General features: G+C 48.7%; 2 protein-coding genes and 1 long non-coding RNA gene across 3 annotated transcripts; 2 read left to right on the top strand and 1 right to left on the bottom strand.

Moving 5' to 3' along the window:
- Window positions 1–5,170: 5,170 nt before the first annotated feature.
- LOC114022059 (myosin-11) lies at window positions 5,171–32,535 on the top strand. Its single transcript, XM_037885121.2, has 5 exons — window positions 5,171–5,782; window positions 15,858–16,474; window positions 17,519–17,672; window positions 19,479–19,599; window positions 23,931–32,535. The coding sequence occupies exons 1-5, from the start codon at window positions 5,471–5,473 to the stop codon at window positions 24,188–24,190; spliced, it is 1,464 nt and encodes a 487-aa protein (XP_037741049.1). The 5' UTR covers window positions 5,171–5,470; the 3' UTR covers window positions 24,191–32,535.
- Window positions 32,536–54,923: 22,388 nt separating this feature from the next.
- On the top strand, window positions 54,924–105,947 carry PKP1 (plakophilin 1). Its single transcript, XM_037885052.2, has 14 exons — window positions 54,924–55,335; window positions 64,042–64,142; window positions 75,220–75,617; window positions 83,590–83,734; window positions 84,954–85,161; window positions 86,522–86,699; window positions 89,825–89,939; window positions 90,504–90,659; window positions 90,992–91,168; window positions 95,125–95,278; window positions 95,981–96,167; window positions 102,147–102,231; window positions 103,387–103,490; window positions 105,160–105,947. The coding sequence occupies exons 1-13, from the start codon at window positions 55,134–55,136 to the stop codon at window positions 103,456–103,458; spliced, it is 2,178 nt and encodes a 725-aa protein (XP_037740980.1). The 5' UTR covers window positions 54,924–55,133; the 3' UTR covers window positions 103,459–103,490; window positions 105,160–105,947.
- On the bottom strand, window positions 91,803–134,141 carry LOC122463488. The gene is made up of 4 exons (XR_006286911.1): window positions 133,892–134,141; window positions 103,343–103,484; window positions 103,034–103,102; window positions 91,803–92,311 (listed from the first exon to the last, which is right to left on the bottom strand). It is a non-coding gene; the product is annotated as an uncharacterized LOC122463488 (long non-coding RNA).
- Between the last annotated feature and the right edge of the window lie 3,453 nt (window positions 134,142–137,594).

The following is a 137,594-nucleotide window of genomic DNA, read 5'->3' as shown; positions in this document are numbered from 1 at the left end:
CAAAGCAGCAGGACTGGGACAGATTTCAATTTAGATTAACGCCAGTCATCCCATCCAGCGTGGAAAAGAAGTCATTAAAACCAGGATGAAATATTGAGATTTTAATAAAAAGTAAAGGAGTACTTGTGGCACCTTAGAGACGAACAAATTTATTTGAGCAAAAGCTTTCGTGATGCATGCATCTGATGAAGTGAGCTGTAGCTCATGAAAGCTTATGCTCAAATAAATTTGTTCGTCTCTAAGGTGCCACAAGTACTCCTTTCCTTTTTGCGAATACAGACTAACACGGCTGCTACTCTGAAACCTGAGATTTTAATGTAATCCTTTGTCTCCTGGCAAACATCTAAGATGTAGATAGATATATATTTTTTTTAGCCTGGTGTGTAACAAGCTACACCAGGCTTCCAAAAGTCCCCATTCAGCTAACAGCAATTCTGCATTTATCTTATTGTCTATGGAAGTTAAGTGTATTATGCTCTTTACCCTCCAGGCCGAAAACAGTATCTGTCTACATAAAAACAAAACAGCCACAAAGTTGGCAAATAATAGCAGGGGGTGCCGTACGTCAGCATTAAGGTGCACTGGCAGAGGTAAGTGAGAGACCAAGACACGAGTAGCAACGATCAGGGTACATGGGTAGAGCCATGCTGCACTTCTCAGCACTATGCTTCTGTCCTCAGTACTACTAACCAGGATGTAGTATATTTAATCCAACAAATTAATGTTGAAAATATAATTGTTCCCTGGCTCCCACCATCTCTACACTACCTTTGATACAGTGCGGTTAGATGGTTAAAACCTTGCATGAGAATCCACCTGAGTCCATTGAGTCTGCACTGGTTGAATGGTTTGGTCATTGAATGGAGGCTGAAGGACTGAAAGCAACAGTTTCTGCTGAAAGCCCAGAGAGAGCATCATAGACTCTGCTAAAGCTGTTGCTCGGTGACAGATTCATAGGAAGCAGGGCCGAGCCAAGAATCGGAAACTGGTGGCCATTGGATCCTCAGCCAGCCAAATGCTTGCATGGGGCTCATGCTATTGAAATGTTTCCCCTCCTGTTAGGGCTTTCCTTGTGCTAACGATGTACAGAAATGGCAACGGTGGGTCAAAGTGAAATTAAATAATAAAAAGCACATTGCGTAAGCGGGATTCTCTCTTCAAAATAAAAATAGCAGCTGGCTCCTGAATGTTGATTTCACATACTCTGCAACCACTTTTGTGTGTATGAATAATTCTCTCATACCTGCTGGGATTCCTGCCAAACTTTGATGGAACAACAGATCCATCTAGGTTTCTATAAGGTTGCCTATAACTGTAGTATCTGAGCACCTATGAGGCATTGGGAGAATGATGGATTGGAAAGTCTAATTTACATATGCTTATGCAAATTAGATACAGAGAAAATATAAGGTATACATACCCTCATGCTTCTCGGCATAAACCAGCCACCAACTGATGCAGTCAGGAAGAAATGTCCCCTAGAGGCATGTTATTCCATGCTTCTCCACTATGGGAATTCTTGTACCTTTCTTTGAAGTGGCTGGTACTAGCCACTGTCAGAGACAAAATATTGAATTAGGAGGGCCTCATATTTGATCCAGTCTGCCAATCCCTAAATTCCTGTATTTGTCCTTCTCATAGACAGAGAACTGAGAGATCATTAGAATGGTCTCCAAATTGCCTTCATGGTTTCTTCTTTGCCAGGGGAAGGACAGTCTGTTTGAGCTTGGTGCTTGTCTACCAATGTATGCAGGCATAGAACAAAGACCTCAGTTAAGCAGCCACAGAGCTTAAGCAACAGCACTTGTAAAAGTACTGATGGTTGAGGTATCCTGGTAAAATAAGGGTGGCTTAGAGGAATCATAGAATATTAGGATTGGAAGGGACCTCAGGAGGTCATCTAGTCCAACCCCCTACTCAAAGCAGGACCAACCCCCAACTAAATCATCCCAGCCAGGGCTTTGTCAAGCCGGGCCTTAAAGACCTCTAAGGACGGAGATTCCACCACCTCCCTAGGTAACGCATTCCAGTGCTTCACCAACCTCCTAGTGAAAAAGTTTTTCCTAATAAGCAGAACCTGTGAGATTCTAGCAGGTCTGACCTCAAACAAAGTAGAAAAAAACAGATTGCAGTTGTTAGACTGCATGAAAAAGATTAGACTGGAAATGTCTTTCAGCTCCATTAGCATCAAATCAGAAAATGCATTTAAATGTCCTAATGTAAACACCAATGAAGTTCCCCTTCTCTCTTCAGGCATAATTCTCACAGCTGATACCTTGTGACCAGAGAGAGAAAGGTCTCTCCTCCCTCACACAACCTTTAATGTAATTAACCACACATCATCCATGTGAGGGAGGGCAGTGCTATTATCCCCATTGTACAGATGGGCAACTGAGGCACAGAGAAGCTAAGTGACTTGCTCATGGTCACACAGGAAGTCTGTGGCAGAACAGGGACTTGAACCCAGGTCTCCAGCTAGTGTCCTAATCACTGGGCCATCCTTCCTCTTTGGGACTGAGGTTCCCAAACTACCCTCCGTCCTACGAAAACCTCAAACTTTTAGGGGATATGTTTGGTCCATTTGTACAAGGGCTTGGATCTATGTATTAAATACAGCAGGGTCCACATGCACATTCTTTATAGAGTAATCATTGGCCCATGCCTCGTCCAGCATGAGCAGCACCTTCAATGCTTCATTTCTTACATGACCAGACCAGATGGGAGGAAAGCTTGAGCACGACCCTTTCCAGACCAGTGAACTGTAAAACAGGCTTAGTTACCAGACAAGCTTTAACATGCTCCTGAAGGAATACTGAACTGCGTAATGCTAATACCCTGCACTTACATAGCACTGTTCATCTGACTTGGACTTCAGAACATTTTGGAAAGGTGGGTATTATTCTCATCTCCATTTCACAGAGGATGAAGCTGAGATGCGACTGACCCAAATTCACACACGGAGTCAGTAGCACAGATAGGACAAGAACCCAGGAATCCTGACTTTGGGACCCTTTAATCTGTTTCTTGGAACCACAATGTAATACTCAGAAGAAATAATAATAATAGACACACTATTTCTATCATTATCCAGTCGGAGTCTATAGAACTGGGATAAGATACTACTGAGCTTTCTTAATGAAAGAGTGTGAGAGCTGCATTATAAAGGTCTAATTAAAAGGCTAAGTAATATTGCAGGTTAACTAAGGCAATTTTTGAAGATGATCTGTGAAGGGGAAAAATTGGCCTTGAGCCCATTTTCTGTTGCTTTATGGTGCACAAAGAAGGCCTGAAAGGGGTGGGTTCTTATTTCCTGTTCATTTTTACATAAGAAATTCACACGCTGTCCAGGCTTGAAAGCTCTATGACTGAAAAAAAAAAAAAAGCATACCTGGTAATAAGATGAGAAAAAAGAGAGAAAGTTGAGCTGTTAAGAAAAGAGAGGATTTTTAATCAGACTGTTTAAGACTTTTTGGTTATTTGTGTTATTTAACTTCCTACTTGCATTCAATGACCAATTAACATTTTGGATAAAGGAAGCCTTTGATAAAAATCATCTCCATCTCCCTTCAATTAAAGTGTTAAGAGCTCATAATGAGCATCCTTCAGATCAAAACCAGATTTGAATTACCTGAGGGCTTGTCTACATGAAAAAGTTTTGCCAGTTTAATTAAGGTGTGATTTAAAAGGATTAGTTAAACCGGTTCAAATCCCTCACCGGGTGCTCTTATTTTGGTCTAAGAGCAGCTTATTTTGGTTTAGTTTGTTGCTTGGGAAGAGATTTAAATTAAACTGAAAAGTCAAAACTAATTTAAATTAAAATGGTGAAACTTCCCCATGCACACAAGGCCTAATATTTCTAAGCTAAAATAACAAATTGGGAAAATATAAAATAAACAAAAGATTCATAGATTTAATAATTTTATTAAGATAATGTTGAAATAAGCAACGGTACAGAGTTCAAGCATAGAAGTTTCTGGTTGTCAGGGGATAAGGTTCAGATTATCAAGGGGTGCAAAATTCGATTTAGGAGCTGGTGGAGCAAGGATCACATAATAATCTGCAATCTCCCCGACTGGGGGAAGAGTTTAACTGGTCAGAGTACAGACATCGAGATATGGGGTAAGTTATCCACAAAACGGCTATGTTCAGTATGCTGGGTTTAGTGAGTGAATACGGGGGTGGGGATGGATCTACCCTCATTGGTGGGGTTTAATGTTCAGTGGGATTACGTTTCCAGTTCATACGGTCCGATGGGGAAGGCCTTTCAGTCTCTTTCTCACAGTGTGTGCACAACGTCGTACCGGCTCACTCCTCCTGGTACTGTCGGTGGCCGGTGATGTGCTCGATGTAGATGTCCCTGGACCATCGGATGGTGTCCGATACTAAGGTCAGAAGGGACCATTATGATCATCTACTCTGACCATCTAGTATCCATGCTGCAGTATGCAGATCGGAGTCCAGCCAACCATATCCCAGACTTCCTAGTGCCCTCCTGAAATGCACCCACTCTAGCCCTTGGTTCATGGCACAGTGTGGGAAAACTTGACTGTTCCCCAAACTAGACTGTCCAGAGGACACAGATCCTTGGCCCATAGGATTATGGGATACTTTTGGTTAACTGCCAGGGCACAAGTCCAGTAGGTTTGCATTTACACAGCAAAGCAATAAATAGGCCTTGAACCTTGGGGTCTAGCTTGAGTTCAGCCCCTCTACCCCCCACGGGGTCCTGGAACCCTGGGCCCAAGCCTCAGGTTAGCGTGATTTGTGTGTAGACTGGTGCCCCAGTTCAAACCCCAGGCTGACATACAGTGTAGACAGACACACCCTTTGAGTGCCAAGTTAAGCCCCCGGGGCTGTCACTGCAGGCTAGGGGGTTAGCTTTGCACTGCCTTGGACTCCGCACTGCAACCCCACCAGCCCTTGCCCATCTCGCTCCTCCTGGGTGGTTTTGGAAGCGGCCCGTCCTCCTGCAGCCTGCACCTGCCCTGCTCGCTGCACGCCAGCCCCTTCCCCGGGGGGCCCTGTGCCGTTGGCTGGGCTCAGTTTACCTGCCCGCCCAGCTCCGCTCCTGCGCTTTCCACTTTTCTCATTGGTTCAGGGCTCTCCCTGGGAACCAATCGCAATCCCTTTGCCCTGCCCTAGTTTTCCGCCTGCTCTTCGGCGGAGGAGGTAAAAAGTTTGGCGTTCGGCCTCAACTTTCCAGGCGGCTCGGCGGAGACAGTGGAAGCGGGGGCGCCGGGGAGCCCCCAAACGGACCGGGGAATTCGTGGCGACAGCGGGAGGCAATGCACCGATTGCCTCGACCGCATTAGCTTCAGGCATTGCGGCGATTGCAGGAGCCGGAGGCCCCGCTTACTTTGCCTCCGCAGGCGCTGCGCTGCTTCGGAAACTTGCTCGCTTTGCCTCTGCCGCCGGCCTCGCCCCAGCTGGGCGGATCGCCCCGGCCGCCTGCCCCTCTGCCCGGGGCGGCATGACGGTCAAGCAGCGCAGAGGCGGCAGAGGGCGGCCCGAGAACAGCGCGGGCGCTCCGGCTGCTCCGGGCTGGGCGGAGGAGAGGGCGGCCGCGGGTCCCGGCCCCCGGGAAGCCCGGGCTTGGGGGTGCCGAGCCGCGCTGGCGCTGCTGCTGCTCGGGGTGGCCGCCGCCGGGGTGGCCGTGCTGGGCTGGCTGCTGGTGCACCAGCTGGGGGCCCTGGAGCAGCTGCGGGAGGCGCTGGGGAAGCTGCGGGGCCGCCTGGCCGAGCTGGAGGCGCTGCGGGAGCAGGAGCGGGGGACGAGAGAGCAGGTAGCGGGGGGTTCGGGGGCGGGCCAGGGTCCGCGGCTCCGGCAAGGGGGGGGGACGACCCTCAGATCTTGGGGGCGGGGGGGGCTGAGTGATTTGGGAGCAGGGGGCTGTTGTCTGTACGTGCATTGTATCAGAGTGTCTCGGGGTGGGGGCGGCTGTGGAGGGGTCTCCGGTTCTCGCATGCATTGGTGGTTGTTGGAGAGCTGCAGCTGCCTGCCCCGGTGGGGGCTGGTATTGAGTGGGGGCGCGCACGGAGAGCAGAGAACAGTCTCGCTGCCTGGGGGGGTCCCATGCAAGACCACAAGACACTTTTCCAGGCTCTGCAGATCCACTGGCTCCCAGCTGGGCAGGGGGGCTCCATGGAGGTCGCTCTCCCCAGCCCTAGTTTGTATTCTTCACCTCTGAGCCCCTTGTGTGCCCTCCTGGCTCTCTGGGGCTGTTCTAAGTCAATGTCCTCTTCCAGCTCTGCACCCTGGATATCCTGCCTACGCCCCGTGGTCAGAGAAATGGGGAACAGCCGCTCTAGAGGCTCTCCCAGCTGTGTGCAGGGTAAGGGAGGGAGGCTCGTGAAAGAAAGTACAGCTGTTGTTTGTGGTCCAGAATCAAGGAGGTACTTGAGAATGATAATGAACACGACACAGGTAGCATCCCCAAACAACCCCCACGCTTCCCCCAGAAATTCACAGCTGTGGTTTCTCAAATCGTAGCTATCCATGGATTAGTGGGGCAGGAATGCATGGTGTGTGAGCTGAGACATTAGGATGGCTTCTTCTCTGGCCCTGCCTGCAGCAGGGCACAATGCGTTAATAGAACTGATTTCCATATTGGGGTGGAAATGATCTCAGTCTGTGTATCAAGATCCTGGGTGAGTGAACTTAGTGGCATGAACAAAGGAACTCTGGCCTGGTTGTCAGTCTCTTTGTTACAAGTCGTAGGCTGGACTGCCAAGTCCAGGATGAGATGCAGTGGGGAGTAGGGCTGGAATGGTACTGGGTTATGGGGAGCTGGCATTACGGTATGGAGGAAGCTTCTTGGCACGTGGCTGCACTGTTACTGGTTTTATCCAATTCTTGCTGGCATTGAAATTCATCTGTGGCTGTGTGGTAATGACACGCTAAAGGAGTTTGCCTCTTGGGGCAGAACCTCTACCCATCTGGGACACGTTCTTCTCCTGGTTCTCCCTCTGGGGCAGTGCAGCTCCCCACAGTCCCTTGTTCTGGGCTCTGTCCTTGTGGTCCAGCCCTGCGTTCCTTCTGAAGTTACTGAGACCGTCACGTGTTTGAGGGCAGCAGAATCTGTTGCTGTTTCTTATCACGTGCTTGCGCTGCATGTAAGGATGGGTGGTGTCTACATGACATAAGCTTTAGACCCATTTGGTGTATGCACCAGAAATTATTTCAAGTGCAATGACCTAGGTCAATGGTTCTCAACCAGGGGGGAGTGTACCTCTGGGGGTACTCAGAAGTTTTCCAGGGGTACATCAACTCCTCTAGATATTTGCCTAGTTTTACAACAGGCTACGTAAAAAGCACTAGCAAAGTCAGTACAGACTAAAATGTCCTAGACAATGACGTGTTTATAGTGCACTGTGTACCGTACACTGAAATGTAAATACACTATATCCCAATTGATTTGTTATAATTATATGATAAAAATGAGAAAGTCAGCAATTATTCATAACAGTGTGCTGTGACACTTGTATTTTTATATCTGATGTAAGTTTTTAAGTGAGGTGAAACTTGGGGGGTACATAAGACAAGTCAGACTCTTGATAGGGGTACAGTAGTCTGGAAAGGTTGAGAGCCACTGTCCTTGGTATTCATCTGGGGTGAATGCAGAGGTCTTTAAAATAGCCTCTAAAGAGGGCTTAGGTGGTACCTAGGTATAGTGTCTGTCCGTCCGTCCCCCAGCACAGGGAATGAGTTTCATTCTTGGTAGGGAGGCATTGACAGGCCAGTGGTCTGATGGAATAAAACCGGTCCTCTGCCCTGCTTTTGAAAGTGTCCAATGCCTTATGCTTTAGAGGACAGTGCTGGAGAAACCTGTGACTTGCTTTGTTGGTAGTGTTGGTGTTGAAGCGAACTTTGTTGGCTACAAAATGAAGACCCAAATCCTCTCTCGACTTCCTGCTTGGATGGAGGCTACTGCTTTATAGTGGTTACAAGTATAATATACTGGTAGACTTTGCCATTTTGGCTTCTTATTCTAGGAGTGATGTCTTGTCTCTTTAAAACCTCACTTTATGTAATGGAAAGGACTCCGTTAGCGACTCAAGAACAGTCCCTGCAACTCCCTGGCCCCCAGCTATGAAGACTTTACAGGTTGCTGGCTCATGTATAAAGCATGTTATTTTCTTAATGCTGCACCGTGAGTCCCATAGGCCTATTTTCCCCCCCCCACCCCCTTCCCCCAATTGTATACCTTTAAAAACACAGTATTTAGGGTTTGGTAGCACAAGGGGCGAGGCGGAATTAATTCCTTATCAATATTTTTCTTTTTAACCCTGCAGTATATTTACAGTTGGTGGGAACTGGTGGGCTAGAGGGTCCAGGGCAGGGAAGGAAGAGCTAGCCGCAGCTCAGTAAGGATTCCCCTTGCTAAGCTGTGAGCAGAGTTGCTGAGTGACGGGGGGCCGGGGGTTGTCCATACTAGTCCTCCTCTGTCAGAAGGTTGTTATGGCCTGGCCCATGGTTGCTGTGGGGAGGAAAATGGGAATGGAGACGAGGCAATGACATGCTGACTGATATTGTTTCCTTGTGCTACCAGCCCTCCCCCCATCAGCTTGCCTCTCACTGTCTCTCCTTGGGGCAGAGACCATTTTTTGTTCTGTTTTGTACAGTGCCTAGTAGGATGGGGGGACTCCCAGACACTGCAGTGGTACAGCTAATATCTAACGATAGAGGAGGCAACAGATACACCTTTTCCTCTCCTCCAAAATGGAAGCGTGTGTCTGGTGCTAGTTGCGACATTGGGGCTGTCATTGTGCCAGACCCCCCCCCCCCCCGGGTCCATGTGTGATTAGACTCATGTGCATGCATGCACCCTGCTTGTGAGAAAATTCCCCTCTGGGCCGTCGTTCACTGCTGTCCGTCCAAGATGCTGCATGTGCTGGAAGGAGGGATGCAGCCCTCGGGAGCTGTGGCACGTTGTTTTCTAACAAGTGGCAGGCACCTGAACGTGAACCCTCTCTCATTAGCTCTGTGGCTGCTTGTGTGCCTGACGAATCCACAGCAGCGTGCAGGTCTAATCCCTGCGGAGTGACTCTGCATTACTAGGGGTCTGTGCCTGTGTGGGGCCGTGGGCAGCGCTCTCCCTCACTGATGGGCCACGTGGCTAGAATTTGCAGAAGGACAGAAGCACCCTCAACTGGAGCCAGATTTTCAGGCGAGCTTGGCATATTGGGAGCTGAGATCTCCTGAAAATTTAACTATAAATATCACCGTGGGAGCTGCTGGGTGCGGCGCTTTTCTCCAGCAGCTGCGGAGACTCTTCAGTGAATGTTATCTTGCGTTTATAGGTCTCTCTTAATCCAAAGTGAACTGCCTGCCTCTAACACTGCCAGAATGCAGCGCCGCCTGTGTAGAGGGTAGCCGTTGACCAGTGTACAGCCAACCACACAGCTGAGATGGTGGGAGGAACATTATCCAGTGACCAGTGGGGCAAACTCCTGCTCTCAGGCAGGGCTTTGGTCTCCACTCAAAGCCCAGTGTGCAGTAAACTACTAAGCACGGTATTTATCCATCTTGAGTGGTCAGAGTTGACCCTGCTGGGATGTGAACCTATCACTCCAGAAGCGAAGATATTTCACAGCTGAATCTGAGACTTCCGAGCCATCCCTCCTGGCTCGAGAAGGCAATGGGGTATGCTGGCCACAGACTCCAAATCCTAACATTGGGACAACAGAATGTAACCTCTTCCCCCTTCTCTCCTCCCAGGCGTGAGCGGGGCTTTCCCATGCAAGTTTAGGAAGAAGTATGTTTTCCACCTCCTGCCATGTAGTGGCTCTTGGTTACTAGTAATATCCATCTGCTTGTTCAGTTTCACCAAAACTCTGGAACGTAAAGCAATCCAGCAGTGACTGCATGGGTTTATTTGCGGATCCAGCCAACGCCTACCCAGAATTAAAATGAATACACTTGGCACGTAATCAGTTCCAAAGTGGTCCATCGTTTTAAGTAAGCACCTACTATTCTCCGTTTACATTCACTTTTCCTGGATTCCTACCCCTGTAGCGCAGCTCAGCGTGCTTCTGAGCTGTTGCCATAGCATATTATACCTGTTTTACAGATGGGGAAACTGCTAGAACAATGTGGTCACTGATTTTTGGTGCCCAACTTGAGACCCCTGAGATCTGATTTCCGCCCCCCCCCCCCCCCCAGCCAAAATCAGTGGCCTCTTGTCACTCAGGCCAGTCACTAGCCCAAGGCTAGATGGAGTGGTAGAGCTGGGATTAAAACCCTCAACCCTGACTTGCGCTCTCCCTAGTTAGAGACTCTTCTGTATGGTGGTGGTTTGACCCCTCCCTGTGGCTGGAGAGGAACCTTCCACTAAGTTCTCTGGTCTGGACACTGAAAGCATTTGCCTTCAGCTGTTTAAATTTGTTGAGGCCTTTCTTTAAGGGCTAGTGCAGGTGCTCAGAGGAGTTTCCTGTCACTTTATAAGAGTTCCTGTCTGTTTAGAAACGCGCATTGCACAAAAGTGTACGGAATCCACTCCAGATGTGCAGCTTCTGCTGCCGTTCCCTCACATCAGCCTACGTTCCATCCCTGCCCGCTTATCCCTGTCACAGTAGCATGGCGGGGGAACATACAAGCCAACTGACTTCTGACCATGCGGCTTTCGCTTGCTCTCTGGTTCTTTCTGTCGATTCAGTCTTTTGTCCCTGTCAGAAATAAAGGGAAGGGTAACCACCTTTCTGTATACAGTGCTATAAAATCCCTCCTGGCCAGAGGCAAAACCCTTTCACCTGTAAAGGGTTAAGAAGCTAAGATAACCTCGCTGGCACCTGACCAAAATGACCAATGAGGGGACAAGACACTTTCAAATCTGGAGGGGGGAGACAAAGGGTTTGTTTGTCTGTCTGTGTGATGCTTTTGCCGGGAACAGATCAGGAATGCGGCCTTACAACTCCTGTTAAGTTAGTAAGTAATCTAGCTAGACATGCGTTAGATTTCCTTTTGTTTAAAGGGCTGGTAAATAAGCTGTGCTGGATGGAATGTATATTCCTGTTTTTGTGTCTTTTTGTAACTTAAGGTTTTGCCGAGTTGGATTCTCTCTGTTTTGAATCGGATTACCCTGTAAGGTATTTCCCATCCTGATTTTACAGAGGTGATTCTTTTAGTTTTTCTTCTATTAAAATTCTTCTTTTAAGAACCTGATTGCTTTTTCATTGTTCTTAAGATCCAAGGGTTTGGGACTGTGGTCACCTATGCAAATTGGTGAGGATTTTTATCAAGCCTTCCCCAGGAAAGGGGGTGTAGGGCTTGGGGGGGGGGATGTTTTGGAGGGCAGACATCCCCAAGGGGGCTCTTTCCCTGTTCTTTAACACGCTTGGTGGTGGCAGCATAGGGTTCAAGGACAAGGCAAAGTTTGTACCTTGAGGAAATTTTAAACCTAAGCTGGTAAGAATAAGCTTAGGGGGTCTTTCATGCAGGTCCCCACATCTGTACCCTAGAGTTCAGAGTGGAGAAGGAACCTTGATAGTCCCAGCACAGTTACTCACTTCCTTTGCTAGTTAAATACTTCATCATAGAATATCAAGGTTGGAAGGGACCTCAGGAGGTCATCTAGTCCAACCCCTGCTCAAAGCAGGACCAGTCCCCAACTAATAAGGCAGCTTGACCTGCTGTGGGTAAGGTTTGGGTAATAACTCTTATACATTGATCCTGGTTAGCAGATGACTCATTGGTCGCTGACTGAACGCTGCTCCAGCAGCCCCCTTTTCAATTCCTTTCTGGGGGGGCTCAATACTAAGGAGAAGTGGGCCAGCTGTCGGGAACTGTTAATCTGAAGCCTGTTGTCTGGTCACTGGCACTCTGCAGTGTTACCAGAAGCGGTTTGATCGTCAGTGTTACAATGGGATGGACCCAAAGACAGTTTGACAGAAAGGACAAAGCCCTGGCTGGGATGACTTGATTGGGGATTGGCCCTGCTTTGAGCAGGGGGTTGGACTAGATGACCTTCCAACCCTGATATTCTATGACTAGCCAGTTTGGTAATGGGATGCAGGGGTGGCAGGTTTGTAGAAATTTTGGTGGTGCCCAGAGCCCGCTCCTGCCTAAGGTTCTGGGAGGGAGTTTGGGTGGGGGGAGGAGGTCTGGGGTGCAGGCCCTAGGCTGGGGTAGGGGATAGGGGTGCAGGCTCTGGGAGGGAGTTTGGGTGCAGAAGGGGTGAGAGGTTGGGCTCTGGGAGGGAGTTTGGGTGGGGGAGGGGGACTGGGGTGCAGGCTCTGGGCTGGGGGTGGGCGTGCAGGCTCTTGGAGGGAGGTTGGGGACGGGAGGGGGTGCGGAGGGAGGGGGTGCAGGCTCTGGAAGGGATTTTGGGGGTGGGAGGGGGGCTGTGGGGATGCAGGTTCTGGGAGGGATTTTGGGGGTTCGGCACTTAGGCTCCTAGGCAGGGTGGGTTAGGGGGCCTCCACGCTCTACTACCGCCAGGTACTGCCCCCCGCAGCTTCCCATTGATGGCAGGGGTGCTTGGGGTGGGAGCAGCGCTTGTAGACCCAGACCCACCCCACCCCACCCAGGGGCCGCAGGCAAGAAGCTGCTCAGCTCCACTGTGCTGCCGGTGGTGGGTGGGGGCTGTTTTAAATCGCCTGGGGGACACGTTGCGGGGGAGCGGAAGGCGGGGCTGAGGGAGAGACCCGGTCTCAAACATTGCTCGAGCTGGGCCCCGGGCCAGGAATATTCCTGGTTCCCAGACACCACGGGCCCATAGAACTCCCCGCCCATGATGGGACACAGAACCTTCCAGTCTCAATCAGTAGTGACCGGAAGTGATTGCCAGCTCTCAGCTTTCGCATATGTGGGAGAGGCCCAGTCCAGGACCTGCTGGGCAGATCTGCCCAATAGAATCCAGCAAGGCCTTGGGAGACCACCATGATGTTACCAATGTAGACTCCCTAAGCTGGCCTCCTTGCTGACAATTTCTGCATAGAGGCTGAAAACTCAAGAGACCCCCAGAGGGGGTCCCTGCAGGGGAGGACTGAGATGTATTAGTGGGGGGAAAATGCACTTCCACTGCTTAACTAAAGGACTGTTCTCCAGGCCTGTACTTGCCCCTGTGCTCCCTGCCAGTCACTGAAGTCTTCGTTTTCCAGCTTAACATGCAAGGACTCTTCTTTTTGGGCGGTACCCACCCAAACAAGATGGAGATGCTATGCAGCTGACAGCACTTTATCTGTAGCCAAAGTCAGCCCACTGAAAGCTGGGGTTCCCCTGGTTCTGGTGCTCCTGGGTGTTGGTCATGATAGTTTAGGTTTTGGGTTTGTTTGTGTGTTTTTTTTTTTTTTTTTTTTTTTTTTTAATTGATGTCCCTTCAATTTCCACCATTAACTTGTGTGTGTTTCCTGCAGCTCCTGCCACGAGAATAGCCTCTGCTTCTGTTTCAAGGTTCTCGTGTGTAAGCAAAGAGCAGCAAGCATCCTAGGGGCCAGCTAACCCCAGCAGAAACTGCTTCTCGGGAGGGGGGGCTTTTTAAAAATCTGTTGGTTTTGGTTTGGGGGAACCTAGTTTTGCAGCCTGACACTGTTGCTTTTCATGAGCGTTCAGCCCTGCCAGATGGGAATGTAGATGTCTGTGCTAAGGTGTGACCGTTCTATTTTAGGAAAAAATGGAGCCAACAATTATCTATAGAGCCATAGCTTGGTCTAGTGAGTGATGACAGGCTGCTAAAATCTTTTGCAGCTCATTTCTGGGATTCTAATCAGTAATCCTAAATCCTGTAAATCAAACTTCACACTGAATGTTGTGTAGTGGTCCCAGCAGCTACAGCCTCCTGACTGAGCAGCCCCTTGCATCTTATTTGCATCTTTTTTGAAGCCTGTTGTGTGTTGCTTGTTTCAGTATCGATACCAGAGAGCGAGAGTGGCACAGGTTGTGAATTCACACCTCCCAAGATGCAGGGCTGGGTAGCCTTGCTGGCTGTAGGGTGTTCCTACTATGGCTAGACACACTGAAATCTGGCTTGATATTTAGTTGATTGGTCTGTAGTTTTGTGAAAATGTCTTCACAATTAAAAAAACAAAACAAAAAATCCCTTTTTAAATGTCAGTAAATATTCCCTGCTTGTTGGGAACCAAACACACCCTCGGGGAGAGCCTGAAAGGACATGGCCTGTGAAAGCAAAACCGGCTCTGTTTGTTTTGTTATCCAAGTGGAGGGAACCAGGGGCAGCGCTGGATTTTTACAATGTGTCGCTTCCAATGATCATTCTAAGGGGCTGTTAATGCAGAGGTGAAGGAACTTGCTTACAAACAAGCTTTAAACTGATGGCTCCATTGAGCACTTGCTTTGCAGAGACCCTTACAGATCCCTGGCCGTGACACTGGAACGACTGTAGAAGAGGGCCCCAGAGAACCCTTCCCAGGGTGGACATTGGTCTAATGCATGTTGTGATGGGATGTTTGAGCCAAAACTTCAAGAGCAGCACATTCATTTTGTAATGAAGAAAGTTCATGGAGGTTAAGTCATTAATGGCTATTAGCCAGGATGGGTCAGGAATGGTGTCCCTAGCCTCTGTATGTCAGAGGGTGGAGATGGATGGCAGGAGAGAGATCACTTGATCGTTACCTGTTAGGCTCACTCCCTCTGGGGCACCTGGCATTGGCCACTGTTGGCAGACAGGATACTGGGCTGGATGGACCTTTGGTCTGACCCAGTCTGGCCATTCTTATGTTCTTACCCAGCTTGAGACACCAAGGTCTGATTTTTCAGAGGTGCTGAGCACCCCCAGTTCTGGCAGGAAGTCAGTGGGGTGTGAGATTTGGCTTTCAAAAGGTGTCACCACTCTCTTGAAATCGCTGGCTGCCAGTTAGTGTGTGCTCAGTGGATCCCCATGCTGTGCAGACAGGATTAATAAAGCTCCTAGAAGCGGCCCTTACTGCATCTTGGTGCTTTGATGTCTAGACATACACACACTTCCGTATCTTCATTGCAAGCTATATATAATTTTTAAGGAGCTCCCAGTAACCAGGGACGTGACCCTGGCAGCAGTAAACTGCCCATTGCAGTCGAGATGGGCAGCCAAAGTTGCTCTCGAAATTTCTGGTTCTCAGTGAAGCTTGCCCTGCTGGTTTTGCCAGTGGTTCAGGCACAAGCCTGGGACTTGGATGACCTGGTTCAATTCGCTGCTTTGCCACCATCTTCTTGTTTGATCTTGGACACGTCCCAGGGCCTACTCGGCAAAGGTACATAGAGGCCTATAGGGGCAAATAGGCCCCTTGTGGGATTCACAAAAGCTCCTGAAGCAGGCGAGGTGCCCGGCTGGAGTTTGTAAACCCCACAAGGGGTGTCTCTGCACCTTTAGGTCCCTAATACCGGTGCAGATCTGCCCTTAGTCTCCGTATCTCAGCGCCCCGCTGTGCCGCACCTGCCCCCGCCCCAAGTGTGTGAGACAGCAAATCCACTACAGATTGTGAGGTGCTCAGATACTGTGCTGTTGGAAGACCCACACAAGTGCCTGCGATTAACCCTTACTACCCTTGTAGTTAGGACCAGGCTAGTCCTGGGCCAAATGCTTCACATTCTGGTTGACCTCTCTTGGCCTAGGTCTTAGAGAGGCTGTTTGTGAGCAGCTGCTGTGACTGGAGGAGGGCAGTGGCAGCAGACTCTTGGTGCCTGCTATTCCTCCTCCTCCTCCTCCTCTCAGGACTTGGCTACTGTTGGGGGGTGGGGGTCTCCTCTCCTCCTGGCCCTGCTCTCGCCTTCAACCCATGCTTCCCACTGAGGAGGATGTGGCAGGCTTTACCCCAGGCTTTCCCTATTGGTGGCCATTTCCAGGTGTCCCAGGCATGGCCTCATCTCTGGCTGTCCCCAGGTTCCAGAACACCCTCCTCACACTGTGTCTCTTTCCTTCCAAGCTGTCTAACATGGCGGAGCTGGAGCGGCGACTCTCTGACCTGGAGCTGGCCCAGATGCTGTCTAGGCAGAAACTGGAGCGAGCCTTTGCCACTGCTGAGCGCATCGAGGCCTCTGACCCCATCGGCAAGCTTGCCGCCTTCCAGGTGGAAGTGAAGAAGGCCATCAGTGAGCTGAGAGGAGAGCTCCCCTCCGGGACCGAGCTGGCTGCGCTGCAGAGCCAGCTGGAGCAGCTGAGAACCACCGAGCTGGAGATGCTGAGGCAAGAGGTGGCCGGACTCTTGGCGTCGGGTTCCAGGCTGGAGCAGAGCGTGGCCTCGTTGACCAGCTCCCTCACCAGTGCCCAGAGGAGCCTGGAAGAGAATGCTCAGAGCCTGCAAGCCATGCAGCAGGAAGTGGAGCACGCTAAGGTGGCTGGCGAGAGATTGGAGAACAGCATGGGCTCCCTGTCAGCCCAGACCTTCATCCTGGAGGGAAGCCTCAACCGCACCACACTGCTGGCACACGCCCTGCAGCTGCAGCTGGAGCAGAACAGCAAGGCTCTGGCTGGGCTACAGGAAGTGGTAGCAAATCAGAGAGGGAGCGACAGCTCTGAGCCTCGGCAGCTGGAGAACCTCTGGTATGATGGCCACTCGAGGCTGATGTTTGTTACGTGTATTGCGGTAGCGCTGAGAGGCCAGGGCCCCACTGTGCTAGGTGCAGGTCAAATGGTTCCTGCCGCAGAGCATGGGATTTGACCACCTCTAGCCAAGCGGAGCCCTGTAGAGCCCTCGTTACAGAGAGCAGAGCAGCGTGCCATGTCTGAAGGGTTTAACACCAAAGCAGGGTATAGTTATTGAGGGGATGTGGCTAAAATCAAGGGGATGCAGTTCAGAGCAGGAGTGTTTGCCCTGAATACAAGGGAGGCCTTCCCTATAGTGAGACCTGCCTGGAGAAGCATTTGCTCCATCGCTTGGGACACACGCAAATATACTGGGCAAAGCCTGTGTGGTTACAGGGCAGCGGGCAGCTGTGATAGGAAGCTCTGGTAGCCCATTGCCCGTCTCCAATGTCCGTGGCCTAGAGTCCTGGTGGCAAGGGGTGTTGCTTTGGGCTGGGCTGCATAGCAGTGTTTCCCTACAGGACTCCTCTCTCTCCTCCCGTAGCAGTGGCTCCCTGCTCCCCGCCAGCTAGTGGTGAGGGAAAGTCCACACTGTGAGTGAAGGTCTGATGGCCGCATGGGTAGGCATACTCACGCAAGCTTTAATCTAGCTGGCATGGGTAACAGTAGTGTAGATGGGGTGGTGCAGGCTAGCAGCCGTGGGTAAGCATGCTGGCACTAGCTTAATCTAGTGAGCATGGGTAACGGTAGTGAAGATCCAGTGACATAGGCTTCAGCACAGCCTAGCAACCAGACTACAAGCTACAGGGGCTCTGGGTATGTCCTCTGTCTGCTAGCCCACTCCGAAGCCTGTGCAGCTGAGTGAAATGTAGCCTTCTTCAGAGGCCATTAGGAAGCAGTCTGCCCTCTCCTCTGGCTTTGTGGCATCCCCTCTCTGCATTCGCTGCAGGCTTGTATCTCAGACTGCCGCTCCGCATGCAAGTGCCCAGTGGCACGTGAGAGCCAGTGTTTGCAGCTCCATGGGGACCCGCAGGTCTTGACTCTGCTCTCTGGGCCTTCCAGGGTGCAGATCCAGCAGCTGCAGCTGGAGAGATCAGCCATGCAGGAGCAGGTGAGCGAGGCGCTGCACAGCATTGCTGACCAGAGGAGAGAGCTGCAGGGCAGGATCTCGGAGCTGGAAACTGCTATTCATGCTCTTCAGGGCCATGTGACTCAGGTGAGGACTCGGGGCCAGCCTGCTGTGGTTACTCCAGTGTTGCCTAGGGAGAAGAAGTAAGCAATACAGTAGCACCTCAGAGGTACGAGCACCGCGGGAAGGGAGGTGGTTCTTTCAGAGGTTTACAACTGAACACTGACTTCATACAGCTTTGAAACTTTACTGTGCAGCAGAAAAACGCTGCTTTTAACCATCTTAACTTCAATGAAACAAGCACAGAAAGTTTCCTTACTTTGTCACATCTTTTTTTTAACTTTCCCTTTCGTAGTTTACATTGAACACAGTACTCTGCTGTACAGCATTTGCTTCTTTTGGTCTCTGCTGTCTGACTGTGTACTTGTGGTTCCAAATGAGGGGTGCGGCTGGCCGGGCGGTTCGTAACTCTGATGCTCTGTCCTGTTAGAGCCCGGGGGAGATGCTGGCCGGGCGTCAGAGGAGTTCAGAGATGAGACACAAAGCGGGCTAAGGGGGTGGAGGAATGAGAGTGATTCGCTTTACATGACGAAGGGTGAGGGGAAACAGAGCTACCCATGAGAACAGGCCAGGCCTGGCTACTGATCTCAGAAGGGCTGGAGGATGTGGGGGGACACGCACACAGGTGCTGGCTTTCTCCAGGCCTGGGGGGTCCTCAATCCCCCACTCTGCCCCCTGCTCCCAAGTCCCCATCCCCGCCCCGTCTCTTCTTTGCCTCTTCCCGCCCAGTTCCATCCCCTCCACTGAGCATGCCTCATCCCTGCCCCTCCCCCTTTCTCCCCGAGCCTCCTGCACACTGCGAAACAGCTGATCGTGGCGGGCAGTCGGCGCTGGGCAGGAGGGGGAGGAGTTGATCGGCGGGGCTGGCAGGAGGCGCTGGGGAGGAGGAAGGGAGAGCTGCCTGCTGGTGGGTGCAAAGCACCCGCTAATTCTTTTCCGTGGGTGCTCCAGAGCTGGAGCACCCACGGAGTCCGCGCGTATGCGGGGGACAGACATGGAATTGCAGATTTTAAAAACAAATGCAACTGACGTGCTGGGATCACTCTGAAATGCTGTCCCGTCAAGCAGCGTAGGGCAGCCTGCATCCACAGAGGTGGGTCTTGAAGGTACGTGTCCTGCAAAACGCACAAGTGAGGGCTTCTGCATCACAGCTCCGCACTGGGCTCTGGGCCCTGGAGGGTTATCGGCTTGTAGCGAGCTGGCTGGGCTCATGGAATGTGACGTTATTTTGGTAGCAGAATCCCCCGGATTTACTTCCCAGCAGAATTTCTCAGCTGTTGGGTCGGGGGGAGTGTTACAGCTCAGTACCTGGATATCCTTTGGGAAGAGGGTTTTGCAGTACGGTTGGTCACATGAGGTTCTGGGTTGGGCCTAAACCCACCAAAGCAAATACCTGCAGGAAGGAGGAACGCTGGAACTGGGCTTTAGGAGCCCTAGGAGTGCAGATGTGGGCAGTGCTGCTCCCTGCAGTGCAGGAGGATGTGCAGGTCTCAGAACCAAAAGCAGGGGATTTCAGTCTCCAGTGCCTCTTGCCTCCATTGATCAATCTCTCCCCACGTGCTTGCACGCAGACCTTTGCTCCAGAGCCCTTCACCTGGCAGTAGCTGGCACCTCCCTGGAAGCTCTGGGAAGTGGAACTCTCTGCAAGCGGGGAATCTCTGTGTATGTGGTTGCCTGTGTGTGTGACAGCCTCTTGCAGGGTGGGGTAGCTCCCAGCCCCACAGGGAGGCCACGGCATGTGGCCATGACTCTCACCACGCGCTGCTTTCTGAGGAAGCCTGTGCCTGGAGCAAAGAGTCTCTCCCATGCCCTGGATTTCCTCTCTTTCTTCAGGTGGAGCTGGGCATGGTCAATCTGAACACACAGTTCTCCACGGCCGTGGAGCAGCAGCTGCAGGGTCTAAAGCTTGGGATGGCCAATCTGGAGAGCAGCCTGGGCACCAGCTTGCAGCAATGTAAGAGCAAAATCCCTTCCTGGACCATGGGGGTGGGGTGGGGGAGACCCACAGACTGAACTACTGGTTGTGGTGTTAGGAGCCACCCCCGCCGTGTGTTCTGCTTGCTCATCAGATGGGCACATGCATGCACCCCTCTGCATGCTTCTCGGGAGCCAGAGACAGAAGCCAGTTGGGTCTCTTCTCTTCCAGCGCTTGGTGGCTCAACCTTGTGCCGACTTCAGTGGCTCAAGTGATTGGCGTAGTTTTGCCCGGGGGGAGGGGAAACGAGTCCATAGACTATTGGGCGCACTGTTATTGCGGCAGTCGTGTTGTCCGTGAGCTTTGATGCCAGCCCAGCGGGCCCCTCTGGCTGTCCCCGCACAGGCTCCGTTTAACCGCAAGCTCTTCTCCCCACCCCCTGCCCTCAAGACACCCATTTGGAGTGATCTCTGACTAGCGGAGGAGACGCTCAGAGCTGTCTAAGCTCACGCCGGGTCCCAGTTCCTGCTCCCGCCACTGTCTGTCTAACAGGGCGTTTGTGGAGCAGGTCCCCGTTTCGCATGTCCATTGTTACCAGATTTGATCATTACTTTGCGGTACGCTCATTTATTAGGGTTACTCTTCGCCGGGGGGGCGGGGGGGGGGTGTTAGGATCTGTACTTCTGTCAATGTACTGCTTGTGTCACTTGTGTTCTCCTACGGAGCTCTACTTCTCCCTGCTGCCAGTCGTTCCCCCCCCCCCCCCCGCCCCCCAGTGGAGCTGTCCTGCAGGACCTCGGTTCCCCTGGGCTGGGTTCTTCCCAGCCCCAGAATCAGACGAACACACACGCATTAACAGAGCGCGTCTGAGAGGGCCGGGTTAATCAGCACTCCCAAGCTGACCCCTTATATGTCCCTGGACTCAGCAGGCCGGGTCAAGCAGCACTTCCAAGCTGCCACCTTCATATGCCCCAGGTTCAGCACGTCCCTATCCCCATTTCCACGTTACAATTGCTCTGGTCGTAACCTGCTGGATGAGCAAACCCCACAGGATTTTTGGGCGCTGCAGGGAGCGTTGCTGCAGAGCGAATGGGGAAGCCAAAAAATATCCACTTTGGGGAGAGAGAGAAGCAACCAGCTTAATCATGTATGGTTATTACCTGGCAATAAATAACTTCCAAGGGGAGCCAAACAAACCACTTATAATATTAAATTGAACTTAAATTTGATTATAAAAGTCAGGTTTAGAAAACTATAACTGATCCCACAAATCGGGCTTAGAAGGCTACACTGAGAGAGAGAGAGAGCTGGGTTCTCACTACTCCGTGAAGCTTGAATCGAACGGGGGTCCCAGGTGGTGGTGGCAGCTGAGGGTCCAGAGTGCTGAAGACAGGCAGAGCCCCCAGCATGGTCGGTCAGGAGAAGGTGAAGTCCCAGTGGAGCTGATGCAGAGTTTGGATCCAGGCATCAGAACACTTACTTAGCGAAGGTAGGGTTTTTTGTAGGGAAACAACGATGGTTCAAGGGAGAACACTAGATTTGTTTATGGGTAAACTGATGGCTCAAGGGAATATGCCAGAGTTGTTTTGTTCAAGCTAGACAATGGGAGCTGATCATTCCTGGCAGTGCGCGGTGTTCCTTGGAGGGAGCTCACAATGCAATTAGGCAGCTTCAGTATTTTGGATACTAGTAAAGGATTTATTACTAGAATTGGTCTGATAACTACTGAGCTGGATGTGTGCAGGCGTGGGTTCATTAACATCTGGCTCAGAGATCCCGCAGAATGCAGTGCTTCCCTGCTTTTCTGGTCCCAGAGTTCAGAGCGGTTCTTGCCTTGGAATCTCTGTTCTCCATTCTGTATGCTAATGGAGATGCCTCCCTTCCCATCTTCGATGCAAATGAGGCTAGGGGAGTTTCCTTAATCCTGTCACCCGTGTCCCAGAGGTTTAGGTATGTCTCCCACGGCCTTTTGATTGCTTTTTGTAAGTCTGTCTGTCTTCTGAATGGCTTCAGTTCAAGCAGACGCGGCGGGGGGGGGCGGGGGGGAAGAGGTCTTTAGTGAGTCAGACAGGCTGGGTACTGCGCCCTGATCCCCCAGGAATGCAGAGCTGATCGGTAACACCATCAGTGGCTTTGAGTGTGAGGAAGGACTGTGGGCTGGCGGCTGCTGCTGCTTCAGCCCTCGGCAGGGTGCCAGGCACACCTCAACGTGGTGGCTGCGGGTGACAGTAGGAAGCATAGTAGACCTCTCACCCAACGTGGGGTGAAAGGCCTCTGTGTGGGACTGGCATGAAGGGTAACAAAGTAACTGGAAACCTAGTGTGTCTCTGCGCAGAGGCTTTGGAGACCAGAGAGCAGCCTGGCCTGGTGTAAGTCCATGGTCGGTGGAGTCGCACCTGGGATGCATCCGTCCCTAGGACTGTTTCCTTTGGGAAGGAGAATTGATGACAGAGGTACATAAATAATAATTGAGCTAGAAGGTCCATCGGCCTCCTGGTTACCCAGTAGCGTAATAAGAGAACAAGGAGACTCCCCAGTGAATTACAGAAGCAGCGCACATTAAAATAGCTAACAGAAAATTTTCATGGAGTGTGTAACTGACCCTTGGAACCCACTGCTGCAGGACAGCACGGGCTGAATGCACTTCCCCCAAAGGATTAGACGCTGGCACCGATAGAGCAGCAGCTGCAGTTAGCCTGAAACATATTTATCCCAGTTGTCTATGAGCCAATGAGCAGCTGTGGTGAGCAACACATGGCCAAGCCTGCAGGGACAGTGAGCTTGGGTGTGGCAGGATGTGGCAAGAGTCTCTGAACCATCTGAGACAGGTGACATTCCATATTCTTAATCCAAATTTGCAGCTAAATTTTCGTATCCAGTAATATCCACAGGGGGGCGCTGTGGGACTGCAAGTGCCCGAAGCTCTGTGCATGGGAAGGCAGCACGGGGGTTTCTTTGCAAAATCAAATCTGATCTCAGTCCCTGGAAATCCCGATGAGGGGAGGAAGGGTGAGTCCTTAGGGGGCTTCTCCAGATACCTGGTGGGGGTAAGGGGTTTTCAGTGGAGGGGAAGTGCCCCACTCTGTACCACAGAGCATCTGGGAACTGCCATGCAGGTGTTTTTTCCTCTTCGCTCTCAAAGGGAGGCACGTCAGGGTGAGCAGAACCAGGTCTCTTCCCTCCTGAGGCAGGCTCTTCCCCGAGCCCAGGGCTTCCTCGCCCTACAGGGTCCTTTCACCTGAGGAGAGCTGGACATGGCTCCCTGCAGAGCTGCCATCTGCCTGCCTTCCCGCCCCCCTCAGGGCTGAATGTTCCTCTCCCAGGCACTGAGATGAGACCCTAACCGCAGGCTCACTGGGATTCCCCGTCACACTAGAGCAGTGGGGAGTGGCTGTGGTGCCTATGGCTAGGGCTCTGGGTTTGGCTCCATTCAGATCCAGCCAGAGCTTGCGACTCCAGACCCCCCGGTTAGAGCTGATTTGAATTGCTTTGGGTTCCTTGCACCTCTCCCTGGTTTGGTTCTTCGGGATTCCATCCCCTGTCCTATCCCCTCTCCCCGCCGGGTGTAGTTCCCTGGTGCTGTGGTTCCCATTCCCCGTGGACACTAGTCGGTGAGAACGTGTCATGTGTCACTGTGTGTTAATTAGGAGCCCCTCTACTTGTCACAGCACTGATGGTTTTCCTGGAGGAGTGGGTGTTCATCTCTAGTGATGGCATGTTCCTTTCCCTGTGGTGTGCCAAGCATTCCCTTGATCTTGTGTTGTGATACCAGATCTCTGCTCAGGGCTGTCCCCTTCCAGCCCCTTGGGGTGCTTCTCCAGGCTAAATGACTCCTGTCTCTGCAGTCTCATGGTAGATCTCTGCCAGCTGCCTCTTCACCCTCCAGGCTCGCTGAGACTCTCTGGAGGGCACCGAAATTGAGTATGATCTGTGCAGTGACCATTTCCTGTCTCTGTAAATATGGGACATCCCCCGAGGGTGGAGCGCACTGTGCTTTGCAATACTTATGCCCCGTACCAGAGAGCATGATACAGTCCTGCTGCCCTAAAGTTTCTTTCCCCGCTGCAGGGGAATGCCACTGACTAATGTGGATTCCTTTCATGGAGGCCTGGTGGGAATTTAAAGCTACGGGACTGTGTATCTCCGATACACCTTCCTCCCGGACATCGTTCAGCTGTGATGGGGTAAAGAGTTTGGTCCCTGAGCTTCATAACTCTGGCTCTGCAGTTATGGGTTGCCTCTCATGGTGATGGAGGATATACAGAAATGGAGCCTGCAATGGGACAGTGGGAAGACTGGCTTGATGCCCTCAACAGAAGGGGAAGGAAATTAATCTCTTGCTTCTCTCTTCTCTCCCCCGCCCCCACCAGGTCTCTCAGGAGAAGTACAGACCCGCTGTGAGACTGAGGGCAGCTGTGTGTGGCCACATGTCCGCGAGGTCAGCTTCCCGCACCGTGTCCCGACCCAGCCCGTGATTATGCTGGGGCTGGTGGGGCTGAGCGCTCATGGCTCCGTGGGCATCTCGGTGAGAGCTGTGGACGTCACAGACTCTGGCTTCAAAATACGCATTGCCAACATGGGCAACCAGAGCCTGTCCAGCGCGAGGGTCTCTTGGATGCTGTGTGCCTAGACGGAAACTGTTATGCAGCCCTTGGAGCAAGCAGCTGGGGCATTGGGAGCAGGGGTTACTGAGCTGGTGGCATCTGCTTTACTTGGAAACAACCGTGGTTTGCTTTGGTTTTCTTCACAGTAATTACACCTTACAGGGAGTCTGTGTAGATGGGATTCCAATTAATAGCCCCTCTCTTGGGAGCTGTGTACCCCCATGGAATGGCAGGCTGAACAGCCCCGGGCCTTGCTGAAGGCTTCTGGAAAGTGCAACTGTCAAGATCTGTCTTAAACTTTCAAACATAAGCGCCTAAACTGAGCCACCAGCTATGTGCCCATGTGCGTGTAGCCACTCTGCGGCCACAGATGTGTGGCTTGCTCTCACAAACAGGCGTACCACAAGGCTGATTGTGAGGGAAGTTTAGCACCTGAGTCTGTAAAGTTGGCCGGTAAACATCTTTATTTAGGGATTTTTTTGGTTTTATTATTTTCAGTAGCAACTGTTGGAATGTTCTCCTGCTGCCCACGTAGGATTCTACCCAGTGCTTTGCATGCCAGAAGTGTTAAAACTTACGCAGGGATGATGCTAATGGCTGGATGCAGCCAAACTACTGAAGATGTGGGACTACCTCTTTTTTGTGTGTGTTTCCAGTTGAAATTGCCTGGCTGAGCCAGTTGCTTCTGGCACCGTGTGAGCTTGCCTGTATGGCAGAGGGTATTGCAAGTCAGGGCTGCTCATTCCTCGCAGAGCTATGGCTTCTTCTACTCTGAGCCTTACCCTGGAACAGATGGACAGTCATGCTAAGCTCTCTTGTAGCATTGCAAGGTGGACTAAGCCTTCTCTGGACCTCTGATCTCCCCAAGTGAAACACCAGTGCGTTCAGACTGCTTCAGGTGTGCTTGCTTTTCTGTCTAATTCTGCAGAAGGGAAGCAGCTTTATTTTAATGTATACAACTCTCTCAGGCAGCTTTGCGGGCTACTAATGGCTTGTCCAGCCTGCTGACCTATGCACAATACACCTGCTTCTCTCTTCTCCTTCCTTCCCCTGCCCATCCCTGGAAGATGCACTGGAGCTCTCAACACAGCAGGCTCCAGGGTGGGAGAGGGGTCTACAAAGCAGGTTATGGGTCCACCATGAGACACCTTGCAAAGATTGTAGGTGTGTGCAATTCCACCCCCATAGTCCCAGTTTGGAGGTTTTGTGTCCTGTGGGGGTGGGTACAGAAAGACTCTCGGCTGGTGCTACATATGTACCCCATGGAGATTTGTGGGTCTCAAATTGGCAGGGTTGGGCTTGAGCATAATGCCTTCTGTGGCTGAAGGTCAGAACACAGAGGCTTCTTCTTGTCAGAAAGAAAATGGGGGAGTGTTTCCCCAGATTGCCAGCTGATGTGGGAGTGGGGGTTTGGAGTGACTTCGGTTGGGTGCTCGGATAGCTCCACTCTAGAGTCACAGAGGAGACAATCTGCCTAAATTGTCCTCTTCTCCTCCACACGTTCACTCTGCGCTGACTGAAAGGAGGAAGGACAGCCTTGTTAAAGCACAGAACTAGAATGTTGGAAATCCATGTTCAGTTCCTAGCTCTGCCACACGTTGGCAGGTGGCTTTCCCTCTGCGCCTGGACTGTGTAAAGTACCAAGCGGTGCCCGCTGTCTGCAGAAAACCATAGAGATTTTTCCGCCCCCCCCCCCCCCTAAAAAGCAAATTCTACAAACTGAAACACTGTGATTTGGAAATGGTGCTGCCCTGCCTCATGGGAGCTGTGGTTCAGATGTCTGTTCCCATTCTCCTCTATAGACTGCGTGGAATGTGTTTCCCAGAATGCACTCTGGTAAATTACAGTTTTGTATGGGGAGCGGAGCCTATAAAAGAGAGGGAATATGAAGCTGCATTTACCAGTCAAAATATTTTGGGGTTTGGGTCTATTTTTGGTGTGGAAAAATGAAAACTGTGTTTGTGTGTACACACACCTATTTTTCCAACAACCATCTCTAGCGCCAGTTATTGTTTCTAAGCTCACTGGGTGCTATCCGCTCGGACACATGGCAGATGCCTTCCCAAAATGCCCGAGGAGGCCCTCGGGGATCCAGAACATTCCAGCGTTGTCTCATCACCTGAACTGGGCTGACAAGACTGCTGCTGCCCCGGCTCGCCAGGACGCGGGGTGCAGAAAAGCAGGTGGTGCACTGCAAGCTCGAGAGGGGAGTCGTATGATGTGCGGGGATGGCAAAATGGATCTTCAGCCTGTCGGAGGGCAGAGAAAGGTGCCAAAGCAGCATGTTCCGCTCTGAGCGAGTGGGGGACATCCAGAACTCGGGGGACAGGGGGAAGCTACCGCTCTCTGGCTGTCCACAGCCGAAGGAGCTGCTGTTGTTTGTTGGTGCCTGAGCGGTAGGAATTGTGTCTGTGACTCAGCCCCATGGAGGCCTCGAGGTTTGTGGGCCGTGTGCTTCAGCCTCTGGCACGGAGCTGGCTGCCAGTTCAGGAGGCCGCAAGTGCTGAATTGCCAAAGCTGTTTTAGAAACCAAGCAAAGGGCACAAACCAAAACCTGCCCTGGGTGGATCTCCGTTGGCAGTGCAATATTTGGCCTCGTCCCTAGCGTGCCTTGCTCTAAACTGGTTTTCCGCTCAGGTGCGGGCTCGCATGGCTTCATGCGAAATGGAAGTGCTTTCCCTGAAATGGAGGAGTGCAAAGTAAGACCTCTTCCAATTTCAAGGCCCCGTTGGCTGCTCTGTGGGATGGAGGGGAAAAAAACATGGTGGGTCAGAACAGGGAGTGCTGTATGCAAACCATCGATCCTTCCCTGAGCCTCTCTCCTGCTCTTGGGAGCCTCTGGGACCACGGCCACCCTCCTTGACATACTGCCCATCCTGCCATAGGGTTCCCCTTCCTGAGGGTGAAGTACTTGAGTCTGTAACAAAACAGCTCTCCCATTCAGCAGACATGGAGTTTCCTGTTTCTGGGGAACGTGGAATCTGGCCTAATGTTAATTCTGACTAGCTGGACACTGTCCACGTATGTAGCCAGGCTCTGATCAGACCCCTTGCTCCTCTCGTGCTGTCAAGGCCAGCAGAGCCCTTTGCTGAAGCTTTTCTGCAGGTACCGAATAAAAAGTAGGAAAGCCAAGAGTGGGGTAAGTCTGGTGTAGCTTTAAAACCCTGCTCTCCTAGGCACCCAAGAAACTAAACGGGTGGTGGTTCTTGTGCCAGGCTGGGTGTGGAGACACTCTCTGGTGTTTGGATTGTGACCCATTTCCATTTAGCCTAGGTCAGTAAAAACTAATGTACGGGTGCAAGCAGAACCCCTATAAGCCAGCTTTAAACTGATGCCAGTGCCTACGCCCCCACCCCCCCCAGTCTTCCACCAGTTTAACCCTAATTAATCAGTGTATTCAAGTCCTGTGCCATGGGAGCGGCTGCTGTGTGTACATCCGATTCCTCTCTCTTTCTGAGCCAGTTTTTAGCTTGTGCTTGCCATTGGCTTTCTCTCCACTTATGTGGCTGCAAACTGGGCCTGAAGACAGCCAGCCAAACATCTTACAGTTGCCCAGCCAAGTGAAGGGCTAGGCTGCTTAGTGTGGGCCTGATTCTGATCTCGTTCTGCTTGTATGCCAGGAACTCTGTTGTCCTTAGTGAGGGTGCTCCTGATTTAAAGGGGTGTGAGAGGAGAATTGGCACACACCTAGGTTCTCATCGTGGCAGGATTGCTGGAAGGGCCTAGTACCTATATGTTTCTGTATTGAATCAGGCCTTATACAGGAGCAGGCTGAATGTGGCTGTCTTACTGAGTGCAGAAATGGGTTGCTGTCCTGCTGTGTACCCGTGGCGCAAAGCTGAGCTCAGTGTTGATAACCCCACCAATTGTTGGGCCAGCAAACTGCTTCTCTTCTCAAATAACTGCCTGCATGTTGCATTGCCCTTCCAGCCCTGCGCAGATTCAAAATTTGTATCCGCATCCAACTTGCAAAAATGATCCGTGGATACCTGCATCTGCGGCTATAAAGCTGATATTTTCAGGGCTTTAGATACCACATTTGGATCCGCATCCATCCGCGATGGGCAAAAAGGGTCCTTGGATATCTGCGGATGTAAAGTGGATATCCACCGATTTGCAGGGCTCTGGTCACCTTCAACTTGCATTGCTCCATCTGCCCCAAAAGGCTGCCAGTCCCGATCCCTGCCGGGTAACAGTGCTAGCCTGCTTCTTCACTCCCGCTGCAAACTCGATCCCTTCCCACCATGTGTAATTCAGGTAGCAGGTGAACTTTTAGCTTTTCAGAATAAGTCCTGCTGGATTCAGAAATGCAAGAACAACCCCACTTCTTCCAAGGAGGAGACGCCTCCACAAATCAACCTTCCAGCTGTTCCTCTCATCTGGAAAGGATTTGCACATGGCCCTTGGCTGGCTCAGTGATGTTTGCTAGGTGGATAGAGCGGTGCAAGCAATTCCCATGCCACAAATGTTAAGTACTGTAGCACTTCTCTAATCTGTGCCCACATGTGAACAGGCCGGGTGCCTGTTTTTCAGTGGATCTGGGGGTGAGATCTGTTGTCAGGCCATCATCCCCTTTAAAATAAGGGGTGACTAGGCACTGCGCTATAGAGAAGGGAAGCTAGATGACAGCTGTCAAGTGGAACTAATAAAGGGCATCTCGTGCTGGGTTTTTATTGATTTGCATCCATGCGACATTGAAGCAGACCCTAATCTGCGATGGCTCACGTAGCTCTTGGGCCAAATGACTGATGATTTGTTTGTGCAATGGTGGTGGACTCTAGGGACTAGTTTTCTTCTCACTGCGAGGAATGAGGGAAGGGACTGTAGATCATGCGGGAGAGCCTCAGCTGGGGTTACGACCCCTCCTTCAGCTGGGCATAGCTGGCGAAGTTGGTGTTGCTCACGGTCTCCTGAGTCCTCTTCTAGACAACAGGGTGATGGGTGCATTCTCAACATCTGAAAACAGGAGCAAAAGCCCTTGTTACTATCCCAGGGTTGCCTGTATGAGGAATTCACAGTCAGGTAGCCGCTTCCTGGACATGAGCTGTGCCAGTTCTGGCAGCCCCAGACTCTGGTCACTTCCAGGGAGAAGAGCGGATGGTGCTGAGATGATAAACAAGCAGCCAGCTAAAGCCTGACCTGCCCCTCAAGCAGGAAATTGGGAGAAGTAGCAATGCAGATTAGCGTCCCTGTGTCCCTCCACCCCCATGGCTGGTTAGAGTGCTGACAGGCCCTAGCTTTCTGCTGGTGGAAGCTGGAAGTGTGATGTGTCTCCTTGAGCCTGCTGTGCTGGGAGTTAGACGCTATTAGTGTTCAAAGCGGCAACCCAGCACCTGCTGCCCAAGCTGTCCCCTGAGGAAACCCAAACTCCCCCCACTCCAGTCCCTGCTAGCTGTATGCACGTCCCATGCACCGAGGATTAGTGTTGCCTCGTGGTGGATCTGGGGTAATGTCTTTCTCTGCCGGACATGGCAGGGGAAGGTTGTGTTGTAAATGAATAAATCTCAACGAGCACCTTGCCCAGTGTACGGGCGGCTCCAAGCATGGGTCTCAATGTCTTGGAGAGAACAGCAGCTCTGCGGGAAGACCCCAGACATAGTCCTGTTCCAAGCAAAGCCTTGCCGTGTCCCAGGAGTCCTTAATGGGAGGTGTGAATTCTAGGAACAGAGCCAAGTGCCTGGTTGGCCTATAGCATGTAACTGCCTCTGCCTGTTTAATAAGGGATGTGAATTTCAAGAACATAGAGATGAGGGGCCTGGTGGCATCCAAAACCATGCGGCTGGAATTGCCAGGGACACCAGCAGTCCAGAGCTGGGGACTTAGAGTTCCCTTCTTTGCAGTGAAGGACCCCAATCCTGCCTATCCCTCGCCTCCCATACATTGTCGTCTTCAAAAGTTTCCACTCCTTCCAACCTACTGCGCATGGAGATCAGCACCCCACGGTGCCAGGGGCTGTACATACAGCTGGGGAGAGCCATTCCCTGCTCTGAAGATCTAACCCAAAGGGTGGGATGGGAGGCAGGCACAGAGAGGCAATGATTTTCACCCAGGAGCAGAGCTGGAACTAAAAGCCACATCTTGTGAGGCCCAGTCCATTGCTGGGTTAATGAGGGTCCTGACAGCCAAGCTGGAGGGTGTTTCTGACTGGAGGGGGCTGTAGGCCTTCAGAGCGAGAGATGCTTCTGTCTTTTCCCCTGGGCTCTGAGCATCTACAGCTTTCCAGCCTTCCTCTGCCAAGTCCTCTCTCTGCACCCACTGTGAGCTTCTCCTTAGAGATGAACTGGAGGAATAGCCAGGTCACCTCCCCCACTGGATTGCTGGGTTCTCTGGGGCATCATGGAGTCCTGGCTCACCCCTACTCCTAGGGTCTGTGCACCGGCCTAGGACACCCTCCATCCATTCTTTCAGTTAACAGAAGGAAGCAGTGAGACCACCCTGGTGCCCCACACGGGAGCGCAGGCTGCTCTGTGGACAGATCCACGTATCTCCTCTTACCCTCTCCTCTGCCTCCCTGCTGAATCACAGCCTCTGTGGGAGATGGGCAGAGGGCCCAGAACCATGTCCCCAAATGCCCTGAGTTCGAGAGTTCCGGGTAAGTGGGAGCGAGATGCAGACTAGGCCTGTGTTGAACCAAAGTCAAAGCCGAACCCACCAGTTTTGGCAAACATTGGTAGTTTGGGTTTTGCAGTCTCCCCTCCACCCCTTATGCTCTTCCTGGCTCTGTCCCTCGCTCCATAGAGATGCCTTCGTTCCATCCCTTGTGCTACAGATGCTCCCTCTGTTGCCCTCTCCAGGCATTTACCTGCCAAAATTCCTGCCCTCCCTGGCATGACTGAACCCTTCATCTTCCTGCTCTGGGAGCTGGCAGGATTCGCCCTTCTGAGGGGCTCCCTAGGGGCACCTGGCTACTGGGCTCCCTGCAAAACAGTGTGCCCCCTTGCTAGGCTGATCTGGCCACCCGTCCAAGAACCTGCTGCCACTTCATTCCGGCCTGCCTGGGCGTGGTGATCAGCGGCCTTTGTTCCTGCCGTCGGCATGGCCACGGGGCCAAAGGTAGCAGTGAAGCCTAATTTACAGGCAGCTCAGAACGCAGGTGGGGCAGAACAAAACGTGTTGGCACAGATGGGGCAATGTTCAGAGAGCTGCTTTCACACGGCTTATCTAGCGATGCCTGGAAGCTGCAGCAACTCACTGGCTTAATAACATCAGCCTGGGACGAAGCTGCCTTTAATGTAGGGACACACGTTTGTGGGCAGGGAGCTTTTCTATTAATTCTGCAGCAAACTGAGCAAATCATGGAGCTGGGCACCTGGGTTCAGAAATGGGGAGGGGCGTGGATGAGGCAGTGCTTGGGTTCCTGTGCCAGGGCTCCTGAGAGAGAAGGGTGGGGTGTTACCCCTCCAGGGATGCCAGCAGAGAATGTGACACACAAGGCAGACCCCAGGGAATCTCCGCTGTGATGAAGGTGCAGGACAGCCTGAGGTTGATTCCGCAGCAACTTCCAGGCACCACAAAAACCCAGCTCTGACGAATGTCCAGTGTGTTCCTAGACCTATTGCGTGGCAATCTTCAGGCACGATGGAAACAACGCGGCGCTGATAGTACCGATTGCAAAACTCCATGCACAAGGCAAGCTCAGCATGCCAACCTGTACTGATCAAACCACCAAGTGCAGACACAACGCAGGCTCAGCTCTGCTGAACGTGGGGAGCAACTCAGAAAGCAATGGCACTCACTGACTCTAGCTACCAAGGGAGCTCAGCTCTGGCTAACGTGCCAGGTGCCCCTCTGCTGATTGCATAACCTCTCGGGTGTGAGCAAAGCAGGAACTCTCTTGGAAAAGTCCTTCCCGTCCCCTGTACTCAGCGGGAAGAGATCAGGGAGGGGGTTGCCTCCTGCTGTCCTAGGGGGAGACTGAGTTGGCCAGGTCTGTGTTGAGACCCCCAAGAAGTTGCTTGCATTTCCTGTGCAATGGAGGCAGGATGGTGCCCCAGCTGGCTGTTCCAGCAGAGTGGTTGCAGATGGTCAGACTCTTCTGAATGCAGGGGAGGGTTGGTAGGAGCCTGGGGTACTTTGGACCAGCAGGAGTGGCCCACCACCTGTCAAGCCATATCCCACCAAGTGAGCTGCTCAGGGACCAGGAGGGTTGGTTATCTTAGCTGCCATGCTGGTGGCTAGCCATGAGAGTCCTTCAGAAGGGTCAGACAGTGGGGTGCGTTCCCTTTAGCCAGAGCTTCTGTGGCCTTGAAATTTCACCTGTTACTTCCCAGTGTTTGGAAAATAGCCCAGTAACAGGGCTTTGGCCACCTTTAAGTATACCCCCTGCCTCTCATGAAGTGCTGTGTAGGGTAAGCCAGTGCTCTATTCCACAGCAGAGCTGGGTTTAATTCCCACAGGTGGACTCCCACCACCCCTTCTCTCTGGCCTTACAACTCTGGCTAATGCACTGCAGGGAACTCTGGGAAAGGGAAGCTAATAGACCTTTCTCGTTGCTCATTTCTGTGATTCAGCTGCAAGTCCCCAGGATATGAGGTAAGGAGTGTACATGGGACTAACCCTGCCATCCTACCCAGGCCTTCAGCAATGAAGGGAACTGGTTGAAGAAAATTCAACAGTTTTGTGTTCCCTTAACTTGTTCCTAACGCTGAACCCCAGTTGAGTTCTTCCGTCATCAGCAGAACCAGCCATTCCCAACACTCACTGAACACTTAAGGTCAGGTTTAGATGAGTCTTTTCACATACCCAAGGCTACAATTAATCTCTCTTATTTTGGAGGATTTTGCTGTGTATGATGGGCTGACGCTATCATAAAGGGTTCTGGGTAAGGAAGCCCTCTATAAAACTCCCTGGCTTTCAACTGGTTATCAGAGTTGCTGAAGAAAGGATCACTGAGGAAAGTTTTCAGAGTAGCAGCCGTGTTAGTCTGTATCTGCAAAAAGAAAAGGAGTACTTGTGGCACCTTAGGGACGAACAAATTTATTTGAGCATAAGCTTTCGTGAGCTACAACTCACTTGAAGTGAGCTGTAGCTCATGAAAGCTTATGCTCAAATAAATTTGTTCGTCTCTAAGGTGCCACAAGTCCTCCTTTTCTTTTTGAGGAAAGTTTGAGACTGTCGGTGTTGTGTTATGGAAGGTAATTTTAATTTTTAGTAAAATGCCTCTGAACTGGGCCTTGCGACTTTACTTGCCACAGTGAGTGTCCCTGCCACTCAGCTATTACATCAGCTCTGCCAAGGGAAGAAACATTCTTTGCACGTTCCATTTCAGCGAGGCGGCGACCTCTTCAGTTAGCTGTAACTAGATGCCATTGGAGACCTCTCATTTGGCCCCACTATAACTTGGGGTTGGAAACTTGGGCTGCCAGGTTTCCTCTGGAAGCACAAGAGAACACTTCTGCAACTGCAACCACAACCACCTTAACTCTGACCCCAAATATTTTCTGGTTCCTACTCTCAAAATATAAACACAACACGTCTGAAAAGAAAATATGAACTCTAAAGATAACATGACAATGGCACCGATTGATCAGTGTCAAATGCCAAGTCCACCTAAATCCACAATTTTACTATACAGCAACAATTTTATAGACCCTTTTAAACAAAAGTATGTTACCAAAACCAGCAAAAATACATAGTCGATTAAATGCATTAACTGATATTTTGAAAGGATCAAGTTTAAGAGAAGATATTTAGCAATCAACATAACAAAGATAATGCAATATAAAACGCCTACCATTCAGTGTGTCAGAGTTAAGGTGGTTGTGTTGAAATAGGCATCTCCTTGTGCTTAGAAAGTAAAATATGTTTATTATGGGGCCAGGGTAAGTATTCATTTCCTTGGCTATTTTTTTAAGTGCTGCCTGGATTTTGTAAATGATGGGATAGGCAAAAACAAGCTGTTGCTTAGCAGCTTAACTGGTGTTTGAAACGGCCACATTTACAGATGGTGCTAGTCGCCATGAATCCACTGACTGCAATAGATCTGTACCTGTTTACACCAGCCGAGGATCGAGCTCCACGATCTTGGTTTAGAGACGGGAACGATCACATGAGTTCTCTGGTGTGTTCTCTGGGTCAGGGATTCCCAGACGTGTCCATAGCCTAACCTACAACTTAGTGAATGGTTTGGACCCTTCCTCTCCCTTACCAATCAGTCTCCCTCCTGATCGCGTGGACCCTCTCCCTTCCCACCTACAGTCCCATACTGTCCCTCGGGCCAGGGCAGCAGTTGCTGACCTGGATAAGTGAAGCTTGGAGAGTATTTAATGTATCTGAAGGGTCTTTGATGCAATGAAAGCAGCTGGAGGCAAGGCGGAGACAGCACTGTGGGACTAGCCAGCTCTCCGCAGATCACCAGCAAGGGTTCCATGGACCAGTTAGGGAACGACTGCCCTAGGGGCCAGTGCAAGAAGGTTTCCTACCGCACGTTCTCCTACACGTTCACGGAAGCAATGGAGCTTCCAGCACATCGTGTGCGAGTCTGTTCCTTGCTCTGTAGATCTTGCTGCTCCAACAGGAAACGTTTCCTGTGCTCAGTTTCATTCCAGCTAGACAGACCTTGCTCCATCCACCTTCTCTGGACCATCTGAAACCATTCCTCTCCCTCGTTGGCAAGGGCTGGCCCTAAAAGTCTGGGTGCTCCAAGAGAAGTGTTATCGTGTCATAGAATATGAGGGCTGGAAGGGACCTCAGGAGGTCATCTAGTCCAACCCCCTGCTCAAAGCAGGACCAGTCCCCAACTTTTGCCCCAGATCCCTAAATGGCCCCTTCAAGGATTGAACTCATAACCCTGGGTTTAGCAGGCCAGTGCTCAAACCTCTGAACTATCCCTCCCCCTGTTGGGTCAGGGAGAGAGGGGTTCTCATAGGAAGAGAAAACTAGGGTCTGATTGCACTTCATGGGAGAGCTGCCAATACAAGTCTCACCTGCCCTTGTGCATGGGGAAGCCAAGACATTGTACTGACCTGTCAGTGTGGGGGAGCTGAGGCTCTGTCCCTGGGCCTTGTACACACCGTTATAGAAGCACGGCCAGTGTGTGACCTGAGTAGAGACTTTCTGCGGGTGGTCTGTGCCGGTGTATGTACAGTGGGCTGTATTCAGTGTTAATTCGTGTCCAGCTGACACCAGAGAGGAGCCAGGTACAGCTTTCTGATTCTGGGCCTGAGCGCTGCTCTGACTTGAGCCACTGGCTCTGGTCCCTCGGGGTACGTCTCCACTGCATGGCCTGTGAGGGAGGAGGGTCTCCAAGCCCAAATGCCTACACTGCAATTTTTTAGCTTCCCGACCGCTGACCTGGACTCTGAGACTTGGTGCCGTGGGTTTTTTATTGCAGGGTAGGTTCACCTTAAGGGACTGTCCGCCAGCTGGTGATAGCTGGAGCACATTCTACTTCGGCAGTTGCCCCTCTCTGTCCCTTCCTGCCCCCATCGTGTCTCAGTCACGAGGCGCTGGGGTGGGAGAGTGGCACAGGAACCAGAGCAGGAGGAAGGGAGTGGCGCAGGGCCAAGAATCTGCCCTCGTGTGTTTTAAGAGCTCCGGGAACTTTGCTTGCAGGGAGATTTTATTTTTCTCTGTACTGCGTTTCACAGTCGCTCTGCATGCGGATGTTAGTGCTCGTGGAAAACCGAAGCCTCTTGAGGCTGAGACCTTCTATTTCTCCACCAAACGCTATGGCATGAGCAGTGGCAGGGAGTGCTCCCCCACACTGCTCTAACTGCGAAGGCAGCTCTCAAGCTGGAAGAGAAGTGGAGCCCTTAAGTCTGTTTATATTTTGGCCTCTGCTGAGACTGTTCACGAGATGGCCGATTAGTGCCGACAGCAGTGGGATGTGGGTGCTTGTCCACAAGGAACTAGATTGAAACCCACCAAAATCACTTGCCATCAGACAATGACTTCCGATTAGCAGTGAGCTGGGCTGATTTAGACCCAGTGACCGGGAGGGGAAAGGCTTTAGAGCCCATCCTCAAGCCTCTCAGCCTCACGCTGTCCTATAAATGGAGAAGGAGACAACTGAAGCAGGTCCATACAGGTTTCACAGGCTCATTTTGTAATAGATAATCCCCAAGCCTAGTAATGAATGCATTGTCTAAAGCCTGCTAACAATACACTATTTCTGCTGCAAAGATCCTGCCCTCTAGAAACCCAGACTGATGCTGGATACTGGCTAGCCCCTACTTACTGATGGTATGACTCTTAAAGGTATTTAGGTGCCTAACTCCTGTTAATTTCAATGGAGAGTGAGATGCCAAAATACCTTTTAACAATCTTGCACTAAGTGCCTTCCAGCAAAGTCAGCGGGAATTTTGCCATTGATAGGGGCGTGAGGACTGGCACACAGGTACCCACCAAGGGCCTGATCAATGGGACTCTTTGCATTTACTTCAAGGGACTTTGGGTCCAGCCCATAATTAAGCTGGTGAATACGTCGTTAGTGGCAGCATTGTAAGATCCAGTCATGAGCTTACCCAGCATGGTGAAGAGAACGTAAGGTCTTCATAGAGGTCCAAAACCACCTGCTGCTTCTACTCAGGCTAGTGGAAAATTCCCATTGGCCGTCAGTAGGCTTAGTATGCATGGCTCTTATGGGACCTCCAGCTGCCAAGTGGTGATGTAAATACCCAGCCAGATCTGATTCCATCCAATAGAGGGCAGTGGGCCTCCCAGTAGCCAGCATATTGCACTGCTCTGGAGTGTTTCTACTGGGCGTGTAGGTGTGTCTGTGGTAGGTTCCGGGGTAATGCCGGGATAGAGCTCCAGTGGTGCAGGTTACGAGTAATGGATCTAAGTCCTGTTGTGGTCACTGGGCCTAACAACTTACCCGCAATTGCGTTGTGCTTTTTTTTTTTTTTCATGGTTTTTCATTTAAGTTCATAAAATGTCACAAAACCTATACTGTTGCTCGGGAAAGGGTACAAAAAGAAGACACACAAAACCCTAACTTAGTCTAAACAAAAGAGGGAATTGCTCATATGGCTCAAGGACTGTGTTGAAATCATGCCTGGTAAAACCAGAAAATGTGCAACTGAAAATTCATGAACCAAAATTCCTGTCTCGGCTATTAGGCCTAATTAGTGGATAAAATAATGAGGGGATGGGCTATTCCACCCAGTGCTCCCTTTAAGGACCCCAAACGGAAGAGGCTTGAGGAGGAGAATATGGAAGAACAGAAGGAGGCTACTGGAGCTAGCTTCACCTTCATGGCTGCCACCCCCCACTGTCTCCTGAGACTCCAGACCTCCTTTGTCCTAATCCTGACCAGACCGGGCCAGAGAGACGGACCTAGGTGGCATCGCCACTCCTTCCAGCTCCAGCTGAATTCCAGCCACCACCTAAGATGAAACAGGATCTGACTCTAGCAGCAGCAGCTTCATCCCATCTCAACCAACCTCTTTCTTTCTCCAAAATGGACAGTTATTGCCGTCTAAGAGACTGTCACCCCAGGGATTTTCCCTCTTAAAAACTCTCAAGCTGTTCAGATGAGAGCCTTACTTAATACTTTACATTTCAAATGCTCTAACTGTTTCTTTCTTTTCTGTATCTTTAATAAAAGGTATGAGGATTTTTGATGGTCTGTTTGCCATGGTACTAAGCAGACTGCGGTCTCTGTATACAAAACCCTGCACTTTGTTTAACACTGTTTAATGTTAACACCTTTGGTCCATCTAAATACAACAGTCCCCAGGCACCAAGTGAAAATTGCCACAGGGAGAGTTCTAAGAGGAGTGACTCCCCTTTGTGGAAGGGGTGAGTCGTTGTGAGGCCCTTTCCACTCCCGAGACTACATGGTTCCAGGTTGCACCCAGGTGTGGAGTGACTAGGCGTGTACCTGTACGAGCTGTCCCCAGTATCCAACTGACCCACGTGATCTGGAGCCCTGGCATGCATCAGGTGTCATCACGTAAGCACCTACACTCTTGTGAGTCAAGCTGTGCACCACCCCTTATTAGGTTAGTGCTCCATAACTCACACCCTCGTTGCATCACTTTGCCAAGTTGTGTCATACGGGGGTGTCAAGGTTCCTTCCCCACTCTGAACTCTAGGGTACAGATGTGGGGACCTGCATGAAAACCTCCTAAGCTTACTTTTACCAGCTTAGGTTAAAACTTCCCCAAGGTACAAACTATTTTACCCTTTTGCCCTTGGACTTTCGCTGCCACCACCAAACGTTTAACCGGTTACTGGGAAAGAGTTGTTTGGAAACGTCTTTCCCCCCAAAATCCTCACCAAAACCTTGCATCCCTCTTCCTGGGGAAGGTTTGATAAAAATCCTCACCAATTTGCATAGGTGACCACAGTCCCAAACCCTTGGATCTTAAGAACAATGAAAAAGCATTCAGTTTCTTAAAAGAAGAATTTTAATTGAAGAAAAAGTAAAAAGAATCACCTCTGTAAAGTCAGGATGGTAAATACCTTACAGGGTAATCAGATTCAAAACATAGAGAATCCCTCTAGGCAAAACCTTAAGTTACAAAAAGACACAAAAACAGGAATATCCATTCCATTCAGCACAGCTTATTTTATCAGCCATTTAAAGAAAACATAATCTAACGCCTCTCTAGCTACTTACTAAGTTCTAAGACTCCATTCCTGTTCTGTCCCTGGCAAAAGCATCACACAGCCAGAGAGAGAGGCTTTGTTTCTCCCCCCTCCAGCTTTGAAAGTATCTTGTCTCCTCATTGGTCATTTTGGTCAGGTGCCAGCGAGGTTATCCTAGCTTCTTAACCCTTTACAGGTGAAAGGGCTTTTCCTCTGGGCAGGAGGGATTTAAAGGTGTTTACCCTTCCCTTTATATTTATGACTGGGGGTATACGTTGCTAAACCATTACATAACATCTCCCCCGAGATTCCCCCTCCCTCTCTGCATGGCTGAAAGTAGGCCGGGATTTCCTAAAGCCACACCATCAAATTCGGTCCTGGCATAAGCGACTCCAATGGAGTTGTGCCTGCTTATGCCCAGGCTGTATTTGGCTTTTGCGGTCTACCTGCCTTCTGACGTGCAGGGACAAATATTTTCAGTGGGACTTCTGTGAAATGTTCCCTATTACGCCACACGTGCACTGGGATCTTCTTCACATCAAGCCACGGTGACGTGGGAGCTCCAGTGGAATTGGCAGCGTTCTGTGACACGCACCTGAGCTTCTGCCTCCTGCCTCTTTGGGCTCCCCCAGCTTGGCACTTACAAGCAAACTGTAGTTACTAGTCACAACCCGGGAAGGAGAACAGGTAAATGGGATAAGTGGGTGTTGATATTGTGTGTCCGGTACATACAAAGACAGGGGCTGGCATGAGGGATTGCAAGCTAAAAGTTAGATCTGGTCAGAAAACATCCCCTCCCCCTGAAAAATTTCCATTTTGGGGGACAAAAAATTAAAACTTGAGAACTTTTGACTGAAATTTTCATTTTGGAAACACTGCCGGGGTGCTTCATGAGAGCTGTAGTTAAAGTTCCTTGTGCTCCCATTCTTCTCCATAGGCTGGGGTCCCTGCGTGAACTACATATCCCATGATAGAGCTCCCCTCTACTGAGAAGCGACGGTGCATCATGGCAGATGTAGTCTGGCTGGGGAAGTCCCTCTGTACAGGAGAATGGGAATGCAAGGACTCCAAACTTCAACTCCCATGAGGCACTAGGGCCAGTTTTGGGTATTCCTCTCCCCCCCAACCTACCGAAAGCTGAAATGTTCTGTGGAAAGCAGACCCTTTCCCTGAAAAACTTCATATAGTGAAAAACTCAGTTGTCTGTCAAAACAGATGGAAAAATTTTGCTAGTAAAAGTATATAACAGAATACCGAAAAGAGAAAATTAGTAATACTCAATACATGTCACTTATCCATAGAACTCAAATGACTTTACAGAGGTAGATAAGATCTCTTCTTTCCAGATGGGGAAAACTGAGGAACTAAAGTCAAGTGATTTGCCCAAGATTACACAGCTAGTCCACTTCAAAGCTTGGAATAGAATCCACCCGTCCCAACCCTCTATCCTGTCCACTGAACCATGTTAAATTAATAGCACCCACCACACGTGAATGCCAAGCAGGGTGCCAAGCAGGCATTCACAGAATCATAAAAATGCCGGGCTGGAAGAGACCTTGAGGGGTCATATAGTCCAGCCACCTGTGCTGAGGCAGGACCAATTAAACCTAGACCGTCCCTGATACGTATTTGTCCAAACAGGTCTTAAAAGCCCCCAGTGATGGGGATTCTGCAACCTCTTTTGGAAAGCCTGTTGCGGACCTCAACAGCCCTTAGAGTTACAAAGTTTTCCCTAATATCTAACCTAAATCTCCCTTGTTGCAGAATAAGCCCATTATTTCTTGTCCTACCTTCAGCAGACACGGAGAACAATTAATCCCTGTCCTCCGTATAAGACCCCGGAACACTTATCAGGTCCTCCCACAGCTGCCTTTTCTTATTAAACATGCCCATGTTTTTAACCTTTTCTCACAGATCAGGTTTTTGGAACCTTTTATCAATGTTGCTGATCTCCCCCTGGACTCTCTCCAATTTGCCCACATCTTTCCAAAAGTGTGACACCCAAAAGTGGACTCGGTTCTCCAGCTGAGGCCTCCCCAGTGCTGAGTAGAGCAGGACAGTTACCTCCTGTGTCTTACACTGACACTGCTGTTAGGGCATACTCAGGCAAATGAAGCTGAATTAACTAAAGGTGTGACGTTAAAGTGTATTAAACACCTGTGTGGAGGCTCTCCTTCAGAAGTAAAGCAGCTGTAGGTTGCTGTAGCTTAGTCCCCTTTGGGCGATTGTCATTTCTTTGTTTTCCATTCAGTTTATTCTAACCAAGGAACTTCACCTCCGTGCTCTTCATTGTCTGTCTGTAGCGTTGCAGCCTGGTAAATATTATAACAGAGTTACTGTTCTGGGAGGGAGGGGATATGGCACATCCACACTCAGCCCCTAAAGTGTGTGGCTCCTCCCAGACAGTCGCTTGCCTCGGGAAGAGAGGGAAACTGCACCTGCAGCAGGAGGGGACCTGCCCCCATCCCCTCTTCCAGTAGCAAAGAGATGTGCTGTTGTTGACTGAGTGTACACCTGTGTCATTATCCTCGGGACTCCCCTCTCTCTCTCTCTGGCAGGTGTTTCCAACAGCCCAAGGGAGAAGATGGATTTTCTCTGAAATAAAGAAGAGGAAGGAGAATATTCAAGAGGCTGTGCACAGCGGCCAGGAGCCTGGAGAAAAGGTGAGATGATCTAGAGGTGATAGTAAATGATGGAGATTATGATGTAGCGCAGCACGGAATGAAAGCCGGCATGCTGGCTGGAATGTCAGTAGAATCCCTGATGGATTGATGAGGCTGGACGAAGAGGTGGAGTTGTGTTGTGTGTCAAAAATATTAGTATGTGACCTCATGGTCTGTTGATCAATAGGTTAACACAATCAGGAAGAATCCTTGGAATAATAACCCCCATCATTGGTGGGGGGGGGGGGTTGAGACCAGCTTGGATAAACACGTGTCAGGGATGGTCCAGGTTTACTCGGTCCTGCCTCAGTGCAATGTGCTGGACTAGATGACCCCACAAGGTCTCTTCTAGCCTTTCATTTCTATGGTTCTGAGAATGCCTGCTTGGTGTTCACATGTGCAGTGGGAGTTATTTCTTGAACACGGTTCAGTCGCTGGAGTGGGGAGTTGGGATCCAGGCCTGGCGAGTGCTGTTCCAAGCTTCGAAGAAGACTCACTGTGTAATTTTGGGCAAGTCACTTGCCTTCAGTGCCTCAGTTTTCCTTATCCGGAAAGAGGAGATAGTTGTCTTATCCACCTTTATAAAGCAATTGGAGATCTATGGATACAAAGTGATATATGTGAGTACTATTACTGATTTTCTCTTCTCAGTGTTCTCTTACATACTTTTACTAGCAAAATGTTTCTAGTTTCACAGAAGCTTCATTGATACTAATACAGTCCCATGAAAAGTCTTGGTTTTGTCCAATCTGCAATTTCTGATGGAAAATGCCCAGCCAGTTCTGATTGGGATTCCTGCCAGAGAGCATCTAAACCTGCAGCGTCTCATGCTCTAGATGCTCAGAGCCCAGGGGAAAAGACACAAGCATCTCTCGCTCTGAAGACCTACAGCCCCCTCCAGTCAGAAACACCCTCCAGCTTGGCTGTCAGGACCCTCATTAACCCAGCAATGGACTGGGCCTCACAAGATGTGGCTTTTAGTTCCAGCTCTGCTCCTGGGTGACCTGGGGGAAAATCACTGCCTCTCCTTGCCTGCCTCCCATCCCACCCTTTGGGTTAGATCTTCAGAGCAGGGAGTGGCTCTCCCCAGCTGTATGTACAGCCCCTGGCACCGTGGGATGCTGATCTCCATAGAATCATAGAATATCAGGGTTGGAAGGGACCTCAGGAGGTCATCTAGTCCAAGCCCCTGCTCAAAGCAGGACCGATCTCCAATTAAATCATCCCAGCCAGGGCTTTGTCAAGCCTGACCTTAAAAACTTCTAAGGAAGGAGATTCCACCACCTCCCTAGGTAACGCATTCCAGTGTTTCACCACCCTCCTAGTGAACAAGTTTTTCCTAATATCCAACCTAAATCTCCCCCACTGCAACTTGAGACCATTACTCCTTGTTCTGTCATCTGCTACCACTGAGAATAGTCTAGAGCCATCCTCTTTGGAACCCCCTTTCAGGTAGTTGAAAGCAGCTATCAAATCCCCCCTCATTCTTCTCTTCCGCAGACTAAACATCCCCAGTTCTCTCAGCCTCTCCTCATAACTCATGTGTTCCAGTCCCCTAATCATTTTTGTTGCCCTCCGCTGGACATTTTCCAATTTTTCCACATCCTTCTTGTAGTGTGGGGCCCAAAACTGGACACAGTACTCCAGATGAGGCCTCACCTGTGTCGAATAGAGGGGAACGATCACGTCCCTCGATCTGCTGGCAATGCCCCTACTTATACAGCCCAAAATGCCATTGGTCTTCTTGGCAACAAGGGCACACTGTTGACTCATATCCAGTTTCTCGTCCACTGTAACCCCTAGGTCCTTTTCTGCAGAAATCTGATGAGGTTCAACAAGGACAAGTGCAGAGTCCTGCACTTAGGATGGAAGAATCCAATGCACCGCTACAGACTAGGGACCGAATGGCTCGACAGCAGTTCTGCAGAAAAGGACCTGGAGTACTGTGTCCAGTTTTGGAGTAATGGTCTCAAGTTGCAGTGGGGGAGATTTAGGTTGGATATTAGGAAAAACTTTTTAACTAGGAGAGTGGTGAAACACTGGAATGCGTTACCTAGGCAGGTGGTGGAATCTCCTTCCTTAGAAGTTTTTAAGGTCAGGCTTGACAAAGCCCTGGCTGGGATGATTTAATTGGAGATCGGTCCTGCTTTGAGCAGGGGGTTGGACTGGATGACCTCCTGAGGTCCCTTCCAACCCTGATATTCTATGATTCTATGATTCATCACGCCTGCCTCCGGTGCTCCATGACTTCAGCACCCTTGTGACTTGGTCTTTAGTAGCAGCCTTCTATCTTCTTCACTGGAAGATTCTCCAAGATCACCTAATTCAACCTTGGCTTCAGTTCTCTTCCCAGGTCCCCAGTGTGAGCCTTGTTTCTATCTGATCTCTCTTTCTGATGTCAATTTGTTCCTACCTGGATTACAATCACTGGGAACTCTTCAGGATATCTGGCGCCCTTGTGTTAGCTAAGGACCAGGAAGGCAATGTGTCGTCCTGTTCTCTGTCTCTAAGCTGTCCACATCCCAGGCCTGATTCCTCACTATGGAACCTTCTTGGGGGCTGACTCCTGGGGACAGGTTTGCCTTCCTAGCATCCTTAGAGCATCCAGCACAGTAGGTAGATCTAAGGATAACAGAACATCGTGCTGCCTGGCACCTGGTGCAGTCTAGGTGCCTCGCAGCAAGAGACTTACTGCTGTTAACACAATGAACTGGTACAATGAACTAATAAATAATTCAAGCAGATTGTTGTGCCATGTCAAAAGCTTTATCAGATGAAAAGGCAGTTTTGCCTCTTTTAAGATAGGTGGCCCTGCTCAGCTGTGGGGAGAGCTGGGGTTACGTTCAGGTGTATACGTTACAGGCCCAGGGAGGGAGTTTTAGCTCAAGTTGTAGCAGCTTGTGCTCTTAGCTCTGGAAATCCTTGGTTCATTCTCTAGCGTGTTGGCCATGATGGGGGCTGTTACATAAGTCAGGGTGGGAGGGGGTGACATTTGGGATTCAAGCTGTGGTTGGCCTCAGACACTCAGGAAGCTGACACACCAGAGGCCGAAGTGGGGACCTCCAGAGCTAAAAGCATGAGCTGCTACGACTTGAGCCACAGCTCCCAAGTTGGGTCAGTAAGAGTCAAATTATCCATGAATCGGGCACCGGGGGGAGGGGAGACGCACATGCTCACCAATGGGTTACAGTGGGACACTGCCACTCCACATGAGACACCAGGGCATGGTTACGGATACATGTTTTTTTGGTCCAGGCAACCTGAAAACCCAGCTCTGTCTGGTCTGAGTGGGGAGGAGGTAATTCAGATAGGGCTTGGGGAGTTAAGAACTCCTTGGTAACTCAGTTCACGCACCTGCGGGCAGCCATTGCTGAGCGTAAGGAGCAAGGGGAGCAGGGCCATGCATGACAGTCAGGTTGAAGCAGCATCTGTAGGTCAGAGCCGGGAGCAGGGGGGCGCAGAGTCCTCAGTCTGGGGGATGAGGTCCCAGGGCAGTGGAGAGGCAGAACGCCCTTTGCCCACCTCTAGCAATTCTGCTGATGCACTGAACTTTGTCACCATCTCGTGCTGTGGTAAAAACCAGCCCGTCTCCTCAGGCTCGCTCCATGGCTCAGCCGGCCCAGCAAAGTGCCGAGGGGGACTCATAGATTCACAGATATTTAGGTCAGAAGGGACCATTATGATCATCTAGTCTGACCTCCTGCACAACGCAGGCCACAGAATCTCACCCACCCACTCCTGCAATAAACCTCTCACCAATGTCTGAGCTATGGAAGTCCTCAAATCGTGGTTTAAAGACTTCAAGGAGCAGAGAATCCTCCAGCAAGTGACCCATGCTACAGAGGAAGGGGAAAAACCTCCAGGGCCTCTTCCAATCTGCCCTGGAGGAAAATTCCTTCCCGACCCCAAATATGGCGATCAGCTAAACCCTGAGCATATGGGCAAGATTCACCAGCCAGATACTACAGAAAATTCTTTCCTGGGTAACTCGGATCCCACCTCGTCTAATATCCCATCACAGGCCATTGGGCCTATTTACCATGAATATTTAATTACCAAAACCATGTTATCCCATCATACCATCTCCTCCATAAAATTATTGAGTTTAATCTTAAAGCCAGATAGATCTTTTGCCCCCACTGCTTCCCTTGGAAGGCTATTCCAAAACTTCACTCCTCTGATGGTTAGAAACCTTCGTCTAATTTCAAGTCTAAACTTCCTGGTAGCCAGTTTATATCCATTTGTTCTTGTGTCCACATTGGTACTGAGCTTAAATAATTCCTCTCCCTCTCCGGTATTATTCCTCTGATATATTTATAGAGAGCAATCATATCTCCCCTCAGCCTTCTTTTAGTTAGGCTAAACAAGCCAAGTTCCTTGAGTCTCCTTTCATAGGACAGGTTTTCCATTCCTTGGATCATCCTAGTAGCCCTTCTCTGTACCTCTTCCAGTTTGAATTCATCCTTCTTAAACATGGGAGACCAGAACTGCACACAGTATTCCAGGTGAGGTCTCACCAGTGCCTTGTATAACGGTACTAAAACCTCCTTATCCCTACTGGAAATACCTCACCTGATGCATCCACATTAGCTTTTTTCACAGCCATATCACATTGGCAGCTCATAGTCATCATATGATCAATCAATTCTCCTCCTCCGTTACTTCTAATTGATGCGTTCCCCAGCTTATAACTAAAATTCTTGTTATTAATCCCTAAATGCATGACCTTACACTTCTCACTATTAAATTTCATCCTATTACTATTACTCCAGTTTACAAGGTCATCCAGATCCTCCTGTAGGATATCCCTGTCCTTCTCTAAATTGGCAATACCTCCCAGCTTTGTATCATCCGCAAACTTTATTAGCACACTCCCACTTCTTGTGCCGAGGTCAGTAATAAAAAGATTAAATAAGATAGGTCCCAAAACCGATCCTTGAGGAACTCCACTGGTAACCTCCTTCCAGCCTGACAGTTCACCTTTCAGTAGGACCCATTGTAGTCTCCCCTTTAACCAATTCCTGATCCACCTTTCAATTTTCCCATCTTACGCAATTTAACTAATAATTCCCAATGTGGCACGGTATCAAACACCTTACTGAAATCTAGGTAAATTAGATCCACTGTGTTTCCTTTGTCTAAACAATCTGTTACTTTCTCAAAGAAGGAGATCAGGTTGGTTTGGCACGATCTACCTTTTGTAAAAGCATGTTGTATTTTGTCCCATTTACCATTGACTTCAATGTCCTTAACTACTTTCTCCTTCAAAATTTTTTCCAAGACTTTGCATACTACAGATGTCAAACTAACAGGCCTATAGTTACCCGGATCGCTTTTTTTCCCTTTCTTAAAAATAGGAACTATGTGGGCAATTCTCCAATCATACGGTACAACCCCTGAGTTTACAGATTCATTAAAAATTCTTGCTAATGGGCTTGCAATTTCATGTGCCAATTCCTTTAATATTCTTGGATGAAGATTATCTGGGCCCCCCGATTTAGTCCCATTAAGCTGTTTGAGTTTCGCTTCTACCTCAGATATGGTAATGTCTACCTCCATCTCCTCCTTCCCATTTGTCATGCTACCATTATCCCTAAGCTCCTCATTAGCCTTATTAAAGACTGAGGCAAAGTATTTGTTTAGATGTTGGGCCATGCCTAGATTATCCTTGACCTCCACTCCATCCTCAGTGTTTAGCGGTCCCACTTCTTTTTTCTTTGTTTTCTTCTTATTTATATGGCTATAGAACCTTTTACTATTGGTTTTAATTCCCTTTGCAAGGTCCAACTCTACATGGCTTTTGGCCTTTCTCACTTTATCCCTATGTGTTCTGACCTCAATAAGGTAGCTTTCCTTGCTGATCCCTCCCTTCTTCCACTCCCTGTATGCTTTCTGCTTTTTCTTAGTCACCTCTCTGAGATGCTTGCTCATCGAGCTTGGTCTACAACTCCTGCCTATGAATTTTTTCCCCTTTCTTGGGATGCAGGCTTCCGATAGCTTCTGCAGCTTTGATTTAAAATAATCCCAGGCCTCCTCTACCTTTAGATCCATAAGTTCTTCAGTCCAATCCATTTCCCTAACTAATTTCCTTAATTTTTGAAAGTCAGCCCTTTTGAAATCAAAAACCCTAGTTGCAGATTTATTTTTGTTAATCCTTCCGTTCAGTTTGAACTGAATTAGCTCATGATCACTTGAACCAAGATTATCCCCTACAACCATTTCTTCTATGAGGTCCTCACTACTCACCAAAACCAAATCTAAAATGGCTTCCCCTCTAGTCAGTTCAGCAACTACTTGGTGAAGGAATCCATCAGCTATCGCATCCAGGAAAATCTGAGCCCTATTATTATTACTAGCACTTGTCCTCCAGTCTATATCTGGGAAGTTAAAGTCTCCCATGATCACGCAGTTTCCATTAGTATTTACTTTATTAAAAACATTAAAAAGGGCTCTATCCATATCCAAATTAGATCCCGGCGGTCTAGAGCACACCCCAAGCACTATCCCAGGGGAGGCTCTAATAGTTTTCTTCCCCAGTGTGATTTTTGCCCAGATGGACTCTGTCTTATCCATTCCATCGCTTCTTATTTCTTTACATTCTACCTCCTCATTGATATACAATGCTACTCCACCACCTTTGCCTTTATTTCGGTCTTTCCTAAACAGCACTCCTGCAGAAACAAACGGCTTCAGCCGGGCTGTGGCAGGGCTCAGAGGTCCCGCTCAGGCAGTTTGTTGCCATCCAGGCTTGAATTTCTGCCTGAAATGGAAAATCCCCCCCTTGGAGTCAGGCACTGAGGAAGTGCCTCGAAAACACCCCCAGGCAAAAGCAAGCCCATTGAAGTCCTCAGATTCAGCATGGAGGCTACTGAGGCAACTCTGACCAAGTCCCAGAATCCCTGGGGAGCCGTCCTGGGAAAGAAAGGAAGCAGGAGGGCAAGAAACAAACCCAGCCCAGTTAAATGGCAGGGGAAAGAGGTTATTTGAACCCACAGGGATCCTTCAACAACTGGAACCTGACCCTAATGAAGCCCATAGAGAGGAGCATAAACTGCCACAGTCAAAGTGACTGATCGAAAGTAGGGGAGTTAAGAGGGAAACTGAAGAACAAAGAGAGAAAGATGTAAAAATTCTCTCCCCTGTTTGGCTGCAGCTGGCTGGGCCACCAACCCCAGCGGTTCAAAAATCGTGAGTCAGAGCTCAGCAAATCACGAGATCGACCCCCAAAGCGGTCAGCTTTTTATTAAAAAAAGAGATCGTTTGGGGGTTTTGTTTTTTGCCTTTTGTGTCTCTTAGTTGCTGAATTCCCCCTGCCCGTCCCTGGTGTGTGAGTGACAGCGTCACCCACTCTCCCAGATGTCTTGGGTACGGTGAATGTGGGTCCTGCAGCAGGAGCGCTCACCCCACATCTGCCTGCTCCCTGCCCAGCAATTAATTCTGTCCCCCAACCTCCAAATCAATCCTGTCCTCTCATCAGTTCTGTCATCTCCCCCACTCCTGGCTTCATCTCTGTTCCTCTGGGTGTTCTTCGTCCCCTCTCTCAGGTCCCTCAGGCTGCAATGGGGCCCTTTCCCAGGTGGGTGGTGTTGGGGTCATGGGATGGAGGAACTGCCCTAAATTGCTGAGTGCTTTCTGCTCCCCCTCTCCTGTGAGAACGGCGTCAGTCCCTGGGGATGGGGTGGGAAGGAGGTGGGAGTCTTGCCTGCACCCTGCAGGAGCCCCGACTGGCTGCTCTGCCCCGGGCGGTGGGACAGTGGGGGAAGTGGCCCATGAGCGGGGTTTCCCCAGGCAGGGATGGAGTTCACAGAGGGCTGGAGTTTCTCACGTCATCGCGGGACGGGCCACAGCCCGGCTGAGATCCCGTCACTCACAAAGAAATGGTGCCTCTTGCCAGCACTGAGCTGGGTGTAGGCAGGAGCTGGCCTCTGAGAGGCCTGAAGTCTCTGTCCCAGGGGCAATAAACACCTGACGCGCTTGTAGCCAGTTGGCTAATTGCAGCCAGCAGAGCGCCATAAACTATGGAAAATATTAACATTCACTTTTTTCTCAGGCTTACAGAAAGGCTGCTGGCATAAAATTGATATTTCTAAGGTGCAAATTTGGCTCCAAATTTGAGTTTTGTAAAAACTAACCCAAGCTTTGCAAAACCTCAGAGCCACAGGAAGATCTCTGGGCTGTTATAGCTTGTAAATACCAATGGAGATGGAGGAGCTGGCCTTGTGACTAGCCCGGGACTCAGGTCACCTTGGTTCAATTCCCTGCTCTGCCACAGACTTTCTGTGTGACCTTGGCCAAGTCACTTAATCTTTCCGGGCCTCACCTCCCCAGCTGCAAAATGGGGATCAGAACATTCCTCTCTGCCTTGTCTGGAGTGTGAGCTCCTTGGGGCAAGGACTTGGTGTCTGTACCGAATCCAGCACACTGGGCCCTGCTCTAGGCATGCCATGTAGCACCCGTCTCACTCACCCAACCAGGCTGCAGGGCCTGAGCAGGGTTTATCCTGCGGTGACTCCTCCCAGACATGATAGCACCAGCTTGGAGGGCAGAGGACCTGGCTCTGCTCTGCTCTCAATGGCCCCGCTAGGGATTGGAGTTGCCAGGGAAAGGAGGATGCAGCAGCTGGCTCCCTCAGGGTCTTGCTGACAGGAGGGCGAAAGGGAAGAGGCTGGGATGGTGGACACTGTTCCCTCTAAGCTGTGCACGTGTGCGCACGCACACAGATCCTAAACCCCACACACACGGCGAAACACCGCACACACACAAATTTGCACAGAAGCACAACAATTTGCACAGAAACATTTTTTTGCGCACACGGCCTGTCAAAAATTAGAGGAACATTGGTGGTGGGAGATTCAAGGGGGCTCACTGGAAGCAGGAGCAATGTTGGGGAGGCTGTCCAAGACACTCCCAGTGCCCCCCCCCAAGCCTTCTCCTTCTCAGTGCCATAGAAGGGGCCATTCTAATGTTATGTGCTTCAGTGCTGTGGCACGTAATTAGGAGTCAAAATCCCACCCTGCTGGGCTGCACTTGGCTGCGAGGCCATCCAGCCAGCTCCTTCTGCAGGTCCACATGCCACGGCAGCATCGCGTGGGTCCTATTGCTGGGGAGGAAAGGGCCTTTTGTGAAACATTACATGTGGTCAGGGGCTGACGCTGGAAATCTGGTGGCAGGCTAGATTTCCGGTCAGCTGTTCTTTCTCCGGGAAGATACCTGAGAGCGAGCTCCGTAGGCATTGTCAATTCAGGAGCGCTTGACAAGTTCCAACAGAGAGATCTGCAGCATTCTGGGAGCAGTATCAGGCCAGCGAGCCCTTTGATTGTAATCAGCGGGTTGGCAAGAGTCCCAGAAACTCGGAACAAAAATGCTTTGAACAGGCCAGATGCACAAGGTGTGTCGCCCTTAGTCTGCGAGGTGTGGAGCGGTGACTCATGGCATTGTCATGTTCTGCTCCGGTGTGTGAAAGCATCCATCAGTGCTCGGCACCTCATTGGAAGCTGGCCAGCGGCTGCTTTTGCCCGCCACACTTCCATCGCTCACATCTTAAGCTCCTTTGATGCCTTAGAGAATCGTGTGCTCCACCCCAGGACAGCAGATGGGCATTTTGCTTAATGCTAGTTGCAGATGCATGGATTTGCACCCTGCTTGTTGATAAGACACCGCAGCAGGGCTGGGGTTGAGTCTCCACACCTTCAGCATTGTCTCCCCTGTGCCACGGTGCAGATGGCGCCTCTAATGCCGGCCAGACCTGCCATTCTCACTGAGCTGCAAGGACGCTCCTTTGTTTACGGTGATTTTGATGGCCTTGGTTCTTTCCAGTAAGATTCTTAAAAACCGCACTCTTTGGTTTGGTTGGCGGATGCTCCACCGGTGTAGGTTATCCCATACGAGGGATAATAACTTTGTGGTGCAGTGGACAAGTGAGCGAGCAGGGACTAAAGTGAGAAGAAAAGTGGGTGAAATACTCGTGGATACACCTGAAGCGCTCTTTGTGTGAACGTTGCCGTGTTTTCTCACGGTTTTGACAGTGATCCTAGCGTCACGAAAGCGTGAAATTTGTGGCAGTTTTACAGTCAAATTAAGGGCGACCATATTTCTTAAAGTAAAAACAGGATGGCTGGGGCTCTCCCAAGCCATGCCCCCTCCGCCCCCGCTGGGCTTGCCAGAGCTGGCCTCCCTGTGCTGCCCACGGCTGGGGCTGACCCCCTGAGCTCCGCGCCACCTGGGGGGGGGTCAGCTCTGCAAGCAGTGCTGCCTTCGGCTGACCCCCCCCGGACCCCCGCTCTGCCTTGCAGCTGGGACAAATGCCCAGTTTTGGCAAAAATGGAGGGATGGCTGGGGCAGAGCTGAAAAAGGGGACTGTCCCAGCCAAAACAGGACGTATGGTCACCCTAGTCAAATGACTGTTCTCACAAAATGTTTCAGGGAGGTGTGAAAAAGGGCAGAACGAAATGGTGACCAAGTCCCCTCCATGTTTTCCTCACATCTCTGTACAAAGCCCATCAACCTTATGTATGACCCCAGCCAGCACTTCAAGTTAGCCCTCCGGCCATGCAAAGCCAGATCACTGACCCTCTGTGTCAGTGAGGTCCAGTAAGGAGAAGCCTCAGGATGAAGCATGTAAAGTCTCTGCATTATAAGGATCTCTGTACAGAAATGCAGAGGAGCTTGTTCCTCCTGAAGCGTGTCTGAGCCCTGCACCTGTACTCAGCGGTACCTGCGCCTACACCGATCCTAATTAGTGCCTCGGCCTGCTTCTGCATCTGAATTTGTCTGTTTCACACTCCCTTTCCTACAGATGCACCTGTTTGTTAGGGCTGGAAAATTGGGCTTTTGACCGAACGAAAATGGTTGCGGGGAGTATCTGGTTCCCCAAGAATGTTTATATTTTTGGTTGGAAAACTGACAAACTCAAAGCTGAAAAATTTGAGGGGGAAATGGGTTTTGGTAGTTTTGGGTTAAAATTTTCTATTTTTTAATGTCAACCCCACCGCCCCGCCCCGAAATTTCCCCCACCCCTAAATTTTCTGACCTGCTCTGCTTCTTATGTGTGTGCAAGCAGAGTCAGGATGAGCTCCACCCTGACACCTGGTGGCGAGTTGTGGCAGGTTGTGGAAAAGAACTTCAGGGGCTGGTCTCATTTGCATAGGCACACCCACCCCGCTTAGATGGTCACTTTGGCTGCTGTAGGAGCCCCAGTTTCTCTGTTATTGGGGCAGGAAGAATAAACTGTTATTATCCTGATTGTGTGAATCAAGGACAGTGGAACTGTACTTGGCCTTTTGTTATGATGGAGGGACTCGCCATCAACTAAGCAGCACTTGCTAGGCAAGGGTCATAGGTTCCAAAATGCAGTGAACTGAGAGAGGTTGGGGACAGGTGTTAATACTTGGTGGTATGGGCTCCCTGGTGAGGGCTCTAAATGCATCTTCTTCTCTCTCTCCATTGTGGAATATCAGAGCTAGTTTTGATTCTATTAGGAGTCTAGTTGCAGGCTGCTGAGCTGAATTCACTTTGGGTCAATGGTGCACCAGCACTGAGGCTTCCCTATTACAAGCTGAAATCACTAAAGAGCTAAAATTACTAAAAGCTGAAATCTCTAAGTGCTGTGTTGGGGAGGGGGGCTGAAGCTATATTGCAGAGCAGTTCATGGGATGGCTGGTGGAGCAGAACAGTTTGTGGGACAGCTGGAGCGGCTCACAGGACGGCTGGTGGAGCAGAGCGGAGTGGAGCCCCACAGAGAGGCAAGGCAGTTGGCTTCGGACCACGTAAGGTGCCCCTTAACCCCCCCATTTCCACCCAGGCTGGGAGGTAAAACTGCAGATAAACTTTCGAACTCTGGGGCTGCCCTGACCAAGGACAGAGACTTTTGGGTTGTTGGACTTTTGGGACTTTGGGTGACTTTTGGGTTGCTGGACTCAAGAACCAAAGGGAAAGGACATGGCCCAATTTGCTTGGGGTGGGTTTTTGCTCATGGGTTGTGTTATGAATCCTGTTGGTGGTGTTGCATAATGCCACATTGTTTCTCTCTATTATTAAAAGGCTTTTGCTACACTCAGACTCTGTGCTTGCGAGAGGGGAAGTATTGCCTCTTAGAGGCGCCCAGGGGGGTGGTATATATTTGTCCCAGGTCACTGGGTGGGGGCTCGAGCCGGTTTTGCATTGTGTTATTGGAACGGAACTCCTAGATACCGAACCTGGCCCTTCTTGCTGCTGACTCTGATGGGCAGAAGGGTTACACATGTATCATACATGTATCTGGTACCTGCATTTGATTTTCTTAGTGAGAAGCTGTAGGCCATCTTCATGTTGGAGTGGAAGTGATGCCCAGGTCCTCAAAGGGCTAACTCCCATTGATTTCAATGGGAATTAGGCACCTACAGATGGTTGAGGATCCGGGCCAGGGTCCCGTGCATTTTCCTGTCGAGTGCATGGAATGAAGAGCAGAAGTAGGACCAGTTCTGACTCTGGAGGGGTCTCTCTTTGGGGAGGGCTCCCCATTGTGCTCCAGTGCCAGGACTAGAACAGGGTCTAGAGGCCCTAACCGAGCACAGAGCCTTATTGTGCTCTGCACTGTCCATACACATGGAGGGAGGCGTTCCCTGCCCCCCAGAGCTTTCAGGCTAAGTGGACAAAGGAAGGGTTATCCTTTGACAGAAGGGGAACGGAGTCAGCGAGAGATTGACTTGCCAAGGGTCACACAGGGTGTCTGTGGAAGATCCAGGATCTGAACCCAGCTCCCCTGAGCTCTGTGTAGTGCGTCGCCCCCACACACGTCCTCTGAGCAGACACCACGTCTGAAATCGTCTCTTGCCCCATAGGGTACGTCTGTGCTGCGCTGTCAACCCAGGCAGCTCAAACTCTGGATTGAGCCCAAACCCTGCTCCCGTCAGTGCAGAAATCAGTCTGACTTGGGCCAGGAACCCCTCTGGACTTGTGCCCATGGACCCTGCTGTGGGGGTGGGTCAGAGCCTGAGTCCTGCTGAGACTTGGATCTGCAGCTTGAGCTGCAAAATGACAGGGCTTGCAACAAAGTCAGAAGTTCAGCATAGCGCAATACGGACGCGTTGGCACGGCTGAGAGACCTGGGTCCAGCAATTGAAACCCGGGTTTACACTGCAGCGTGGCTGCTCTAGCAGACCTGGATTTACCCTGCAGCGTAGAGAAGCCACCTATCCCCTAGGCTGTTGGTGCTGGATGCTGATCCAGTTCGTACTAGGGAGAAGAAAAAACCTCAAAGCAAAGAAGGGCGGGAGCAGGCTGCATGGGGAAGGGCCCAGTGATCAATTGCCAGGGAGGAGGGCGGTCATGCAGGGTAGAGTTTTCTATCTAGACACACAGCTGGCAATGAATCTGCAAAGGAGAACTGGAAGCCGTCACTCCGAGGATGAAGCTTCCCGAGCCTGTTCCCCTCCCACTCCACCTGCCTGCTCTCGCTTCCCTATTGCCTGGTGCATTTATGTAATGAGTGTAAAAAGCGCAATCGCATCCAGGTCAGCAATAACTTGCCTGCCCTGCAGCACCTGAGCTGAGCGCGCTGTGCTCTCGGAGTGGGTGTGTGCAGGCAGGGGGCTGTATATCCAGTCTGACGGAGGGCGTGCCGGCTCACACCCCAGCTGGAGAGTCAGGGGAAGGAGCGCGGAGAAGCCAGCAGCAGAGGGCCGTATGGCAAGGAGGGATTCTTGAGGTTTAACCCCAGCTCAAGAATTGTTACCATTTTGTTTTCTGAAGTGCAGTCAGGTGAAGTTCCGCTCCACTCGCTCTCTCTGCAGCCATGCTTCACTCTCCGCTGAAAACAGCCCTGGCTTATGAGTGTTTCCAAGACCAGGCCAGTTCTACATTGGCCTTGCCCTCGGATCATAAGCTGAAAACTAGGGGCACGGGAAAACAGAGAGTCCAGGAGCAGGTGATGATGACGGTGAAACGGCAGAAGCAAAAATCCTCTCAGTCGTCGAACCTTGGGCACTCCAACCGAGGTAAAACAAAGGAAGGGTTTGCTCCGCGCTGCCGCGCTCCGAGTAGCCAGGGATTCACGTTCCCCCTCCCTGAGACAACTGAGAACCCACAGTGGGTTTGTATTTGGGGTCTTTGTAATCTAGGCTATTTGGTTCTGCTGGGTTTTGTCGAAAAGAGACAAGCTGGCCCGTTTCTCTGGAGTTGCCTGCTGGGATTTCTCTGTCCAGAGGAAATGGCAGGAAATCTTACAGCCTCTGGAAGGGCTAGCACAGGACTAGGAGTCAGGACCTCTGGGTTCAATCCCTGACTCTGTTGCTGTGTGATCCTGAGCAAGTGACTTTAACCACCCGTGCCTCCGTTTCCCCATGTGGAAAGTGGCAGTCATCCCCTTCTCATGGCTTGCTTTGGGGCATAGTTAATGTATCTTCATGATGTGCTTTGGCAGCATCAGATGGAAGGTGCAAAGCATTATTAACTGCTTGTTCCCTGACTCTAAATAGTGTTTCACTTCCCAGACAGTGATCTGTTTTCCCAGCTTTCCTCTGCGTATTTCCCTGCTGTTTGGATTATTTGCCAAATGTCTTATGACCTGCTCTGTATCTGGGCTCACAGCTTTGTGCCCTTTGGGTGGCTTCCTCCCCCTCTAGTCCAGGCTTAGGAACACTGACCATGAGCAGCCCAATGCATGGTTTCCTGTAATGGCCCTGCTAGGCTCAGTGCAGCCAGCTAGACATGTGCTGTCTTTATACAGGGACAGTGTGGCGGCTCAGGCGTGCTAAGGAGTTTAGAGTGGTGGAGAGCCCGCGCTTTGTAAATCACAGGATACATTCTGTGCATGTGGCTGGTTTGCTCTAGCAGTCGCTGCTCTGTCGATTTGTTAGCACCTAAGAGGAGATGGAGGAGGACGAGGAATCCCCATCACATTTGAAAGGTGACGATCATCTCTCCCCCTGCTCATTACTATAACTTTGCACCTGAGCTCAAAGCGCTTTTATGAACCTGACTGAAAAGCAGGTCAGCAACGTTGCTCACATTTTACAGACAGGGTTAGTGAGGTACAAGAAGCAAAGCAACTCATCCGTGGTTACACAGCAAGTCTGTGGCAGAGATGGGAAAAGAACTGAAGAGCCCTGTCTCTTAAGGCAGAGCCTTAACCCCAGGACCATCCTTTCTCTTTAGAGTTTGCTTCATTGTTCTTCCTTTGCGGAACTGTAGAAATTCTCCAGCAGAGGGGGAAAAAACAAAAACCAAAAAATCCTCAGAGCCAAACCCTCTCCCCCTCCCCGTGCACCGTGGTCCATGTGTCGGGAAGGGCTTTGTGATTGGGTCACCTACAGCTGAGCCGCTCTCACCGTCCATTGCGCCGAGTTATTCCGGTCTCAATTGTGCTTGTGATTTCCAGTGGCCTTGTGATCTGGATTTCACTCCCGCTGTAAGAGCGGCAAAGCTGGGGGACATCCTCCTGGGGAGAAGATGTCCAGCTGTGATGGAAGGATAGTGAGAGGTGTTAGCAGGAAGGATGAGTGATACTGATGCTGAATGAGACATGCAAAGGTCTCAACCCTTGAGGATCTGGACTGGCTTTGCAAGGTTGTAAGAGTCTCAAGGCAGATATGTATAGATGACTCAAATATGAGAGGGGTCAAATATCCAAATGTTCTAGGTAACAGCAGCACTTGATTTCGAATGTGGGGTTGGCTTCCGAGGAGAAGCAGGGCTGCATTATGGAGTTTGGGGTAGGGGCCAAATGTTTATACAGTTCCAGCTGGCTTCCTAAGCCCCCTTGAACTATTTCTTTGCCTGCCAAACCCACTGCATGGGGGATGTAGCAGCTCTGTGGCGGAGTGTGTGTAGGCAGTACCCCATACTATGCCAGGATGGTAGCGTATGAAGCTGTGACCGCTGTGATTGTGGGAGCCAGGAGGTGGTGTTGAAGAGGGCAGAGGCAAGCTTGTCTGTGGCAGCTGAAGGTGCTAATCACAGGGGTAACTGGAAGATGTGGTCATGTGTAAATCTGTTCCTAGCTCCTCTCACTTTTGTCGATTAAGGCTTTGTGGTCTCAGGATCTGGTGGAATAAGAAACAAACCAGGCTGACAGTAGGTGCCGGATGAAGAGGCAGGGACTCGGACAACTTTGCCAGTTCGTGATGTTATGGTCGCTGTTCACCACGAACACCTCAACTGTAGGGAGAAATCTTTGCAGGTGTCCGTGACGATTCTGCCCCACACCTTTGCCACAGCTCTACTGGGGATTCAGCCTACGGCTGATGGGCAGGAGTGGGTGGCATTCAAAAAATGTGTGGAGAAATTGGGCAGATATTTACATTCTGAAACAGAATCGCCCTTGAGGATTTGATCCAATAAACACCCTGATTTTCCAAAGTGCTGAGCACCCACCACTCCCATGGATCTCAATGGGAACTGCAGAGCACTCCGTGCTTTAGAAAACCAGGCCCCTTGTTTAGGTAGATAGGCTCCTAAATCCATGCTTCACACCTGGCTGCTGCTGTTGAAAATTTGGCTAATTGTTGGTAATCACCTTGGACATTCCTGGCCAAGATATTTAGGAAATATCGACTCTGGGACATTGTCTGCTTTTTAATTCTTCTGTGTGTATTCAGGGACTAAATAGCATTTCATGTTATGGCACCCAACATCGTGCTGGGTTCGTCACATGGTATATAAATTGCACAAGGTCCCGGAAAACAGAGCAGATATCCCAAAGTTCCCTAGAGAGTGGGGTGGGGGTGGAATCTCAAAGCAAAGTCACTTGAAAGGAGTTGGATTAGCATGGGATTTTTCAAAAGGTCCTATGTGACCCAGGAGCTTGTAGAAAGTCAACGGGGCTTGTGGTCCTAAAATGAGGTGCTTTTTGAAAATTCCACCCCAAATCAGGCTGATTCGGAGTGAGCAGGTGTCTTCATCAACAGCAACTCAGTGCCCACCTTGTGCAGAGAGGCCAGTGAATGAGTGGGCCATGGAAAATGAACTCTCTCATCCTGGGATGAGTCCCTACAGCTCCTACTGCTATGGCAGTGAGTGTGGGAAGCTTACTCTGTTGCCGCCCCAGGCCGATCTCTGTTGTGGCTGGATAGAGGACTTTGCGTACTCCAGAGCTGTTAGAATAAACATACGTTGATATTTTTTTAAAACCATAACATGGGCCATAACATTTCATCCCATTAGCCCTTCATTGAGCACAGTAACTTGTGTTTGGCTAAGACATGTCTTCTAGAGAGGTAGCCAGTCTTGAGATGAAGTCTTCAAGAGCTGGAGAATGCATCACATCCCATTGTTAGTTTGTTCCAATGGTTAATCACCCTCCCTATTTCTAATTTGAATTTGTCTGGCTTCAACTTCCAGCCATTGGTTCTTGTTGAGCTGCTCTCCGCTACATGAATGAGATTAATACACACCCATTCCCTCGCTGTGGTGTGGGTTCCTGGGTTGTTCCTTGTTTACTGGGTGGCTGTGGTTTATTCCTGTGGTGTCACTTTGCAATTTTAAATAGATTTGGAAAGGTTTGGAAAGGATAGGTTTGGAAAAAAAACAACCTTCTGAATTTGCAAAAAAAAAAAAAAAAAGGAAAAACTGCTCCATTGACATAGCTTATCTCCTCCCCTATCCCTCCATCAGTCCTTTTAGCCCTGCTTAAGGTCAGATTGCCTGTGAGAAATCTGATTAACTTCCACTGACTAATGGCATTCCTGCAACTCACTCACTGCAACTAGCCCTTAGTCACATGGGCAGCCCCACTGAAGACACAAGGTTTGCAGGGGCAGACCCAAAAGACTTACTTTCTTTGTAAAAGAAAAGCTATTTCTAAGTAACGATAGAGATCCATACAGCCAGCCCCGAGCCTGCTCTTGCCAGCATCTCTCTGTTCAATGTCACCTTTAGTGTGTACAGCTGCAAACTAGAATGCTGTGGCCCAGATCTCAGTTGGTGTAAATCAGCATAGCTGCTGTTGACTTCAGTGCAGCTCACAGGTGCTGGAACGAAGCGTGCTGCCCCACCCCCTGGCTTGAAGTAGATTCCATCGTGTACATTCAGTAACAGACTTAAAGGTGGCAATTTTGCAACAGAAAAGCTTCAAAAACAGACTCCAGCGAGAAACTGCTGAGCTTGAACTAATATGCAAACTAGATACTATTAACTTGGCTTTGAATAGAGGCTGGGAGTGGCTGAGTCATTACGCATATTGAATCTATTTCCCCATGTTAAGTATACTCACACCTTCTTGTCAACTGTCTAAATGGGCCATCTTGATTATCACTACAAAAGTTTTTTTTTCTCCTGCTGGTAATAGCTCATCTTAATTAATTAGCCTCTTACTCCACCTTTTCATGTCTTCTGTATGTGTGTTATATATAATATATATATATATATATATATATATATATATATATATATATATATATATATATATATATATATATATATATCTTCTTAGTGTATGTTTCATTCTATGCATCCAATGAAGTGGGCTGTAGCCCACGAAAACTTATGCTCAGGTACCATTGTTAGTCCCTAAGGTGCCACAAGTCCTCCTGTTCTCATTGTATCCAGGGTTTACAGTTGGTTCAGTGGCTCTCCGCACCCCCACTATACAAATGGTTCCAGTGCCACAAGTACTCCTTTTCTTTCTGCCAGTACCCCTGGTGCAGCTGTGCTGATCTACATCTGAGGGTGTGGTCCTTTCATGTTGTGTCTAACCCTGCCACTAGGAACCCTCTGGCTTACACAGACTGCGGCTTGGTCCAAGTGCATGCGTTTTAAAGATCTCATTAACTGCCGGGCTAAAATAAATGGTGTACAGTACACATTGAACCATTAGGTCTTAATACTTCTGGTGGCAAGTGTAGACTCTTCCCCAGTGAGCAGGACCAGCGGATTTCCCAGCCCCAATAAAGGGTTCCATAAATGCTCCTCCTCTGGGACTTTTCCTTGGTACTCTCCCTTTTCCGCCCCTCGCCATGCCATTTTCCAGGAGACTTTGGCTTTCAATTCCAGAGCCTCGAGATCTGGGATACACAACAGCCACCTCCACTTGGAAAGGCAGATTATGGGAGACCTACATTGTCCTCCTCTCCTATCAGCTGATTGCCAGTATCAAAGCCCCCCGCTCATGATAAACCGAAGCATCAACTATTTAAGTAGGACAGGACAATATGAGGCTGATGTTTTACACTGATTTCCCCATGCCCCTGATGCTCTCTTGCATGGACTTCGAATTTCCTGTCCAATTCTACCAGCTGAGGGCCACAATTCCATGACGGTAGAGAACGCAGATTTCACACCCCAGGCTTTAAAGAGCATAGCACATTTGGTGCTATATATACAACAGAAATTCTCAGTAATAAAGCCAATCGTTAAATCTCACGGGGGGGGGGGGCGAACTGTCCATGATGCAAAATTCCTTGTGAGTCCAGCCCATAGTAATGAAGCTACGCAATGAAAGCAAAGATGTGCCTCAAAGGGGCTTATTTATTATTTGTACTGTTGGAGTGCACAGGACCCCATTGTGTAGGCATTGTACAAACACAGAACAAAAAGACAGCCCCTGCCCCAAACAGCTCACAGACTTAGTATTACAGACCGACGGGGGGAGTACAAAGAAACAGTGAAACAATATCTGTCAGCCTGGCAGGCAGTGACCGTGCAACTGTGCTGGCTGGTGACCCAATTCAAGAAGCATTTAGCACCCTCTCCATTGACGAGCATCGCGCGCGAATGACTCGGGGTGATGCTCAGCTAGGGAAAGAAAGGGTCTTGCTGCAGCTCAGGGCAAATTGGGGAAGGTCCTTATGAAAAAGGAGGGGAGGGGAGAAATGATCCCCAAAACAGTGAGGGTCAGATAAGCCCATGACCTGCCCTGAGCACCAAACCCTTCCTGTCCTCAGGAGTGTGTCGGGAAGTCGTTGTGCTATGGTTAGCTGGGTTACACAGAGCATTATGGGATGGAGCCAGGCTCCACCCCTCCCTTACTTCTAGTTAATGGAGTTTTCTCCTGACTCTTGTGATGAAGTTGAATAAAGCAGCAAGTTCCCAGCCTGCAGAGCTGTAAGGCTGCTGATTTTTGCTGTAGAGAGTGGCCCTTTTACAAAAAGGGGAGCTGTTGAATTGCATGGGAAGTGGGCAAGGGAGGAAGGCATAGAAGCTCCACTCTGCGTGTTATTGGACGTGAGAAGAGATCAGGAGAGTGTTAGCTAAGAAATTATTTCCAGGCAACTGGGGCCAAAGAATCTGTCCCTAGTGCTGGCTTTGTTAGCGAACACATATCACTGGGAAGAATTGCATGGGTTAAACCCACAGATTCATGTCCCACCTTACTCCTTCCCCACCCCAGCAGCAGTGCACCAACCATTGAAATCAACACGGAGAATTGTGCCAGGGGAATGCATAGAGTGGGGGAGTACTCAAACTGGAGAGACGCGAGTGTGCCGTACATCCATCCACACATGTCTTGCCATTCCCTTTGCCAATACAGCCCTTATAGGAAAGTCCTTTGGAAGTGAATACGGATGAAATGAGTAGGGTTATAGAGAAATTAATAGGGTTCTGGACAGTGCTTAATTTGTAATGAAAGAGGTGCTGGGGCTCAAGCAATTATTTGCCGGGGCTCAAGAAATTGTTTTCACTGTCATAACTGATGTGGCAAGCTCAGACGTGCCGGGGCTGTGAACTACCAAGCCTAGAGATGCTGGTGCTCAGCCCTGGCAAGCCCTGGCCCAAATTAAGAATTGGTTCTAGAGAAGTTACTCTCCGAACCTCTTGAGTTTAATGGACAATGGAATCTTCAGTCTAGACATGGGCACTGAGGGGTAGGGGAAAATTTCCCTGCAGATGCCCATTCTGGGTAATTTCTCCTACCTCTTCTGGATCAGTGTTTCTCCCCCTCTGGTATAGTGCTCCAGCCTAGAATGATCACATGGTCATGGTCATCCTCCATGCTATTACTCTGGCCTAGAGTGATAACTAGAATATGCCAGCCTCCAGAGGCTGGCTGGGCTGGAGCGCTCACCTGCGCCATGTTTGTTCATGACCCAATGTGGGTGTTTTTAATGAGTTAGAAGTTAGGAGCCTAAATACCTTTGAGCATCTTGGCATTAGTGGCTGTAAGGCACTTTGAAGAGGAACAGCTCAGTGTGAATGACTGCAGGGTGTCTCAGAGCTGGCACACCAAACAGTCAAAGCTGTAAGAGGGAGAAAGAGAGCTGGTGAGGAATTTTCTGATGAAACAAGGCTTTACCAACAAATGCCTGTTTCTAGAACACAAAATATTTCATGGAACCTTTGGATGACCTGTAGGCAGGTGTCCATCAGAAATCTGCCAGGTTTCCTGTAAGCTCACCAGGTGGGATGCTGAGCCAAGGCCTTTCAGAGTCTGCAACTCTGGGACAGCCAGCCATGCAGACTGGCCTGGGGCTGTGGGCACCAAGGCTTCCAGGCTGCCTACCCCAGAGCTGGGAGCCTGGGAGGGCCTCAGCCAAGGTTCCCAGAGTTTCTTGGCTTCTGGCTCCCCGTAAGCCAAACTGACAGAGAGCCTGGAAGCTCTGGCAGCAATGGCTGGGCCAGGGACCATGGAGCTTGGGCTTCCAGGCTCAATTTTCTTTTGGAATTTTCAAAATGAAGTATTTTTGATTATTTTTTTCAGATTTCCTTTCCGTGTGAAATTTTGAAATTCTGCTTTTTCATTCTGAAATGGAACAAATTCTTTTCCAGACTTTCGTGTTGAATGGAAATTCCAGTTTAGGACCATCTCTACTAAGAGATGAAGGGGCTAAATTTTCAAAAGTGCCCGCTAATTTGGGTGCTCAAATTGAGATGCTTTGGGCTTGATTTTCAGAGGTGCTGAGTGCCTAGCGCTCCAGTGGAATTCCATCATTTGGAGCCAGTTTGGGTCTTTACGTTTCCTTAAACCAGGCCTTGGATGTCTCATTTTGGGCACCCGAAATTAGTGGGCACTTTCAAAAATGTAGGTCTTACTAACTCACACTGTATTGTGCTGTCACAAGGTACAATGGAGTTCCAGCTTGGAGGACAGTTAACACTTCTTCTAATCTTTGTTCTTAATGGTCAATGTGACCTCATATAAAAGGCTTTTGGAAGGAAGGGGAAATTGGGCGAAATGAAGCAAGGATTACCTTCTTAGAGTTTGCCAGTGGAAGGTAGATGGAAAGAGGCTTTACACAGCAGGGCTGGTCAGTTGTAGGCTGTTGAGAAGTTCATGTTTCTGGGCTGAGTTATGCTGGTAGCTGATTAGAAAACCTGCAGGGTTTCTTCTTGATTTAAGAGGTTTGGATAAGGACAGAACTGAACCTCTAAACTCCATTTCCACCACCATTAGCTAAGGGCCAGAGTCTGTCACCTTAATTCACAATGAGTAGTTGAAATTCGTGGGACTGCTCTCAGAGCAAGGCACTACCCAACACAAGAAAAGGTGGAAGACTGTGATCCTTAGAGGTGACTGGAAGGTCGGATCACCCCTCTCCTGCCCTTTATTCCTTTCCCAATGACTACTCAGAAGGGGCTTCTAGCCTTATGCAGCCATGTCCATTGAGAGAGGGCTTCTTTTCCCCCTGATTTATGATACATCCATTGTCCTTCTCTGGTGGACAGTGGGGAAGACCTTGACCCATCAGAGAACAAAGAACTCCTTGTCCCACATGCAAACCACATAGGAGCTTAGCTTTCCGTTCCTAATGTTGTTCTTCTGCTTGCAGGTTCCATGTATGATGGTTTGGCTGATGGCATTAACTATGGGACGACCCGGGGCAGCTATTATGCCAAAGTCCAGACAGGAAACAGCAACTGGGGGTATCCGGTAAGGTGTTCTTTTCTCGGTGCCTTGCTATTGGGGGGTACAGAGAGCAACTCACAGCATGAGAGTCCATAGGAGTGGACTGCTGGTCAATATGGGGAGCCAACTGTGCCGTGGAGACAAGAGTAAGATGGACATCAACAGCCTCCAGATGTTCTAGGTGGGCAAGGGAGGAAGTTTTCTTGTTCCCTGAGAACGGAGGTAACAAATTTGTTTGGGCAGCACAACAAGCCTGGATCTCAGCAGTCCACAATCTGGATCAGAACTCTCCTCTACTTCTGGGTGGATGGTTTGGGGCCATTACGGGGGTAGGTTCAAGGAAACTTGTTTCTGAAACCAGATCCAGTATTTTGCTTCAGGCTTATCTCTGCAAATAAGGGAAAGATTCAGCAGCAGGAGTGCGGGGGGTAGGCAGGAAGGTAGGTCTCACTGAAGCTGTTGCCCCACCTAATTGCTCTGCCTGAGGCGGAAATGCTGCATTTCAGAGCCCTCTGTTTAGCCAAGCTGATGGCACTGAATCCAGCGTAACCTGAGTGGTATTTGCAGCACCCTACAAAGCCCGGTGATACTTCTCAGTGATTTGGCCATTGTGTAAAAACACCCTGGGGGTGCAGCTGGCAGTTTGGGGATTTAAATCTCCCCTTATTGAGCTTTGGTCTTGCTCCTTCTCTCGTTCCCGCATGTTTGCTATAAATGCTGTGTCTTTGTTGGCTCGTGAGCGCCAAAGGCTGGTTACAATTTAGATACCGGTTCACGTCTTCTGTGCTTTGCTTTGTTGAATGATCCTCCATATCCCCGAGCCAGCACCAGCTGACCGACAACAGCTGTGGCCACCAGGAGCGCCCGGTGTTGTCTGAGCAGCGGGCAGAGAGTGTGTATCTGACCTGAGTGGCAACTAGCAATGAACTCACAGGTCAGATCCGAATGCAAACCTATCCCCAAACTCAGAGCTGGTTAGAGTTAGGACTTAGGGTTGAGGGTCACTGAGTCCTCTTGGAAAAAAGCAGATGAGATGACTGGGAATGACCAGGGCTTCTGTTCTACATCTTCTCCAAAAGATGGCACCCGCAACAGCACAGTGCCCCCTAGCATTGCAGCTGGGCACGACTTCACTATTGACTTGTGCCGCACCTGGCTGTTCCCTGAAGGTCTCTTCTCCAGGTACGGGCCAGGGGTACAGTTTCTCAAAGTGCCTGAGTCCAATAGACTTTCAGTGAGGGTCCTAAGTTCCGTGGTCACTTTTGAAAATGGTGCTGAGTCTTTGGTTACACTGGTGCTTTTGAAAATGTAACCCCAGGCCTAAATGTGCTTGGGCCCGTGAGATTACACACTACATCCAGACAGGGGAACTTCTTTTTCCACTCTGCTGGCTCCCTAGAGGTATTAAAGGAATGCAAACACCACCCAACCTCCACCACCACCTGTTTTTGGCTAACTTTGAGCTCTGTCTTCAAGTTTGCTTGAAACTCATAAAATGTCTAAACTCTGTTATGCAGGTGTGTCTCCCATTTGCATTTCCTCTACTTTAAGAAATGGAAAAGGTGGCAATAATAAGAGGGGTAATTTCCTTAACACCTTTCATGATGCCTTGATTAGAATTATCGTTTCTGTGAAGTCTTAAAGGTTTTTGAGCTAGCAGGGCAGTGATAAGAGCGTGACATCACTTAGGTTTTTCACTGAGTCCAGACAAAACGTTGGGACAGTGATCCATTATAATCCTTGCAAGCCTTGATAGTATGAAAAGTACTAAAGGAAATCCTTCTCTATCCCCTACAGTAAGATACGGTCCCTGCCCTGAAGAATTTGCACTCTAAATATTGTTCTTTTTAGTAGGTGACCTTGAATCACTGATTCTACCCAATGTCTCTTTGGTGATAAGAGAAGTTATCTAGGAAGTACATGGAGTTGCTGGTTGGCCCGTGGTTTGCGTGTTACTCGTTTATTCTCTTTCCTCTGCAGTTTTCTTTACCTGGAGAATCTGCATTGTCACTCCTGGGTTTTCCCTTGTATCTCATTTTACTATGTGAGGCACTCTGGATAAGCATGTGTGATCATGTCTCCCGCTAGTGGCTGGCACACATAGATAAAAGCCTGCAAATTACTTATTAATAAAGACCAGATTTTGATATCCTCACTCCTGCTGTGTAGTACCTTACTCTGCACTTGGCACCACTGAAATTGGTTGGACCGCTCATGGAATAAGGTAGTATTCAACCTGAGTGAGGGCATCAGAACTTGGCCCTATGGGTGCTCTCCTTTGGTGTACCCTTGGTAGAGGCTTTTGATGATGTACCATGGGTGATCAGCAGGGATAGAACCCAGGACTTTCAACAGCCTTATGTCGGATTGTTCTGACAGAAAGAGGACCTGTGTTTGGGTAAATGTGGGCCCTTCTGAATGTTACATCATCATGCCATGGGCGTGGTGGATTGTGTGATCTCATTTCGCTGATGGCTGCATGGAGCCACACCGCGCAGTGGGGTCTGAGTCATGCACCGGGAGCCTGCGAGAGGCCCTCGCAGGTACTGTACGCACCTGCAGGCAGCTTGCATGTCAGTCCTGAACCTAGAGGTTGCCACCACTTCCCCATCTTGGTGACCACAGACCTATTGACAGCCAGGGACTCATCCAGGCTGCAGCTGTTGCACCGAACTGGCCAGCGTACCAGCGTCTGACCCAGAGGGTTCTGAAAGGGGAAGGAATGCTTGGAGCAGAAGCCCCATATAATTAGCACAGCAAAAGACCCTTTAGGCCCACGGTTGCCTTTCCCTGCCGATGTTGCCCTGCCCCCTAGTTTTTTCTTTTATGTTAATGTTGTGGGGAATGCAAGGTGCTGGATTGGCAGCCCTAGAGGCTGGAGTGCTCCGCTTACCCATGAATGGGTACATACTAGGCAGCAGAGCGCTCTGTCTCTGCAAACGAGGCAGACAGCTGGCCATCCTAGCAAGGAGGCCATAAGTTGGTGTCCATGACCCTTTAACTCTTTGGTCTGTCTGATGATGATGCTAACATGGAGGTAAATTAGTGCCTGTTATTACATTAATGAGTAAATGCCCTTTTGTGACACTTCTCCACTAGGAACTGTCCTGAGACCTTCAAACTCATGACATTCGTGGAAGCAGCTGGTGCAGGAGGTGGCAGAGCTCTAGCTACCTGCTTTCTTCCAGCAGAGTCCACCTGCTCACACTGAGTTCCCCACCAGCTGCAGCGCAGAATGGGCCTTAGCAGACCATGGAATATGGCTTTGTTATCCCCAGTCCTGCACTCTCTCTGCAGGCAAAATTCCCACTGACTTCAACAGGAGTTTTGCCTGAGTTAGGATTTCAGGATCAAGATCGTTATTTGTTGCTACTGAAACATCTGTGGAGAAAAAAGGATGCTTGGGGCATATTTCTTAAAGAAAGAGGGATTTTGTTTGTTTCATACAGCCACAAGCCCAGGCGCCCAAATCCGTGAGTCCCGATCTAAGGTTTTGCATCCTTCACAATAGCCGCAAGCTTAACATTTGCTTCCCTGGCCAATGCAAGTTGGCTCCTCACAGAACTAGATCAAGGTTGCCTCTCTGCCTGCGATAGAGAAGCAGCTTCCAGAAGTGGATGGGAGGGGATGAGCGTCTCTGGAGGAACAATGTATTTTTGCTGCTTTTGCAAGTGTTCCCCTTGCTGTGCCGTGCCGTGCAGCAGCCACTCCATTTCACAAGCAAGATCAAGGGTGTTCTCCACCCATCACTCAGGGTGGGACCCAGTCATATTTCATTGCTGTAGCTTTTCCCTGCGGCCTGGGAGAGACTCTGTCTCAGCATGTTTATACGGCATCATTTCCTTTTTTGCTGTCTGCTGCTCTAGAAATGCAACTGAAACTGGTAATGAGTAAAAAAAAAAAAAAAGAGAGAGAGAGAGCTGGGTAATAAAAAGATTGCATTCTTAGGTGCAGAATTCAGAAATGTCCAGCCACTGGAGTGTGTGGGGGTGTCGTGGAGTTGCAAAGAAAATCAGGAGATCTGGGTTCAATTCCTGGTGCTGGCACTGACGTGCTGTGCAACCTTGACAAGCCACCTCGCCTCTCTGTGCCTCAGTTTCCCCATCTGATCAGTGGGGATCATGATAATGACTCTTCCCTCTTGGTAAAGTGCTTTGTGGTCTGTGCATGAAAAGCACCATAACAGGGCTAAGTGTTGTTAACCATAATACTAATGAATATTATGATGTGACTTGCCATGACTCAGTTTCCCCATCTGTAAAATGGGGATAATGATACATTTTTACTTACCCCCTGTGGGTGTTATGTGACTTAATTAATTATCCCAAAGTGCTTTGAAAACCTGGGCTGAGGAATGGTGTGCTAGATACGCTTGTTAATTTAGACGTGGGTGGATTTTACTGCTCGTGAAGGAAATGGATTGATATTTGGTCAGAAAATTTCTGACTCTTAGAGCTCCTCTACCTTCGCAACTCTGCCATTGCCCCTCAGCCCCCTTCCTCATTGTATTTTTATATGGATCAATGACCCCTAGGGACTAGGCTTGGATTTCTAAGGTCGTTTTACAGGGCTGATGAGAATTTCAGACTCAAACTCAGGGCCCTAGCAGGATACGTGTGACTTCCCTGGAGTCAATGGGACTAGGAGGACCTCAGCTTTCCAGAGCTACGAGTTTAGGCAGTATTGCAGTAGATCTTCTGCTCTGCTGGTAGGGACTGTACGAAATTCTGTACTCACCAAGTGAATCCATGCTGCCCAGGGCTGTGCAGAGCTGCTGTAGGAAGAGCAGAAAGTCTCACAGTGAGATCTCTGTGTGGGGACTCTGGTTGCGCTTTTGTATGGAGATCTGCAAAACTTGCAGTGCGGAATGAGTCATGATTTTCTGCCTCATTTCCCATTTTCAGGGGCAATTTCTGGGCTTTGCCAGCCCTGCTCTGCACTCTTAAAAAAATAATAAAGCTAGATGTGAGGCTGAACCAAACCCCTGAGCAAACACCCATGAGAAGTTCAGATCCCTGTATTGTGGCCTGGGGGTCTGTGGCAGGTGTGTGTGGGAAGTAGTGATTTATTCCCCTTTGTTAATCCTCAAATAAGCCTGTTCCCCATAGTAAATGCTGGACCACCTGGCTTCACCCAAGTGATACTCGTCCACGTAATGGAAAGGAAAAATAACATGATTTTTGCAAAGTGGAGAAGAGTCTTGGGTGCATAAACTGCTTAGTCACATGTTCGCCTCCTGCTCCAGAGTTGGTTCCCCTTAGTTTAGATGGTGAACAAGGCATCCTTAATCAATTTTACCCTGCTGTTCATTCCTTTTCCCCCACAAGATCCCATGGGGCAGCCCCCAGTTTCTGGTCAAGGTGAAGCGGAGTGGTTGAATGCCATTATTCAGAGCTACCTTTGGTGCTCAGATTCTCGTATTATTCGGTACGATCACCCTGGATTGGATGGATGGATGGCTAGATATTAGGTCGAGAGCGCTGCAGGTGAGGCATCAAGCCCACACCTGGAGTTAATTAAGTGATCAATTTAGCTACATTTTAGAGAAAAGAAGTGATTTGGACAAATTCTTTGGTGACCTGTACCCTGTCTGATCCAATGTGAGTATATGTGTGTGCGCACATGAGCAATCCTCTTGGATGACTGTACAAACCAGTGGAATTCCCAACCAAGAAACAGCACATGATAAAGGAGAACAAGGGTAATTATAATCAGCACATTCTCTCTCTCTCTGTCCCCTCTCCTGCTCCTTTTCTCCCACCCCGTACCATTGGGTCTGGTTCCAGGGGACTCCCTGAATGTTCATTACATTCATTACGTTGTACATCTCCTTTGAGCAATCAATGTCTGCTGTAATTCACGAATATATTTTGGTCCTCTCTTTGCTATGACCAGGAAACTGGCGTAGGTGGGGAAACAGCCGATGACACTGTGCTCAGATAGGTATATAACCACTGTGTATTTTAGACAGGGATCCAGGCTGCTCTGTGACCCTAGTGTGAGAGCCAGCCAGAAATTTTCAGATGAATTGTTTATTTACTGAAAAAATCCAGCTTTGGCTCAAGTGAAACTATTCATGTATTTGGCTCTAATTCAGCAAATACTTCTGTCTGGGGGGAAAAAATGGAACAAGTCAAAATGTTTTGTTTTGACATTTTCTAAATGAAATGTTTTAACTCTTTCATTTTGAAATGGAGTTTCATTTAGAAGTTTAGCTAGCTTTGTTTAAAACAAACCAAGGGTAAAAAAAAAAAAAAACCCAAAAAAACAAAATGGGGGGGGGAACTATTTTGGGTCGAATAAAACGAACAATTTTTGTATTTTTCAGTTCAGCCACCAAACCGAAAAAGTAGTTCTTTGCTCAGCTCTACCGGGGGCAGATCCAGAGTCCAGTGTAAATGAGAGGGGATTTGATCCAGTCTGTTGGCCCGATCGTCCTCTCCTCTCCATAAATCTGGTGATGGGGAGTAGAGAAGCAGGCCTTGTACTCAGGAGCGTTCCCTCCCTCACTTGTGCCGGCTGTCGATTTTTGGATATCCTCCCCACCTGGCCTAAGCCCCAGATCAGTGTGACAGCAGAGGACGTTCTGCGTGGTTAGGAAACTCTGTTGAGCGGAGAGAGAAGGAGGCATGCTGGAGCCTACTTAGCTGGGATTTGGCCCCTGTGCTCATCCTGAGAGGGGAGGAAGGGACACCCCAGCAGGATGTCGCACTGCATCCAAGCAGGGGAAATATCTCCTCCGTCCCTGCAACCTGAGTTGACTGACACAGGCAAGAGGACCTTCCACTGTTGCTTGTTAGAGCGGTTCAAAGGCAGGGCTGGCTAGCTCATGAGCTTATCAGGGAAGCCAGAGCAATTCCTTGGTTTGGAGGGGACCCTGCTGCTTTTCTGGTGGACGTGCTCATTCTTGTCAGAGTTAGAATACCGGGTATAATGAACCCACCAGCCAGTAGCTCTTTCTCTTTGCGCTGGTGCCTTTCAGGAAGGAGAAATAGTAGGACCTAGGGAAGGGTGGAGGGTCTCGATCATATGATTCAATACCGGCCTCTTATAGGATCAACACTGATTGGCTAAGGAATCATAGAATCATAGAATATCAGGGTTGGAAGGGACCTCAGGAGGTCATCTAGTCCAACCTCCTGCTCAAAGCAGGACCGATCCCCAATTAAATCATCCCAGCCAGGGCTTTGTCAAGCCTGACCTTAAAAACTTCTAAGGAAGGAGATTCCACCACCTCCCTAGGTAACCTAGGGGTCTAGACTAAAGGTTCCTGATAATAAGTGGGCTCTCTTAGCTACTCTGGAGGTCTGAACAAGCTGCCTGCAGCAGGTGTTCTCATCGTCTCATATATGCTAGTCAGCAGAGGTTTGAATTCAAGCTGGCGAATAGTTGGCAGGACCAAATGTCCTCTGCCTTCGAACAAACACAAACCCGCTGTGGACGTGCTACTTGAATGCACAGCACAGGACCCCCAGCAGCTCAGAGGAGGACTTTGTGTGCAATGAGGAAAGGGCAATACACATGAGGGAGGCAGGTGGGTGTATAAGATGGACTCTGGTAACAGTTTCAGGCAGGTGTATTGGGTTAGTGTCGCACCAGAGAGCCTCGCTGAGTAGTAGCCCTGTGACAACTTCCATCAACCAGTCGTGGCCGTGTGGGGAAGACTTGGCTGTATCCAGTGGCTAATGCCACCCTTGCACCAATGATTAGTAGCCCAAGGAGATGGCCTTTGACCAAAGCCATCTCAGTATTACATTTTACACGGAGACGTCATATTTAGAGATGGGAACCTCCACAGTGGCCCTTGGGAAGCTTCTAGCAATGGTGAGGATGCAATTAGGGTGGGGTGAGGCTCTGACATCTCAGGAGTGGCTGGGCTCATTCTCTCCTGCCTACCCATCATCACCTTTGCTCTCTGCAAGCTCTCAAGGGTACGTGATCTCTACGGGCTGGGTGGAATAAAGAAGCAGCAGGTTGTTAGACTGAGCACCCCCCCCCCTTGCTATGGCTTCCCTTTATGAGTCAGTGCAGGATTTCACTCTGGTAGGATTATTTTGAGGAGCTGTCAGCAATTTGGCAGAGATATTGAGCCCCTGGGGCCTTTGCTGCAGCCTTTCAGCTATCTATTATGTTTCCATTAAGGACTTAATATATTATTGATGTGAAGCTGCTGTTTTTCTTTTCTATGTGTTCACATCGGGGGTCTGCCGGGAGAGCAGATATGGGGACGTGTGTGGGTGGGGGCGTGAGCACACTGTTTGTCTTGGCGTGTATGCAGTGGGGGAATTATTTCATCCTGCATTTTAGCACGGCAGGCAGGCCGTTGTTTAGCTGATAACCTGTCTCTCCTCCCCACTGTTCTTGGAATGGCAAATTCCAGCTTATTGCCCTTTTTTGGGAAGGCTCTTGTCTGGTAGACAGTGAGCCCTCACCAGCAAGTCAGCACAGCTCCTATCTGGGTGGGGCAGGGTAGTTGGGAAACCTCTTGCAAACTCCTGGGAAAACAGCTGCTGTGTGGTGAGAAGCTCATTACCGAAGGCAGCGCGTGAGTTTTACTGCGGATGCTGCCAGCTGCTGGGCTGTTTCCATTCTAGAACTCTTTCAAGTGTCATGGCCCTAGTTGTTATCTGTGTACGGTATGGGCCTGATGCAAAGCCCTGGGAGGTCAGTGGAAAGATTCCCACTGACTATGGATCAGGCCCTTTGTGCAGGTAGAGCAGAGGCCAAAGCAGAGAAGTGAGTCTCTCAACAAATCCACTCAGCACCTGTGTGTAGGGTAGGCAGGGAGTTCATAAGGTGAAAATCTGCAGCTGCCCTGTTCTGAGCTGCAGGGCAACGTTATAGCCCCACTCTCAACCACGGACACTGAGTTCAAGGCCTGAATTTCCAAGGGAGCCCTAATTTGTATGGGGCTGTGGTTTATCCCTTCCCAGAATTCATAGGGAGGGTTTGGATGGGGGCCCAGGACAGTGGTTCATCATTCTCCAGTTCCTCTTAACTTACTGGTCAGCTACAGCGATCAAGTCATCTCTTCCCCTACCCTGTTCTCTCAGGGCAAATTGGGCCAAAGCTTGGCTTAGCTGGAGGAGGCAGAGAAAGGGAGCCTTCCCTTGTTCAGTAGAGTGCGGTTCACTCCACTCAACTGGGATGTGTGGAATTAGGAACCCTGCCTAATGGGGGGGTCCTGTGAGGAACCAGTTTAACCCTAATGCCACTCAATGCTGGTGGGCCAAATTTTGAAGACTTCTGTTAATCTTTTATGGGAGTTTGCCTGGGTTAGGACTGAGTAAACATGAAAACTAGATTCTGTCCTCAGTGATGCTGAGTCACTCCGGAGTCACTCCAGATTTATGCTGCTGGAACTGAGAGCAGCTTTAGCCCCATGGCAGGATCTCAGGGTGTAGCTTTCCAACATCCATGAGCATTTGTAGGGCTGAGCAAGGAGCTCAGGGCCTGGCCTGTTGATGGGGATTTAAGGAGTGTGTTTTATTTCCCTTCCACGCTCTCTGTGCCTGGCTCCTTCATTGTCAAAGACAGGCACTGGCTATGGGCATCGGGGCAACGTGTCTCAAAGCTCTCCCTGCCTAGGGGCTCAGACACAGTGGTGATGGGCATGGCAGAAGAACCTGAGTACATTAGACTAGCACTGAGCAGGCAGCGAACAAGGGCTCCATTTTTTTCTGGCCTGCAGCATGGCCACGGGTCCTCCTCATGACACAGCTGCCTTAGCAGCAGCATTCGTATCCCACTGGCATCTTCTGCTGACCAGGAGAGCCGTGTAACTGGGACCGAAGGCTGTGTCCGCATGGGTGTCCTGACGACGCAGGTTCCACTGCGCTATAAGAGGAATGGGCCAGGATTTCCAGTGTTGCTAGGTGTCTATCAGGCAAGCTGCCATAACTGCCTGGGTTTGTTTGGGTTTTTTTTATGTGGGGTAAAACACCTTAGCACCCACTTTCTTAGCTGGCAACGTTCCCAAGCCTCTGCCAAGCGCAGCCCTCTGAGAGGCAGATGCCACAGTTAGCATCCAGAAGTGTTGTTGCAACAGAATCTCAGGCCAGTTACACTGAGGTAAATCTGGAGTAACTCCACTGAAGTCACTGTGGATGTACACCAGTGTATCAGGTCAGAACTGGGCCCATTTCTTTTAACTAAATACAGTGGCTTTTTGCTGGCTTAGCCCTGGCATTTCTTAAGAAATTCCTCCTTATTGTTCTCAAAACTTCAAACGTTATTGTTGGCATGAGCTATTCATTCACTCCTTTAATGCATAAATCCATCCTCTTTTCCCCACATGGGCCCCATTTTGGGCCTCTACTGGGGAATTCTCACCTACGGGTTAGTGCGTCTGTCAGGGTGGAAGATGAGTAAGAAGAGTTAATAAGGACAAAGCAAGCAATGGGAATGACAGAATAGGGTTAGAGTCAGCGTCTGTAACGGGAGGGGCGTGATGCCTTTCACATGACACATACACCTGAGCTCCAGACCCCTGGAGTACATATCAGATCCCATTCTGTGAGAAATGGAACATTTGCCCTGATGGCCTGCCAAATTCTGTTGGGTGGCAGTGTCGCTGCACTCTGTTCAAAGGCTGCCACATTCCAGTCCAGAGGTGGCTGCGCATTGGTGTTAGGTGAGGTAGGTCAGGTGTACCTAGAGTTGGTAAGAGGCTTAGAAGCCTTTGGGATGAATATTAATACACAATATTAAGTAAAACTACAAGGAGATGGGGTAGTTCAGGGGCTAGGGTGCTAACCTGATGCAAGGAGACCAGGGTTCAATTCCCTGCTGTGCCCCAAACTCCCTGGGTGAGTCACTTAGTCTCTCTAGCCTCGGTTTTCTAGCTGTACAATGGGGATATTACACTGCCCTACCTGTGAGGAGAGAGATGGTAGAGATTGTGAGGTGCTCAGATACTAGGATAATGGGGACCATCAAAGTACCATGAGCAGGTCCTATTGTAGTTAATGTGTGGTGTGCCCACAGCTCCCATTAAAGCCAGGGCTCAGTGCCCCTCAGGATTTGTCCCCATTTGGTGAACTCCTGGGAATCACTTCAAGCCCCTTTTAATTGTTTTGTTTCCTGTTTCCTCCCCCTTCAGATGTACAACGGGACCCTTAAAAGAGAGACAGACAATCGACGCTTCAGCTCTTACAGTCAGATGGAGGGCTGGGGCAGCCGGCACCACAGCAAAGCCGTCTGCAGCCCCACCAGTCCCGGTGGCAACTACTGCCTCAAGAGCAGCCGGAGTGAGCCTGACCTGTGCTGTGAGCCTCCCCGGGGCACGCTCCGGAGGAACCAGGTGGGAAGCCACGCAGTGCAAAAGGCAACCCTGAACCGCCAGAGCATGTACAGCAGCTGCAGCACCCACCATGGGACCGCCAGGAAACCCATCCCGGATCGCAACCTCTCCTGCAACAAGCCGGATGCGGTGTATGCCCAGCCCGTGACGGGCGGCCGGCAGGACGGGGTGTATGGGCATTCTATGTCCAGCTCCAGGTGAGTTCCCACGTGCCTGTGAGCTCAGTGGATTAGCCTAGGACTTCTCTGCAGGGTGATATCGCTGGAATGGCAGGGACCTCGGTTGTGTGCCTCTCCTGCTCACCATGCCACTTTGGGTTGGCGTTCATTTCCCTACAAAAAAGCACCGGTTTTCATACTGCAAGTCCAATTTCCAAATGGTCAGCTCCCGGAGTCCTTCCCAAGGGTCTGATCCTGAGAGGTGCTGAGTGCCACAGAGTCCCACTGCACTCCCAAACCAAGCCTTTGCTTAGACAGCACTGGCTGATTTCTGCAGGAGGCGAGTAAGGACAAGCAGACGCTCACTAAGGGCCTTGGGATTTAGTCCAACTGGGAGTTTGTCCAGAAAGAGGACAGAGTGAAAGTACTTCAAAATCAGATCCCAAATTATGCTGTGATCTATTCTACTCTGCTCATTCCCTTCCCTATACACAGTATGCAATCCCATCAGATACTTACTTACAAGTGTGGGAGGTATACGAGGGGTGACAGAGATGCATCGTGTCCCAAACGTCACTTTCTCTCAAACATCTGCATTCAGAGATTGAGGAGCCTGGCTTGTGCTCAGGAGGTGATGCTCTGAGCCATGGTGTTCAGACCTGCGTTGTCTCACTAGCCATTTCTCTGTTTGTACAGCACCAGCACAATAGGGCCCTGGTTTATGAGGTGCTGCTTCACTGCATAGAATGAATAATTACAATAAAAATAGCGATCACAACAGGATCTGCGTGAAAGCCTTGCCTAATTCAGCCTGAGAGCACGAACCAGAGGTTGTGAAAATTCAATTATGGGGGCCAGTTCATGCCCCTTGATCATCGTTGAGTTTTGGCTCTTAGCTTTACATACCACTTGTAAATCTCCCTCATTGAAAATTGTCCACAGCTGTTTAGCAGGGTCTGAGACTCCATGAGCTGGCCTGTTGATGCATTATCTTTTGGCGATTTGGCTTTATGTATGCGCAGTCTTCGCTTCTTTTACACGTGCAAAATGTTACTCAGTTTAGCCACGGCTTACCTTGCGGCTGGATGGCACATTGCTCAGAGCATGATGTTGTCCATTGGCTCATTTCATAAACCCTGTCATTGTTTTGGGATGGAAAGCCGCCGTTTACATAACTAGAAACAATTCACTCCAGGAATTTCTGACCAAGGAGTTACGGGCAGTAGGCTGAGAGGCTGTAGGGTGAAGAAATACACCCAGTGAACAGCTGCAACAATGAAGATGTTTTCTGCATAAGGTGAATGTTGCCTTTAAGTAATTGGTCCCAGCTGGGTCGCTGTTTCCCTACCGAAAGAGCTGGTATACACTGGACTTTTCTCATATGTAGAGTTACTCGTAATTATGGAATGATATGCTGTCTTGAAGAATGGCTGTGGTTTTCTGAAGATTTACTCCAGGGAGAACTGCCCTTGTGTCAGAAATGCTCTCCAGTGCCAAACATCGCCTGGTTAGGGAGTGGTCCCCTTTGCAGAACCCTCCCAGCTTGGGGTGTGGCTCACCCTGCAGAACTGGTTCTGACTTAGGAGTTGTCTATCATGAAGCATTAGACCTGGCTGGGGAGGTGTCATCCTGGTAGAACTGGTTCTGGATGGGGAGTTTAGTCCTTTTTAAAATTGAACCTGGCAGGGGGGTTGTCCCCCACCGGAGAACTAGTTTAGTTTGGGGAGTGGTCTGTCTGGTAAAAGTGGCTCTGCCTAGTGAGTGTTGCCCTCTAGAGCGAATTGAGATTAAGAACACTTCCTCTGTGTAGATCGGGTTAAGGAGCTGTTCCCTTTGAAAAGCCACTCTTGCTTGGAGGCTGGGGAGAAGAAAACTAGTTCTGATGGGGGTTGTTATTAACCTGGGTCTGGTTGAGGAGTTGCCACCTGTGCGTTTTTTAGGTTCTGTAGAAGTGTTCTCACTGGGGACATGCCGTCTTTATAGAACTGCTTCTGGGCTGGGTGCAGTTTGTTGCAGAGCTAGATCTGGCTGGAGAGTTCTGCCCCTTGGAGACCTAGACAGTGTTTTGTTCTTTTGGAAGTACAGGTCTTTCTTGGGCATCTGTCCCCATCATTGAGAGGAGTTGTCCTTGAGGAACTGGGCTTGGCTGAGTAATGGTTACTATTGGAGAACTTTCCCTGGTTGTGGCATTGTTCGCTGTGTACTAGTGGTTCTTAAGGTGGAGTTTTCACCTTGCAGAACAGGGACTGTGTGGGGCGTTGTCCTCATACTAGGAACGTTTTGTGTCAGATAAGTTTTCTGCAATGAAACACTAGCCTTGCTTGTCAAATTGTCTCCCGTGAACAACTGGACATGGTTATGCAGTTGAATAAGTGGTTCCCCACCAAAGAACTGAGAGTGCTTGAGGTATTGCCTCCTATGTAGAACAGGTTCTGTGCAGTTATCCTCTTGCAGAACTGGGTTCTGGCTGGGGTCCCTGTTAGCAATCTCTCTGGACTGATGGTCCTCTCCAGAGATAGCCCTGGTTTTGGGGTTGACCACACTGCACTACTGGTCTTGTTTTGAGTAAATTCTCCTTTTTAGAACCGATCCAGGTTGATGCAGTGCATAGGCAGGCATTGTACCCCTGCAAAATTGAGCTGGCTTGGAGTGTTTTCTCTTTTGGAGAACTGTTTACAATCGCGAGTGGTCCTCCTTGTGGAACTGATTCTGATGTGGGTGCTCTCCCTGCTGTAAAACCATTCCTGGACAGAGAATTACCCCTAATATAGAGCTGGTCTTGTTCTGAATGATCCCTCTAGCCAATCTGGTTCTAGTTCCATCTGCTTCATGGCTGAGGTTGGAGAGGTCTTGCTGTGGAATAGGGCTGGGAAAATGTAAAGACATCCTTTTACCCTGGCTTTTCTTCAATAATTCTGAAGCTACCTCGGTGGGGACAAGTAAATGATACAGAGAAAAGAAGAGGAGGAGGAGAAGTAGTAAGAAGTAAAAGGAAGAAGGGGATAAGTGGAATTAAAAAAGAATTACAAGCACATATCACAGTGGCTCTTAGCAAGAGAAAATGGAAAATACCATTGATTTAACTTTTTGGTATGGCTATGGTATTATTTACGCTCTGGTACCAGGATGGTAAGTGCATTAGAATTGTAAAGATAGTTCTACTGAGTAATCCCTCGTACAGAACTGGATCTGGTCAGGGCGTTATTGTACTTCTAGAACTATTCTTGGTTGTGTGTTTTCTCTGAGTTCTTTAGGCAACAAATCTTCCCCTTCTAGAAATGACCTCTCTCTTGTGCAGTACTTTCTGTACAAGAAGGACTCCAGTCATGTACCACGGGTTCTGGTTGGGGAATTGCTTCCCTTACCTATCTGGCTGTGATTGAAGCGTATTGTCTCGTAGATTTGGATTGTGGAATTGTTGTTCTTGTAAAACAAAATCTTGTTGCGGGTTTTCCCCTGCCTTGTAGAACTGGTTCTGTTGGGATAGTTGACCCCTTGTAGAACTTGTTCAGATCTGCTTGTAGATCTTGGTCTGATTTGAGAATTTTCCCTCTTGAAGACCTGAAGAGCTTCCCCGCAATACACCAGGTCCTGGCTGGAGAGTTTGCTCTGAACAGTTATCAGGCAGACGCAGTGGTTATGTGAATAACAACATCTTCAGCTTGTTTAACGCACAGCAGACAATCTCCTCTTTGCTCACCTCTGCTTCCCCCTTCGCCTGGAGGTAAAGCATGATGTTCCTGTTCTACGCCCTGGGGCATGGTGGGACTCACTGAGAACCACACGTCCCAGCTCAAAGTCTTTGAGGGCTCAGAACGTGTCTTTTGTTGTGCTTATTCCAATGGCTGCTGCAGCTGCTCAGTTCCCAAGTAGTGCCATTTGATTGTCCCTAAAGTGGAACTCTTTGCAGTCAGTCCCTCTTCCAGTCGTATGGTGTGTCATCTGGAGCCAGCACTCGGTCACTCATTGCTGGCCATGTTGGCTAAATGATCTGTAGCGATTCTGCCCAGTTAGGAGAAAGCTCCCTTTGCTCCAGGGCCACCAGATTCAAACTGAACGCTATGAGCAATTAGTGATGGGCATGCTGTATATAAAGCATGCTAGGAGCAAGGGCATCTTTTGTTCCTCTCCAGCTGGTACACATAGGAGGACAGGAAACTATTACTGCCACCAGCTAGGGATGTCCTACCTTTAGCTGAAGCTGTAGAGGCTCTTGCCTTTAGCACTTCAAGTCCCAGATTCAAATCCCACCATGCTAGGCCAGTTATACCTTCTCCGTGATAGCCTGCCAGAGAGGGACTCAATGCTCTTCTCTGTAAGGAGGAAAAGGTGAGTTCTGGTGCCTGCAGACCCTCCCTAGCATGAGGACTGCTGGAACTGAGCTGTAGCATGCCCTGAATTTCGGAAGGGGAACAGTGTCAGCCATAATGCCGGATGTGCACTGCGATCGTCTTTCAAGACGTGGTTGGCATGTTTGCCACTGTTCAGCTGTCGGTGGAAGAAAGAGGCTCAGATACATCCGCTGGGTACACCTTCAAATGTGTGGCTGTGAACCGTGGCTGTCGGTGGCCATGGCATGTAGTGACCCACCTGCCCCCGTTGGTAAACATCTCATGGAGTAAATGCTTCATCACTTCAGAAGTGACAGCAGGTGTGGGCATGACCGTAAGTGGTATAGAGAATAACTGACACAGGAGCACTAAAAACCTGAGAGAAACCGGAGCTGGCTAAAGAAAAGGGCCACAGGTATCAGACTGGATGCTATGGAACAGGCAGCAAAGCTGTTGACTCGAATGGGGTCCTCTGGACTTGCTGCCTGGCCGGAATGCAGTACGACGCCTGACAGGGTCATCACTGTCCATGCGTGGCTAACACAAGACATCCGGGCAACGCTGCCAGGGCCGTGCTGTGCTAGCCTGGCCTGCATGAGCTGCGTCTGGAGCACTGGGTGCCCTGTCGCCGTAACCACGGCAATACCAAGTACTCTGAAAAGTCAGCGCGCAACCCCCCAATGATTTGCTGTCTCCAGCCACTGCAGACTCGTCTCTGATGGAGGTCGTGATGCCTGACGGAGCTCCTTTCTGGAGATGACTGGGAGACTGAAGAGAGGTCACTACAGGGAGTGTATCCTCCCTGTCCATGCTGACGGAACCATGGGGCAATCCCAAATGTGGAGCTTAGCCCTGAGTGGTTCTTCCCTGCTGTAAACTGCCTCTGCAAATGACTATCAGCACAAGTAATCACAGCCTGGTCCACTAGAGGCCAGAAAGAGTCCCCTGAAGTGTGTGTCTGTTTCCCAAAGGTAGAGTGATGCATCTCTTTGTTATGACATCCATCACAGTTGGCATGGCTGGGGTTCTTACTGCAATCGTTCACGATAGGAAGAAAACTGTCTCCTTTCAGTGTCTTGTGAATAGCACATTGGGGTTCAGCTCTCAGGTCTTTAGCTCTCAAACCACTAAAGCAACTTGCCAAGGGTGAGATTCTAAGACCAGAAGGGACCATTATAATTATCATGACTGACCTCCTGTATGACACAAGCCATAGAACTTCCCTCAAAATAATTCCCAGAGCAGATACTTTAGAAAAATGTCCCATCTTGGTGGATTCCCTATCACTGGCAATTTTTAAATCAAGATGGGATGTTTTTCTTAAAGATCTGCTGTGATTCAAAATATGTATTTTGGGGAAATTTTATGGCCTGTGTTCTACAGGAGGTCAGACAGGATGATCACTGTGGTCCAATCTGGCCTTGGAATTTATGAATCTATGAAAAATGTAAGGGAATCCTCCTAGCTAGCTGCCTATGGTGCCAAAGCTTCAACAGTAATTATTTGGGTGGATCAAAGATGAGTGACAATGCTCTGAGCCATATTTGAGTTCCTAATGGTTGTGGAAAGGTGTTCAGTGCAAGGGGGTTTGAGTCATATGTTAGGAATCACTGGGCTTGTGGATATTACCTTCTCTGCAATGTTTTTAATAAACAATGAGCAGTGGCTTTCTTAGCTCCTCCCTGCTCCTTTGTCCCCTAGGCCCCTAGACTCTCAATAACAAAAAAAGAAAAGTTTCCATTCTGTTTAGTTGCTCTGGTTGTAGAACTTAACCTGAGTGAGGAGTTGTTCCCCTGGATGAATTCCCCTGGAGAAAATGGTTACTGGTCTGGTTACTGACCCTTTCCACTGTGGAACTGGACCTGGTTGCAGAGATTTCCCCCTATGGTTCTGGTTGGGGATGGATTTGTCGCCCTGTGGAAATGCCTGTGTGGGGAGTTGTCCTTGAAAAACTGACCCTGGTGGGTCGCCTATAAAAATTGCCCCTGCTTTGAGAACTTCTAGAACTGGATGCCATCATCAGAGCCGCCATCACAGCTGGCAGTCATCGGCTGGTCTTCTCAGCAGAATGGCTAAAGATTGAATGATCCCTGGAGATAGAACTTTCCTACTTTCCTCTCCCAGACAGCATGGATACAGTGGAGGGAGAAACTTCTCCTGAGACAGCTCATGCTGTGCCTGTTCTGTTTGTGGAGAGAGGGCTTTGGTTCCAAAGCTACCATCAGCCTGGTAGAGATGGTCAGAAAGGTTTAGATAAAAGGACACTATCCTGAACCTTCACCAAAACATGGCCCAAACCAAACATCTTCTGAGGTTCCGAAGGTTCAAAGTCAACCTTTCCTGCCTCCATTTTACATGACTCCGCACTTCTTGATTTCTAGCTTAATAACAAAATCTCAGCAAGAGGGGTTATCCTTTATAGGGAAACCCTATAGAACTTAGTAGAGATGAAACCATTAGAATACCATGGAAATTATTCTGGACAGCCTATATAACATAATAGAGAATGACACCTTTCTGTGGATTGTTTAATAGAATTTAATAGAGGATCATATCTCTATATAGAATCTCACAGGTTAATTTAAAAATCCCATAGAAAAGATATAATTCTCTTTTAGAGTCTGCTGGATTTTCCCATCAGGGATATTCCCTCCATATGCTGAAACCAAGAAACATCCAGTTCCCAAAGACATAATATCCTGACAGGACCTGATCGTGATCTCACTGAAGTCAATGGTAAAACCCCACTGATGTCAACGGGAGCGCAGAGAAGGGAAAACATCGTGGCAGAAACTGAACTTTTGGATGCTTTGTTCCACCAAATCCCCTGAACATTTTAGTCTCGCCCATCCTGTGACCTACCATTTTCCACTTGCATTCAGTTAATTGTTTAAATAAAATTAAACAAACAATTGGACTGCTAGTGCTTGATTTTTCCTTGCGTTGCACCTTGTGTTGTCATTAGCATTGTGAATTGGGAGCACTTTCTACCCACTCTGCATAGGTGCAAGGCAGGAGATAATCAGGCCCCTCGTTTCCACGGCAAGGAGGTGCATTTTCAAAGGTCTGGGTGGGTTTTTTCCTATGCCTTCCATCCCCCCTGCCCCACACCAAGTCCATACTCTCTTGTAACTCACCTCGGGATTCTATAGACATCTGCAATCATTCCACTGTCAGTGTTCATCTGTAACTCCACTTAAAACCTCCCTCTCTAGGCTCTTTTTCTGACAATAACATGGCCACAAACAACAATGGCTTTCCTTGAAACAAGACTGTGATTTAGCACCCCGAAGGTTAAAGTAGATGCGTACGATCATGGGTATCATTCTGAAATCTACAAGAGGTCACACGCAGTTTCCCAGTCTTCTTTCTGTAAACAAACGACATCGTTCCATTATTATGGATGTCAATGGGAGTAAGGACTGGGTAAAAGCTGAGTCATGACCTGAATACTTAGCCCACCAGGTTTCTTGGTGGTTGCAGCTCTCTTTGCAGGGACCATATTGCAATATTGATAGATCTGTCTAGATAAACAAACCCATAAGATCTAACAGTAGTCAGCTGAGGGGCCGTTGCCTACTTGAATCTGGTGGCATCTTTCAAAGAAGTCATCAGCCTCTAAAGCATCTTGCACTTGCCACGTAGTGACTGATCCATTCCTTTCCCTTCTTTTTGTTTAGAATATGCACTGATGAGTTGGACAATGTGGCAATGACCATCCAGAAAGCCATACAGCTCCTGTGCTCCTCGGATGAGAAATCTCAAGCCATGGGTGCGTACTTCCTCCAGCACACCTGCTTCCAGGATGAATCTGCCAAGCAAGAGGTAAACTAACTTGTTCATGGCTGCATTTTCAGAAGTGGGCGCTGGGTCTGGGTGCCTTCATTTTAGAAGGTCCACGTGAGACATCTGGGGCCTGATTTTCAAGCAGTGCCAAACATCTTTATTTCCCATTGCCTTCAGCTGGAATTGTGGGTGCTGAGCACTTTCTGAAAATGTGCCCCAAGGCTCATTAAGTGAGGCTTCCAAATATCAAGGCATTTTTCCCCAGCTGACAGTTTCGTTTCATTCATTCATGAACAGGTGGTTTCACTAGGCTCACAGCAATGAATTCCTTTCACAGGAGCTCTGGTTACTTCAGAGAAGTAGGACCAAATCAGTGCTGAGACTAATTAAGTCTACCAGTCTACAGAGAGTCTAAGCTTGTGTGACTGCTACCTTCTCCCAGTCTCATCAACATGTATGTTACATCAACTGTAGGCTGCCTTAGACTTAGATTCACACCCCCGTCCCCTTACACATCAGCCCAGAATTTGGCCCCTTGATTCTGAGTGTATGTTACACCAACATACATGTTGCCTCTGAATGTGGCCCATGGTTTCTGGGTGCAGGTAAAGCACTATGGAATGTTGCTATATTACAATTATAATGTGGTCTCTAGGTAGTTTTTCACCGCAGAAAATAAGACTCATGAGGCCGTATCCTCAGGTGACAGAAATCAGGGTAGCACTGCTGAAGTCAGTGGGAGCAAACACTAATTTACTCCAGCTGAGGTCATTACTTGCAAGTCTTAATTGTTGACATCTGTTAGTAATAATACCAGCTCTTTTCATAGGTAGAGTGTAGAGTGCTTTACAAAATTGGTATAATTCATTATCCCTGTGTTTACAGATTTGGTAACTGAGGCACAGAGCTATGAAGTGACTTGTCCAACATCACCCAGCAGGTCAATAACAGAGCCGGGAATAGAACCCAGTTGATCTCAGTCCAGTGCTCTGTCCACTAATCCTATACCCTAGTCATCAAGGCAGTCAGCACAGACGCTCTTGGCTATAGCTATCAAGCCATTTGACTGCCTTGTAAAAAATGGGGTATTTTGGGTCTAGCCATCCTGTAATGCTCACGGTATCCTTTCCATTCCCATTAGTACGCACTATGCTGTCTTCTTGCATTAACTTCTGTCGCCGTGGTCTTTTAATACACCAGAGCAAATAGATGAGCTTTTCATGGGATGCTGATCCTTGTCTGTCTTCTCCTCTCGCAGGTCTACCGGCTAGGTGGAATTGGCAAGCTAATTGAACTCCTCCGCAGCCCAAACCAAAATGTCCAGCAGGCTGCAGCTGGGGCTCTTAGAAATCTGGTCTTCAGAAATCCTGCCAACAAGTTAGAAACCCGACGGCAGAATGGGATAAGGGAGTGTGTGAGCCTCCTGAGGAGAACTCCGAACACTGAAATACAGAAACAGCTGACAGGTACATGCAAGCAAAGGAGAGATCCTCAGCTCTTGTAACTTAGGATAACTCCATTGACTTCCACACCAGCCTATAACACCTGGGGATCTGGCTCCTAGACACTGGGGCCTGAGACTCACCTGCCTGCCACCTTGCGTTGCCATATGCACCTGTGCAAAGTACAACACTATCAGACCAGCATGACACTTTGTACTCGCTTTCCCCATGTGCAAATGACAACACAAAGTGTGAGGCTGTGCAGGATCAGGCCCCTGGATTGCCCAATTTATCAGCTTTGTGAATCTTGCGTACAGTGTTAGGGGTTCCCAACCACTGGCCCGTGAATCAGGTCTGAGACTTAGAGATCACACCTATGCAACCAGGTTTACCACCACAGCTGTGACCATCAAGGGCTTTTGAGCCATCAGGGCCTACATGTGATCACCTGAGAGCTGGGTCCAGGGCATTCTCAAAGGAGGGTCCCATCCTCTGGCACTTAGTTTCCCTTCCTGGACTGAGAGGAGGTGAGATTTGGGGTTTGTTTCAGAGAATATTACACAGTCTATTTAGTGTCCCAGGCTTATCCTGAAGAGTTGGGTTCTACTGGGATCACGTGCATGTGCTAACACTGGGTCAGCCCGAGTTGTCTTTGATTATAGTGTACTTGAGCCTTGGGTAGATGGTCCACTCCCCTCACTGCCCCAGACTGAAATGTATACAGAAATATGATCTTTGAGGCTGGGACACCAGGCTCCATTCTGTACTGTAATAGGGGGCCTCTGTCCCAGGCCGGTATGATGCCTCTACTATCTCCCATTTAACTGTATATACTCTGAAACTAGAACTTAGAGTATGCCCAAGTCCCATGGGGGGTTAGAGGGCACATGGTTAAATAGGAAGCAGTGAGCACTGCTTGAAATACAAGAGGTTTTTGTTGCCTGGAAAGGATGGAGACCACTGAGCTAGTACAATGTATTATGGGAGAACTAGTTTCAAGACCCTTCTCAAGATAACGTGGACTAGGTAGAAGAGGTGACATTCTGGGTCTGTACTGGGAAGCCTGGTTTGAACAGCACACACAGCACCACGCAGGTTGATCATGGAGTGACATATTGGTTAGTTACAGAGGAAACTGCTTTTTCTGTTAGAGCTGAGATTGGACGGGGAGATTGGACCAGAGCGTCTCTCTCCAAACCTGGGGGCTATCTTGAATGCCTCGATTGTAGACCTAGAGCTTGATTCTCTTCTTCTTTGCACCAGTTGTACATGGATGTAACTTTCATGGAGTTATTCCCTAGTTGCAATGTTAGTGATAGGAGATTCAGGCCTTTACTGCATCAAGACCTTAAGGTTTAATGTTTGTCTTGCATTTTCTTTCTAGGGCTGCTGTGGAACCTGTCCTCCACGGATGAGCTGAAAGAAGATTTGATACACGAAGCCCTCCCTGTCTTGACAGATTGTGTTATCATCCCTTTCTCGGGGTGGTCTGATGGTGTCAGTAATAGGACAAGAGAAATTGTTGACCCTGAGGTGTTCTTCAATGCTACAGGCTGTTTGAGGTAGGTCAGCAGACAAGCATCGCTCACACCCTTTGTGGATATGCTTAAAACGGGCCCCTTATTTTAACAGTTATAAACCTTAACTTTTTGAATCTCAACATCTACTGTCATTAATTATTGTCTGATCTCCCAAAATTTCCTGCAACTGTGAACATTTAAATTGATTAAAAAATAAAAAAAAAAGCTTAAAAATAAGCATGATTGATATTATCCATCAAAATTATAAGAACGGCCATACTGGGTCAGACCAATGGTCTATCTAGTCCAGTATCCTGTCTTCCTACAGTGGTCAGTTCCAGTTGCTTCAGAGGGAATGAACAAAACAGAGCAATCATCAAGTGATCTATCTCCCATTGTTCAGTCCCAGATTCTGGCAGTCAGAGGTTTAGGGACACCCAGAGCATTGGGTTGCATCCCTGACCATCTTGGCTAACAGCTGTTGATGAACTATCCTACATGAACGTATCTAGTTCTTTTTTGAACCCAGCTATACTTTTGGCCTTCACAACATCCTCTGGCAGGGAGTTCCACAGGTTGACTGTGTGTTGTGAAGAAGTATTTCCTTAGGTTTGTTTTAAACCTGCTGCCTATTAATTTAATTGGGTGACCCCTAGTTCTTGTGTTATGTGAAGGGGTAAATAACACTTCCCTATTCACTTTCTCCACACCAGTCATGCTTTAAAAAAATACAAGTGAAATTCTGCCAAGCCTATTCATAAAGTTTTCATGGTGTCTAGAGCTAGATGAACATTTTCCACTGAACTTGTTTTTCAACAGGAAATTGGGTTTTTGATAAAACAAAAATTTTTCACAGAAAGTGTCCTGTTTCCTTGAAAAGTTTTGATTTTTCATTAGAAAACTTTTTGAAATTTTTTAGCTAACACAAGGAATTTGCAGTGGGGGATGAGGCTGGTGGTTTGGGGCCAAAAATGTTCAGGTTTCAGCTGAATTTTTTAAAAATTTTGATTGCCAAAAAACAAAAATTGTTTTCCATTATTTGATGAAAAGTCAAAATTTTCTGTGTGGGACTAAACCCCCAGATTTTCGATCCAGCTCTGATGACTATCTCTTGCCTGCAAATTCCAACTGATTCTCTTTTTTCATACTGGATCCATTCATTCCAGTTACAGTCACTAGGTGTTGGCCCATCCCAGTGTAAGTGTCGGTGTCAAAGTGAGAGGCTTGTATTTGGGCATGGGATGGTTTTATTTCTTCCTTGGAAAAGCCAGAGAACTTCTTGGCATGAAGATCTTCGTCCTGACTTGCAGTTTCTTCTACCAGCTTCCAAATTCCCCATCACGTTGGGAACAACTCAGTAGGGAGATGAAAAAGCTGTATAATTAGGTACTTTAAAGAACTAAAGCTCTGCCTTAGGGAATGTAGCAACAGACCGCGCCCTTACCAGACACGCTAGCTAATGGGAGCTACATTCGCTTGTGAAACTGACGAAGCAGACTGCAGCAGGGACTGCAGCTTTCTCTGCCTGTCACTATCAGCCCCGAGAGGTCTCAGCCCTCTGAGGCTGGAGATCACTTCTGAAGGACAGCGCGCTCCTGCCTCCATCCCTCTCTTGGAGGAGAACTTTCCATGTGCAGTTATGCAGCAGAATGGTTCTTGTAAGCAGGGCTGTCATCTGCTCCATCCCTGTAAAGGCACTGGAGCCCAAATATGCAGATACATGTTAATGGAGAAATGGCAGTATTGGGGGATACTGCAAAAATAGCCATCCAGGGGGCAGGGTCAGTCTTCTGTGCACTGGTTTGTCATTTCTTATGCCCATAATGCATAGCAATGACATGGAGATAATTCCAAACTTGAGGTCAGTTTGGGCCTAAAATGGGTCTGGAATAATGAGGGACATGGACATCTGCTCATTGACAAAAGCCTAGCCACGCAGGTTTGTTAAGAGTTTCTGTCTGGCAGATGTCTGTGAGCTATTGCAAACCACTCATTTGCGAGCTACCGGTGCATTAAAACAAGATCATGTCATGCCGCTGCTAAAACTCTGCTGTCTTAGCCAACACCTGATCCAGAGTATAGCGCAGCGAAACTATCACCACTTAAATCTAAGTTTTTTTGCCCCTTTTTCTTAAAACCTGGTGTCCCCATGTGAGAGAGATGACAAATTCCGGCAATATCCTGGACAAACCACCTTGGATTAAGCTAAACCTTACTGAATTCAGTTAAAGTATTTTAGGAGTTCGTATTGTGAGATCATATGTAATGTCTCTAGGGGAGAGACATGACTCATGTAAACCCAGGGAAATGTTAGGGGCTTCAAAGGACTCTTTTAAACAAGGTACTTTTTAAAGCTTTGCCTTGAGGAGGGGACCTTTGTGTGCTAGTCATGGTGGTCATCTGTCACATGAGGACAAGATCAGAGGCCCAAACAGTAGAAAGGAGGGACTCAGAGAGACATGGGGGTTCTTGTTATGAACTGATGACCACAGAAGACCCTCTGTGTGAGGTTTGAAGGACTGGTCACCAGCCCAAACGCCTGCTGGAGTTTGGGGTGATCTCTGGTAAGCTTATTAGCATGCGTGTACATTGTTGTATTGATTTAATATGTTTTCTCTGTAATGTTTTTCACTTTAAGAATAAATGTGCTTGTTTAGAAAGAGCTGTGTGGTAATGGTGGTATTGAAGTCAATGTTGCTACACTGACCTACGCCAGTTGAAGGTGGGCTCCTGGTTCTCTGTGGCGATCTCCAGCTACTCATTATTCTACCCTCTCTCTGGAAATAACTCTAAGCAGATATCTTGCATGTCCCCACTGTACCTACATTGTTCTCTCTAAGGGGATATCTTCCCTCTGGACTTACCCTAAAAGGAAAATCTCCATGGATGAAATTCACCCCTCTGGAGAGGAACGTGACAAGGCCTATACACCATCTAGGTCCCCCTTTAGTCATCAGAGTTGAAGTGGGACTTAAGTGGTGCACTGGCCTTGTTCTGTCCCCCTGCAGAGAGGTGAATTTCACCCTATAAAGGCAATCCTTCCAAGTGGGTTGAATTCAAACAGAAATATGTAAGGAGCTCAGTGGCCGATGGAAAATACCCAGCTAACGGAGCTGCTTATCTGTCTTGCTTTACCTCCCTACATTTTATAAAATGTCTTCCTTCAGAAACCTGAGTTCTGCAGATGCTGGACGTCACACCATGAGAAACTACCCTGGCCTGATTGACTCAGTCATGACTTATACCCAGAATTGTGTGGCTGCCAGCCGGCCTGATGACAAGGTACTAGACATATGAGCTTCCCACTTACACACAGTTCACCAGCCTGTGCCTAGCCCTAGTCAATTAGTAGTACACCCTGAGCACTGACCGTGCACAGCTCTTCTGATAGTCCGGCTATTGATTTTGGTGCGCAAATGGGTGCAGAGGTCTTTTGAAAATTCTGGCCTACATGTCACAATGGTCGCGGCTGTGTGCTGAACACTTCTGAAAATCTGGCTCTGATTTAGAAGTGAATTGAAAGTGAATTAAACTAAATCAGATTAAGGCTACTCTAACTCCAAATAAGAGTGTCCACACAGGGATTTAATGCAGTTTAACTAATCCACTTTAAAAGGTAATTCAGATTAATTTTCCAGAATGTCCCTATGTAGACAAGCTGTAAATAAAATCAGAGTAAGGACCTCAGAGTTTGGTGTATTTATATTTATGCTCAGGCAGCAGGGTTTATCCACCTTACACCGCAACACATCATTGACTTTCACTAAATATTGTTACAATGCGCATACTGTTCCATGTTCCTGTCTGACTGTAAAACTGTTGTGTTTTTTCGGGGGCTGATTTCAGTCCGTGGAGAACTGCATCTGTATCCTGCACAATCTGTCCTACCGCCTGGATGCCGAGGTGCCCAATAAATACACCCAGCTCAACCACATGGCCAGGAATGCCTATGTGGACAAGACCCTCACAGGCTGCTTCAACAGCAGGAGTGGGAAGCTGGAGGTAAGACGTGCTCCTGATTCTGAGTGCTTGCAAAATGCACCATTCACTCAGCCCCTGTCACTGGGTTCGAGTGAAGAGCTGCCCTGCCCCTGCATTATCAGGACCAGAAAAGGGGTATGAGGAGTTACATAGAGTAACATGTCCTCCAGTTGGTACACCTGGGAGAGTTGAGAGAGTGGCAGCATATGCCCGGCCACACTAGATGTGTTGTCTGTATGTGATAGGTGCATGAAGATATTTGTATGTGACCGCCCAAGCAACCAGGGATAATGACGTGTGATTCATGTAGAAAACGCCAAGCTCCTGGATGTCAATCTATTACTTCCCCTTAGATCGATGAGTATGTTCTACCCATTCCCGATGAAGAGTACAAACCCAGAGGGCCCAGCTGGCTCTACCATTCTGATGCCGTCCGCACATACCTGAACCTGATGGACCAGAGCAAGAAAGATGCCACCCTAGAGGCCTGTGCTGGGGCCCTGCAGAACCTCACTGCCAGCAGAGGACTGGTGAGTGCACTCTCTCTCGCACGCGCATACCCACGTGTACCACCCCCCCCAATGGGCTCTGCAGGGGGAAAGCACCTCTTCTAAACTGCAGAGCACCCATAGAATTGCTCCACAGTTTCTATTACAGCATTAAACTCTAATGCCATTGCACGCACACATCCGACACAGAGTGCACTGAGGATTTAGTCCATGGATCCTCTGGACACGCCCTCAACACTCCTCGGGCTAGGGCTGACACTGCAAACCTTCCTCCATACTACCAATGATGGACATAGCTGCACAGCACACACTCTTCATGGCTTTAACCCAGCAGAAATACCCTGGTTGTGTTGCCTTTTGAGGTCTGTGTGCCAAGGTAGGAAGGACTGGGCCTAAGACACTGTCTGCGTGTGTGCAAAATAGGGGATGGGCATGGTGAATATCTGGTCTTGTTCTTGCCTAAACTTTATTGATTTTAATTTAAGTGAGATGGCTAAATAATAAATGAATGGATTTTAATATTTTATTAAAGCTAATGTTAAAAATATATAGACAGACAGATAATGCATAAGTTGGGAAAAGAGTGTCTGTACATCTGGGTATAGTGTTTAGATTATCCACAAATACAAAGTTAGTTTTTTAAAAATCATATGTTACAGAGTACATTATCAGCAATAACCCAAATTTCGGTGAATAGATTTAACAATACAGTTTAGATATTAGAATCCAAACACTCGGGTACATCACTCATGAAAAGTTGTACAGAGAGCTGGTTGTGGGAAGCAAAGTATATCAACGAGTGGAGATTGTCCCTCGGTAATTGAGAATGAGGTTGGTTGTCCTTTTAGAAAATACAATCCATGAAGAAAGTATTTGTTACTTTCCTGACTGCGCTTCTCATCGGCACTCCAGCTCATCCCTCCTGGTATTGCCGATGTCCGGGGATGTGTTCTATGCAGCTGTCCCTCGACCACCTAATGGAGTCTGACACCATGAGTTGCTGCGTTAGCTGAATGTAGCATTGACTGATTCCTCATTCTCTCAGCGCTTGCTTGTTACTGGGGTCCCATGGGTACACAGCGCAGAGAAGTGTTGTGTGTTACAGCATCCCACCCAAAGGTCACCTGACGATGACACAGGGGAAGTCTTCTGCTGCATGTCTAGCTGGTGAAAGGATAACACTAACCTGTCAGCCTTGATTTGCTCAGTCTTTGGACATGAAAAGCTTTGATTTCTTTCAAATTTGAGAAAATTATCCCTTTTGTCAGTGGGGTGAGGCTTCTCAAAGGGGCATAGGGAATTTGACTTTCAGTGGGAGTTGGGTAGAGCTGGTTTGGGAAACTTTGATGGAACCATATGCCTCTGGGATATGCAACTCTGCCTAAATCCAAACGCTTCATGACATCAGGTTGATTTCACTAGAACTTTGGCAGTACTTTATCTTTGTGGTTTTCCTCCAAAATAATGTTGAAACGTCTCGTTTTGATGTTTTTTGGAACAAAACATTTTGATGTTTCATTTTGAAATGACGTTTTGTTTCCGTTTTTAAAAATACTAGATTATACTACATTTTTTAAAAGTCAGCATTGAGAAGAAATGGTTTTGTTGAAATGAACATTCCTAACACCCTGACACCCTTTTTTTTTCAGTATTTTCCTTCACAGAGAATTTCCGATTCGAAATAAAGCCAATTTTCAGAATCCTTCCCAAAACGAATTTTTCCCCTCCTTTAGAGTTGAGTGTCTAATTCTCTTAGACACCTTTGAATATCCCAGGCTCGAGCTGGGATTGATTATGTATCTTAGGAAAAGACTTGTCAACAAAGGAAAAGGGAGATTGGTGAGGTGAGTTACTGACTCAGGAAGGTAGAGTTTTGTGAATGGTAGGAATGTAGAACTTAAAAGGGGAGATGGAATGGAATGCTACACTGGTCAGCATTCTATTACGGAATAATCACGCTACTCAGATTTCCTGCCATGAAGATTCCAGGTCTCTTCTACAGAGATTTGTTGAAATGTGGTATTTGTAGGCAATTAATAAACTTCATTTTGTTAAGCTGAGTCTTTTGGCTGAAATCTGGGACACACAATGCCTTGTGTGTTAGATCCACGTTCCTTTCAGCTAAGATTTACAGCATTTTTCCTTATATTGATCTCTGTTTGCCCTCCCAAAATTTCCTAGAGTACTGCAGGTTTGCCATGAGATGAACTGCAGAGCACAAAACAAAAGCAGCACATAAATGACATGGAAGTACATGATTTTTTTTTTTCGTTGGACTATCTTTTCATGTGCAAATGTGAATTTTAATGAGCTCAACCTTGCAAGGGAGAAACTTGCAAAGGAAATTTGCAAAGCCTATCCTACAAGCCTTCCTCAGACAGATCTTCCATTGAAGGTGACAGAATTCTACGTGCAGGGAGTTTGCAGAATGGAATCCTTTAGCCCTTTAGGTTACAGGCTAGTGGATCTGTTCTCTCCTCAGTGTCCTGGGATACTTACCTCAATCCTGTTAGCACCAATAGGTAACACAACACGTGTCTGTTCTGTACTCAGGGCGGGCAATCAAGCTGTCTGTCATCGCAACCCAGTAGAATGTGCGAGTGGTAGAACTGCAGCTGATTACCCGAGAGGAGAAACGATCCTGTGCCAGTAATACATGCCTCTATTGGAAGAAAGAATGCAGCTGTCTGGCAACATAATAAAATTGCCCAGCAACTTGTTCAGTGTTGGTCTCTGAGGCCAAGAATTCAAAAAACAAGGTGTAAAGTCAGGCTTCTGTGTCCATATGTAGGCACCTAACTAAATGGACTGAGTTGCTGGGCATGCGTCAAGCCAACGGAGTCACTCTGGATTTACACCAGTGTAAACAAGGACAGAACTTCATGCAAGTGCCTGTCTTTTTAAAAGTGGTAATAGCTCATCTTAAGTGATCACTCTCCTTACAATGTGTATGATAACACCCATTTTTTCACGTTCTGTGTGTCTATAAATCTCCTCACTGTATTTTCCACTGAATGCATCCGATGAAGGGAGCTGTAGCTCACAAAAGCTTATGCTCGAATAAATTGGTTAGTCTCTAAGGTGCCACAAGTACTCCTTTTCTTTTTGCGAATACAGACTAACACGGCTGCTACTCTGAAACCTGTCTTTTTAAAAGTATCATTTAGCTGTACAAGGAGTGGTTTGTTCCTCTTGGGGTGGGAGGGGTGGCAGGGGAGGGGCAGTTTGTGCATGAAACTCAAAACCCTCCAATTAATGTTGATAGGATGTAAGCTCATAAACCTCCCCACCTTGTCCCCGCACCCTCCCACCCCACGCAGGCTGAGCCCCTAATATAAGTTGTTCATGGACAGAGAGGGATGCGTAGGAGAGACCCAGATCCTCAAAGGTGTTTAGGCACCTAATTCTCATTGAAATAAATGGGAGTTAGGCACCTAAATACCTTTTGAGGATTTGGATCCAAGAGGCTACAGAAGAATAAAGTATGATATTGATGATTATTTTATGACCTAGCTATACTATAGTGTGTATACCCAGAAATACTGTATGGATACAACAAGGAGTCCAGTGGCACCCAACAGATTTATTTGGGCATAAGCTTTCATGGGTAAAAAACCACTTCTTCAGATGCATGGAGTGAAAATTACAGATGCAGGCATTATGTACTGACACATGAAGAGAAGGGAGTTACCTCACAAGTGGAGAACCAGTGTTGACAGGGCCAATTCAATCAGGGTGTATGTGGTCCACTCCCAATAATTGATGAGGAGGTGTCAATTCCAGGAGAGGCAAAGCTGCTTTTGTAGTGAGCCAGCCACTCCCAGTCCCTATTCAAGCCCAAATTAATGGTGTTAAATTTGCAAATGAATTTTAGTTCTGCAATTTCTCTTTGAAGTCTGTTTCTGAAGTTTTTTTGTTCAAGTACACCTGTCCTGCATGGGTTGGGCATCACTAACAAATTCTAATTTGTCCCCTAGATGTCCAATGCAATGAGCCAGCTGATTGGCTTAAAGGAGAAGGGTTTGCCTCGTATAGCGCGGCTCCTCCAATCCAGTAACAGTGAAGTTGTCCGATCTGGGGCTTCCTTGCTGAGCAACATGTCCCGACATCCTATTCTCCACAAAACCATGGGTAAGGAGCTTCCATAAAAGCAGTTTCTGAGGGGTTGACTAGCCTCTGCCCTTCTTTCACAAGCCCATCTTCTGTTGTAAACCCATCAGCTGAACTATGCCAAGCATCACCACCGGACATAGATTCGCCAAAAAAATGCACTGATGTCACACGTCCCCTCCCCACGGCTGGTGAGCATCAGGGCTGTGATGCTGGCCAAGAGATGCTATTTGTCCTGGCCTGTAGCCACCATAAGGAACCCTCAGCTGACATCTTTTGGAGTCGTGCACAGTCTGGTTAACAAATGCTACCTCACCCCATTAGTGGGCCTCTCACTTGATCCCTGGCATGCTTCATGGGTAAGAGAGATCAGCTGGTTTCTCTGGGCCTCTTTCTGGGAGAGGGAGTGTTTCCCCTGGTTGGGCTGGACTTGGCTTCTTGGGGTGGTGTGTACGGTTTCCCGAGCATAACCAAGCCATGTCCATGGTTATTGTTTCGATCAAATAGGACCAGATCCTCAAAGGTATTTAGGTGTGTAACTCCCACTGAGTTAGGCGCATAGATACCTATGAGATCTAGGCCATAGCAGCTATTGCACGATTATTAATGCCTCACTTAGGGCCTGATTCTGCAGCCCTTATGTTGCATAGGACTTACTCAAGTATCTGATTTATCTGCACTGGTTTTTATTTCAGTCCTGACTGGAATATTCCTCCTCTTTAGCTCCCCAGGTGCTTCCAGATGTGTCCCGTCTCCTGGCCTTCCAGTCCGGGAACAACAGCAATTTGGGAGATATCATGTCCTCCGCTTGCTACACCATGCGGAACCTAATCATGTCCAACCCGCAGATGGCCAAGCCTTATTTGACGAGCAGCATGCTAAATAATGTAGTAAACCTGAGCCGAAATGGGTGAGTGATGGCAAAGAGGAGGCTGGAGGGCCATGCGCAAACATGTTAAGAGATTATGCAGCCAACTTGTGCACGTGCCCATTGGGCCCAGAGCAACTGCATCCCTGATGCAATGCTGTTCAGTGACCGCTGGTAAAGACCCAGCGGTCACCAGGTACTATCACTGTAGGGGCTGAGAAGGACGTGATGTTTGTTATGGGAGATTACTGCAGAATCTCAGATACCATCTTGTGGTGACAAATGGGAAGTGCTAACTTCTCAGTGAGGACCCCTCTGTATCGAGGCTGGGGCTTGCCTGGGAGCTATGCACTGCAGCGGGATTCCCTGCGCAGGTAGGCAGACGCAGGGAATAATAGCTGTGCTTGAGCTGTTAATGAGAGCAGTGTGGATGTTGTGGCAGGGGCCAAGGTTCAGGCAAGCCAATTAAGCTTGGATCCATGGCTCAGGCAGGCTTGGACTCTGGCAGCTAGCCCATGCTGCAATCTCCGCACTGCTATTTGGTGCATGAGTCTATCTACCCATGCTGGGAGTCGCACCTCCCCGCTGCAGGGTAGACATATCCTAAGGGAGTTAGGAACCTACATCCCATTGAAATTCAATAGGAATTTGGGCACCTAACTTCAATTGAAAATCCCAGCCCTAAATATCCGTGATGTTGTTATGAATCCCGTGTACCTCTTATTCAATCAGTTGCTATAGCTCTGGGTTCCCAGCATTATTATTATTAACGATACTCCTAGAAAGTGTTTGACAAAGAAAGCCAGGATCATTATCCTAATTTTACAGATGGGGAAACTGAGGCAGGGTCAACCTGCAGACCAATGCTAGAGTCAGGAATCAAACCCAGGTCTCCTGAGTCACAGTCCAGTGCACTATCCACTTGGTGCTTCAGTCATCAGCCAGGCTCTGAGGAAAAGCAATAACCATGGCAGTAGAATCCACAAACTCATAAATGAGGCAGAGAATTGCTTGAACTGGCTGGCACTTGGCACCGGCATGAGCAATGAGGTTCTCCCAGAAGGTGAGATGAGAGAAAAGCTCAGACACTCAGAGAAGCGTTTGGAGCTGTGGAGAAGGCGCACAGAGAAAAGCGAATGGAAGCACAGAATGGGCAGGCAGACTTCATGAGCAGCGCCCAGTCACTGCACCATTACTTGCTCGAGCTTGTATAGCGCTCTTCTCACCCTGCGCCTCCCCTTCCCCCCGCAGGAGCCCGGGGGAAAGGGGAGCTCCAGAATGTCTCTCTCACCCATTTGGGCACCCCAGGCTCAGGGCTCTGTGTCTAGGGCATGCAGTGAGACTGCTTGTTCTCGGTTCCCCACCCTGGTTTGCGGGGGTGAGGCCCTGGTGCGCACTGATGGGGCCTATTCTGCATTCCCCAGCGATCTCCGTGCTTGTGGCATTCACAAAGCAGGCCCACTCTCAGCTCCTGGGGACTTGGTGGTGAGTCTGTGGTATGAACCCAACAACCCCGCTTTGGTCTCAGGGCTGTTTGCCTGAGTCATGTCCATTCGCAGCCCCCGTACGGTCGCCAAGCTGCTTGCCTGTAATATGGGCCACGTAGACTCAGCTCCCCTCTGTCTCAGCACACAGGGACGTGGGTGTGGCAATATTCAGCATTACTAGCTCTCACTTTTAAATGCCTAGAAAACCACTGGAAGAACAATGGGACTCCCTAAGCCTGAGTTAGGTGCTTAGGCTCCCTCGTCAGTGAATGGGGAGAGACCGGCACCTCAGAATGGGATCCACAAAAGCCAGCACGCCAGGCAGGGAGCCACCTAAGCCAGCCACTGGGGGATGCTGCCGAGGGGGTGGAGGACCATGCTAAGCCCAGCCTGTCACGGAGTTTGGTCCCTATCTCTGCTTGTGATCCACAGCCAGGAACCCCTCTCCTGGAGTCAGGTGACTTAGGCGTCTACACCATTTCATGGGTGATTGTCAAGTACCTGCCCAGCACCACAGAGCACAAGTAGGGGAGATGGGGAAGAAGGTGGCTGTCTCCTGTCCAACCCTTACCTCAGTGGCGAGGGCCCTCAGCTGGGATGTGCTTCAATTCCCCTTGTACTTGATGGGAAGGGATGGGAACAGGGGTGTACCCTCTTTTAGGTGAGTGCCCTGATCACTGACCCCAGGGGTTCTCTGATGAGGGTTGTTCTCCATCTCTTCTCGAAGCGGTTTCACTTTAATTAAATAATTAACCATTACTTGGGCCACAGAAAGCCTGAGAATCACTCTCTAGTCCACCATTTTGGGTGCTCACCTAGACTATGGGAGGCTTTGGTTCAATCACCTGCTGTTTGCTGAGACGGGATTTAAGCCGCGTTCTCCTACATCTCAAGTGAATTCCCAACCGCTGGACTTAGAGGTATGGTGAGGCGGGGCTCCATTAGTCATTTCTGCTGAAGCTGTTCCACTTCAATTAACTATTAATTGGGCCAAGGCAAGACACAGCAACAGGAAGTCCTCTGTTGCCCAGTGGTTAGGGACTCACCTGAAATGGCAGTGACTCTGGCTCAATTCTTCCCTGTTCCTAATGAAAAGAAGGGATTTAAACAACATTTTCCTCCTGTCTTGCCTGCTGAAGCTGGTCTTCTTTAGTTAAATATGAATTGGGCAAAAAACTGCTGTAAGCAGCCTTCTGTGGTAAAGGGATGGGGGGCTTGCTCAGGCCGCTGAAGACAGGGGTTTGAGTCCTCCAGCGACCGACTGTCATGAAGGGATTTGAACAGGGAGCTGCCCTGGCTTTCCTGTTGACACTGTTCCACTTGTTAATTAACTATTAATTGAGCCTAAGCATTAGAAGTCCTCTGTAGCCCACTTGCTAGGGAAGCCCCTAGGTTATTATAGACTTGAGTTCAAGTCTTGCTGGGGCCTGAGGAGAGGTTTAAACAGCAAGCGCTCTCAGGCTTTTCTGTTGCAGTTGTTCCATTTTAATTAACCATTGATTAGGCCAAGCAACCGCTAAGCATGTGAAATTAAATATACTCTATAGTATATTGGTTAGGGTGCTCACCTGGAATGTTGGATCTCCTTGGTCAATTCCCCTCTGTGCCTGCTGAGGGGAAGGATTTTGAACAGGGATCCGCCATCTCTGGGCCCTTTTAATAAAATGCAAATCACTCTTTTGTCCCCTGTGGCTGGCTACCTGCCCAAGCTGTGGGAGATCACAGTTCCAGTCCCCCCTCTGCAAAGGGACTAGAACAGGGATCTCCCACCTCCCAGGGACTGTTGCAACCTCTGGTGAATAAGGACCAATCCAGCTTTCCATTAGTCAGTGGAAAGATTCATGAGGAATTGGATCAGACCCTTAATCTGCTACAGGTTTACAGCATTCCTTTGGGAATTAACTGGGTAGAGCCTCTAGCTTGTCACAGGCCGAAAGATTTCCAGAGTCAAAAACCCAGCCACTGTGTACATCGGCCCTAGTATAAACTGACCTTCCCTCTCAGCAGAAATCATTGCCTGTAATTTTCACACTTGTTTGGAGGGGTCAGTTTGTTTTTACCAATAGTCAGTTGACTTCATTTCACATAGTCTGACCAGCATCTGCTGCTGCTACTTGTCTGGTCACGTGGACACAGCTGCATCCCACCTAGAGCTGGCCACATCCCTGCGTGAGTTGCTTTCTAGCACTTCATGGTCCGGGTTTTGGCTGGAGCTGGGGCCAAGTTGCAGAGTATGAACTGTGTCAGAACTCTCTGAAAGTCCGGGGTGGTCAGGGTTTATATTGGGCCTGTTATAGTGATCAGAGTCAGCCGTGAAGTTTGGATCCAGTTCTGGGTCTGAAGTGTTCCAAAATCTTAGAAGACCTGAAGCAAACCCCTGAAGGCCTGAGTCTTGTTCACAAAGTTGTTACTTGGGCAAACTCCCATTAATTTTTGCTGAGTAAGTATTTCAGGGCTGGTACTAGTACAGGTCCAGCACCCTTGGGACCTGACCAGTCCCGAACCAGAGAATTTGCTGACCAATATTGTAGCAAACGGGTCTCTCTTTATTTTTATCTCGCTGAGGCGAATGAATGGAACAACGCTTGCAGCGCCGCCTAGCCGAGGCTTTCCGGCTCTCTTTGTAACGAAGTGTTAGTGGTGTTACACAATTTTACTGTATTGGCACAAGGAAATAAGTAGATAAAGCATAAAAAACAAAATAAAATCATGCCAGACCACGGATGTTCATAGAATCATAGAATATCAGGGTTGGAAGGGACCTCAGGAGGTCATCTAGTCCAACCCCCTGCTCAAAGCAGGACCAATCCCCAATCAAATCATCCCAGCCAAGGCTTTGTCAAGCCTGACCTTAAAAACTTCCAAGGAAGGAGATTCTACCACCTCCCTAGGTAACGCATTCCAGTGTTTCACCACCCTCCTAGTGAAAAAGTTTTTCCTAATATCCAACCTAAACCTCTCCCACTGCAACTTGAGACCATTACTCCTTGTCCTGTCCTCTTCTACCACTGAGAATAGTCTAGAACCATCCTCTCTGGAACCACCTCTCAGGTAGTTGAAAGCAGCTATCAAATCCCCCCTCATTCTTCTCTTCCGCAGACTAAACAATCCCACTTCCCTCAGCCTCTCCTCATAAGTCATGTGTTCCAGACCCCTAATCATTTTTGTTGCCCTTCGCTGGACTCTCTCCAATTTATCCACGTCCTTCTTGTAGTGTGGGGCCCAAAACTGGACACAGTACTCCAGATGAGGCCTCACCAATGTCGAATAGAGGGGAACGATCACGTCCCTCGATCTGCTCGCTATGCCCCTACTTATACATCCCAAAATGCCATTGGCCTTCTTGGCAACAAGGGCACACTGCTGACTCATATCCAGCTTCTCGTCCACTGTAACCCCTAGGTCCTTTTCCGCAGAACTGCTGCCTAGCCATTCGGTCCCTAGTCTGTAGCTGTGCATTGGGTTCTTCCGTCCTAAGTGCAGGACCCTGCACTTATCCTTGTTGAACCGCATCAGGTTTCTTTTGGCCCAATCCTCCAATTTGTCTAGGTCCCTCTGGATCCTATCCCTGCCCTCCAGCATATCTACCACTCCTCCCAGTTTAGTATCATCTGCAAATTTGCTGAGAGTGCAATCCACACCATCCTCCAGATCATTTATGAAGATATTGAACAAAACCGGCCCCAGGACCGACCCCTGGGGCACTCCACTTGACACCGGCTGCCAACTAGACATGGAGCCATTGATCACTACCCGTTGAGCCCGACAATCTAGCCAGCTTTCTACCCACCTTATAGTGCATTCATCCAGCCCATACTTCTTTAACTTGCTGACAAGAATACTGTGGGAGACCGTGTCAAAAGCTTTGCTAAAGTCAAGAAACAATACATCCACTGCTTTCCCTTCATCCACAGAATCAGTAATCTCATCATAGAAGGCTATTAGATTAGTCAGGCATGACCTACCCTTGGTGAATCCATGCTGACTGTTCCTGATCAGTTTCCTCTCGTGTAAGTGCTTCAGGATTGATTCCTTGAGGACCTGCTCCATGATTTTTCCGGGGACTGAGGTGCCAGACCAGAGTGTGCCGGACTAGAGAGATTCGACCTGTATTGTTATTTCTTCTATCTCATCTCAGCTGTCCCCCCAAAGCAGCGCGAGGTTGTTCCTTTCCTTGTATTACTGAGTGAGCTGTGCTATCTAGTTCCAAAGGAGTCGGGCCTTGTGCCATTTCCCTCCTGTCTTGCAGCTTTTTAGATTCTACAGTTCAGAAGTGTCTCTTTAGCTCCGCTTCCTCCCATTCCTCTGAGTTACTCCCCTTTGGACCATCCCAGAAATCCCCCTCCCTCCTTGGCATTTGCCCAAATGATGTCTGCAAGGCAACCTGTGAGCATGTAGCTGAATGATCTCCATTGTGGCTGGCCAACCCTCTGCAATGGTGGAGCTGGTTCACACCATGCTGACAGGGGCTGGGTTGTTTGCGTTGGTGGGTTGTGGCCAGCTAAGAGTCATTGGATTTCTTTCATCCTTCCAGCTCCTGTCCAAAAGCAGCTGAAGCCGCTCGCCTCCTGCTGGGTGATCTGTGGTCATACAGGGAGTTCCAGGGCATTCTCAAACAGGTGAGGAAGCTAAGTGTTAGCCTTTTCCTGATTCTCAGCTAACTGGATAGCAGCAGGCTGGATTTACCCCCGAGGTCAATTTGCTAGGGATGTAAGTCAGTGTTGAATATTGCCAGTGTCTATGAGAAAAGCCAGGGGCTTTGAGAGTGCCCTTGGAGCTGCCCACCAACATACGGGCCCCATTCACCTCTCCTTTACACTGGTGTAAATAACTCCATTGAGGCCCATGCAGATCCACTGGTGCGAAGCCAGCGCGAGTGGAAGAAGCAGCTCCACGCAGTCCCTAACTTGTGTGGCTAGAGGAGAAGTGATTGTGACAGCCCCCAACACGGGTTCCTTTTCTCTAGTCCCACACTTCCTCTTTTATCCCCAGACCTGCCCTGTGGTCACCTCCCCTACTTCAGGGACAGAATAATCCGTTAGACCAACAAGAGAAGCAGCCAGCATTTGTCAGGTCCCCTCCCCTTCCCCAGCAAAATCCCCAAACTGGCAGAGTCGGGACTAGCCTCTGTTCCAGACTGGTTTCTTTCACCAAACCGGGGTTCTCCTCCCCACACCATGGAAAGCCAACAGCATAAGGGAGTAAAAGGATTGACCGAGGGGAAGGGGCAAGTGTGGAAAATGGGGGCAACTTGTGGGCCTCAAATCCACACAAAGGTTGATGGTGAGGGTTTTTTTTTTTTCTGTTTTTAACCTTACAGCAGCCCTCCTTAAGACACCAATTCCACCTCCAATTTGACAAGACAGAGTCACTCTAGCATATTTTACACATAGTTGTTGCACAAATATGCATCATACATACCTGATCCTTACTGACTTTCCAGTATAGGCAACGATATTTCCTCAGCAAGGCGGGTTGAGGTCCTGCTATCTATAGAGGGAAGACAATGCAGGAAAGACTCATTCCCTCAATAACTGTGACTGTTTGCATGCTCACTGCATGCTTTGTGCAGGCAAAAGATTGCACAAGGTGCATGCAACATTAATGTTTCTGCAAAGGACATAGTGAGTGCATGCAGCCAACTTGCTGGATGCAGGTGGTCTTTGAGGTAGGACTGAGGAATTTGATACATGGGTAATGACATTAGATAATTATTGATTTGCAAGTTACCTGCATTAACTGCCTTCCAATAACTTCCACGTCTCATTCTGCAGCAAGGATTCGATAAGAACATGTTAGGGTCCTTAACCGGGAGCACTTTCAGGACCCTGACTTCCAGATTCTAAGCAGAGACCTTCAGCACAAGTTCAGCCTGCAGGTGAGAAGGGGATCGTCACTGCTGGAAAAAACATGGTGTTCAAGGACAAACCAGCAGCAGTGTCATGTCATGTAAATGCTGCTCTGCTCACTTACATTTGGGAAGCATGTGAGGCTGTTTCTAGGGCCAGTTGCAAATATTCCATGAAAACCCTGTTTCACCAGAAAACAGGTTGAGTCAGTGACATTTTTCACTAAAAAAGTGCTTTTTAAAGAAACCTTTGACTTTCAATCGAAAACCTTTTCGGCCAAAAACTTAGTTTTAGGTCAACAAAAATTTCCAGTGTTTGGTTTTTCAATAAACAGTCCAAATTTTCAATAGGGGAGGAAAAAATTCCAATCATCAGCCTTAGCTGTTTGTAACACAGAAATTGCCTCATTGGCCTAAGATATAGGGAAGCCATTTCCTTCCGACTCACATGTGTAACAGCTACACAGATGAAGTCGGCAGGACAGAAACTGTACCTTCTCTATGTTCGTACAGGGCCTAGCACATTGAACACAGCATGTGATGTGACCAGGAAACCTCCTCTCTACAACTAGGGCAGCCCTTCAGTGGCTTTGACCTTTCTTCCCAAGCTAGAATATGAACTGTTCAACAGCAGTTTGCAGAATGCAATTACTGGGCAATGCAGCTTCTGTTTCAGCTCTCTCCAAGAACATGTTAGTTCTTGAACCACGAGTCACATTAATCAGACCTTGTGATTAGCGTGGAATGATTCCCAAATTTAATATGGCACTTAACAGCTTCTAGGCACTTTGAGCCTCATTAGTCCTCAGAAAAGCCCATTGAGATAGCTAAGAAGTGTACTAGGATCTGCATATTTCAGGTAGGGAAGCCAAGGCTGAGAGGTTAAGGCCACCAGGATTTTGAAGTATTCACTAAAATTCATTGCTTCAATTTTTGGTCAAGCAATCTGAGACATGTAGGGTCCAGTGGCATGCCGTCATTTTATGCACACATGTACTGCATGCCCCAGGACTGGCTGTGCCCATGGGACGATTCTGTCCAGTCCCCAAACATGCAAACAAAATGGCGTCTTCCGCATGCACCACGTGTGAGGTCACACCACAAGGAGGACACCATTTTGTAGGACAAAATGGCATCCGCTGCACAGCGCGGCCTCACACGCGTGGTGTGCGTGATGTCACGCTGTGTGGAAGTTGCCATTTTGGATGCAAATGCACAATTGCATGCCACTGGGAGAACCTGATCTTCAGAGGTGTTGATTGCCCATAACTCCAACTGAAGCGAACAGGAGTTGGGGCTGCTCAGCATCTCTAACACATCAGGCCTTTCACATCTGGAGTTTGGGCACCCCAGAAATTGGGGCATCCAAAATTAGTAATTGGCCCCCTTCTGCGGTATGTCCTGTGTGGTCAAACACTGTGGGCCCCCCAAAACGTCCCCGTGGTGGGGCAAAAATGATGGAATCAAGTCCCCCTGCACAGGGGTGAATTTCAGCTGTGACGAATAACGTAACCATCTCCGCTGAGAATCATGGTCTGATAGATACTTGTAACCTTACCACAGATTCAGGGAGGGGAGGGGAACAGCACAGGGAAAGGATGTGAGGATTACGGAGAGTCGAAGGGTGAGGACGTTTCTGAATGTGGAAAAGACATTTTGAAATGAGTAATGAAGGTGTTTGTTTGTCTTTCCCTTGCAGAGTTTGTCGCTGGTTCGTGTCTGGAATGACTTAATCCTCAAGGGATCAGTTAGGACATTACAGATATACAGTGTTTATAGAGTTAATCCAACTGTAAAGCAAACTAAGTATGCAATTTTTTTGTGGTTGATAACAGATATTTTAAAGCATTTTGGGGGGATGGCGGGGGGAGGAGGAATTTGCGTTTAAAGTTTTCTGTTGTCAATAACTCTTCTTTTCAAATTGTGTGTGTGTGTAGACACACAGATACACACAGAGTGGGATTTGCCAAAGAGATATTTAAAACAGTTAATTCCGCAATTTCCACTGAAAGCCAATGGGCGTTGTGCACCTTCACCCATTTAGGCACTTAGGAAAATCCCACCATATAGGTGTGTGTGTGTGTATGTGTATGTATATATGCACTAAACACAACTGTACCAACCCATGTCACAACCCATTCTTATGCAAATGTGTAAAACTACTAACTATATGCTATGTGTTTATTCCATTGTAGATGGCCACTGTAGACCGATACAAACCATAATGTTTTAGATGGCTGGTTATTTCTAAACTTGGTGGACATGGGCTTCTTTCTGCTTTCGACTCTTTGTCAAGTCAGCTTTCATATTCAGAGATAAGTATTTTCTCTCATAGGTTACATGGTTTCTAAATCTCAAGAAGCAAATTCATGTCGGAGAAATAGAACAGGAGTACTTGTGGCACCCTATAGACTAACAAATTTATTTGAGCGTAAGTTTTGTGGGCTATAGCCCACTTCATCGGATGCGTAGAATGGAACATATAGTAAGGAGATATATTTATACATACAGAGAACGTGAAAAGGTGGAGTAAGAGGCTAATTAATTAAGATGAGCTATTATCAGCAGGAGTAAAAAACATTGGCCAAACCGGACAGTCTCTACACAAAAGAATAAATGGACACAAATCTGACATCAGGAATCATAACTTTCAAAAACTGGTAGGAGAACACTTCAGCCTCTCTGGCCACTCAGTAACAGACTTAAAGGTGGCAATTTTGCAACAGAAAAGCTTCAAAAACAGACTCCAGCAAGAAACTGCTGAGCTTGAATTAATATGCAAATTAGATACTATTAACTTGGCTTTGAATAGAGGCTGGGAGTGGCTGGGTCATTACCCATATTGAATCTATTTTCCCATGTTAAGTATCCTCACATCTTCTTGTCAACTGTCTAAATGGGCCATCTTGATTATCACTACAAAAGTTTTTCCTCCCGCTGGTAATAGCTCATCTTAATTAATTAGCCTCTTACTCCACCTTTTCATGTTCTCTGTGTGTATATGTATATGTGTGTGTATATATATATATAATCTTCTTACTTTATGTTCCATTCTATGCATCCGATGAAGTGGGCTATAGCCTATGAAAGCTTATGCTCTAATAAATTGGTTAGTCTCTAAGGTGCCACAAGTACTCCTGTTCTTTTTGCGGATACAGACTAACATGGCTGCTATTCTGAAACATGTGTGAGAAATATCACTGGAAGCAGGGCCTCGGAAAATCTTCTCATAAGCTGTATGTTACTGTACATTAGTCACCGATAGTCTAGAGCATGGAAGCTGCTGAGGCCACAAACCATTTAAAACACCACAGCAAACATAAAAGACATGTATCTTACTAAATACCGCCATTGCTTTCCTAATAATGCTGGAACTGGCAAAGCTTGGCATTAGATAGGCTCAGCTTGACAATGGGACATGACATTGTTTCCCAGGGACATTGTGCATACTAAATGGGGATAAAAGGCAAAGACAAACAGCTGTTTTATCACTGTTGGTAGAAACCAACATAAAATATTAGTATTTGAGTGGTTAAGGAAGTTAAAGAGAGCTCTTTAAGGAAGGACAGTCAGGAATACTTTCCGGTCCCAGATGCTATCCAGTTCATCCTGTATGTGGTAGAAAAGACCTACCAGTACATTTCTTCTATGACATTAACAGGATGAAACCGATGGCTCTGTCTTGCTCTTTTGAAAAAGTCCACACTAACTCCAGTGCTGTTGAGCGAACATGTGTTGTTTGGGGAAAGGGATAGGATCAGCTATGTGAATGGAACACGTTTGCAGAAGACCTGGGCTAGTTGTCCTGCATGTGACACCATTGCTTAGCGCAAACAAGTTATTCTACAGATTCGAGGGCTCCGTGGCGCTCCTGGAAAGAAGTAATTAAGGAAGTGAGTGAGAGAGAAGGAAAATAATGCAAGTGTTTTGTTGCAAAAGTCTAGGGTCAGCTCCTCAGCTGGGGTAATGCAGCAAACTCTGTTATCGTCACTGGAGTTTTGTCAGTTTACACCAGCTGGGATCTGGCTCACGGAGTTTAGGTAGGTCCTGCTATGGCTATTCTCTAGGTCTGAGCAAAGGGACAGAACTTGCACCCTTTTGCAGTAGAATGGAGAGGGCGTCTCCAGTCCGGGTAAAAAGGCAAGAAGGAAATGGTAGGGTGGAAGCTGTTAGCCAGTTGCTTTTTCACTTGGGATGCAAAAGGTATTTTTAACCCTTTGCACCTTGATGAACAATATCTCTTTCTTGTACCCATACATGTTTATTTCTGAGCTTTCTGTGCAAGGATGTCAGCCAAGTAAAACAGATGGAGAACAAAGCCTCCCTGGGATGGATTTGTCGACTTTGTAGGCTAAACAAAATCATAGTCCCAGTCTCAAGAAGGAATTTGGCCCTGGGACATGATGCCATCATACCTTTCAAATACGTAACCGCTCCATTTATGTTGTTCAAAATGTTCTTAGGAGAACATCAAACTTGGCTTGTGCAAGATATCTTTTCTGTTTTAAAGTGCATTGTGCATATTTTTGGCAGGCATCACATTTCTCATTACTGGTGGTTGTAGGTGCAATCTCAACAATTGTACGCTTGCAGTTTATGCATGGAGTTGTACGTGTAAATGGGACACACTCCTTTGAAATTCTGGAGCTGAATGTCCATAGCTGTAAAGTTAATAGGGACAACCTGATGAACTGTTAAATGCATCAATGGCATACTGAGGGACTTGCAGTGTAATTTTGCAGTTAATTGACATACAGTGCCTTTATTTTAAGGCACCACCACTGTCAGTTGTAGAAGTAGCTGAATGTCGTATATCACTTTTAGTTAAGGCACAAATTGCTGTAATTGGGTACTTTATAAAGATGATAGGATTTCATTAGTAATTACTGCACTCAAGGGCCAGATCCATACCTGGTATAAATTCCATTACTTCCATAGAGCGTTTTAGCTAAAGCTAGAAAATAGCTTCAAAAACATTTTTTCCACTACATGCATCTGATGAAGTGAGCTTTAGCCCACGAAAGCTTATGCTCAAATAAATTTGTTAGTCTGTAAGGTGCCACAAGTCCTCCTTGTTCTTTCTTCAAAAACATTGTCCCTTTAGTGTGGGGTTAGTTACTGAATCACATAAGAGAGCCCGTGAAGCTGATATGGCAAATCACACATTATCAGCCATCTCTGTGCCCCCAGAGCTATTTTACAGCTACTATTCTCTATAAAAATTGGTGATAGTAGACTCTAGTCTCCTCTCGCACCGTGGTGTGAATCTGGGGTAACTCTACTGAAGTCAGTGGAATGATGCTGGTATAAAACAGTTGTAAGGAAAATCAGCCCACTGGGATAACAGAGGTCACTGCAACCAAGTGGCTGGGTGTGTCCGCTCAAAGCAGCTCATTTGCCAGAGAACAGAGTTCAGCAAAACACCTGATGTGGTAAGGGCATAAATCTCACTTCCCGGGAGTAACGCCGTACTGTTCAGAGAGGCGCTGGTTTGTAAATGCATATCTTTAACTGTGACATCCTCTTTGACAGTATATTCTCCTCCCTCATTCTAAGTGTATTTTGAGCCAAGGATGTTTTGTCTGTTGGTGTTTGAATGCCAAAATTGGGCTTAGCATATCCCCAAAGCAATACCAGTGAGAACATGCCCAGTGTACATAGCATGTGCTCTTGTTTGTAGTGGGTGGGTGGGAGGGGGAAAGAGAATTACCAGGGAGGGAACATACCCAGCACCAATGCTGGCCCTGCCACACATGTTTGGGCCTGATATTTCCAGAGGACAGTAGTTTTGTAAATAACTCCCTTAACTTAGGCTGAGGTGAGCTCTGTGGGTTTGGGGGGGGGGTCCCCACATGTGCTTCGTTTTATGTATTGTAAATTCCTAGGAAAGGGAAGTGTCAGATCATCATCTGTCTTTGTAACTGACCCATCCGTAGCTGTACGGTCTATGCTGTAGAGATGTGAGAATAGTGTCAGTTGTTTTGGCTGCACCATATGTATTTGCTTCACTGGAAAAATCTGAAATCCAATAAAAATGGCTGAAATGTCTTTGAACTTTTCTCTCTGGAGGGTGGTGGTTTTGCTTTCCCTGCCGGTGGAAGTACTGAAGAGTAAAACGCCCATTTGAAACTGGTCAGACCTCCTCAACTGGATTATTGTGCACAACATGGGTCCCCCGTGTTCAAGAAAGATGAAGGCACCAGACCAGGTGCAGGAAAGGGCTGCTAGGGTGATCATAGAATATCAGGGTTGGAAGGGACCTCAGGAGGTCATCTAGTCCAATCCCCTGCTCAAAGCAGGACAAATCCCCGACTAAATCATCCCAGCCAGGGCTTTGTCAAGCCTGACCTTAAAAACTTCTAAGGAAGGAGATTCCACCACCTCCCTAGGTAACGCATTCCAGTGTTTCACCACCCTCCTAGTGAAAAAGTTTTTCCTAATATCCAACCTAAATCTCCCCCACTGCAACTTGAGACCATTACTCCTTGTTCCGTCATCTGCTACCACTGAGAACAGTCTAGAGCCATCCTCTTTGGAACCCCCTTTCAGGTAGTTGAAAGCAGCCATCAAATCCCCCCTCATTCTTCTCTTCCGCAGACTAAACAATCCCAGTTCCCTCAGCCTCTCCTCATAAGTCATGTGTTCCAGTCCCCTAATCATTTTTGTTGCCCTCCGCTGGACTCTTTCCAATTTTTCCACATCCTTCCTGTAGTGCGGGGCCCAAAACTGGACACAGTACTCCAGATGAGGCCTCACCAATGTCAAATAGAGGGGAACGATCACGTCCCTCCATCTGCTGGCAATGTCCCCACTTATACATCCCAAAATGCCATTGGCCTTCTTGGCAACAAGGGCACACTGTTGACTCCTATCCAGCTTCTCGTCCACTGTAACCCCTAGGTCCTTTTCTCCAGAACAGCTGCCGAGCCATTCGGTCCCTAGTCTGTAGCGGTGCATGGGATTCTTCCGTCCTAAGTGCAGGACTCTGCACTTGTCCTTGTTGAACCTCATCAGATTTCTTTTGGTCCAATCCTCTAATTTTGTCTAGGGCCCTCTGTATGCTATCCCTACCCTCCAGCGTATCTACCTCTCCTCCCAGTTTAGTGTCATCTGCAAACTTGCTGAGGGTACAATCCACACCATCCTCCAGATCATTAATGAAGATATTGAACAAAACCAGCCCCAGGACTGAAGCTTGGGGCACTCCACTTGATCCCGGCTGCCAACTAGACATGGAGCCATTGATCGCTACCCGTTGAGCCCGACAATCTAGCCAACTTTCTATGCACCTTATAGTCCATTCATCCAGCCCATACTTCTTTAACTTGCTGACAAGAATACTGTGGGAGACCATGTCAAAAGCTTTGCTAAAGTCAAGGAATAACACGTCCACTGCTTTCCCCTTATCCACAGAGCCAGTTATCTCATCATAGAAGGCAACTAGATTAGTCAGGCATGACTTGCCCTTGGTGAATCCATGCTGACTGTTCCTGATCACTTTCCTCTCCTCTAAGTGCTTCAGAATTGATTCCTTGACAACCTGTTCCATGATTTTTCCAGGGACTGAGGTGAGGCTGACTGGCCTGTAGTTCCCAGGATCCTCCTCCTTCCCTTTTTTAAAGATGGGCACTACATTAGCCTTTTTCCAGTCGTCTGGGACCTCCCCCGATCGCCATGAGTTTTCAAAGATAATGGCCAATGGCTCTGCAATCACATCCGCCAACTCCTTTAGCACTCTCTGATGCAGCGCATCCGGCCCCATGGACTTGTGCTCGTCCAGCTTTTCTAAATAGTTCCGAACCACTTCTTTCTCCACAGAGGGCTGGTCACCTCCTCCCCATGCTGTGCTGCCCAGTGCAGCAGTCTGGGAGCTGACCTTGTTCGTGAAGACAGAGGCAAAAAAAGCATTGAGTATATTAGCTTTTTCCACATCCTCTGTCACTAGGTTGCCTCCCTCATTCAGTAAGAGGCCCACACTTTCCTTGACTTTCTTCTTGTTGCTAACATACCTGAAGAAACCCTTCTTGTTACTCTTAACATCTCTTGCTAGCTGCAACTCCAGGTGTGATTTGGCCTTCCTGATTTCACTCCTGCATGCCCAAGCAATATTTTTATACTCTTCCCTGGTCACTTGTCCAGTCTTCCACTTCTTGTAATCTTCTTTTTTGTGTTTAATATCAGCAAGGATTTCACTGTTAAGCCAAGCTGGTCGCCTGCCATATTTACTATTCTTTCTACACAGCGGGATGGTTTGTCCCTGTAACCTCAATAAGGATTCTTTAAAATACAGCCAGCTCTCCTGGACTCCCTTCTCCCTCATGTTATTCTCCCAGGGGATCCTGCCCAGCAGTTCCCTGAGGGAGTCAAAGTCTGCTTTTCTGAAGTCCAGGGTCCGTATTCTGCTGCTCTCCTTTCTTCCCTGTGTCAGGATCCTGAACTCGACCATCTCATGGTCGCTGCGTCCCAGGTTCCCATCCCATCCAATGGAGAACTGATCCTCGGAGAGGAGACTGAAAAATGCTTGGCTTGTTCGGTCTAGCAAAATGTGGGCTGAGAGGTGGTCAGATTACCTGCCAATGTATTTAGAGAGTAAACACCAATGAGGGAGAAGAGCTATTTAAGAGAACGGACACTCTTGCAGAAGATGTCACAGACCAGGCATTGATTTAGGCTGAAAATGAGTAGAAGGCTTCTAGGCATCAGAGGAGTGAAGCTAGGAGGAGTGAGGACAACCAACCAACCAAACTAGTTGTAAGATAAGATCCTGACACATTTACAAATGGAATGCTATGACAAGATTTCAGGGATGGTGGGGGCTCAGTGGCCCACGGGGCTCCTTTTTGGTCCTATATTTTATGTTCCCAAATCTTATGCTGCAGCAGTCAGGAAGGAATCCCGCTGCCCAATATATTGTTCTGTATACCTCTCCTGTCACCTTCCTCTGAAGCATCAGAGATAGCGACAGCTAGAGGAGTGGATAGGACACGATGGACCAGCTTGATTAAAGCTGGAATGCATTTTTGGACCATGTCCACACGTTTGCATATGGAATTAGTAGGGGAAGGGATCACCGCAATTGACACTAATTATAGTTCAGTTCCACCCTTTATCCTGCTCTTGGCTGAGTTGGTGTAGATGCAAAGGGTGGAGAGACTTAGGAGGAAGATGACTGCTGTGATATGGACAGCAAACTATGGGGTGGACTATACATGGAGAACACTAGCTACAAAGAGTCAAATCCTAAGTCTCCAACTGCTTTTGTACAGGCCTTCCAGAGGCCTCATTTCACCAACCAGGAGTACTGGGGGGCTCCTGGTAATTCTTCTTTCATATTAGATGAGCAAGCTGCACCCTCACTTTGTAAGCCCCATACTTTATATATCTTTAATGGCCAGAATTTCAGATGTGCTGAGCACAAGTAGCTCCTCCAAAGTCAGTACTCAGGACCTCTGAAGCAAAAGACTAAACTGGGAATGTGACGGGTTGGGTCCCAGAGACCCCCTTGGGACTACCACCTGATGTGCTGAGACTACCTCTAAGCCCGTTTTCCCTGGCAGCTTGGGACTTCAGTACCCTGCCTCGTTGAACCACACACTCTAGCCTGCTACAAACAGCCCCAGGTCTGAACCACGTCCCCCAAAAACTGCAGGCTTAACTGAAAACACCCAGATACCCAGTTCTGACTGGGGTCCAATCCCCAAATAAATCCATTTTACTCTGTATAAAGCTTATACAGGGTAATCTCATAAATTGTTCGCCCTCTATAACACTGATAGAGATATGCACAGCTGTTTGCTCCCACAGGAATTAATTACTTGCTCTGGATTAATTAATAAGTAAAAAGTGATTTTATTAAATATAAAAAGTAGGATTTAAGTGGTGCCAAGTAATTAAATATAAAAAGTAGTATTCCAAGTGGTTCTAGACAGAACGAAGTAAGTTACCAAGCAAAATAAAATAAAATAAAACATGCAAGTCTAAGCCTAATACAGTAGGAAACTAAATGCAGGTAAATCTCACCCTCAGAGATGTTCCAATCAGCTTCTTTTACAGACTAGACTCCTTCCTAATCTGGGTCCAGCAATCACTAACACCCCCGTAGTTACTGTCCTTTGTTCCAGTTTCTTTCAGGCATCTCTTTGGGGTGGAGCAGCTGAAGACAAAATGGAGGGGCTTTCAGGGCCTTTTATATCCTCTCTCCTGTGCAACATCACAGCCACAAGATGGGGGTCTCTAGCCACCTGGGCAAGTCACATGTCTACGAATGATTCAGCTTTTTGCAGGCTGACGCCATTGTTTACATGTTAGTTTGAACGTTCCCAGGAAAGCTCAGATGTGGATTGGCATCTCCCAAAGTCCATTGTTAGTTAAGTACTCCCAATTACTTGAATAACCCCTTCACACTATGTTGATCAAATCTGTCTTATGTGCTTCCTACAGCAAACACTTTGAATACAAGCATAGAGCCAACGCGCATAACTTCAGATATAAAAATGATACATGCATACAAATAGGATGAATATATTCAGTAGATCATAACCTTTGCAAAGATATATTACATGGCATATCTAGCATAAAACATATTCCAGTTATGTCATCTTTACGCTCATAAGCATATTTCTATAAAGCATTATGGGGTGCAATGTCACAGGGAAGACTATTGATGTTCTCAGTTTCAGCTGGGTTCAGTTCCTCACAATGTGTATGTGCAATATTTAGCCAGTCAAACACGGCTTATCCGGTTACATTCCTCACCACACAGAGCCCACAAAGAATCAGACAGGTAGCAGGTTGGTATCCACAAAGTTCATTCTTCAGTTATTGCATTTAATAGGGTCTGATCCTGCATTGAGTCATACATGAATAGATTTAAGGCCAGAAGTGACCATTAGAACACTGTGTCCTCCTGCATATCACAGGACATTACATTTCACCCACTTACACCTGCATTAAACTCAATAACTTATGTTTGGCTACAGCATAACTTGTGGCTGGCCAAAGTATAGCTTTCAGAAAGGCAGCCAGTCCCTTGGTAGTTTGTTCCAATAGTTAATCACACAGTTAAATATTTGTGCTTAATTTCTAAATTGAATTTGTCTGACTGACTTCCAACTATTGGTCCTTGTTCTGGCTTTCTCCGCTGGATTACAGAGCCCTGTCCTAGGCTGTATTTTCTCTCCTTGAAGATACTAGATATGGTCATCAAGTGACCTCACTCATCTTTTTGATCAGCTAAATAGATTGAGCACTTGGGCTCTCACCGACAGGCATGTTCTCCAGACCTTAAATCATTTTTGTGACTCTCTTCTGCACACTCAAATTTTCCAACATCCTTTCCCAAGCATGAACACCAGCCCTGGACATGTCTCCCTAAAGCCAGCCACAGAGGTAACATCACGTCCTTAGTTCTGTTCACTCCTCCCCTATTCATACAGCCCAGGATCACATTAGCCCTTTTTGCCACAGCATCATCCTGGGAGCTTATCCACAATTGACCCCTAAATCCTTTCAGAATCCCTGCTTTCCAGGATACAGCCCCCACTCCAGTCTATAGGTATGGCCTATATTCTCTCTAACTTTTCATTTGGCTCCATTAAAATCTGTTTTGTTTGGGCTAATCACTGAGCCTAGGAGGGAGTGAGAAAAGGAGAACAGATGTACTGTGATAAGAAATGGTTAGGGTTGGCATCTTTTGGAATTAGCTCTTCCTTGCTCATCTGACTCAGTGACACCACCTGCTTGTCAAGACATGACTATCTGAAATGAACGTGCAAGTGCGATCAAATGATGTAAGAGATGAAGAGTCCTCAATTTCAGTTGGTCCCTAGAGAAACCAGAGGCTCTCCTTCAGGGAGCAGAGGGGTAATCGGGCTGACGTGACTGCAGCTTGGGAACCTGCAGCCGCACGTCTTCTGCGGTGCGAGGCCCTGAGTGCGACACAGCTGCAGGCCTGCACATGGCACACGATTCTAGGAGTTAAAGCCCCCGTTCCTCTCTCTGCCATCCCCAGCCTTGGTTTGGGTCCTCTGAATGGCTAACAAGCAGACATGGGATCTCTCCTGTGCTAATAAAATGTACTTAGTTAAGCCCACATGAAATTCACCTATGGGAACGGCCATCAGACAGCTCCCTACCTTACTCTGGGGCTTGGTACCAACCTGTAGCTGCTTTATGCCACACCGCTGGCCATAAGCTACCCTGAATGGCACCAAAGATGCCATTGGTGTGGAGGGTGCAGGATGGTAACAAAACATGAAGGAGAAAAAAAAATACCCCTTAGCCTGAATGGCTCTCTGGACTGAAGCCTGGGGCTAGCAGCACATGGAAGCCACTAAGAGCAGGGCAGGGGTAGGGGGGAGAGGGAGGGAGGGATGCTGCCCTTTGGAAATACACGTACCTACTCTATGAGCCATAGTGAAACTTGGCTGCAGTTAAGCTGCTGGCACTGAATGTCTAGTTCGTTAGGGGCTGCAGGACACCACTGGGTTTTACAGGACCATCGTAAGGGATAGGAATCATCTCGTCTCTGCCATCACCCAGTTTCTAAGGACGTCACTTCATGAGTTCAGTTAACACAAAGCTAGGCCAGTGCAAACTTCCTGTAGGTCAGGTACCTGCTTCTACCCTGCGCATTCCAGCACCGCTAAGCCCGGCTGATGATTCATCATAGAAATGTATCCTCATGCAGTACTAGCGTGCCAGGCACAGCCAAGCTATTCTTGGATGGATTGTTACATTGGTAATTACATGCCTGTCACCTGAGGTACTTTCGGAGTCGTTACTGGGTATGTGAAACTGTGTGTGTCCGTCGTGCAGGCACGAGGGCAGGAAGTATATGTACACAAGGTGCATGCGCCCAGTGCAGTGGGGGAGGATAGCAAGATAAAATGAGGGAAGGAAGTTTTTAAATGTGTCCATTGTATACAGGCAATGCCCCTGGACTCAGTAATACCACGGCAATTGGAATGCACCATTGAAGGGCACCTGCGCTATACTGTGGTGTATGCTCATACACAGAGGAAGCTATCGCCCTCCCTCTGGGCACGCCCAGACTGCTGTCTTTGGTGCCTATCCCACTGGGCTCCATGGGCTTTGAGCCTCCAGAGTCTGAATAGAGTCGAGGCCGTGCCCCCTCTGGGGTCTCTAGGCATGCCCTTGAGGTGCAGCTCCTTTGTCTAGCACCCCTTTCTTAGAGTTGAGACCCCCACCATCCAACTGCCCAGCCCTGACCACTCAGGCTCCTTCACAACTTAAGCACCTCCTCAGCCAGAATTCCAGCAACATGGGTGCTCTGGGTCTATAATTCCCCTCTCCCTTGCATGTGATGGGAGCTGCACAAAACACAGAATTCTGCACAAGCTGTAAACAAGTTATTCTTTATTTAGTTAGTATGAGAAAGACACAGAGTGAGACAAAATTGCAAACACCATACACATTTCCTTTCCTCATCACTCTGCCCAAGCCCAAAGAAATCTCCAGAACCCTCTGGGGTGTCCAAGATCCTTCTCCTCCAGCTCATGGCTTCTCTTCAGGATTATGGAGTCATAGAATCATAGAAGATTAGGGCTGGAAGAGACCTCAGGAGGTCATCTAGCCCAACCCCCTGCTCAAAGCAGGAACAATCCCCAACTAAATCATCCCAGCCAGGCCTTTGTCAAGCCAGGCCTTAAAAACCTCTAAGGATGGAGAGTCCACCACCTCCCTAGGTAACCCATTCCAGTGCTTCACTACCTCCTAGTGAAATAGTTTTTCTTAACATCCAACCTAGACCTCCCCCATTGCACCTTGAGACCATTGCTCCTTGTTCTGTCATCTGCCACCACTGAGAACAGCCGAGCTCCATCCTCTTTGGACCCCCCCTTCAGATAGTTGAAGGCTGCTATCAAATCCCCCCTCACTCTTCTCTTCTGCAGACTAAATAAGCCCAGTTCCCTCAGCCTCCCCTCATAAGTCATGTGCCCCAGCCCCCAATCATTTTCATTGCCCTCCACTGGCGTCTCTTCAATTTGTCCACATCCTTTCTGTAGTGGGAGGCCTAAAACTGGATGCAATACTCCAGGTGTGGTTTCATCAGTGTTGAATAGAGGGGAATAATCACATCCCTCAACCTGCTGGCAATGCTCCTATTAATACTGCCCAATATGCCATTATCCTTCTTGGCAACAAGGGCACACTGCTGACTCATATCCCGCTTCCCATCCACTGTAATCCCCAGGTCCTTTTCTGCAGAACTGCTGCTTAGCCATTCGGTCCCTAGTCTGTAGCGGTGCGTTGGATTCTTCCATCCTAAGTGCAGGACTCTGCACTTGTCCTTTTTGGACCTTATCAGATTTCTTTTGGCTCAATCCTCTAATTTGTCTAGGTCACTCTGGACCCTAACCCTCCCCTCCCCACGTAGCTACCTCTCCCCTCAGCTTAATGGCATCTACGAACTTGCTGAGGGTGCAATCCATCCCATCCTCCAGATCATTGATAAAGATGTTGAACCCTGGGGCACTCCGCTTGATTCCGGCTGCCAACTAGACATTGAGCCGTTGATCTCTATCCTTTGAGCCCGCTGATCTAGCCAGCTTTCTATCCATTCATCCAATCCATACTTTTTTAACTTGCTGGCAAGAATACTGTGGGAGACTGTCTCAAAAGCTTTTGCTAAAGTCAAGATATAGGAGATTCTTCTTAAAGGAAGCGCCCATTCCTGACCACTCCTCTACCCCACTGTCCTTCTCAGTCTAGCTTGGGTGTTGGTAACACAGTGGAAGGCTGATGTGGGGGAGTTCACCTGCACATTGGTCACAGGAGTGCTAATTCATTGGGGATGTCTCACGTGTTCTCTTGCAGATGTTCTCCCTGCACTACTCCTTTGCTATGAGCCCACAGCAGGGTAAACCCACAGCAGAGCTTTGCTCTCACTTGGTCAGGCTTTCTGCACAGAAATGCTGTCTTGTTCACAACTGTGGAAGCAGCAATGAATGGCCAGAGGCAGGTCGGACGTCCCTCGCTGGTCAGCCAGACACTGACACTCACACTTTCCCCTTGTGAACAGGCTGCTGTGTCAAACTTTTTAATACACGTCGTACCCCAAGGTGAAATACCCCAAGATGCTTCAGATACTAATGTGTCTCTCCTGCTGCAGGTCATCTAGCGTTTCCTTGCCCTTGGCTGTTCCTGCAATTAAATAGGACCCCTCGCTATAAAAGCACACCCCTCTCTCCTGCCCAAAGCTTCCTGCCTCTTGCTCTATGAGTCCCTTGCATTTATAGGGCCTGCCACCAACCACCAGTTTCTTCATTCTGCTGTTTGGAAAATGGAGAGTGGGACTCCTGAAGAGAAACTGGTTTCTCTGGGTTTCAGCCAAGCCATTGCCCCCAAGTGCTTCCACCTGACAGCAGGATCATTAACGACCCAGCAACATACAGCTACAGCCCTGGGCCTCCACAGTGCCACAATTTCATGTTCAGAATTCCATCCGGAGTTAAATGGTACAGAGAGGTTAAGGCCAGAAGGGGCCTCCAGCTCATCCCTAGCTTCTCAGCTGCATGAACAGAACATTCATGTTCCAGGCCAAGCACTCCAAAAAACAGTTAGGAGCTGCCAGAATTAAAGGCCGCTCACGTCAGTGCCCAGCCCAGCCTCACCAGCTCCTCATACCAGCGATTTTCAGGCAGCAACTGGCAAATTTCAAGGCCCTGCTCCACAGTGTGGTGTCACTCAAACCTCTCAACTAAATGGTGCTGAGAATTGTTTTAACATGAACAAGAGCCTACTTGTCTTCCAGCTTCATGTGAACAAACAGCTGGACTGTTTCTGCAAAGTTTTCCCAAGACCTTCAACCTGAGGAAGACACCCACGTGGACACACTTTTGACAGGTCACAGTAATACACATGGGGAACCCACCATAAAATTCACACGGTTCCAAAACACAGCAGGGAGGAATGAGACCCAGCAAACCGCCCCATGAAAGACATTGCCCAGCTATCAGATGCTAATACACTGTAGTCTACCAGACCAGGCCCTATGTGAGCTGGAAGCTCATGCCTCCATATCGCATTCCCGGGGCTCTGAGATGCAGAGGGTCTTCTGCGGGAACAAAGTGTTTGATGAACTTGGGGAGAAAAAAATAAATCTCTTGTCCTGCACATTCTACTCAATCCAGCTGCTGCGTATGTCCCTTTGGACCCAGCATGTACCTGGCTCAGCTAGAGCTGTAAACCCATAACTGCTTTTGGGGTCAAAGCACCTGCAGCCAAGCAGAACAGATGAGCCTCAGAAAAAAGCTGAGGGGGAACTGAACATTTTACAGCACTGACCGGCTGAAGTCCTCTTTGCGATGTAAACAGGGATTGTGCTGGGATTTAAAAACAACTTGTTGACAAGTAGATTAAGGCAGCAGATCTGGCATTGATTAGCGCAAGGGCAAGTGGGCCAGCTTCCTTTGGGAGCACTCAGGTGCGAGTCATCAAATTCTTACAGGCTGACATTGACCAATAACCCTGGAGAGACTCATACTTAAACACACAGCGGAGTAAATCTCCATGAGCATGCTCAGCTGCTACAGTGTAAGGTGGGGAGAAGCAATCAGGGAGGGGAAAGGCAGGTGCTGGGTGAGGTGAAAGGGACGCCTAGCTGGATTAGACATGGAGATTAACAGCCTCTGGGGGGTCTGTTACTGATCTGACTCCAAGCCCACAATGAGAGCAGATCGAAAGGATACCCAGCAACTTCTGGTTTGTACAAAAGGTCCTTAAACTTTAGTGAGTTTCTTAAGCCTGCTCTTCACAAAGCAGCCAAGCAGGATCGCATTAGAGGCTGAATGCGGAGCGTGTACGTGCACACAAGCATAAACACAGTATACACTGAGAATCTGTGTGCATGCACGCCTAGGGCATACGGACTGCGTGCACATGCGCACACACCTATTCATATCCCCACACATGGTAGATGTTGGGTAGATATGCACACACCCTCTAACACACAGTATATACTAACCAGGTATGCTCACACAAAGGGTGTGAACAAAGGGCATGCATCCACATACGCTGTGTGTACGCGCACACCACCAGATCCTCAGCTGGTGTAACTGTGTGCTGCTCCATTGAAGTCCGTTTATACCAGCTGAGGATCTGGACAGAAATTATATACAGAGCAAACCTGTACAAACAGTACACACAGAACTGGTATTCTCAGCCACCCTCACACTTAATACCAAATAGCGTGACTTCCCTTCCTCAGTATCAAACATTATTACAACCTCTATAACCCTGACTCAGCCATATTGTGAGATTACTGTGCTCCAGGGGCAGCCAACCTGTGCAAATGAAGCTGTAAGAGGAAATGGTCCTACAGCTGTTTCTGATAACAACCTGCAGTATCAACCTCCCCCCGCGCCCCAGCTCCATGTTCTTAAAAAAACCAACACACACCTGGCTTAAAAAGCGATTGAATTTGGGATTCTTTTTACTAAAGGTTTGAGCCTTTAGGGTGCATTTGGGTCAATCTTTGCTCTGCAATGTTTGTTATTTAAACTGAAAGCTGAGCATCTCATCTAATCATGTATCAGAGGGGGAGCCGTGTTAGTCTGGAGCTGTAAAAGTGGCAAAGAGTCCTGTGGCACCTTATAGACTAACAGACGTATCAAAGCATAAGCTTTCACCCATGAAAGCTTATGCTCCAATACGTCTGTTAGTCTTTAAGGTGCCACAGGACTCTTTGCCGCTCATATAATCACAGGACTCCAGGAACTGGGGCTTTAAGGCAGACACCAAATAGCATGACACTCTGACTGGCTGGTGACGCTGCAGCTCAAAGGAGGAAGGGGCGGTCCCTCGACACTGGCAGATCATGTTGGGACTATGAAAGCACCACAGGCATGTCCTGGCGCTGGATCGGGCGTGACAGCAGCCGGAGGGCTTCATGAGCAGAGAACGTGGTGGTAGCAGGCGTTAAACAACAAGCAGGTCTTGCAGTCCGCAGCCTCTGCAAGCCGCAGGCATGAGCCAGGCTTACTGCAGGGCCTACAGGGCATCTACAGCATTTCACAGTTGTCAGTCAGCTCAACAGGCCTCTTTTGCCATAAAACGTTGGCATGTCCGCAACGCGTCTCAGCAGGGAAAGACAAGAGGCCTGGCTCGCTACTGCCGTTGCACCTTGTGGATTCATTTACACGTGTGCAAACGGAGAGCAAAGCTTGTTATAATGCTACGGGGTCAGAATGGCAGCGTGCTTCATCCACTCTGCATTTGTGTGCATGATGACTCCAAAAAGCAGGGGGGGGGAGGGGGGAAGCAAGCTTTTGAAAAACCAAAACCACTGCAGGTTTTGTCCAAAAATTTGTAGAGTTTAGCTCCTTTTCCAAAAGGTAACCTGCCCCGACACTGAGGAACTCTCTTTCTTTAGTGGCTAGACCTTTATGAATGACCTCAAAGCTTTACACTAGCACTGGGCTAATTGACACGGGGCCTCCACTCAGGCAATAGAGGTTGCTGCTGTTAATCCAGCGGCCGAGGTTCGTCCACAGAAAACAAACCAGCCAATGGTGTCATTGCACAGAGCTTAGTGTAACACCAACAGAGCTGGCGAGTGGGATTGAACCTGGGACCTCCGGAGCTAAATGCATGAGCCTCTACAGCATGAGCCAAAAGCCACGTGGCTGTTAGCTAAGGCTGTAGCAGACGCATTAATCTCTCTCTCCAAGTGATCTCAGTGCCACTGGATGGGACAGAACACCACACCCAGGAGGTATGTGGGTTACATTAGCTGAACACATTCTTAGCCTATTTGGTTTGCATGTCTCGTTGCTTTCTTCTTTGAGGAAACCCTCTTGTTCCATCACAGGATACAAGTACTTCTGCTGTGGCATAGGAGTGATTTAGTTGGGGGTTGGTCCTGCTTTGAGCAGGGGGTTGGACTCGATGACCTCCTGAGGTCCCTTCCAACCCTGAGATTCTATGATTCTTATGGGCTTCAAGCAGGAGATCTGGGCCCAGGTTTCAGCAGGGCTGGAAAGAGCGTAAGACGAGATGACACCAGGAAGCAAAGGGCTACCCAAAAGTTTAAAGGTTATCTCAATCTCACCTCATTCCTATGTAGTACTTTTCATGCATAGACCTTGCAGTGCTTTACAAAGGAGGAAAGTATCATCCCCACTTTACATGAGGGGAAAGAAGCAGAGCAGTGAAGTCCCTGGCTCAGTATCACACAGCAGGGGAAACAGCAAAGCCAGGACTAGAACCCATGTTACTAGTGCCACAGCAGTGCTCCAACCAACCTCTCCTAAATGGCACTTGGTCATCTGATACTCGCTTTGTGGGAAGGGTCAGGCCAGTTTGCCTTTTCCTAGCAACGATTCCCCAACTCAAAAGTTATGTGGATGCAACCTCCTGCAGGCCTGGGGTGGCCAGCAGCCAGAGAGCTAAAGACAAGGCCAAGATGAACAGACTAGGTTGTTTACATTACTCAAAGCGATGACTCCATGATGCGATAAACCTGCCTGGGTGTGGCTATGTACCTAAAACTCGTCCAGCACAAGCTCTTGGATAGAATGCCAACATTCCTGCTGGGGTGAGCCATCATGAGAAAATGAGTCCAGAGAGCGCTCAGAGGCCTGCTGTACAGCAGAGACAAGGCTGCAAAGTGCGTCAGAACCCCACCTTCCTCTCTCTGAGCAGGAGGCAAACATGCTCATGAGAAAAAGGGAGGGTGACACACACACACACGGCCAGATTCTCAGCTGCCGTACATCAGCATAGCTCCACAGACTTCTGTGAGGATGCACCAGTTTACATCAATTAAAGCTCTGGGACAAGGAGCTCACCATATGTGTAACTGGGCAAACACATCAATTTCATTGGCGTGGAAATTGATAGGCCAATGGGGGTGTGGTTAGGGGACAGTCAGTTTCCTACAATGATGCTAACCAGTGGCACCCCAGGAACGTAACAATCCTTGTATGGCAGAGTTTTGGAGCAGTGGGAAGGAGAAACGTTCTCCAATGTTGCAGCAGGGATTTGTGCATCAGATTCCTAGACACACCTAGCGCTGGCTGAAACTCAGGATTTCTAGTTTGCAAGAAGTTTCAGCATTTCAAAATTTGGCTTCATTCTGATTCAGAGTGAAACCAAATTTTCAGTTTCTCATGCACCAGAAATTCTGAAAGTATTGTGTTTTGGAAACATCAGCACATGGTGTTTTCAAGAGGAAATTTTCTCTCTGGGATCAGACCAGTGATCTTGACGTTCGTGTCAGTTTCACCTCTGCGATTGCTGTGTTTTGTCAGAACATAAGAACGGCCAGACTTGATCAGACTAATGGCCCATCTAGCCCAGTATCCTGTCTGCCGACAGTGGCCAGTGCCAGGTGCCCCAGGGAATGAACAGGACAGGCCATCATCAAGTGATCCATCCCCTGTCGCCCATTCCCATTCAGAAGAGTTCTGACCATCTCCATGTACAACAGTACTTAACAGTGTTAAGCTCGCTCTCACCTCATGCTTTGCTGCCCTAGCCATCCTACCGCTGAGTGCATCATCATGGCAGTCGAACAGGAATCAGCACAAGTCGGTTGTGCTACCAGGAGCAAAGCCCCTCTGGAAAGTAACAGCTGCAAATCTCCCAGCACTTTACGCAGGTGGGAGATCATTTCCACCTTTGTTTAATGGGGGTGGAGGGGAGGCACCAAGAGGCGGCCAATACTATTCAGCAAGCTGGGAATGACACCCAAAGTCGGACTCCCAGTCTAGGGCCCCCATCTGTGCCTTCACTGGGGTGCTGCATTTTTACAGATCCCATTGCACAATAAGCAATTACAGTTCTGGTCTGGTGCCCATTGAACTTAATGGAAATCCTGTCACTGCCTTCAATAGGTCAGTCTTTTTGAGTGCCGGGCTTCAAACAGGGGCATTCCACTCTGTGCAAGACAGACATGTGCCAACACCCCCTGCAACGGTGGGAGCTGGGGGATGCTGCACTGTTGGGGATGCCATCACTCAGTGTTAGGCAAGACATTAAGCCCAGGGACTGACCATCATTCCCTGTCTGATTGAGCACGTTCGGAAGCAGTAGATGAGCTGTTGCTGAATGCATATATCAATGTATTCGATCGGGAAAGCTACCAACAGGCTCCCATCCCAGGCCCTGCTATGCAGCCCATTTGCCTTCTCATACAAATGTTCAATTGACTCTGCTCGTATTCAGTTCACGGAACAACAATATTTTCACCCAGATAAAACTCAACCTTTCTGAAGCCATTAGTTCTCTCCTACCATTCAGGATGAAAACGGTGCATCCCTGGCTGAGAACCAGTTGCACAGGAAAATTTCCCTAATCCAGAGGCTTCTCTGCTGGGAGGGATGGGGTTGTCCCAGAGCCTGCATGTTCCATCTCCAGGAGCTCAGCAGGGTCCCTCTAAAGCACAAAGTGAGTCTATGCTATTTTTAACTGCGAGTTTCAGCTCTCTGGCACTTGTTTTATTGCTTTGATTCGGGTTATGCTCCTAATGAGTTGGAACTCGCAGTGCAGCTTGGTGCTGAGACTGGCACTCCACGTTCTTCAGCTAAAGGGAAGAAAACGCCCTGCCCAGAAGAGCAAAGGGCTGGATGTAAACACGTTGGCTGTTACAAGGTGAAGTGCGATCTATTGTTTCATCCCGTCAGCTCCCTGCGTGAAACTTCCCATATAGGGTCAGATTTTCAGAAAAAGCCCATCTCCTGTTTAGACACACGCTGGATTTTCAGAATAGCTCAGTCCCCACCATAAAAATTTAAAAAAAATATGGCCACATCACAGTGGGAGCCGCTGGGTGCTGGGCATTTGGCAATCTGGCCCATGATGTCAGAGGCCACAATTTTCAAACACAGCTATCTAAAGTCAAGCTCCCGAAACCATGTTTCGGCACCTAAATAAAAATACAGCACAGCAACAACTCCCACTGACTTCAGGGGGAGCTGAGACATCTGAAAAATCAGGCCATTGGTTTAAGTGCTTAACTTTTAGGCTGCTGGGCCAAGTGAGTCGTTGTTTTGGGTGCTTCAGTGCCCAACATGAGACGCCGTAAAGGGACCCCTTTGTCAGAAAATGCTGAGCACCCCACCACTGGGAATCAGAGTCTTTCAAAGCAACTCACATTGAGTCCCCAAAGTCCACACTGACTTTTGAAAATCTTGGCCTTAGGTTTAAAATGTTTCCTAGACTATTATAAAGAGGATGCTCCCAGAGCCCCAGAGAACTCCATGTTTCCTATACACTCCTCATCCTAGAGACGTGAGGGACGGGGCTCTGAGCTGCCGCCAAACTGAAAGGAGATCAGAGGGGTTTTTACTGCCGCCAATGGAGTCAGCCTGTTTCTGGATCACACCTGCCACAAACCGCCTTTTACCCATCATGCAATTTAACGTGCTCCTGAAGAGCGTAACAACGATTGTCAGTCACACGCATTTGCAGAGCCCAGACTAGACCCGGATTTTCAGTTGCCACTATCACCTGAGCAAAATGAACACATTTTCAGCGGATACAGCTGGCTGGTCCCTAACACCCATGGGAGTTAAGCACAGCTGAAAATCCCACTAGGCAACTCTCTGCATCTTTAAGCACCTAACTACCTTTAAAAAAAAAAATCTGGCCCCTGATGTGCTAGTCTGTAAAATGAGGGTAATGTTTTACTATACCACACAGGGGGGCTACGAGTGTAAATCAAGATGCATTTGTGAGGTGCTCATATACTCCAGTGCCAGGAACAGACTTGTCACAGGTTCATACATACAGGTGCTAGGGCCCAGAGGCGTTACTGCAATACGAATAAATATGATGTGAATACCTAGATAGTTTATTGTGTAAGCTCTTTGGTGTAGGGCCTCCAGGGACTCCTATGGGAGTAAGATGCCTTAATACCTTTGAGGATTTCAGCCCGTGTCTATGAAGTGCCGAGCATATATATTAATAAAACCCAGCCCTCCAATTATGCACACAGGGAACAAACTTCTGCCACGGGACATCTCTGGGACCTGATTTTCCTTTGATAACCTCACCCTTGTACATGTGAGGAAAGACCAATGGAATTCTAAGAGAGGCCTTTTCCCGCAGCTCAGTGGAATCCTGACATCCGAGTAGAACAAGTTGCGGACCAAAGAACTGGGTGAAGCCAGCTTGGGAAGATCTGATGGTCCTGTAACATGGTAGTGTTACCAATTCTTATACTTTTATTGAAAGTCCTGTGGTATTTGGTGTTTCTCTTTTAAAAAGTGTGAGCACCTGGAGTCATGTGATTAGAAAAATAACCAAGATTCTGAATATAAAGTACATTTCTACCCCTCCTGGCTGCAGAGAGAAGCTTAAAATGTGAAGTTCAAAAGCTAAGAAGCCAGCAGGCAAATAAAAATATCCCCCAATTTATCATTTTTAAAAATCTTATGTTTTTTGGAGGACTAGATAACACTGCATTGTGGATAGGCAGACTCCAAAAGCTGGGCCCATAACCTGGTTCATTTTGCCCCTAGGATGACCAGGCCTGGCTGTTACTAGGGTTACCTTGAGCTATGGGTGAGGCAGGTAGGCTGGAAACAGGACCATGATCACAGAAACCCGTGTGAGCAATGGAGATTACTTCATGGGACTTCTCATCCCTGGGACAGGACTGATCATGGGGGTGTCACCGTAAAAAGCTGCTACAAAGACCCAGGAAAGAGTGATCCTTGACCCAGTGTTGATTCTGTTAACAGCTCTGTCGTGTCTGTCCATGGATAACACAGCCTCCTCCAAGGGCTGAGAGAAACACTGGATCCTGCTGGATCCACCACTCTACACAGGGTGGGTTGGCTCTTCAAGCCAATAGGACCATGATTCTGAAGTGAGTGGCTTCCAGAACCATCTGTGTACGCGCACACATGAATGCACTAGAAAACAAACTCCAGATCACAGCATCCTCCTCAAAATCTGGAGAGCAGAGAGCCCTAAGTGTTTAAATGTGATCACCCTGGGGACAGTTTCAAGGGCACAAGAGGCAGTGAGGAAATCGGTTCCCACTGGAGGAAAAAATGGGCGTTAGACACTTCTCCCATTTGTACTTGGATGGGTTGTGGGGGGGACCACACCCTGCAGACATACAAGAGTGAGTACAACCCACTGCTCTCTGTCTTGTGTTCCTGTCAGCCCGATCCACAGAGAATGGGTGTCTGCAAGCAATCCATGCCAAAAAAGTCTTTTAGTTTAACCTGCATAGGCTCAGGCTTTATATCTAGACGCGGCAGCCGCCAGTTCAATCCCCAGTGGCAACTAAGATGGCGGTTGTTGCCTGAGCAACGAGCATCTTCCTCTCAAAATGAATGGCTAAGCAAAGTTATATTCCTAGTAACTCAATAATGTTGACTAGAAATATCTGTAATCCTACAGATCAACAGCTGAAATGCCTTCAAGCAGGTTGCAATGGCTCAGAGCAAGATCTCAAGTGTTTCCTAGCTATACAGCAACTGATCTAGATAAGGAAATTTTAACAAGTAAATTACACAGTGATGGGCCCACTAAAAATGCATGATAAATAGCCAGTCCTTTCCATCTCACCATTGGTCTGATGAATGTCTCACTAAAAGTGATATTTTTAGATTTTTCTTAGAAGCTTTAGACACGTCAGACACCCAAGAACCATCCCTTACCTGCAGTGGCAAACAGCATGTCATATATAACTTTAAGTAACAGGCTATTTAATTTCACACATACCTGAGAGCTGCTAGATTTTCAGCTGATGCTCCACTGTTGAACCTGAGAATCTGACTCAGGACCCTAGGACTCAATTCTCTGATTCACTCCAGGGTAAATCAAAAGAGTCACTGCATTAAAGTAAATGGCCTTGATTCTTATTTATGCTAAGGCCCCTTTACAGTGCTCCATCAGGGTAAATGGAAGTCACAGTGGTGACAAATCACATGTGCATTCATTTTAAGTCCCCTTTACTCTGCCACAGTGGTGCTTAGTGTAAATGAGGTCCAGGCCTAATGAATTTACAGTAGACCAGTGGTGTAAGTGTGAATAGAATTGGGCACATTTATGTTTTGTTTAGCTTACAGAGCATCCCAAAATCAAATCTGGCCCATAATACCCTGTGCTATAGGGAACTATCTAGAATGAGTTAATGATCCTTCACATTCCCAGTGCACCTTCAAAGCACTCTACAAACACAAGGTAATTAATTGTCCAAAGAAGAAAAGAGCTGAGAAACGCATGATTCAGTCTGCCTGCAACAGATCTTTGAAGATATTTCGTAGAAAGGCCTGGTCACGCCAACTGGAGACCTTATTCCAGGGCTTTGAAAAGGAGGACCAGCTTCAGTGCTGGAGTAACTGACTTACAGGGAGCCACACACAGAATGGAATTGTCCAAAACTCATTCATTTTTGACTGAATTCTGTGCTGGAGAAAAGTGCTGAATTTAACAGCCCTGCACAAAGAGTCCTGATTTCTCCATGGAAGAAGTACAAACAGCAGCCAGTTCCCCTCACGGGACTGGGATATTTTCACCCAGCCTTGCTCCCAATATCATGAGCTGAGCCTTTGATTTCTCTTTGCCAAAGGGCATTCTTCGGGCACAGCGCCCTGTGTCCAGAACTGTGCCATTCCCACACCTGCTGCTGTCTGATTATTCCGACCTCGATGGGCTCGGGGTTGTGCTACTGGCCTAGGGAGGTGGGATCAATCCTCAGGTTCACAGGTTCACTGTGCAATTTTGGACAAGTCACTCAGGGTCCAGCTACACTCCACATCAAGGGATAATTGTAGCACAGGTAGGCCCAGCTGTGCCTGCTTTAATCTAGCTAGCATGGGTAACCATAGAAATACAGATGGGATAGCAAAGGCCTCAGCAGAGGCCAGCAACCCAAGTGCCTGCCCAGGCTCCCCTGTTAGCCTGTTCTCCGGTTGTCAGTCCATGCTGCCAGTTCTACATTACCACTGTGATCCATGCTACCTCGATTAAAGCTAGTGCAGGCCGGCATACCCATTGTAGAGTCGCCTTCACTAGCAGTGTAGACGCCCTCAAGTTTTCAGAAGTGCTCAACTCCCATTGTGGCTTCTATTGTGATGCGGAGTTATTTGGGAAACTGGCCCCTCATCTATGGGCTTCCGCTTCTTTGCAATTGTAAGATGGGGATAATAGTTCTTCCCCTGGCTAGGTCTATCTAATTTGTGTATTCTTTGAGGCAGGGGATGTCCCTTATTACAGGACAAATTTTCAAGGGAGCTCAGAGCCAGATTTCCAAGAGCTCAGTGTGCAATCTGCTGGGCTCTCCTGAAAATCTAGCCACATATTCAGGTGCCAGAGTAGGAGCTGGGCCCTCGTGAAAAGTCTGGCCTGTGTGTATGTACAGTGCCTAGCACAGTGGAGCCCCGATCTCAGTTGTGACCTCAAGCAGCTGGTAATTTGTACTAGTGTTACACCAGGGTGCCTCCAAGGGGGAATTAGTTGCTCATGTTTGGGGCTTGTGTGGCAGCCACAGAAAGACAATGCTATTTGAGCCTTACTTACGAAGCTGTTTCTTTGTCATTACAAGGTTTGGGTGAATTCAGGAGCACTGTTCACTGAAAGCGAATTGAACTAATTGCAGCCATATGGCGTGCAGGCAGGTCCTGAAGATGATTTGCTGCCGTGCCTCAATCGCAACCTGCAAGCAACCGCTGTTATTCCAGCCATGAGCCCCCTCACCCCAGCACTTCCAATGCACCACAATGCCACCCAGCTGTTCTACCAGCCACGCATATATACACACCCCTTCACAGCTCTGCTGAGACGCCTTAAACCTGGCCTGCAATACAACACAGACTTGTTTGTATAGAATCGGTCACATCAGCTATGCCCCGCATGAAGCAGATAAAAAAACCCTTAAGAACAAGAAGCAAGAAGGAGTGAGGCAGAAACGGGAGGGTTTGAGCAGCAATAAGAAAATGGACAAATAGGTAGCAAGGCATGAGGAGACAGGGAGGCTGTTGCAGATGGCAGAAGACAGAGGTGAAGGCTCTTGCATGCAGAGTGTTGTGAACACGTGAAGGGTCATAGAGCAGGCAGGTGCTAGGGAAGGGGAGTAGAGAGAAAGATCCAAGAGCAAGTTAATGGAGTCAGGGTCATTTTCAATTGGCTCTTGAAATGAATTGGCTCCAAGTGGGGTTATCTGGGAAGGGAGTAACACGGTCATTTCTCTTTGTCCTGTACATGTGCGGACGGCAGACCACAGCTTTCAGCACCAGCTGGAAGCTCGGGAGCTTGGACCTGCAGGTCACAAGGAATGACATGGATGAGAAGCTCAGTGTTTGCAAATCTGTTTTTTGCATATTGGACCAGCTCTGGTCACAACAATGGAGACACATCCCTCACCTGCCACGGAGGCAACCTGGGCACCCTCTGAAGATGCCACAGTCTCTCTCTTCAGCCTGAAAGCAGCGTTGCTCTGTGATGAGAAGGTCCAGCTCACATAGGCAATGGCACACACTCTGCTCTCAACACCTGACTGGGAGGAGAGATGGAGGCTCGGAGCTGCGATAACCCCCAGGGCCACAGGAGCGAACAAGCCTCCAAAGCTGGAGCCGACTGTCTCACCCCAGTAAAGAAGAGATGCTTAGACACCACCACAATGGGTGCACCATAAGGAAAGAGTGTGCAAGAGAGATGTGGCAGGAAGGGATCCCAAGAGGGAGTAGAGCTCTGATGTGCGGGGAATGGAGAGCAGTCACTGGTCCCAGGCCATTGAGGACTTAGAAAGTATGGACCAAGTGAGGCCACATGTCCAGCTGATGTAAATGGTGCAGCTGTCTTTGACATCAGTGGAGCCAAACTGATTTTGAGACTCTGGTCCCACAGACTTTAAGCCAGGGCTTGCATGAGAGTTCCAGGCTTTACCCTCTTCGCCAGACAAGATGTGAGGTGTGGGAGGAGACCTGCCCTCCCATCCAGACCTCAAAGGAGAATGAAAACAGACCGACAAACACTGATCTCGATGTTTCAGACCCCAGAATAGGGTCGGTCTGAATTCTGGGCGACGATCTGGGACAGTGTCCACTGGATCTGAAACATGTGGCAGGTCCCCGAGACCTGAGCCTCTCGCCGCACATGGCACAAGGCCCCACCAATGAGTTGTGGGGCACAACTCCTCTGTTGGGTACATCGCTTTGGGGCACAACTCCTCTGTTGGATACGCTGCTTGAAGACAGTCTCCGACACAAGACCGATCTTCAGGGAGGTAATGTCAGGCCCAGAGCGCTTCAGCTACCAACGGGAGCCCTCCACTAGTGTCCGTGCTTTCCACATTTAAAACGTAGCAGGATCTCCCTGCCAGGCCTCGAGCCGCACGACTTGGCTTGCCTGCTGACTCTGCAGAAGGAACGCTTGAATCTGCCGCTGCTCTGCCAGAAGGCTGACTACAGCCTCCTTTTTACTCCCTCTTGGCCCTCAAAACTGCTCGCTTTGCTGGGAGGAGATCTCTGATCCTGCTCTCTATGCCAGTGTCATAGGGCAAGCTGCCTTGTGAGCAGCCCCTCCTGGCTAGGGGCGGCTCCGCAGCACGCCGCCTCAGGTTTCCCCTCCTTAAACTCCATACGCAAGCTTTCCATCCGACACCGCCCCTCCGAGGGGTCTGGTTCTATTAACAAAAGCCATTCAAAATAAAAAGTTCTCAAGTTCATCCATTTACCCTTTGCTCCCAGGCCTTTCCTGCCTGAAGCCTCACTCCCAACATCCTCTGTATTCCACCCTGAGCACCCCGCACCCCTCTGCTGATCTTTATAGGGAATCAGCTGACCCCTGCTCAGCTGTGCCTCCTGAGTAACCAAAGAGAGCTGGACCCCAGGCCTCTAGCCCTTAAAGGGGCGGGACACCCGGTTACACAGACATTTGGCTTCTGAGTCCAAGGCTCACAGCAGTGGGGAAAGGGTCCATGGCATGGAAGGTGCACACTGAAGACATGGAGGAATGACTAAAACCCCTGGGGTACTGTGATGCCCAGTTGTAGCCCATACAGGAAGAGCTGCTCAGGTCATACAGTTGGGGGGAATAAAAGAATCCCTAGTGAAACAAGACTCGAGTTCTGGTGTTCAAGGACCACACAATACAGTCTGTATGGCTACTAATTCCCAAGTGCTAGGAATACAAATTTTCGAGTAGGGCTGCACCACTTGGCCTGTAGCCTGGGAGAAGGATATGACGTGTGTCAGAGGTGACTAACTCTGATAAAGTTATATCAAGTGGTGGAAATCAGCTCCCTGTATATACTTAGTTCTTTATCAGCACAGGGACTGGACAATCCCTTGAGGTCCCTTCCAGTCCCAAGTTTCTATGATTCTATGAAACCGGCCAAACATTCCGACAGGACAAGGGTTAGAGAAGCAAGTTCATGACACCTTGATGGCTGGTTTTTGGAGTCTAGCTAGTCTAGCGCGCACAGGGAGGCAAGGCTATGCTTGGCTAATGCTTAAGTGACAGACAGTAGTTGGCTCAAGCAGTTGAGCCACTAAGTAACAGTGACCACAATGTACGTTTGACCGCCTCAGAGGATAAAGGCTAGTGCAGTGGCAATAAACTTGAAAAAGGGAAGTTTCAGAAAATTTAATACTGAAAAAAAGTTCTTACACAATGAATCCTTCACCTGTGGAACTCATTGCCACAAGACACCATGGGCACTAAGGGCAAGATGGCTTTTCCCCCAAAAGGAGCTGTAGGTGCCAACTACACCAGCTCATGCCAGGTGACATACTGGTGGAGCAAGAGAGAAGGGGTCAGAGAGGACAGAATCGGACCCTAATTTCTCAGTAGAAATTAAGGGTCACGCCGTGCTCCAGGCTGGGTCATCAGCAGTTGGGACTGAACTGGTGACCTCTGGATCAAAAATCCCCACGAGCTTCTACTATTTGCACTACAAAGCCTACTTCTGTCAGCCCAGACAGCAGCTCTTTCATCAGTTGTGTGTGGCCCAACCACTAGAAGAGGACAGAGCACTGCACTGAGTAAGCATGGTTACAAAAGAAAGTAACATGCATATGGATAACGAAGCCATCCACACTTATACGAGAGAAGAAATACATGTTTATATGGGATATGAATCCTCATGCTACAAGGCATAAGCCAGCAACTCTCTGCCTGGGGTCGGGAAGAAACTTCCCCTTTGGGCAATTTATTCCATAATTGCCCACTGGGGAATCTACTAATCCTACTAGGTCTTGCATTGTCAAGCCCAGGGTTTTTTTTTTTTAATATATTAAGTGGAAGTTTTCATCGTCAAAAGCACTTTACAAACATGACCCGCTTAGCTAATTGCCACAGCACCCTGGGCAAGAGACTTATTCCCATTACGGGCAGGAGGAGACTGAAGCAGAAAGGTTAAGGCAGGATATTGAAAAGCAGCCTCTAATTTTGGGTGGCTGGCTTTAGACACCCCGGTTTGTAAGTAAGCCATTCTTGGAAATGCTCACCTTAGTGCCTTAGTCAAGTTCACACTTGGAGTACAAGCTGGGGTTGGGATGAGAATGCGGGAACCTCAGCGAATGGCATCTCCCCTTTCTCCTATTCAATAGCATCATGTTAAGTTGTTTATTGTACACAAGAAGTCAGGAGTGATGACGGGGCATTAGGAAAGCCCCATAATGGAGTAAATTCTAGTTTTACCACAACGCAGAACTAGGGTTGCCAACTTTCTAATCGCACAAAACCAAACACCCCTGCGCCGCCACTACTCTGAGGCCCCACCCCCACTTGCTCCATCCCCCCTCCCTCTGTCGCTTGCTCTCCCCCACCCTCACTCTCTTTCACCAGGCTGGGGCAGAGGGTTGGGGTGCAGGAGGGGGGTGAGGGCTCCGGCTGGGGGTGCAGGCTCTAGGATGGGGCCAGGGATGAGGGGTTCAGGGAGCAGGAGGGGACTCCGGGCTGGGGCAGGGGGTGTGGGCTCCAGCTGGGGGTGTGGACTCTGGGGTGGGGCCAGGGATGAGAGGTTTGGGGTGAAGGAAGGGGCTCTGAGCTGGGGCAGGGAGTTGAGGTGTTGGGGGAAGGGCTCCAGCTGGGGGGTGTGGGATCTGTGGTGGGGCTAGGGATGAGGGGGTTGAGATGTAGGGCCCAACGACACTTACCGCAGCTCCCAGGAAGTGGCCATCAGGTCCCTGCAGCCCCTAGACACACAGGCAGCCAGGGAGGCTCTGCGCGCTGCCCTCACACCTGTAGGCCCCTGCAATGGGGGTTCCTGGCCAATGGGAGCTGTGGAGCCGGCCCTCAGGGCGGGGGCAGTGCATGGAGCCTCCCTGGCCACCCCTGCATCTAGGGGCTGTGGGGGACTGGCGGCCACTTCCAGGAGCCACACAAAGCTAGGGCAGGCAGAGAGCTGCCTTAGCCCTGGGCCCCCACTGCACCCCCGACCGGAGTTTTGATGGCCCAGTTGGTGGTGCTGACTGGAGCCGCCAGGGTCACTTTCAACCGGATGGCTGCCCAGAATATTCCGCATTCTGGGTCCAATCCAAATCCCTTGCGGTCTGTCTACACTGTATTTAAAACCCGCAGCAGCGAGTCCCAGAGCCTGGGTCCACAGAGCCGAGCTCACCCTACAGCATTAACAGACAAGCTGGCCGGACATTTGGGCTCGGGCCCTGAAACCCCGAGGAGGGCGTGGATTTTGGAACCGGCACTTCAGCCTGAGCTGCAGTGTTTACGCTGCTGTTCTTAGCACCGCAGCACAAGCCTGTAGGTCTGGGCTCTTAACAGGCACAGCAACAAGTCTCAAACGCAGTGTGGACAGAGCCACAGAGGCCTCCTCGCTGAATTTAATGGGGGTTGGATTGGATCCAGTGACCCAATTCAGCAAAGCCCTTAAGCACATGCTGAACTCAAAGCAGGTATTTAAGACCCTTTGACTACAATGGGCCCCAAAACAGCTTAACTGAGACGTGAAGCGTGCCTGAGCCTCACGGGAGGGGGGATTTCATGCCCTAAAAATCCCTGGGGGGCAGGGTGCTGTTAAGTTGATGGGAGTTTTGCGATCAACTTCAGTGAAGCCAGGATTCCAGCTAGTGAGTTTTGCTTGACGTGACCAAACCCAGCGTGTTTGCAGGTCACAGAGCTGGGCACTGGAAGACAGAAGGAAAACAACTAAATGGACAAATTAAAAAGAACGTATTAAAAAAAAAAAAAGGTCGAGTCGCCTCCCCTGCGCTCTGCTCAGGCTACGTCTCACGCTGCTCGCCCCCCCACCCATCCTGCAGAAACGCATCGGAAAGATTAGAGACCACGGCTTGTCACAGCCTCTCGTTTCTTATCACCAAGGGCGCACGCACTCCTCTCAGGCAGCATCACCCTGCCAACACCCCTCTTTTGCTTGTCCATCCCGTGTCTCTGGTCCCTGGCTCGTACAGCCCACGTTCAGCAAGACACGAACAGCCTGGGCAACGGTGGGTCGAAGGGCCGATTACGGTGGTGCCCTCCAGACAATGCCCTCACGTGCCCCAAGGCCTCTGAGCTGCTGCCAGAACTTCTGAAGCAACAACAGATGCACATTATGATGTGCAACAAGCATCGCTCTGCAAGTTGGCATGGGTGGGGTTCAGAGGAAACCACCCTGCAGTCTCAATCAGCCAGCTCCCTCCCCCTCCCTGGGCCTGGCGTCTCAGCCCCTTCTTCGCATCACACAAGAAAACCTGCCCAATAAAGTTTCAGTTCAGCATTGCTGTTGGGCCCTGTGGGAAGGGTAATTAGCACCACACCCATGGGAAGGGATGGAGGGGTTATAGGAGGGGCCAGTGCGGATTCCTATTAATTCTATAAGAGCTACTAAATCAGCTGGGGCTGTGGGGACTTGGATAGCTTGCCCCATCGAGCCCATTACATCTGGTGGCTGGCAGATCCGGTGCCATGCCAGGGCCAGCTGCGTATGGGAATGTACATGTGTGTACGGGAGTGTACAGAGCGCACATCCCTGTCTTTGCATGGGGTTCATTTGATTATGTGAATGTACGTGCCGTGTGCACACACAAACGTACGTGCAATGAGGACCTGATATTTCTGTGCAGTTGAGAGACCGGGGAACTCTCCTCTGCAGGGCAGCAGAGGTCAGCAAGCCTGGACTTGTCGGGTTAAGGAGTGTTCCCAGGAGGAAGGCAGCATTTCAAAAAGGAACCTAATGATAACAACAAACCCCAGAGCCCTGGAGGCGTTTGCACAGGGCTGGCCCCACAGAGACATTCCCAGGCTTCTGGAGGAGTCTGTGCCTGGAGTTCGCACCACACCTTCCTCAGCAACAAGCGACTGGGAGAGCCCTAATGAAAGGGAGATGCTAATCTCCGGGGATCTGTGTCATCAGCGATCCAGCCTTGTGGGAGGGGCAGTGACCAAACCCAAGCCCAGCAAAAACCCCACACACCTTCTCCAGCAGTGCTCGCCCTCTGCGCGGGGCTTGTGGGCCAGCTTGGTGCTACGCCAGGAGCCCAGCAAACCCCTTCACTCACACTCACCCCATTAACAAGGGCTTCAAACTCCTGGTGTCTCATTTACTACGCTCTCCGAGCAACACCCCTGAGGCCCAGAGACACCAGGTGAGAGGGGGTCCAATAAGAGATATTACAACTTCACCAGAAGAGCAGCTCTGCGTAAGCGCATCTCTCACCATCAGAACTTGATCCAACAAAAGATATTACCTCACCCACCTGGTCTCCAGGATCCTGGGGCTGAGGCAGCTAGAACACTGCATACAAACAGCCTGATCTCCAGACGCAGGCTGGACACCACTGGCTTTGGTGGGGTTATATCAGGCCCCATTCACTGAGTCGGTGTTTGGGGGTGGGGGAGACGCATGCTTGTTTCCTTGGGACTTAAACATGCATCATGGGGCAATCCCTTCTCTCCCAAGTACCTGGAGGGAGGAGCCCTTTGCCCCATGCTACCTGAGACTCCCCTTTGCTGAAGGCTGGCGTGAAGCCTATGCACATCTACGGGACTTGCGTTTACTCTCCCCCAGGATAGTGAATTTCACCCCCGAATGAGAAGAGGAGTCAGATCTCCTCTCCCCCAGGATAGCAACGAGGGGGGTGTCTTGGCTGGATCCTCTTCTCAGATCAGTTCTTTGTACCCAGCAGTTGCATTTGTGCCCATCAAAACACACGCCCAATCTCCTCTGGGTAGGGCCTGATTCTGAGAGGC

This window comes from Chelonia mydas, chromosome 21 (assembly GCF_015237465.2).
Source record: "Chelonia mydas isolate rCheMyd1 chromosome 21, rCheMyd1.pri.v2, whole genome shotgun sequence".
Lineage (NCBI taxonomy): Eukaryota > Metazoa > Chordata > Testudines > Cheloniidae > Chelonia > Chelonia mydas.
This window is presented reverse-complemented; position numbering and strand designations above follow the sequence as displayed.

What these genes read in the sequence shown, in the direction of transcription:
- LOC114022059 (XM_037885121.2), top strand. Translation starts at nt 5,471, where the DNA reads ATGACGGTCAAGCAGCGCAGAGGCGGCAGAGGGCGGCCCGAGAACAGC. An exon ending in AGCGGGGGACGAGAGAGCAG is followed by an intron (nt 5,783 to 15,857) that starts GTAGCGGGGGGT and finishes TTTCCTTCCAAG; the next exon opens with CTGTCTAACATGGCGGAGCT. An exon ending in CGGCAGCTGGAGAACCTCTG is followed by an intron (nt 16,475 to 17,518) that starts GTATGATGGCCA and finishes TGGGCCTTCCAG; the next exon opens with GGTGCAGATCCAGCAGCTGC.
- PKP1 (XM_037885052.2), top strand. Translation starts at nt 55,134, where the DNA reads ATGCTTCACTCTCCGCTGAAAACAGCCCTGGCTTATGAGTGTTTCCAA. An exon ending in ACAGCAACTGGGGGTATCCG is followed by an intron (nt 64,143 to 75,219) that starts GTAAGGTGTTCT and finishes CTCCCCCTTCAG; the next exon opens with ATGTACAACGGGACCCTTAA. An exon ending in AATGCTACAGGCTGTTTGAG is followed by an intron (nt 86,700 to 89,824) that starts GTAGGTCAGCAG and finishes GTCTTCCTTCAG; the next exon opens with AAACCTGAGTTCTGCAGATG.